Source organism: Cnephaeus nilssonii (assembly GCF_951640355.1).
Source record: "Cnephaeus nilssonii genome assembly, chromosome: 8".
Taxonomy (NCBI): Eukaryota; Metazoa; Chordata; class Mammalia; order Chiroptera; family Vespertilionidae; genus Cnephaeus; species Cnephaeus nilssonii.
In genome coordinates, this window is record NC_137079.1 from 56230024 (window position 1) to 56374202 (window position 144179).

The window sequence follows — 144179 nt, forward strand, 5'->3', positions numbered from 1 at the left end:
GTCCTCAAGAACTTGAAAATTAAAGGAAAAACTTTAATTCTTCACCACAGGAAGTTTGAGAAGCACTGTTGTACTCTCAGAATTCCTCCCCAAAACAAATCAGCCCTTACATGAGTATGGGTGAAAATCATCATATATCAGCAATTCCATATACTACTACTACCTCAAAATAGTGTATAAGTAATAATAGATGAAAGCAAATATTCACAAAATATGAGAAGCTTCTAACCAGTTTATAAAAGAAACATATGGCCGAAACCGGTTTGGCTCAATGGATAGAGCCTTGGCCTGCGGACTCAAGGGTTTTAGGTTTGATTCCGGTCAAGGGCATGTGCCTTGGTTGCGGGCACATCCCCAGTAGGGGGTGTGCAAGAGGCAGCTGATCCATGTTTCTCTCTCATCGATGTTTCTAACTCTCTATCCCTCTCTCTTCCTCTCTGTAAAAAATCAATAAAATATAAAAAAAAAAAAAGAAAAGAAACATATAATGCATAGAGAGGTAAAGACTGCAGGTTAAAATAGCAGAAGAACCAAGGGCAGAATCTGAACATCCAGGTTAAATGTTACCATGAAGGCAGGATGAGTTTGACAAGACATAGTTCCTTCTTCGTGGCACACAGACAAAACCCACAGCCTGCCTGACACAGCCCCAGCGCTGACCTTTCCAGGTGTCCTCTGGTTGTCAGCCATGCCATCATGTCACCGAATCTCTCTCCTGGAGAGAACATCCACTGCCATCCCAGTCACCTTGGGTCACTCCGCAGGTCAGGAACGGTGTCCCTGGCACCCAGCTGAATAATGGTGCAATCTGCTTAGGACAATCCTACAGTGGTCTTTTTGTTTGTTTTTAGATAATACTTAAATCCAAGTTCAATACAATTACAGCATTAAAACAAGATTATTTTTTGAAGTAATTAACTATTTTCTGCAGTTTTTATCTACGGTAAGTTGGCCCTTGAAAGCCACAAAGTTTATCATAGATCTCTCAAGAACATTCTTGTAAATATAAATTGTTCCATATTAAGTTTTCTTTTCATTACTTTAATTTTTAGGTAATTATACTCCTTTGTTCCACCCCAACTAGCACTTGACTTTCTCAATATTTATGCATTCAAATAACTGCAGATAGTGATCAAGGCTTATCTTTGCTGTCTCTAAGCCAAGGTGAACCCATTTCATTCTTTTAACCTGTCCTCCTAAGTCAGTCCCTCCAACCCCCTCAATCATCTTCCTGACTTCTTATCTGAACTTTTTCCAAGAAAATGTCTACATCTTCCCTGGTCTCTGGCTCCCAGAACAAATGTGGTTTTCAGGTGCCATTTCATCAGAATCACTTCCCTACCCTGGGGTAAATCTCTTGAATTCTTCACATCCCTTTGGTCTTTCCCCCTCTTCCTATACCCAGGGTGGGTCCGAGGTATTTCACTGCCCAAGGCAAAATGAGATTTCTCCTTTTCTTTTATGCAACGTAATTGCATTTCAGAAAAGTTCACACTCTCCCGCACCTTTCCCCCACTCTCCAGTATGAATTACAGATACACTGTTAAATTATCTGGCTGCAAGGCAAATACATAATTAAATCCGAGGTCTTATAACAGGAAAGGTTACAGGCTCTAGGAGGCAAGAGCACAGAATCTCGCAGTTCACTCAATTTCAAAAGCCTTAGTGCCTTCGTCTTTAAAAGTGGGCGATAACATAATAAGAACTTGTAGAGAAAGAGAAGAAAAAATATTTAAAATTACTTGTAAAATCTAAGGAATTATATAAAGTAAGGCTTTATGTTCTTTTATTATACTAACTCAGGGTTCGTTAGAAAAAAAATAGATTAACAAAATGACTTCACAAAAGTAAACAGTGCATAAATCAGGAATAGTACTGGTAATCTGAGCGCTATGCTTTCTCCCTCAAAAGTTTTCAACAGGAGCAGAGTGGAGGGGGTCAATGGGGCAAAAAAAAGGGGGGGATATCTGTAATACTTTCAACAATAAAGATAGATTTTTTTTAATGTTTTTAAAACCATGAAGGGTCTGTTGTTTAAATATATGGCATTGACTCTAGTCCTAACAGGGAAGAGTAATGTGCACAGTCTGTGTGTCGATTCTTTCATTACTCCTACGAAGCGGCCTTTGTGTGTCTATGAAAACTTAGGTCTTAAAAACAAAAGCCACTTTTTCCGTTAAGGTCTAAAGGGAAAGGAATTTAAGGTATACAGGTTTTCAGACTCACTGAGAAAAAAGTTACTTTTTTCTGCAGGAAATTTGTAGATCAAGGTGCCTGCTATAGCTAGCTTTTAAAAAAGTCAGACCATTTCACTGAACATACCCAATACTGTACACTCTCAGCTTTTGTTCAAAAGTAAAAGCATTTCTTTTCCTCGTCATTTTTGACACATTCTCCCCCACCTTAAACACTATCTTATTGGTAGTATTGCCAGCTTACTAGCAATTACAGCCATCACAGAATAAAGATTACACTCACTAGTAAAGGAAGACCCGCTCACCTCCCCACTCTCACTGAACTCTCGGATGTACTGGAAACTTGGCCCAGGTCCTGAACCACTCACCCTCTATTTGTTGGGTGTGTTGATTGCCAACAGTTCTCAGCTGTGTCTATCTCCAGTCATGGCCTTGCATTGGAAATAACCCTCTCACCCAAAGTTCACCACCCCACTCACCTTCATCCAATGATTGGTTAATTGCAGATGTTAAAAGCCTTAGAATTGGCTGAGGCCTTTGTTGCGAGCGTATTGTAGTTTTTTGGTGTGTTTTTTTTTTCTCTATTAAGGTATTGCATATGTGTCCTTATCCTCCTATTGCCCCCCACCCCCAGTGCACTGTAGTTTAATTTCCCCCTAAGCCCAACCCTCTTCCTTCATTCCCCACAGAACTCCCCACCTCTCCAATAAACTTCCTACCCTGAATCTCTGTCTCAGATTCCACTGTCCAAGGATGCGGTGTGGTCCAAGGAATTGGACTCTGAAGTGGGCTCTGAAGGATGAGCAGCTCGCCTGCCAGCCATAAGGACCCCCTCACTGGTCAGAGGAGCACAGAGAGTCCTCACACAGGTAGCAGTGCAATTATTAAAACTTTCACCAGTGCAGATCTGGGCCTGTGTCCTGGTGGAAGGGAGTGCACGAGATGATGCAATACATCTGAATGCATGTTACTGGGATCAATTGATGATTTGGGAGAAAGACAATAAACAGCTGAGAGTGATTAATCACCAAATTAAAGTAAAAGTGTTCAAGCTGAGGGCCTCCTCCAGCAATAGTATATTAAAAGATCCTCATCTCTTACAACCAAAAAACAAGAAAATTTTGGGAGAGACCCAGGACTTAATTTAAGAGTAACAGAGCTACAGGAGAGCTTGTATTCTCAACCTGGACACATTTGCTACACCAAGGTCAGGACCCCGACTGTGAAGTAGTAGGAATGAACCTAAAATATTGGGTGAGGACATCTGAGTTGATACATTAAAAAATCTTGAGTCCCCAGATTTTCTTGAGCTCTTTGGGCCTGCAGAAGTGGCCCATTTCTCCCGGTTAAAGGCTAGTGACTGCCGAAACCGGTTTGGCTCAGTGGATAGAGCGTCGGCCTGCGGACTGAAAGGTCCCAGGTTCGATTCCGGTCAAGGGCATGTACCTTGGTTGCGGGCACATCCCCAGTAGGGGGTGTGCAAGAGGTAGCTGATCGATGTTTCTCTCTCATCAATGTTTCTAACTCTCTATCCCTCTCTCTTCCTCTCTGTAAAAAATCAATAAAATATATTACAAAAAAAAAAAAAGGTTAGTGACTAACCTCCCTTTCCTAAGAAATTACAAAGAGACTTCTGCCTCACAAGATTACACACAAAACATCCCATCTCCCAACTCTTGGCCACCAGACCAATAATTGAAATTAAGTCAAAATATTATCCCAGAGAACAAGTATTGGGTCTGTTGACAAAGCAAAGACATTATACCTTAACTAGTGGCCCTGTGCACGAAATTCATGCATATTAAAAGGGGATTAATTAGAGGAAATATTTTAATATTGCTATTTGCCCTTTCTCTATAATAGAAGTATCACAGATGAAAGAAAATTAGTAAAATGTATATGAAAATCTTCCTCCTGTCAGAGTCTGGGGTGTGCTGTGGGATCCAGAGTCAAGTCCCCGCCCACCCACGGTGCCTCAAAATCATGCAAGACCTAGACCCAGCTGGCCTCACCCACATTGGGCAAGATCCAAACCCAGCCAGCCCCACCCTTGTCAAGCCCCACAGGGCGGGAGGGCGCAGCCTCAGGTCCCCCGGCACCAGGGTGGGGGGCACGGCCTGAGATTCCCCCGGCCCAGCACTGGGGCAGGGGGCGTAGCCTGAGGTCCCCCAGCCTGGCGCCAGGGTGGGGAGCACAGCCTGAGGTCCCCTGGCCTGGCAGTGGGGCAGGGGGGCACGGCCCGAGGTGCCCTGTCAAGCCCCACCTGGGAGGGGCTGCAGCCTCAGGTCCCCTGCCCCGGCCCAGCACCTCACAGCCTCAGGTCTCTGCTGATTGCTCTTTAAGGCTCATTATGGGAACTTGGCCTCCACTGTGGGTGCAGACATCTTGTGTTTACGGAAACCCTGCCTCTGCTGTGGGTGCTGCCATCTTTGTGATGGTGTGATGGTCAATTTGCATATTCCCTCTTTATTAGATAGGATAGTGCTGAGGATAGCTCAGAGAAGCTTGGGGAGGTGATAGCCCTCCCTAGATGAATGAAAATGCCAGAAGTACTAAGGTAGTGGAGATGAAATCAAAAGACTCAGAAAAGTGGACATGTTTAAGTGAAATAAGTAAATGGTAAAGATGAATGAATAAACAATAATCATCTGATCTTTTCTTAGTATGGTACATTTACACATGCTGCCAGAATTACCTTTCTAAAACTAAAATCCGATCACTTTACTCCTTAGTACGTACCATATAAATTCAGTTCAATTGTCTTAAATTTATTATTACATATATTTTATGATATATGCCTGACACATATTGGCACTAATAAGTATTTATTGAATCTACTAAGTTTTCAAGACTCACCTCTTCCCTCCACCTTCTCTTCTAAATTCTCTCATTTAAAAGGACAGACACAATGACTTTCCCACCATTCCCCAAATACAACAGCTATCTACAGCCTATCCCTTTATACAAGCTGATCACTCTGTCTCAAACTTTATTTTAACATTCTTTTATTTATTCACCAATAAATATTTATTGCATGCTATGCACACCCTCCCTGCCAACTCCAATTCACTCTTTATGGCATCCTTTCTGAGAAGAAATTTCAGTCTTTCCCAAGCCAAGTGGTGTTCGATGGGCCATGGCACTGTGGACCTTCTCCCCTAGAACTGTCCCCTTTGGATTGCTATTTGTCAGCTTACAAATAAGCCTTTCTCTGATCTTCACTGAGTACCCTCAGGGCAGAAAGATAATCATCTAGCTCAGATCCAGGGAAAGGTGTTTTCCTTTTGTCTGCTTAGTCTCCTTTCAACATTTCTCCTGGTTACAACAATCCTACTTTGGGGGAACTGTTGCCCTTTCCCCCATCTTCCCACTCTACGTGGCTCCAAATGCTAATCACAGTTGAATGTCACAGATGTCACCCATGCCCTTAGTCACAGAGGTGGGCATGTGACCCAGTTCTGCTTAGCACATCATGCTTGATCCAAAGATGGGCATGTGACCCAAGCCAGACCAGTGGAGTCTTTCTCTGAACTCTGAAGGGAGGAGCTCCCTCTTCCTTTTGAAGAAATTAACGTAAAGCAGTCTCTGGCGATGACCTCCTGCTCTCACCACTGCTCTCAGGAAGTGCATTTGAAATAGGAAGTACATGGCCAACCAGCAGAGAGAAGCAAAGTGAGAGCAGACCTAACAACATTGTTTTACTCTCTCAAGTCCCCGAGGCCAGATACACCCCTAGTCATTCAGGTAAATCATCAAAATGAAATGTAAAAAACACTTTCAAAACAGTGTTCACTGTCAAAACTCAATTTAAACATATCAAATTATCCCATAAATTACTATTGAGCCTCTACTATTTCCTAGGCATTCTTTTAGATGCTAGGCTGACACAAGCAAACACCTTACTCTTTTCATAATAGAATGCAATTTTATCATGTTATTTGAAATTAGCACTTACCTCAAAAAAACTAAACAACCTCCTGGGATTTTATTAACTGTATATATTTTAGAGTGATAAACCCAACCCTTTTTTTATTGTATTTATATTCTTGGTTATATAAAAAATGGCATAGATATTGGATCAGTAATGGCATAGATATTGGATCAGCCAACCACTAAACATAATATACCAAATCAGTTCAGGAATAAAAATGTAGCCCGGCTAGTGTGGCTCAGTGGTTGAGCATTGACCTATGAACTGGGAGGTCAAGGTTCGATTCCCAGTCAGGGCATATGCCTGGGTTGCGGGTTTGAACCCCAGTATGGGGCCTGCAGGAGACAGTGAATCAATGATTCTCTCTCACCTTTGATATTTCTATCTGTCCTTTCTTCTCCCTTCCTCTCTGAAATCAATGCACATTTAGGTAGCATACATCTTTGGTCAACTATACTTCAGACTGGGAGGGAAATATTCCTGAACAAGTATGTGAACTTCTAATTTGTAATGAAGGGAGGGATTGAACCCAGCCTAAAAGGATCGGAATTTGAAGGGAGATAATTTCTTATGCTCATTCATTTATTATTCAAAAATCTATATCACGTTCAATTTACTGAACTTGAAAAAGAGAATTTATTAGTTCAGTCTGAAATTGACTTAAAGAAAGTAAAAAGATATGCTCAGCTAATTATGCATACCCTAGAAAGTACTGAAACTATTATTTAGAAACTATAGTGAGGCTGCCCTCTGGGCTTTTCTAAATAAATTGCACTCTGAGACCAAAATTAAAACCAGTAAGTGCAACAGCTACAAAATCAACAAGCAGCAGGTGTGAGGGAGACAAAATATTCTAGGCTGGCACAATTCCAAAGGCCATTTTAATATATGGTCAACTCTTTTTTCTGGCGGTGGACAACCCATTTGAGCACTTTTAGGCAGTGACTAATTCACCCAATTAAGCCTTAGGGCTGGGTGTGGAGTACCAAACAGGAAGAGATCCCTAAGCAGCTCTTTAACAAGAGCAGCTCTTTCCAGGCTCTATGATACCCATCAGTGTTTCTAAGTGTTGAGTTACATATAATATGAATTAATTTTCAGCACAAAAATAGTGGGGAAGGGTTCAGATTTTTTTTTAAATATATTTTTAGTGAGTTCAGAGCGGGAGAGATAGAAACACCAATGATGAGAGAGAATCATTGATTGACTGCCTCTCACATGCCTCCTACTGGGAATCGAACCCACAACCTGGGAATGTGCCCTTGACCGGAATGGAACTTGGGACCCTTCAGTTTTCAGGTCAACACCCTATCAACTGAACCAAACTGGCTAGGGTCAGGAAACTTTTTTTAAATAGTGACATAATAAAGTATATATCCCTCCTATTATTAATCCAGTAATTTCATCTTATCACATCTGAAATTTCAAGAAATGGTAGTATTTTTTATGCCAAGTTTACTGGTTATTAATTCATGACTCATATCAGAAGTAATGCATACTATCCTACCTAATAATAGACAAGTATGCAAATTGACCATACCTCTGACACACCCACAAGCCACGCCCACCATCCAATCTGAGCGAGCATGCAAATTAACCCAAACCAAGATGGCTACAGCCACAGAGAGCAAGGTTTCCTAGGTAACAGAGGAAGCCAAGCTTTCCGCCTGCCCTTGCCAGGCTTAAGCCTCCACTCAAGCCACAAAGTTTCAATTATAGAAGGTAAACAAATTCAAACAGAAATGTTGGCAGAATGGAGCTTGAGAGAGCAGGCCAGGGTTGCTCCTGGCAACAGGGGAAGCAAAGCTTTCTACACACCCTGGCCAGGCCCACCCGCTTAAGGCTACAAAGTTTCAATTATAACCCCAACAGAAATGGCTGCTGGCCTCGGAGGGAGCCCCAGGCTTGGCTCCGCTCCAGGCTACAAAGTTTCAATTGTAGAACGAAAATAAATTCCAGATACTAGGGCCTCCGCTTGGGTTGCCAGGGGGCTTGGCCGGCCTGCAAACCACCACAGGCCCCTCACTCAGGCCGCCCCATGCCCCAAGGGAACCCCACCCTGATCCAGGACACCCTTCAGGGCAAACCAGCTGGCCCCCACCCATGCACCAGGCCTCTATCCTATCTAATAAAAGAGTAATATACAGATTGATCATCACTGCAACACACAATATAGCTGCCCCCATGTGGTCAAAGATCCTGCCCCCATGTGGACACAAGATGACCACCACAAGATGGCCAGCAGGAGGGGGCAGTTGGAAGGCACCTGGCCTGCAAGGGAGGGCAGTTGAGAAGGACCAGGCCTGCAAGGGAGGGCTGTTGGAGGTGATCAACCCTGCAGGAGAGGGCAATTAGGGGTGACCAGGCTGGCAGAGGAGGGAAGTTGGGGGCAAACAGGCTGGCAGCAGAGTGGTTAGGGGGTGATCAGGCTGGCAGGCAGAAGCGGTTAGGGGCAATCAGGAAGGCAGGCAGGCAAGCAGTTGGGAGCCAGCAGTCCTGGATTGTGAGAGGGATGTCCGACACCCCGTTTAGGTCCGATCCTGGTGGGATCGGGCCTAAATGGGGAGTCGGACATCCCTTGAGGGGTCCCATATTGGAGAGGGTACAGGCTGGGCTGAGGGTCAACCCCCCTCCGTGCATGAATTTCGTGCACCGGGCCTCTAGTATTTTAAAAAGAAACAATGGCACCTGCTATGCCAGGAAAATTTAAAAACTAAAGAACAGTTTGGGAAAAAAATCTCAATATCACATTGAAGAAATTTTTATTCTAAGTATATTAGAACAAATATTTGGAGTTCATGTGCTAACATTTCTAGTTCAGAACTTCTTTTCAACTCTTCATATTCAGTCAACAACTTTCTCATTCCAAAAATCTCTAACTTCTCCTAGGCTGCATAATTGTTATTAAAGTACTCAGCTCTCAAAATGCCCAGTGTCCCAAACTTCATATTAGAAAAAAGGGGTGGGAGGCAAAAGACCAAGAGCTTAATTTAATCATTTGAATTTCTCTTTCTTCCTCGTTTAGAAGTGAGAAGTATTTTAAAATGAAGAGGGGGGCCTCCAGGCTGGGGTGATAGGACACAGAAGCCTGCGGTACTGACTGACCTTGGAGTGCAATGCAGAAGGCACAGGCGGGGATGGTGCTGGCATGGGCCTGGAAGCAAATGTCCTGATTCTACTACTAGTACCTGCAGGTCAGGGCGCTCTACACGCTGGAACCCTGGGAATGGACTGTGTTCAATTCCCCTTTACCCATTGTGGGGATGGCACTGTACACAGGGTATGTCTTCATGCCTCAGCACATCACGGCGATATTGCACTACTTTGAAATTGTACAATGACCACGATATGACCAGAAGTGAAAGGTTAGGAAAGAACCACCCTCTGAGGTTGGAATGAGACCTCATCAGATGTCATAAACTACTGGATGTCAACATAACCAACTGGTCTCAGGGAGCTTTCCTCTGGTTGTCCTGCTTCTGCTCTTGCTTCTGTGCCATCTGTTCCCCACACAAATCAGAGTATCTTTGAAAAGTGATCATATCCTTCCCTGAACTGCAGTGAGAGAGAATCCAAACTCCATACCATGGCCATCAATCTCTATATGATCTGGCCCTACCCACCCATATTATTTATCTATGGCTCCATAACAAATTTCCCCAAAACCCAGTAGCTTGAAACAATATTTATTATCTCGAAGTTTCTGTAGATACGTAATCCAAGTGCAGCTTTCCTGGGCCCTCTGCTTCAGGACTCTTCCAAGCTGCACTCAAGCTGTTGGATAGGGCTACTGTCATCTCAGGGCTTGACTGGGGAGGATCCCCTTTGAATCTCATTCACACGGTAGTTGGCAGGATTCAGCTTGTTGAGTGCTGTTGGTCCAGGGACCTCAGTTCTTCACGGGTGATGTAGTCTAAAGGCCACCCCTAGTTCCTTACTACATGGCTATCTCCTTAGGGTAGCTCAGCATTGTGGCTTGCTTCACCAGAGAGAGTAAGTTGAAAAGAGGCAGAGAAGAGAGAAAACAAAAAGGAGGTTGCAGTTTTTTACAACCTAACCTCAGAAGTTGTAACCCTCTGGTTACATATTCCATCACGTTTGCCACATGCTATTTTTTAGAAGTGAGTCGCTAAGTCCAGCCCACACAGGAGGGGAGGGGATGACACAGGGGTGTTAATTGTAAGCGGTAGGAGCATGTCAGAAGCTGCACACCACAGCCACCCTACCTTTATGTCTAAGCCCTCTTACCTTTGTTCTCTAGGTTCCAGACACACTGGCCTGCATCCTGTCTTTTAAATACACTGCCTTTCTCTGCACACACTAGCTGAAATTATTATCACCCTCGAGTCCCTTTCTATCCCATATCCTAGTATTATTATTAGTATTTGGTTAATTCTCACCCAAGGGTTTTTTCCGTTGATTTTTAGAGAGAGTGGGAGGGAGGAAGAAAGGAAGGGAGGGAGGGAGGGAGGGAGGAAGGGAGGGAGAAAGGGAGGGAGGGATGGGGAAGAGAGGAAGAGAGAGAAACATCAATGTGAGAGAGACACATTGATTGGTTGCCTCTGCATGAGGCCCAACCGGAGCTGGGAATCAAACCTGAAATGCTTTGACTCGTAGGGCAATGCTCTAACCACCGAGCACACCAGCTAGGGCCCATATTCTATTTTATTTTGGACTCAGAACCAACTCACCAAAACAATCACTTGATTCTTCTGAGAGGACCCAAAATCAAAACCAATCAAATCAAAACAAACAAATAACAACAAAAACACTTAGGGCTGGCCAGGTTAATGGACAGATAGTAGCATGACTTCCCCAAAGTTGTGAAGCATCAAGTAAATGAAGAGAAACCAGTGCTTTCCATCTACCCTGAAGTTCATGTTGACTTCCACTGTTACCGTGGGCCCTGATTGGACCCTGGGCAGCCATACAGCAAGAAAAGAGAATGTAGCAAATACATTTCAGGACGTTTTTCCCAAATTAAATATCTCCACAAATTAATAAGGTTAATTTGCCACTAACCTCAAATTTTCCTGTTGTCCCCAAAGTACAATCAGTTAAACAGAAAAAAAATGCTGTTCCCTAGAATAGAGGTGTTGACATATGTGCTGCGAGGAGATCATTTTAATCAAAAGAAGTACATCTCTGAGAAACACGCACTCTTAAAAGTTAGGGCAGTGAGGAATCAGGAGTGTTTGGTTAGCTGAGAGAGGGAGTTCTTTGCTTCATGGCAAGTCGGAGCATGCAGAGAAGTCAGAACTGTTTCATAAGATTTGCACAGTGGCTCCTTACAAACTGAAAATACTATTTGGCCAAATCTATGTATTTCCCAAAACAATGACACGGTGACTATAGCACATGCCCCACATCGATAAGGATGTTTTTATTACCCAGGGAGTTGACTTCCCAAAGGTTCAGGTTTCATTTGCAGAATGTGAGACAAGATTTAAATAAGTAAATAAGTATTTGTTTAGATCGTCCTTTTTGAATGTTGGCATGAGAGTGAGGCTGGTTAGGAAGTGTTAATATGCTGCTTGCCATGGTATTACCTGAACTGGGTGACCTGGCCTTGGTCTCGAAGTCCCAAGGCCACAACAAGGTGTATTAATCCTTGGAAAACACAGCCGCAGGATACGCCAGCAGGACTTACAGAACACTGCTGTGAAGCAGCAAGGACTGCTCTAGTTAGTACTTACAGTTTATGTTTCCCAGCCAAGTCTCTTAGGACAAAAAGCAGATGGCATCGCTAGGATCCATCCACCCGCTCAGGCTTTCAAGACAAAGTATTCACAAGACAGTATGAGAACAAACTTCCTCCCTGCCACCTCCCATTATAATGTCAGTCACAAAATTGGTGAGTGACTTCAAAGGAATATTTTTACCAAATCTAAAGACCAAAAACCAAAATAAGGAAAAATTCAAGTTCAAATGATACTTTTTCCTATTTTCTAAAGATAAATTTGTCTTGAAAAAGTGAATCAAACATCTTCAGTTTAAAAACAAAAATTGGACTAAAAAAAAAAAAAGTAGAATAATACACCATGCTCTTTGATGGAAAGGCAAATATCAATTAGGATTTTTCTGAGTTAGCTTATAAATTTAGCTTCATTCAAATAATCATATACTTGGAACTTTTTAATTACATAAACTAAATGGAAAAACAAATAAAAATTTAAAAATAAAACAGCAAAAACTACAAAATTTCTGAAATGATAATGGTGGTCAGGAAGACTAGCCCTTCTCAATGTCAATTGTAAAGCTACAGGTATTACAGACAGTATGGTTCTGTCATATAAACATGCAGATAGATCAACAAAATAGAAACTACAGAAATAAATGTAAAATGTAATATTTGATAAAGTAAGACTTCAAATCAATAAAGAAAAAGTATTCTCCACTGATAAAAGATATGGGGACAACTGGGTAGCCATCTCGGAGGGGTGGGGGGGTAATTATTCCTTACTTCACACAAAAGAAATTCCAGTTTGCCTAGCCAGTGTGGCTCAGTGGTTGAGCATTGACCCATGAACCAAGAGATCACTGGTTCAATTCCCCGTCAGGGCACATACCCAGGGTTGCAGGCTTGATCCCCAATAGGAGGCATACAGAAGGCAGCCAATTTATGATGTTATTCTCTCATCAATGTATCTATCTCTCTATCCCTCTCCCTTTCTCTCTCTCTCTAAAAATCAATAAAAATATTTTTTAAAAAGAAATCCGAGTTTAAGCAAATATTTAAACATGAAAATAAAACATTAAGAACATAATACTGACAAAAATTTAAGTAATTTTCGAGCAGGAAAATTCTTTCTAATATTGATACAAAAATCCAGAAATCAAAAAGTAGGACTTTAAATTTGATGACATTACAAGAGAACATTTCTACATGGTAAATATAGGTATATACGTGTATATCTATATACCATAAATCAAGTCAAAATGCCAAAACAAACTGGGAATAATATTTGCAATTTATGTCAAAAGTGTCTAATTTCTCTAATATCTGGAGCTTCTTGATATTAATAAGAAAACAAACAATAAAATGTTTAGAAACAGAGAAGTCATATAGTAAATGCAAATGTCTCTTGAAAATATAAAAAAATCTTCAAATAATAATTTTAAAATACTAATTAAAACTATAATGAAATTCTATTTTTTTAAATATATATTTTATTGATTTTTACAGAGAGGAAGGGAGAGGGATAGAGAGTTAGAAATATCGATGAGAGAGAAACATCGATTAGCTGCCTCCTGCACACCCCTACTGGGGATGTGCCCGCAACCAAGGTACATGCCCCCTTGACTGGAATCGAACCTGGGACCCTTCAGTCCACAGGCCGACGCTCTATCCACTGAGCCAAACCAGTTAGGGCAAGAAATTCTATTTTTTACCATTATCAGATTGCCAAAGTTCAAACAGGTTGCTGACCCAGGAATTAGATTGCTGCTGGTGGGCATAAGAATGAGTCCAACCTTCATGGAGAGCAATTGGCAATATCCAAATTTAGCATCCCTGATTTAGAATAGAAGTAATTTCCCTTAAGTCTTTCCTTGTTTGCCTAATCTATCAGATCCCACATCCCTATCTAAAATTTAACTTGGTTACTTTTATCTTCAACACTGTAATAGGACTAGCATATATCATCTAAATTCAAAGCAGATAGGTCATTATTGAGATACTAGAGTCCCAATGCATGAAAATTCGTGCAAGGGTAGGCCTTCCTTCCCCCAGCTGCCAGCACCGGCTTTCCTCCTGCATCTGGGACCCGGGCTGCTTCGCTTCACCCCAGCTTAGTCCAGAAGGACGTCCGGAATGATGCCTGAAGGACGTTCAGTCTAATTAGCACATTACCCTTTTATTATTATAGATTCCTTTTCCCAATGAACTCTTTAGAAGGACACTATATAAAAGACAAGAAAAAGGAAAGTAATAGATATTGCTTATTCATTTATTTGGCAGGTATGTATTGAAATTCTAAAGGTCGGGCCAGCGTGGCTCAGTGATTGAGTGTTGACCTATGAACCAGAAGGTCACAGTTCAATTCTAGTCAGGGCACATGCTCAGGTTGCAGGCTCAATCCCTGGTGGAGGGTGTGCAGGAGGCAACTGATCAATGATTCTCTCTCATCATTGATATTTCTAGCTCTCCCTCTTCCTTCCTCTCTGAAATCAATAAAAATCCTATATAATAAAGAGGTAATATGCAAACTGACCATCACTCCAACACACAAGATGGCTGCCCCATGTGGTCAAAGATGGCCGTCCCCATGTGGACACAAGATGGCTGCCACAAGATGGCCAGGAGGGGAGGGCAGTTGGGGGTGACCAGACCAGCAGGGGAGGGCAGTTAAGGATGACCAGACTGGCAGGGGAGGGCAGTTAGGGGCAACCAGGCCTGCAGGGGAGGGCAGTTGGGAGCCACCAGGCCTGCAGGGGAGGGCAGTTGGGGGTGACCAGGCCAGCAGGGGAGGGCAGTTAGGGGTGACCAGGCCGGCAAGGGAAGGCAGTTAGGGGCAATCGGGCCAGCAGGGGAGCAGTTAGGTGTTAATCAAGCCAGCAGGGGAGTGGTTAGGGAGTCATCAGGTTGGCACACAGAAGTGGTAAGGGGCAATCAGGCAGGCAGTCAGGCAAGCAGTTAGGAGCCAGCAGACCCAGATTGTGAGAGGGATGTTCGACTGCCGGTTTAGGCCCAATCCCATAGGGCAGTCCAACATCCCTTGAGGGGTCCCAGATTGGAGAGGGTACAGGCTGGGCTGAGGGACAACCCCCCCCCCCCCGCAGTGCACGAATTTCGTGCACCAGGCCTCTAGTCTATAATAATAAAAGTGTAATATGCTAATTAGACCAGAGAGCCAAATGACCTTCTAGACGTCATTCCAGACATCCTTCCAGACAACCTTCCTAATGAAGCGGCATTGGGGGCTGAGGCAGAGGTGGTTAGGGGTGATCAGGCAGGTAGGCGAGCAGTTAGGGGTGATCAGGCAGGCAGGCAGAGTGGTTAGGGGTGATCAGGCAGGCAGGCAGAATGGTTAGGGGCAATCAGGCAGGCAGTTAGAAGCCAGCGGTCCCAGATTGCGAGAGGGATGTCCCGAGGGGTCCCAGATTGTGAGAGGGTGCAGGCCGGGCTGAGGAACACCCCCCATCCTTGTGCACAAATTTTGTGCCCCGGGCCTCTAGTATATATTTTTTTTTTAAATCCTATTAGGTCTCTTGAGAGCCTGCCGTGTGGCAGGTACTGTTCAAGGATCCATTATTGAAGTACTCACTGATCAGGACAGACATGGTGGAGCTTAAGTCTGATGGGAAAACATGTCATAAATTTTACAATTGAAAAAGATGGCAGTCATTAGCAGGGAACTTCACATAGTCGAGAGTTAGAAAAGTGAAGCTTAAAGAATTTGCCACCCCAAATGGAGCTGGGCAGCGTTGGTGCCCTGGCATGGAGAGGAGCAAGGTTGGAGTGAGGGATAAGATGTTTGTTAGAATACAGGAAAGAAGTCAGTGTACCCGGAGTGTGTGAGAGGGAAGGTGTCGAGAGAAGAGGCTGGAAAGAAAAGCATTAGCCATAAGCCATTGAATCCCTGTCAAGGAATTTGGATTTTATCCTGAGGGCATTGGGAAATCATTAAAGGATTTGAAATAGGAGAGTGATATAATCAGATTTCTAGGATTTGTATTTGTGTGTATTGCTTTGTTGTTTATTTGCAATGCAGAGCATGTGTTTGAGGGGAGAAGGAACAAGGCCAGGAGACCAGGTCTAATACTCCAGAGGAGAGATGCTTGTAACCTGGTCTTGTGTTGTGACAAATGGGACCAGAGAAATGGACAGAAGCAATCTTGGCAAACCTCAAAGCTGATCATGTCACTTCCATGCTTGAAACTCTTCAAACTTTTCTCATTTTTCTTAGGATACAATTTCAAAAATTCTTAACATGGCTTAAAGGTTCTTTTGTGTTCTGCACACACACACACACACACACACACACACACACACACACCTTCTCCTTGCACACTGATACTATCTGCTTTGTATGTGCTAATCTCTTTGGATCTGAGGGTGATCACACATTACCTGCCTAAAAGCTTCAGACAGATCATCACTGTTTGATTCACTGAGTAATGAATGAACGATGTGGATAATTTAAGATATATGGAGAAAGTTAAGTAAGACTTGGAGGGGAGAAGGACATGGGACATCAAGGATGAAACAAAGGCTCTGGTTTGAGTAACCTGTAGCCTAAGGAACATTTGGAGAGGAGGCAGAAAAGATGGTTCAGTTTGGCTTATATTGAGTTTGCGCTGGTTGTAAGTTATCCGAGGGGAGATGCTAAATAGGCAATTGGATCTAAATACTTAGCATATGTCAGATTCTGTGCCAGACACTTTCATATATACTATCTCATGTAATTACTGAAGTCAAATGTAGATTTTAAAAAAAATTAACTGTATCATCTCACTTTAAAGTAGGCTCTACACTAACTGTGTTAATTTGGACTGTGACTAGCCCACAACTATTAATCAGGGGAAATGAGCAATTTATCTTGAAGGAGTTAAAAACTAATGATTTGAATCTCTTCATTTCCAAAATATCCTTATGGCACAACTATGGTAAGACTTAGAAAACGAAAACAAGTATAGAGGAGTTGGTGAATAACTTTATTCTCAAGGAGCAGTTTTAGCCTGTCCTATTATTTTTCATGATTATTTTAATAGCTCATTTTAAATAAGCCCAATAGATGTAAAGAGGAAAATGTCCTGCCAACTTCACCTCCAACAACATTCCTCATTCCATATTACCTTCTATACCAACTTCTATAAAGGTTTCCCCTTTCTGCTTTTGGCAAGGTATTGAAAGCCAAACCTGAGACGTGTTTCTTCTCCCTAGTTTATGTGTCTTATGCATCTTTGTTGTATGTCCAGGTGCAACATAATCATTACAGAATACATTTCCACTGTGTTCTTCAAACCTTCGGACTCCATAACGTCCCCAGCAATAGAACTAAGTTCTTTGCTCCATAATAGTTTAGAACTATGTTTCTCAGAGTTAATCTGTAGCCAAGCACACTGGCATCAACAGGCCTGCATTGTTAAAACACAGGCTTGGGTCCTTGCCCCCAGATCTACTAAGTTAAGTCAGCATTTCTCAAGGTGGCTCCCAGGAATCTGCATTTTTAAAAAGTTGCCCAGGTGCTATTTATTCTCACTAAAATTTGGATGTTGTTGTTGTTGTTGTTGTTGTTAAGTAAAGTAAGTAATTTTCACTTTGCTATCATAAATAGTTATGGGATACCTCCTCACAGAGAAGTAATATACCAGAACTAGAAATAAATCAAATAAATATTTGAATCCTCAAGTAAAAATAAGAAACTGTTAGAAAATGCTGCATTTTAAAGGTTTTAAAAGATTTTATCCACCGACTGCTGCTACTAGAGTAATTGTTAGAGAACTGAGCTGCAAATGTTTTACACAGAACTACTAAATACCAGATAAGTAGTCACTGATTACAAAAACAACAACAACAAACTAATTGAAGGGGTTACTTTATAATTACATGTTTTATTGAGAGGAGGGAAGATTCACATTACAGAGTAATTCCTGGTTATGAGGATTTTGTTTTTAGATTTTGTTTTCTGTTTTACTTATTTGTTTGACTTTTGGTAAGTGCTTTGCAAAGAAGTTTCCTAAAAGAAATGGAAAACTTGACTCACTGAATTAAACTCTCAATTTTTGCCCACAAACCTTCATGCAGTATCTGTATCATTACACATACAGATTGTATGTACATATGTACATATATTTAAATATATATAGGGGCATTTCAGTATAGTTAAAACTCTTATATTTTCCAAGACAAATAAATACTATTGTTTGAAAGCTACTAACTAGACAAATGGAGGTACAGGAGATTAGATCTCTACTTAATCTATATTTCCTACATTTTAAAAAAAGGAAAAAAAATCAGTTCTATGAACTTTTTTCACTCATAAAGCTGCTTTTTTAAAAATCACATTCTAAAAGCTTAATTTTTAAGTACTTTTCTTTTGCAAAACAAATAGAAATTTCTATTATCCATCAATTAAACATAAGTAAGAAATAACATTGAACAGAAGAGAGATACATATTATGCATGCAAGGAAAATTAAAACTTAGTATGTTGGGGGGGGGGGTGTACTTTGATGTACAAAAGAACTATTGTTAATGTGGGACAAAACCTTCCCAGTATGGAACAGAGATAAAAAGGAGGGAGTTTCTAGCAGATCAAGGTCAACCGAGATCCATGAATAACATAAATGCTATTAATCTAGCACTGAATGAATTGCGGGAGTTCAGCAGGGTATGGTTATGTGGCAGAGTTCGTGGCAGGAGTGTTTTATGTCACTTTCTATTAGATAATGAGTATATTCATCAAGATTCCCTAAATACTATCCAAACTGGCATAGAAGAAGCTTTAAGGAGCTTGAGAGAGAACAAATCAAAGGACTACATCTAAGGCTCAGAAAGGTAATAGGGATGTTTAAACAGTGCAGCAAGTCTAGATATTCGCAGGCATCCATACAATCTCACTCTGCAGGAAATGGCGTGAGAAAGGATTTCTTAGTTGGATGGCTAGCAGCTTATTATATATAATGTTGCCTCCCTCATTATGTCCTAGGTCAGTGGTCGGCAAACTCATTAGTCAACAGAGCCAAATATCAACAGTACAACGATAGAAATTTCTTTTGAGAACCAAATTTTTTAAACTTAAACTTCTTCTAACACCACTTCTTCAAAATAGACTCTCCCAGGCCGTGGTATTTTGTGGAAGAGCCACACTCAAGGGGCCCAAGAGCCGCATGTGGCTCACGAGCCGCAGTTTGCCAACCACGGTCCTAGGTTAATAGTTAGAAGACATGCAGACAGCAATACCTTAAGAGATCATATAATGGGAAACATGGAATTCTTTTCCTCTTATGAGTACTTTCAAATGCAAAATAGTTGCTTCTCCTTTCTTCAGGGAAACTCAATATAAAATCATTAAGTTTCATTCTTTATTTTTTCAGATTCAAATCTACTTAAATGCTTGGGATCCCTTTCATCTAAGAAGCTGGGAAAATTAAAAAGACATGGAAAGAAAAAAGAACGAAGAAGAAATCAGACTTGTAACTGGTGGTACTACAAAACAAAATAGGAGAAAACAAAGGAAAGAGAAATAAGAAGACAGAATGTAAGGAAATAGTCCTCCCCAGGTGGCTCATCTGGTTGGAGCGTCATCCTGTACATCAAAGGTTGCAGGTTTGATCCTGGTCAGGGCACATAACAAGATGCAGTTCAATCCCTGGTGGGGACGCTTAATGGGGGCAACTGATTGGTGTTTCTCTCTCACATCAATGTTTCTCTCTTCCTCTCTCTCTAAAAACATATAAAAACATCTCCTTGGGTGAGGATTAAAAAAATAAGTAGGGAAATAAATATATGATGTAAAGATAAATTTTTTAAAGAAGACCACAAAGTAATTCACTTTTAGCTGATAGATTGGATTTCCATCAGCCCAATAAAGCATAAAATCTTACTTAAATGCATTGAAAACGCATAAAGAGCAAGCACCCGAACATCTTAATTTGATTGTAGCTGGCAACACGTACTACACACCTACCACTTGGACCCTATTTCAATTTTATGCGTTTATTATTCAACAAACATTAAATGCCTTAAATATGTCTGCAGTGAACAAGACAAACATAATTCCTGCCATCATAAAGCTTATGGTTTTAAGAGTTACTTTGGTGGCAGCTGCCTGTGCACCAGAGCCTGCTGCTTCTCACCTCAGCGCCCGCTGCCTGCGCTGCAGCCGGCGAGCAGCCCAGATGCAGGCCATCAAGTGTGTGGTGGTGGGCCTGGCTGGCATAGCTCAGTGGTTGAGCATCAACCGATGAACCAGAACAGCACGGTTCAATTCCCGGTCAGGGCATATGCATATGCCTGGGTTGCAGACTTGATCCCCAGTGTGCGGTATGCAGGAGACAGCCAATCAATGATGTTTCTATCTTTCTCCCCCTCTCCCTTCCTCTCTGAAATCAACAAAAAATATATTTAAAATAAATAAATATACTTTAAAAATGGGGGGGAAAGTGTGTGGTGGTGGGAGACAGCTGTAGGTAACACTTGCCTACTGATCAATTATACAACCAATGCATTTCCTGAATATATTCTTGGAGAATAAATCCCCACTGCCTTTCACAACTATTCTGCCAATGTTATGGTAAATAGAAAACCCCTGTATTTGCGTTTATGGGATATTGCTGGACAAGAAGATTATGACAGAGTACGTCCCCTATTTTACCCACAGACAGATGTATTTTTAATTTGCTTTTCTCTTGTGAGTCCTGTGTCATTTGAAAACATTCCTACAAAGTGGTATCCTGAAGTGTGACACCATTGTGCCAACACTCCCATCATCCTGGTGGGGACTACGCTTGATCTTAGGGGTGCGAAAGACACAAATGAGAAACTGAAGGAGAAGAAGTTGACACCCATCACCTATTCGCAGGGCTTAGCCATGGCTAAGGAGATGGGTGCTGCAAAGTACCTGGAGTACTCGGCTCTCACACTGCGAGGCCTCAAGACAGTGTTCGAGCTGTTCTCTGCCCACCTCCCATCAGGAAGAGGAAGAGAAAATGCCTGCTGTTGTAAATGTCTGGGCCCCTCTCCCCTGCTGCCCTGTCCCCTTGTGCACTTTGCTCAAAAAAGGTAGAGCCTTTGCACTCAATGCTATGTTGTTACAGATTAGGTTTTCTATAAAGCCATTTTGAACCAATCAAGTAACTTTTAGGTTCTATTTATTTAAAGTGTAAGAGGTCAAACTTTCACATTCTATTAAAATCTAGTCATAAACTGAAAAAAGAAAGAAAAAGATTTACTTTGGTTACAGTGATTTGAACAGTGCTCTCCAAAAATGCATGTCCACCTATAACCTCAGGATGTGACCTTTTTTGGAAATAGGATTTTTGTAGACACAACTAAGGATCTTGAGATTAAGTGAACCTGGACTTAAAGTACAGTCCTAAATCTAATGACTGGTGTCGTTAGAGGAGCAGATACAGAGACACAGAGAGAAGGCAGTGATGGTAAGATGGAGACAAAGATTGGAATGATGCATCCACACCCCAGCTGCCACCAGAAGCTAAGAGAGAGGCATGCGATTATTCTCCCTCAGAGCCTCAGAAGGAGCCCACCCTGCTGACACTTTGACTTCAGACCTCAGGCCTCCACAACTGGAAGAGAATACATTGCTGTTGTCTTAAGCTACCTAGTTTATGGTCATTTGTCATAGTAACGCTAGGAAATTCACAAAGTGGTGCACAGAGTTCATGCAAAAATCAGCACCCAGCCTGCAGGCTCCCTCATCACAGAGCAGCACCCAGAATGTGAGTGGCCTGAAGAAACAAAGGTGTGGACATGGCGCTCGCCGTCTTTAACAAAACCCTCAATAAAGGGACCAGAGAGTGAGTGTGGGTTGGCTAACAGGTGCACAAACTATTAGAGTCGGAAAGGACTTAGATATCATCTACAAGTCATCCTATTCATTTTACAGCCCAAGAAACTGATGTGATCTGTCTCTTGGCTTCCTTTCTCCTTTGCCTCAGTGAGATGCAGATGGTCTGTCCTGTCTCAGGCAGGAAGTCTCTGTCTGGCTGTCACCCTGAATCATTCAACTAGATCCTGGGGGCGGGTGGGGATTTCTTCCCAGAAAGATGGCAACTCTAAAATCCACTTATTCAATAATTATTCTAGGGTACCTACTCTGTAAGTCATAATGGGAGAAGCAAGAAATACGAACTCCTGTCCTTTGGAAACACACACTCCCAAATGTGAGATGTCACATTTAAACAATAAGTAATAAGTCAAACAGGAACATTTTTTTTTAAAGTTCCTTGGGTTAAAACTAAAGACACAAACCAAGGCAGAAGAAAAAGAAACTGCACAACAGTTCCATTAGTGGCATTTAAAACAAGGGCAGGTTTTGCTAAAAACAAAAATAAAAATATAAAACAGAAAAACAAGGCCACACACACACAGGCATACATACACCTACTAATGGTGTTGAGAAACTATAAAAGTAGTCAAAAACTTCAGAGGTCAAGATCCTTGAAAGAAGGAAATAAATATATGATATAAAGATAAATTAATTTAGAGGCAAGGCAGAAAGTGGCTGCTGACAGTCAGAGAAACTGAGCAAAATTTTGAGCAGTCTCATGGAACAGGAGAGTCAAAATTGGGAGTTCAAAACTATCAAGAGACCCAAGATGAGAGAAGCCAAGATCCTAGAGAAAAAGGAAATATAAGAAAAAAGCCTGATAGTCCAAACCACTTTTCCTCTTAAGAGTCATCCATTTGATCCCTAGCTGGTTTGGCTCAGTGGATAGAGCATCAGCCTGTGGACCAAAGGGTCCTAGGTTCAATTCCAGTCAAGGGCACATACCTTGGTTGCAGGTTCTTCCCCTGCCCAGGCCCTGGTGGGGGCACGTGTAGGGGGCAACCAATCGATGTGTTTCTCTCTCATCACTGTTTCTCTCTGTCTTTCCCTCTCTCTTCCCCTCTCCCTCAATATCAATGGAAAAATATCCTCGAGCGAGGATTAACAAAACAAAACAAAAGTCATCCATTTGTCTGTGGTACACACCAAGACTTAGAGGAGCTGAGCCAAGAAGAACCTGCTAAGAGGCTGAAACACTGTGCTGGGGAAATTGTTTAAAAAGGGGGAACTTTCTACAGCTTGGAAATAAGGGCAAACCCAAAATAGTCAAAGCCTTAGACTCAGTCTCAAATCAGTTTGCTCCCTAATTGCATTAAGGTGGCCTGCTCCTCCACTAACTGCCTTCCAGATGCTAAATAATATTCTCTCTGGAAAAAAGGAGACCACCACCTAGATTTATACAATTTTTCTTACACAAGGTCCAGCCTTCCCTGCAAGATTACCGGACACACCCAGGGAGAGGATGAAGAGAAATACACATAATAGAACCAGACCCAGTTGTGAATCAGTTACTGAGATTATGAGACCCAAACTTTTAAAGAAGAGCTGACCCAGCCCCCTCCCCACCAACACCACCACAGATAGTTCATAAGGGATCACAGACAAACTTGGAATGCATGACATTAGAACTGGCTAGGAATCGTGCTAACTCAGAAATGCTGTGGTTCTGTGTGGGAGGCCTTTTGTAAAAGGAGGGGACTCAGACTGTTGCCCATATCTTTACCCCTTAGGGGTTGCTCACATAAAGCCAGTACCCAGACTCCTGCAGTGTGGAGCTGGTGCACAGTACCTGAATTTCTAAACAGTAAAGCTGAATTGTGTGAGGACAGAATACAGGGTGGGCTGGGTTAGTGGTCAGGCGAAGAATAGGAGGCCCAAAATATCACCTGAGTGTTTCCTAAGAATTGCAGCGGGGGATCAGATTCTGACACAGACTGTGGGAAGAAAGAAAATGGAGTCCCCGCATAGACTTAATTAATACCCCTTTATTTTTATTAATCAGAGGTTAAGGGAGACCGTAAGACAGGGGGCTCTGAAAATGTTAGTTCCCCCTCCTATCTTTGCAGGGCCGCTTGCTCGTGAAGTGGCAAATTAAAGCATAAAGGCCTTCCCATTACCTAATTCAATGTACTGTCTTCTCTCTCTCATTTCTGCTTCCTGGGCTCCTTCCATGGATACTGCATTTTATCCTCTTAACGTGCCCTAAAAGCTACACGCTGCCCCTCCCTTTCCCTAAGTCCTGGCACAGGACTGTCCCTGAGGTCCCAGTTTCTGGGACCCAGACAAGTGTGAAAGGAAACTAAGGGGGCGCCCCACTTTCTCCAATGGCAGCATCAAGCATGCTCCAGGCGAAGGGGGAGCGCTGCCCCTGACAAGTGCACGCGTGGAGTGAACATTCCCTCCACTGTACCAGGACCCCATGGGCCTGCTCTGGTCCCATCTGTGCTCTGTGGTGGCAAGCTGCAAACAGAGGAGAGGGTTTTCGCCCTCTCTCCCCCTTCCCGTCATTACGTTTAGTGGTGAAGCAGTTAATGCGGTATTCCTCCTCTTGGCGCGGAGTGTTCGTGTTTTATTGGCACCGTTTTATCCCCGGAGACAATAGCAGATTGTTTCTGGTGCGCGGAGAAGGATCTTGTTCTGGCAGGCAGGCTCTCAGTCAACACGCTCAACATCCTCTGCAAAGAACGTGCGCACGCCCTGTTCCAACCTGACTTTCAAGTGTCTTTCATAAAGACAATCATCCTAATCACAACCTGCAACTGCCTGAGGAACTTGCACAAAACTGAAACCAAAAATACTCTGAAGGGTCTGAGGGAGAAGCCAAGGAGAGAGAGGACGCCCCAAACAGTAAGGGAAGGAGGCCGCTGCTGAAATCCTTGGGCCAAAACGCTCCTGACCTCAGACTCTCTTCATGTTACCCGATTAGAAAAATCCCTTCTTTTCCTCATACCACTGGCTTGGTTAATAGGCCTTAAAACGGCTATATTGGGTAATCTTCACTGCAGCAATCACCCAAGATGAGGAGCTTTCCTGGCAGGAAGGGGAGGAATTTAAAATAAAGCAGAAATCCTTACTGGGGCGTGAGGGTCTGTCCTAAGCCAGCAACCACCCCCTGAGGCCACAGTTCCTCTCCCCACGCCCCAGTGGCCAATCCATTGTCTCTGACTGCCTGGGGAAAGCACCCCCTAGATCACCTCCAGGAATGGCGGGGCTGGGAGTGGGACATCCTAATCAACAAAAAATCTGATTTACTAAGACCTTCGTCTAGTCCCAGTTCATAAAGCACAAAGCATGTTGCTCTACCATGTCTCAAAAATGTATGTGAGCCCTGGCTGGTTTGCTCAGTGGTTGGAGCACCAGTCTATGGACCTAAGGCTCTTGGGTTGGATTCCCCATCACCTCTCACCTCAATATTTCTCTCTCCCATCTACCCCCCTCCTCCCTTCCACTCTCTAGAAATCAATGGGGAAAAAATATCCTCAGGTGAAGATTAAAAAAAAAAAAAGTATGTGAAGCCTGGCTGGTGTGGCTCGGTGGTTGAGCTTCCACCTATGAACCAGGAGGTCAAGATTTGATTCCTGGCCAGATTGCAGGTTCCACCCCCATTAGGGGGCGTGCAGGAGGCAGCAGATAAATGATTCTCTCATCATTGTTGTTTCTATCTCTCCCTCTCCCTTCTGCTATGAAATCAATAAACATATATTTTAAAAAATGAAGTCAATAAAAATATATTTTTTAGAATGTATGTGAAGACACATCTATATATATAAAAGCCCAGTGACCTGAACAGCAGAACGACCAGAACAACCAGAAGACTGGTGGCTATGACGAGCACTACGACAGCCAATTGGCCTGATCCATGCCTCGATCAGTCCACCCTCCTACCCCCAGCCAGCCCACCCCCTGATCAGCCCCCAACACCCCAATCTGGGGCGGAGCTGGCTGGCCAAACGCCCTCAGCCCCTCCCCCTGGCCGGCCCCGCCCCTGATTGGCCCCCATCAGAGCAGGCCAGCCAGACCCCACCCATGCACGAATTTGTGCACTAGGCCTCTAGTTTTAAAGATAAAAACAAACTTAGCAAGGTAAAGCCACTTGTCAGAGGTTATAGGGCTAGTAAATGACAAAGCTGGTTATTAAAACAAACTTTCTGGACAAATCTGTCCAGAAAATTTTCAAATAATTTATGCAGATTCTCTGGCCTCAAGGGGGTGGAACATAACTCCCTACTCCTTACATGTGGACTGTGCATAGTGACTTCCTTCCAAAGAACATGGCATGGACCCGTGGGGGTAATTCACAGTGGAGGAATGGAATAAACACAACCTCAGACAGCAAGCAAGACCAGCATCAACAGTGGTAAGTCATGTTGACAGTGTGTATCCTTGATTTGATGTGGTAACAATCGCACTTTCCCTCTGTGACCTTCCTCCCCAAAACCCATAACCCCAGTCTAATATGAGAAAAACATCAGCAAAATTCCAATTGAGAGACATTCTACTAATACCTGATCCAGTACTCCTCAAACTGTCCAGGTCATTCATCAGTGAGGAGGAAAGTTTGAGAAACTGTCACACCTTCTAGAGGAGCCTATGAGACATGATGACTAGAAATAACTAATATTCTAGATGGAATCCTAGAACCTGAAAAGGACATTAAGTAAAATAATAAAATTTGAATAAATTATGGACTTTAGGTAATGATGTAAGAGATTTTAGAGACAGGACAGGCAATCCATCTATATAATAGAGGAATATGCAAATTAGCCAGGATGCTGTAACATCACGACTGAATAGCAGGGACCTGAGGCTTCATGGCACCTGGCTGGGGCGAGGGACCTCAGGCTGCACCCCCCGCCCCGGAACCGGTCCTGAAGACCTCATGCTGCAACGCCCGCCCCAGCGCCAGGCCAAGGGACCTCAGGCCACGGCCCCCGCCCAGTGGGACTTGATGGGGGACCTCAGGCCACACCCTTCACCTGGCACTGGGATGGGGGACCTGAGGCTGCGCCCCCCGCACTGAGGGGCTTGACAGGGGTGGGGCCAGCTGGGTCTAGGTCTCACCCAATACGGGTGGGGCCGGCCAGGTCTGGGTCTCCTGCATTTTCGAAGCACGTGTGGGTGGTGGGCAGGGACTTGACTCTAGGTCCCGCAGCAAGCCCCAGACTCTGACAGGAGGTAGATTTTCATATACATTTTACTAATTTTCTTTCATCTCTGACACTTCTATTATAGAGAAAGGGCAAATAGCAATATTAAAATATTTCCTCTAATTAATTCCCCTTTAATGTGCACAAATTTCATGCACTGGGCCACTAGTTAGGAAATAAGGGGGGTCCATGGGAGAGAAATGCATAGGTGAAGGCTTAGAGCCACCAGAATGCTTATCTTACATTCACAGGAGATAGAGAAATGTTACAAAATAAGGGAAATAGGAAGAGGGGAACACCAGGTGGGCTTTGAACTTCTGAACTGATACCCTGCAAAAGAGTGACCAAATAGGAAAGCATGGGGTCATAAAATGGGAAGGGGGTACAATTAGAAAGGGTCATGCTCAGACAAAGAGCTATATAAACTGGAGACAAAGAGACTCAGAACAGGATTAGATTTTTTCACATTTGAGAGAGAGAGAGAGAGAGAGAGAGAGAGAGAGAGAGAGAGAGAGAAGGCTTTTCCCAGTTGGAGACCCTGCTCCAGGGAGAGTTTGTGTATGCTTCCAATAAACTTCCACATTTTAGTTCTCAAATTTTATTCTTCAGACTTTGTAGGACAAGAACCCACAAGGAGAGTCTGCACCCAACTCCACGTATCAATGATAATGTGTTAAGTGGTATATTAATTTTAACACATGTATCCTACTAGTGTAAAATTTTGATAGGAGAAATTGGGCACTGGGTATATGAGAATGCTCTGTAGTACCTTCTCAATTTTTCTGTAAATCTAAAACTACTGTAGGCAGTGGGAATAGCACCAGGTGTTAGATCAGTGGGGTCAGACCAGATCTGGGTTCAGCAACTTTGGTACTTGAGTGCTGGCTAGGAAAGAATTCAGAGCCAAGACTCAAACTGTAAGAGAATATTTATTTGGTAAATCACAGAGGTAGAAAAGGTAATTGGTAGAATAAATGGGCTTAGGAAACAAGTTATACAGGTAAAGGAAGGGCCCTGTGAGCTTGGGAGTGAGGAAGCTAATGGTAACAACCCTGAGGGAGGGGGGTCAGGGGGAAGGGAAAGGGAAAAGGAAAGGCTCAGGCATGCTCCCAGGAGGAAGAGCTCACTGGGTGCTCCATACTAAGGGTTTTAATGTTGGAGATTTTAGGGGAGGTCCCAGGGGAAGTCTCAACAGAATATTCAGCAGCTTTCCATCCAAGTGTGTCCTTTCTGGGTCTAGGTCTCCACTGATTGATTGGCTGGCACCAGGGCAGGAGGTCATTATTCAATACAGCTGGTCCTAAGGTCAGCCATGGCTGGTTTTGTTACTTTTCTGGGCCTGGAGCTAAATACAACTGGGGCCTAGATGTTATCTTTATGGAGAAAAGGTCAAGGGTCCAAACCGCCTGACCAGTGATATGCTAGGGCAGTGGTCAGCAAACTCATTAGTCAACAGAGCCAAATATCAACAGTACAACGATTTCTTCTGAGAGCCAAATTTTTTAAACTTAAACTTCTTCTAACGCCACTTCTTCAAAATAGACTCGCCCAGGCTGTGGTATTTTGTGGAAGAGACACACTCAAAGGGCCAAAGAGCCACATGTGGCTCGCGAGCCGCAGTTTGCCGACCACGGTGCTAGGGGAAGAAAGGTCACCCTGGTGGGAAGGTCTCACCCTATAATTGTCCTTTGCTAGACACCCAGGGCTTTCAGCCCTGGTGACCTTCTGTGCCTGGCCCATTGCCCTTGCTCTGCTCATGTCTGTCTAACTGCCTACCACAACACTATTCAAAAATTAAAAGTTCATTTAACTAAAATATCAGGTTCTCTGCTCCAACCCATGACAACACTGTTCTACCTCTAATTAAGTAAGCATTTTTTTTTTTTTTTTGCCTGAAATCCATTTAATGTCTAGCTCCCCTACCAGACAATAGATCCTAAGAAGGCAGAGACCATGCTTGATTCTGCTGGGCATTAGGCCCCATAGCACTTTGCACACTGCCTGGCACATACAGGTAGGTGCACAATAAATATTTGCTGAAGGACTGAAACTAAGTCCAAGCGTGTATAAAACTGGTTTGTTTAGCCCTAGTCAGTTTGGCTCAGTAGATAGAGCAGCAGCCTGCGGACTGAATGGTCCCAGGTTCGATTCCGGTCAAGGGCGCGTGCCAGGGTTTCGGGCTCTATCCCCAGTAGGGGGTGTGCAAAAGGCAGCCAATCAATGATTCTCTCTCATCATTGATGTTTCAATCTCTCCCTCTCTCTGAAATCAAAATAATAATAATAATAATAATAATAATAATAATAATAATAATAATACAAAACTGGTTTGTTTAATTCAAACGTTCAATTCTAGGTAAGAAAGAATGCTAAAATATTTAAATTATCAAGGTAAGGAAATAGGATCTCAGAGCCTATTTCATTTGTTAAAGTGTTAATTCTAGTAGTGGGGTTGAACATGGACATTTACTAGTAAGAACAAAGCATAAATTAGAGCAAGGTTACAAACATGAGTTGGAACCCATGTTACTAGGAAGAGGAACAGAAAAGTCAATGAACTTGAAGACACATACAATGTGGTCTCACATGAAAAGTCAGTGTTGTCAGTGTGTGCTCACATGTGTAGGACCACAAGTTATCTTTTCACTCTCTTGGCTCCTTGGCTTTATTCAGAATACCGTGTACAGTCTGAGATTCCCTAGAGAGAAGACTAAATATCAAAATGATTACAGAATAGACAATGCCCCATGAGAAAAAGTTTAAAAGTTGAGAAAGTTTAGCCAGAAAAGGGAAAAGCTAATAAGCGACTTAATAACAATTACTTAATATATAACAAGTTGTTGTAATGCAAGAACTGACCACTTCTGTGGATTCACAGAAAACCAGAGGAGAGAAAAATGAGCTTAAATTGCCATGAGGCTTTATTGCCATCAGAAACTTCCTCGTTTCTATCCTAGACAGTTTGAAAATTAGAATGGTCAACCCTCTGGTCGACATGGCCTACCAGGAAAGAAAGGTGGCCTTCACGAAAAAGTCCTTTATACTCTTATCAATCTATCATTCTACTGTTTGTCTCTGTATTGACTTTGAATATAAATAAGACAATGGTCACAATTCTTTCTTCCATCACTAAACAAACTATAACCTTCACCTGGACAGAAACTATTTCTGTTTTGTTCACCTCTTCCTTCAGCACCTAAATGTAGTGCCTGGCAGTTGGTGCTCAATAAATAACTTGTTGAACAAACAAGTTACTAAGTAAATCACCCTTGAGTCATAAAAAAGATAACCAATTATATTCTGCCCTTTTAGACTTATGAGAACATGAAGTAGAACAAGAACAAAAGAATGTTACTATCATTGATTTCGATTCAACCAGCCAAAAGAACTTAAATATTCTTTTTTTTAAAGCCTAGAAAAAGGCATTAACACAGTGCTTGACACATTAAAAGCCCTGTGGCAAAGGCATTTTCCAAAGAGGGCCACATTTAATATATAACCCACCTTACATGCTCTTCTTACAAAGTGCCATTGACATGCTTCCATTAGGGTCTATATCTCCTTTCCTTGAACCTAGCCACACTTTGTAACTGTCCCAAATATTGTAAAAATGATGCTGTGTGACTTCTGAAGCTAAGCCATATAGGCAATATTTTGGTTGCTGCCTCTTTCTATGTTTCTGTTGTAGGATGCTTACTTTGAAACCCAGCCGCCATGTTGGGAAGAACCCCAAGCCACATGGAGAAGTCACATGTGGTGACACCAATATTAAGCACTAGATATGTGTATGAATGAGCCTTCAGATGATTCCCACCCCCAGGCTTCAAGTCTTCCACTTGGGGCCCCAGTCATCATCAAGCCATCTCTCCTGTGTTTCACCTGAATTTATCACCCACCAAATTGTAAAAGACAATATATGATTATTGTTGTTTTAAACCACTAAGTTTGAGGTCATTCATTTCACAGCAATAGATAAAAAATAGAGGTACTTACTAAATGCTTGAATATCTCTAGCTCAGCTGGACAAATTTGCTGAATGCCTGTCTGCTCCTATGTGTCTGGCCCCGTGTAAGGCACTAAGAATGTATACAATTGACTAGCTCCCTGTAAAGCAGTGGTTCTCAACCTTTCTAATGCCACGACCCTTTAACCTTTTGCACTCGGATGTCGGTTAGCATTAGAATAAAGGAATCGAGAAAAAAGCAAGCGAGTGCAAAGGGTTAATACAGTTCCTCATGTTGTGGTGACCCACAACCATAAAATTATTTTCGTTGCTACTTCATAACTGTAATTTTGCTACTGTTATGAATCATAATGTAAATGTAATGTAATGTAAATATCTGTGTTTTCCGATGGTCTCAAAGAACCGCTGCTGTGGAGCCTAAGACCATCGGAAAACACAGATATTTACATTACGATTCATAACAGTAGCAAAATTACAGTTATGAAGTAGCAACGAAAATAATTTTATGGTTGGGGGTCACCACAACATGAGGAACTAACTGTATTAAAGGGTCGCGGCATTAGAAAGGTTGAGAACCACTAAAGGGGGTAAACACAAAGTAAACATTATTTTCAGAATAATATGATCTATCTTATTTATTATACTAGTGGGTCCTGTCTGGCTCAAACTTGGATCTTAAATTGGGGAGCTGACAATGACTATGGTCATCTGTTTACTTGAACCAATCAACCTGTGGTTTTCTGGCTTTTCTTATGATAACGGGGACAAGAAATGCTGCTAAAGGAAGCAGGCGTTACATTCTCAGTGGGTTGAGGCTCGATGGGGAGAGATACAGAATGAGGGTGGGTAGCTATAACACACCCCAGGCTGGTTCTAAGTCTCTCTGAGAGAGGAGTACTAGTAGATTAAGAAGTGGAGAAACTTCCTGAAAGATCTTGTGAGACCCTCAGCACTATCAAGACTGTTTTAGTGGCCCAAGTGGTAAAGTATTCAAGTATTATGTTACTGTATTAGTTATTTTCATTGAATTAATACATTCAAAATTTGTTTGTTATAGTTGTCCTTGTGGTAAAATATACAAAAAAATTTTACCATTTTAATCATTTTTAATGTACAGTTCAATACCATTAAGTACATTCACAATGTTGTACAACCATCTCCATCAATTATCTCCAGAACTTTTCATCATCCCAAACCGAAACTCCATACCCGTTAAACACTAACTCCCTATTCCCCCTCCCCTCAAACCCCAGTAAATACCATTCTACTGTGTCTATAAATGGGACTATTTGAAGTATTGATTTGATTTGTAAACTCGGGTGAAACCTGAAACTGGCCCCAAACACAGGGCAAGGAGAAACCTATGAACATGGTAGGTTTAATAAGTAGAAAACTTACAAGGCTTGTCTGGGGAGTCACAAAACCAGATCTCCACACCTGCTGTCAGAATCATCAATGTTTATATAGAGGACTTAATGGGATTCAGTCACCTACACAGTCCAGATGGTGCCTGGACAACACATTGCTCTTTCAAGCCTGTGTCCTTGAAAATGGCTCCCGCTGTGGGAATGGTGGGCGATGTGTGCATTTCAAAGACAGGGGAGGGCTGAGGAGCCTCTGATTGGCAGTTCTTGGGTCAATTGGCAGTCATGTCCTCTCCATGACCTCCTCCAACACTAGGTACCTCATGGAAGTGGAATCATACACATTTCTTTTATGGCTGCCTTATTTTACTTAACATGTTTTCCACGTCATGTTGTAACATAGATCAGAATTTCATTCCTTTTTAAGGCTGAATAATATTTCATTGTATGTATGTACAATATTTTCATTATCCATTGATGAGAATTTGACCTTCTTCCACCTTTTGACTATGGTGAGTAATGCTTCTATGAACATGGGTGTGAAAATAGCTCTGTGTCTCTGCTTCCCATTCTTTTGGGTGTATATAGAGAAGTGGGATTGCACTCTATGGTTGATGACTTGGATCACTTTCTCAGAGGTTCCCTCAATTCCCCTGTATCTCCAACCTTTGCTCATATCCTCTCAGAAAATCCTATTCTGTCTTCTTGGTCCTTGCTGCAGGTGACTGAGCTGCTGGGACAAATCTTACAACCACACAGATTGGCTGGAGTACAAAAGTCACATGTCTCCAGCCTTAGCTGAGCCCATTAATTCTTCCATTGACCTAGAACTCCATGGCCCACCCCTTCAGTGGCTATTCCAAATCTTCATCACACCCCTCAAGCTCCACAACCTTCCTGGGGTCTTTTGTATCAAGACCTCACTTCACTTCTATCAAGCTTCCCCAACCTTGTGCCTTCATAATTTCTGCCCTAATCATTTATCCAGGACTCTCATTTACGTACGTAATATTTTCCTTTAAATAATTTTGTTTTATGTTTTTAATTTATTTATGAGCAAAAATATCCAGGAGGGAGAAACCAAGATGGCGGCATAGGTAAACACCTGAACTTGCTGCCACGCACAACCACTTCAAAACTACAACTAAAAGACAAAACAGACATCATCCAGAACCACAGGAAGGCTGGCTGAGTGGAAATTCTACAACTAAAAGGGAAGAGAAAAGCACACTGAGACTCAGAGGAGCTGCGGAAGTAAAGTCCAGAGGTAGGGAGGCGGGTGCGGAGAGGGCTGGCAACTGAGTACGTGGCTGTCTTTTTCAATCTGCAGGGAGACACAAGCTCCTGACTGCTCTGAACTCCAGTTCCGAGTGAGACTCTGGGGACCCAGACTCATACGGGGAGAAACTGGACTGTCTGGCAAGGGGCAGAACTCAAGGGTGGCTTTCTCTCAGAGGTGCTTGCAACGACTACCAAGGGACACTGAGACCCGGGGGCCTCTTAGGGCAGGGCTGACGGGAAGCCATTGCTGTTTGCTCCAGCCTGAGACTCCGCCCCATCCAAGCTGTGCGCAGAGCTTTTGAATATGAACGGCCTGGTCCTTTGAAATCTAAACTTACCTATCAAACTGAAGCTGAGTCAGAAAGACCCAGAACATCCAAAAGAAGGCCCAAGGCCCCACAGCAGATTGCATTGCTTCACAGCTGGGCCTCATCTGGGCACATCCAAAACCCAAAAAAAGAAGAGGAATCTGCAGATCTCTCCATAGCTCCTGCTGGATGGCCTCAGGCAGAGGCTAAATTAGCACCTCCTTGGAGATCCAAGAGCCAGTGTACCCAGGGGTCAGAGTAGGACCATCCAGATTACAACTCCTCAGATCTATAAGGGACACACTCAGGGGGCAGACTCAGTGAGCACCAAAGACCCCTGAAGCAAGTCTTGCCCCTTAAGGGTGTCTCCAGCACAGAAGTTCTCCCATTGTAGACACAGCTGATGCTCACAGCCAATTGGCCTGGAGGTCAATTCCTCCCAGTGATACCAACAACAATCAAGGCTTAACTACAACAAGACTGTGCACACAGCCCACAAAGGGGTGCACCAAGAGTGTCCACCTCAGGTAACTGGGGAGGCTGAGCCACTGGGCCCTATAGGACACCTATAGCACACAAAGCCACTCTATCAACTCAGGGAAGCAGCCAAAATGCGGAGACAAAGAAACAGGTCACAAATGAAAGAAATGGAGGAAAGCAAATAACTGGATATAGAGTTCAAAACCACGGTTATAGGGTTTTTCAAGAATTTTCTAGAAAAGTCCAATAAATTTAGTGAGACCCTCAAGGATATGAAAAAGGACCAACTAGAAATTAAGCATACATTGACTGAAATAAAAAATAATATACAGAGATCCAACAGCAGACTAGAGGATCGCAAGAATCAAGTCAAAGATTTGAAATACAAAGAAGCAAAAAACACCCAACCAGAAAAGCAAAAAGAAAAAAGAATCCAAAAATATGAAGATAGTGTAAGGAGCCTCTGGGACAACTTCAAGCGTACCAACATCCGAATTATAGGGGTGCCAGAAGAAGAGAGAGAGCAAGATACTGAAAACCTATTTGAAGAAATAATGACTGAAAACTTCCCCCACCTGGTGAAAGAAATAGACTTACAAGTCCAGGAAGCACAGAGAACCTCAAATAAAAGGAATCCAAAGAGGACCACACCAAGACACATTGTAATTAAAATGCCAAGAGCAAAAGACAAAGAGAGAATATTAAAAGCAGCAAGAGAAAAACAGTTAGTTACCTACAAGGGAGCACCCATATGATTGTCAGCTGATTTCTCAACAGAAACTATGCAGGCCAGACGGGAGTGACAAGAAATATTCAAAGTGATGAATAGCAAGAACCTACAACCAAGATTACTCTACTCAGCAAAGCTATCATTCAGAATTGAAGGGCAGATAAAGAGCTTCACAGATAAGAAAAAGCTAAAGGAGTTCATCAACACTAAACGAGTATTATATGAAATGCTGAAAGGTATTCTGTAAGAAGAGGAGGAAGAAGAAAAAGGTAAAGATAAAAAATATGAACAACAAATACATATCTATCAACAAGTGAATCTAAAAATCAAGTGAATAAAAAATCTGATGAACAGAATAAACTGGTGAATATAATAGAATCAGGGGTATAGAAAGGGAGTGGACTGACAATCCTCGAGAAGAAAGGGGTGTGGGGGGTGCGGGAAGAGACTGGGCAAAAATCATACACCTATGGATGAGGACAGTGGGGCGGGGGGGGGGGGGTTGGTAAGAGCATGGGGTGGGGTGGGAACCGGGTGGAGGGGAGCTATGGGGGGGAAAAAAGAGGAACAACTGTAATATTGTTCAGATTGTTTAATCTGAACAATAAAGATTAAAAATATATATATCCAGGAGGTCCGTATTGTGCTATACAACATATTTTTCTATAACCATATTAAACCACTTATATTATTACCATCAGTAAGTACACTATAATTTGGAAAACTGTTTTTTGTAACTGAGAAGATTAAAGGTATCAAGAAAATACCTGCTTAACCGACCCCTATAAGCTGGCCTAGCTCCATGCCCAAGTGATTCCACCACCTGGAATCAACTCTACCACCCATTGTCCTGCTAGGAAACTTGATCCACCAGGAGACTTGTCTCCTCTTTTCTTCCATATCTTGACCTCTTCCAGCTCTCTGGCTCTCATCTCTTGTACTAAGACTTCGTTGTCTATCCCTGCTTAAGTCTCCAGGCTCTTCTCCCGTTAGACCTTACCTCTAACTTTTTGCTCAGCAACAATGAACTGCTTAAGCTTTTAACATCTATTGCTTTCTCTCACCCAGCAACTATATTACTCCCCTGGGGAAGAGCTAATAAAGAGAGGGAGGACAGTCAGGAGTTACACTAATTACATTCCCGCCAATATCCAAAGTAGGAGAGGAACTTCCTCCTCACCTTCCAACAGTACATTAAATTTTTTTAAAACAAAGAAAATTCTAGTTCACAAACATGTAAGATATTAGCATTATTGGAGAAATTGTCCTAGAATTTGAGGACCAGGGATTTGCCAATGCAGATGAGTGGCTGAAGTTAATACACAGGACAGAGTTCATATTACAAGTAATTTATCTTCCAGAACTTTTATATTTGGTTTGCCTCCTGACGTCAGACAATGATAAACCAGGGTTATGTTAGCACAGAAAGGGTGAGAAAGGGAGAAGGGGGAAAAGGAAGAAAGGGAAGGAAGGAAGTGAGGTAGGAACAAAGAAGAGAAGGAGGGAGGGGAAGGGAGGAGGGAGTCACTGCTAACAAGCAGGTGTAAACAATCCCAGACTTTTTCCATCCATCTTCCCTCCCTCCTGCTCCTCAGAGTTAAAAGGATGTCAATTTCAGAATCTGGAACCTGAACAGGCGAGAGGTATTTATCTCTATAGGACTTCTTTACATGTTCTTTCTTTAACTCTTCTCTGAGAAAAATTATTTTTTTCTGGGGAAGATAGTTTGAGGTTGGAAAATATATATTTCTAGCTAATATTAAGGGGGAGCATGAAGCAACAGTCTAAGTAATCACTGCAAATACATTATACGGAAGCAAATACATTATAGGGAAGTGTCTGTGCAAGACTTTCATGGTGTGGACAACCAATGAATCTCAGGGTCATTTATCCTGCACTAGCCAGAGAGCAGAACTCAGAGCAGTGGGACTGGAGACCCTGGGTGTTCTTTGGGCCTATATGAGCAGTAGGGTCTTTACCTAGAGCCCTTTAGTGCAAAAGAAGATTTTGTTTCATTTAAAAAAACACACACACACACACAAGTTCATGTATTTGGGAGCTGCCACTGTAAAATAGAGTGCCTATTTCAACTGGCCCATTCTCAATTATTGTGTATGTGTGTGTGTGTGTGTTTACCAAGAAGATATTTGAAAATGGCAGCTGCTTCCTTTGGCAATCCATTGATAGGTGGTGTAGGTAACACTGAATAATCTTTGAGATAGCAGTTGAATTGTGGCTGCTGACATTTTCACTAAGCCCATTTCTAAAAACAATTGTTGGGAAGTTAGTTCTCTGTGGGACTCCCAACTGGAATATGAAGAGAATGAAAGGCTGTGAATAATGCAGAAATAAACCCACTGCTTGCACACTGGAACTAGGATGGTCAGTAACCCCTGTGAGCAGGTAAGACAACTCTTCTTTTTCCTGTTATTGGCTTCTGATGGCCTGAGCAGCTTTGCTGTCAATTCTGGGGACATAGATAGTTATGCCAGTGTATCAGTTTAGACTGCTCCTAAATATCAGTAATTTACTTGTTTTTTTTTATCTTTATTATTGAGTATTACAGATGTCCCCTTTTTTCCCCCATTACCCCTCTGCACCCAGTTCCTGCCCTGCCCCAGACCTCCACCACCCTATTGTCTGTGTCCATAGGTAATGCATATTTGTATATGTTTTTTGTTTAATCTCTCCCACACCCCCTTTAAGATTCATCAGTCTGTTCCATATTTCCATGCCTCTGATTTGATTTTATTCATCCGTTTATTTTGTTCATTAGATTTCTTGTTTATTTTTATTTTTAGATTTGTTGATAGATATGTATTTATTGACATTTTATTCTTCATATTTCTCCTTCCTCCTCCTCCTCCTCCTCCTCCTCCTCCTCCTCCTCCTCCTCCTCCTCCTCCTCCTCCTCCTCCTCCTCTTCTTCTTCTTCTTCTTCTTCTTCTTCTTCTTCTTCTTCTTCTTCTTCTTCTTCCTCCTTCTCCTCTTCCTCCTCCTCCTCTTCCTCCTCCTCCCCCTCCTTCTCTTCCTCCTCCTCTTCTTTTTTCTCTTCTTAAAGAATACCCTTCAACATTTCAGGTAATATTAGTTTGGTGGTGATGAACTCTTTTAGCTTTTCTTTGTCTGTGAAGCTCTTTATCTGGTCATCAATTTGAAATGATAGCTTTTTGGGGTAGAATAATCTTGATTGCAAACCCTTGCTTTTCATCACTTAGAATATTTCTTGCCACTCCCTTCTGGCCTGCAAAGTTTCTGTTGAGAAATCAGCTGACAGTTGTATGGGTACTCCCTTGTAGGTAACTAACTACTTTTCTCTTGATGTTTTATGATTCTCTCTTTGTCTTTAACCCTTGGCATTTTAATCATGATGTGTCTTAGTGTGGACCTCTTTTGGTTCCTCTTGGTTGGGACTCCGTGAGCTTCCTGGACTTGTAAATCTATTTATTTCACTAGTTAGGGGAAGTTTTCTGTCATTATTTCTTCAAACAGGTTTTCAGTATTTTGATCTCTCTCTTCTCCTTCTGGCACCACCATAATGCAAATGCTGGTATGCTTGAAGTTGTCCCAGAGGCTCCTTACACCAAGCATGTCAAACTCAAAGGCTAACACAGGCCAAATAAACAAGGTTTAAGTTTATGTGGGCTGCAAAAAAACAAAAGCTTCAATTTTCATAGAAACATAGGTTTATTTCAATAGAGACATGCTGAATATAAAGGGCTGAAATAAATGAGTAAACGTTAACATAAAATAATAGAACATTTTAATAAAAATTAATATTTTTTCTTGAACATTAACTTACCAGACACTTAATAACTGCACAAATTAATAAGCATAATGCAAATGAACCTATTTTTCTTGTTCTCTGAAAATGAAATATTTCCTGTTGTGCACACCAAACAAGTCAGTACAAGACTAATGACCTGGCAATTGGCTGCTAAAATATTTGCTGCTAGTATTAGTGGAGAGAAATGGTGTGCCTACACATAAGGCACATAAGGGAAATGAATGCAACATGATTATAGCAATCAGTCATAAGTGAACGTTGTAATTCATTATTAATAATTATGTGTAACAGGATATTGTAAAAATTGTTACAAAATTTTTATTAAAATGTTTTCTTACATACCATTATATTGGCTGGGCCGCAAAAATATTTGTTGTGGGCCATATGTAGCCCACAGGCTGCGAGTTTGACATGCTTGCCTTACACTATCTTCAGATTTTGGATTTTTTTTCTTTTTGCTCTCCTAATTGGGTGTTTTTTGCTTCCTCATATTCCAAATTATTTATTTGATTCTCGGAATCCTCTACTCTACTATTGAATCCCTGTAAATTATCCTTTATTTCAGTTAGTGTATGCTTAATTTCTGACTGGTCTTTCTTCATGTCTTTGAAATTCTCACTAAGATCCTTGAAAGTCTTACTAAGTCCCTTGAAGCTCTCATTAAGATCCTTGAGCATCCTTATAACCATTGTTTTTAACTCTGTAAAGTAGTTTGTTTCCTTCTATTTCATTTATTTTTTTTCTAGAGATTTATTCTGTTCTTTCATTTGTGACATGTTTCTTTGTCTCTGCATTTTGGCTGCTTCCCTGTGTTTGTTTCTATGTATTAGGTGGAGCTGCTATGTCTCTTGGAATTGATAAAGTGGCTTTGTGTATTAGGTGTCCTGTATGGCTCAGTGGTTCAGCCTCTCCAGTCACCTGAGCTGGGCACTCTAAATGTGTCCAGTGGGTTGTGTGCACAGTCTTGTTGTAGTTGAGCCTTGATTGCTATTGGCAAGGAATTGACCCTCAAGCCAACTGGCTGTGAGAACCAGCTTCAACTACAGTGGAAGAGCTGCTGTGCAGGAGAGATCCCTATGGTTGTCTCCCGTATGTCCCTGGATCCCTCCAAGCTGCTGCTCCAGTGCTGGAGCTCAGAGGGAGCAGGAGCATGTAAGTTTGTGCACCAGCCTTTTAAAAGGAATTGCCTGGGTCTCCAGCAGCCTCCCTGTCACTCAGCCAAAATGAGAGAGGAGAGGGAGAGAGAGAGAGAGAGAGAGAGAGAAAGAGAGAGAGAGAGAGAGAGAGAGAGAGAAGGGGAGAGAGAGAGAGAAATAGCAATGTGAGACACATCGATTGGTTGCCTCTCACACTCTCCGACTGGGGCTGGGCTTGCCTTGACTGGAATCAAACCCGAGATCCTTCAGTCCATGGGCTGACACTCTAACCACTGAGGCAAAGTGGGTATGGCAGGAAATTAAAAACCCAGAATCATTTTGTCTTCTCTAAACTTACTCAGGCTGGATGTTGTCAATTCCAACCCCTTTCTTCCTAATAACCTGATTCCAGAGACCTTCTCACCAAAATGAAGCTATAAGATCATTAAGCAGGACACTTAAATGCTGCAAATATCAGATCCTGAAATATCCCAGCTCCCAAAGGCCCTTATCTAGAGAATAAAGAACCAAGGAAATAAATGTTGGTTTCTCAGGAGAAATAAACTACATTTGCAAGAAGAAATAGTACTCTCTCCTGAGAGCTGTCTCTTGGGATACAGAGAAAATGGCACCATCTCCAACATTGTACCTAGGACCAGAAGTTATCATAAAACAGGATCATACTAGTAAAACATTATGTGGAAAGAGTCTGTAAAAGTATACAACAAATTGCTAACAGGTAATCAATATGGGAGTAGTACATGGGAGATCTTTGTATTTGAAGAGGGTGCCTATGCCACTATTGACTTCTGAAGTTAACAGTACTGGCAGTGGCAAAATGAGTGGCTCAAAATGACATGAAAAATCTTGGACTTGATTTTTAAAGGTGCTTACTATGTGTAATGCATGTTGGAAGCTATGAAGTAGACATGGATCCTGTCCTCAAGCAGAAGTGATGAGTCATGAATGTGATTACTGTGACACACAGTTGAAAGTGGTTGAAAAAAGAGGCTCAGATGAAGTGTCATAAGAATTAGAAAATTACTTCCTTTTGAGGAGGATCAAAGAAGGCAAGAGATGGAAAAATATGAAATGTTTAAACAAACTTGCACATTTCTATTTTTTCTTTAAGACCTAGTGTTAATGTCACCTGTTTAGTGAAGGATGCCCCGGTTCTCCCAGGGTCCAATTGCTTGCTCACATGATTTTTGTTCCCACCTAACACTAGCACATTTTCCTGTTTATAAATCTTCCTCTGTTGGACTATGAGTGAAAGGGCAGAATGCATTTTACATATCCAGTTCACACAGAGACCATCACTAGCACCAATCCCCTTCATCTCATCCATCCATCCATTTAATTTTTTGAGTTCTGTGCTAGGTGTTGGGGAGGCATGCAAAGTTGAGTATCTACCACTGAGGATAGTAACACAAAAATCAATAATGACAGTGCCTTGACAAAAATCACACATAGGGCTATGGGACCACAGGACCAGAATCAGAGTAAGAGGATGAGAAAGGCTTCTCAAAAGACCTGGCATTTAAGCTCTTTTAGAGGGTGGAAAGAGGAAGAGAGTAGGAGAGGAATACCATATGGAGGCAAGAGCATCACCCTTAAGAACTATAAATGGGCACTCAAAAATATTTAACTGACCAAAATTATGATCAAGGTGGAGTCTAGGGGACTTAACTCCCATCTAAGTATTTCCCTTTCACAGTAACAGACATTTTAAAAAACAAATCCAAGATTAAGACCCCATGCTTATAGGAGAACACTGGAGAAGTATTTTGGCCTAGAATCAGAAACAACCTGTCCAGTGACTTATTTTCTGATCACTTCCCAACCAGAATTTCACTGCCCTGAGCAAAAGCAATGAGTCACCAATCATCTCATCAATTTGGAGTTAAATTCTAAGGAACTGGCCTCCAGGCTCTCCAAGTTTCAACCAGGAGAGATCTGTGTAAGCTTTCGCTCTTCCTACAGCTGGAATGCTTTATTGCTTGGTAAACAGACTACTCCCTCCCTTCATATCAATTGTCATCTAAGCAACTTTTGCTTTATTTCCACTTGCCGCAGAGAAGATGTAGGGAGCCAAGGCTAGGTCAACATGATCCTATTATAATCATGCTTTTCAAAGGGGCTGGCAGATACAATGCCCACATCAGGCACGGGCTTATTCCAAGTCCTGGAGGCATCTGCTTAACACTAACAGGCAGCCTGGTCAGGAAACACACTCAGCAAAGATGTAAAAATAATGCTAACTTTTTCTTTTCATTAATCTCACCTAATCCTCAGGTACATACGGTGCTTCCAAACAAACAGGTGAGGAAACTGAGGCTTTGGTTCAGCAAATTGCCTGAGCTTGCGTGAGAGTTGAAATTTGAGTCCAGGGTTAATTTGGCTCCAAAACCCAGACTTTCTGCTACACATAGCTGCCTCTCTTAATAATCCATAGGCTCCTCAAGACTAGAGAAGGGAAGACGCTACTGGGAAATTATATTTTTTTCAGGCAATGAGAAATCAGCTATGATAATCCAATTCTGCTTGCTCTGCAAGATTATGGAGAAAAGAACTGCCTTCTCCACACACAGTTCCATTGTCACCATGCCCACACGGCCCTGGTTACCCTGCCCTGCAGAGGCATGTTATGTGTATAAAGGCATGAAAACCAGAAGGGCTCTCATTCAGAGGTCCCAAAGCCAGAACTCATGAAATGCTCACTAACTGCTTTATGTGTCTTTTCCTTTCCCTGCAAGAAGGCTGACTGATCCTAACATTTGTAACTTTCTATCATGTGTATACCAGGAGCTAGATATAGAGAGGGCACAACGATGAGAAAGGAATCAGCTGTACTAAGACCCAAATCCCAGAACTCCAAACTAGGAGAAACAAATGTGCTGTCATGGGGCATACGTATTGCATTGGAACTTCGGGAAATGGACACTGAACTGTCACTTTCCCCCTATCTCCCAGTTGATTATAATGCACCATCTTGAATAACAATCATAGCTCTAGAGGGGTCCTAAGAATCATTCCATCAATCATTCATCCCAGGAGGTCTCATAGGACTAAGAAGATGTAACACTTGGATGTCTTTTAAAAGTTCGTAACTCTCAATGTACTGACGCTACATGTTTCCATAGTCTGCTCATTTTAAAAATCTGGATTTATGAAGTGATTCTTCATACTTGTTTCATCACCATCTATTGTATCAGGATGAGTGTTCACCAATGCTTGCTAGCAATTAAGAGTCTTCAGGTCTTATCTGGGAAGGAATAAGTTGTGAATTAAAATTTTAGAGCCCAAGTCCCATGGAGTGAAAAGCCAACCAAATTATTATGCAGGAATTCAGATGTCTGAAAAACTAAGTTTGATGCTAAAGGAATAATAAATATATTTCCACATATATAAGGTATTTATGCACATGTACTGTTTGTTCTTGCACCTCTGAAGAGTTCATGCTTTCCAACAAGATTATTTACAACTTTTTGTATTCTAAGAACAGAGGCTGCTCTCCAAATTTCTTCTGCGCTTTGGCAAACTTTTGTTTTACTTGCTGATTGCTATGATTCTGGTAAGGCTAAAAGAAAAAAAACTATGTTCTAAGGAAGGACAGCCTATACCCCTTCTTGTGTCACTGAAGGTAAAGTGTTGGTTTAATTAAAACAAACAGAAAAGGTGTGGGAAAGTAATAAGATGTTTCTTTTTACAAGCATGAGAGATAGGGAAGCAACTTCTAAGATCCTGTGAACCAGAAGTGTGTGATTACAGTTTACTATAACCTAAGCTGTTAAAAGGGTAATACCCCATCTCTTTTCTATTTAGCTAATGGATTTTTTTTTAAACTGGTTTTCGTGAAAACCAAGTGGTATTTTCAGAAGCAGGTATCTCAATCTCTCAAAACAAAATAAAAATGAAAGCTAGCCTGAAGACATCAAGAAAAAAAGCTTAAAACAAGCAAACATGTTGAGTTCAAGACAAACATTACCTTTTAAATTTTTATGAAGTATAAAATGAGGTGGTTTTTTTTTTAATTTCTTTTTTTAAAACCTGGGGGAAGTTTTTATACTTTAAATCTCATGTCCCAAATAAGAAAACAAGTCCCAAAGCAGATCTTACCTATGGTGACCACTGATCTACTGCAAAGTAGAAATGAACATAATTTTCACAAAGTTGATTTTCTTGTATTTATTAAAATTAAACTGCAATATATCTCCTAACATATAAATTACAGAGACAAGTTAATGTTGCACACTACAATCTAATTTCATGCAAGTTGTTTTCCTCGCAAATCTTGTGTGGTCTGCTATATAAATATTTTAGTGAGGCCAACGTGGTGATAATATATTGTGAATCAAACTGATTTCAAAAGGACACATCAACAGGTTCATATTTCCACATCATTAGAACTTTATTAATAAGTAAAACACATCAGCATATTTTATATATGGGCAAGGACATTCCTATAGTAAATGGCACAATATCAACTAACAGTTGAATTTTATCAAGAATGAAGTTTTAAAAAATAATACACTAATATTCCACATGACTATTTGAAGAATTCAATAATAATTAAAATAACATTTAACAGCAGTTTAAAAATATAAAGCTCATTGTTTCCTATTTATCGGAAGCTGGAATCACTCAAATACAACAATTCCTATTTAAAAAAAAAAAAATACTACACATGTTCTACAAACCGGACAAATGATTTGGCTAGGAAAGGCCATAACAATAATTGTCTTCTGCCCTAATACTCCAGTTTCTTCTCTCAAAAGGCAAGGGGTTTAGACGGTCACTTCTCGGTCCAGTATAGTTATATGTAAGGTGATCATATAATTTATCCTCCAAATTAGGACAATTTGAGAGTGAGAAGATGTCCTATTTAAGATGATAAAATGGAAATAACCAGGACTGTTCTGAGAGAGCTCAGGAAATATGTCACTCTAGTCAAATACAGTTATCAAATGCACTATCATTACTTTTGTGCTTTGGGGGACAGTATAGACCAGTTGAAAAAAATTAAATTAAGGAACCTTGAATTTTTCTGCAAATGGACTTTAGATTCCACTCTTCCTATTAGGAGAGGTTTTACTGGAAATATTATTGTTTAAGCAGGTTGAAAATCATAAACAATCTTAAAGCCATTGGATATATCTTATAGACTCAAAAAAAGGGGGCTAGAGATTAGTATTTTTTCCTAGTAATTTTCATTTTTACTGAGTATAATAGAATTTGTCTTTACTTTTAAATTTCTAAAATCTATCCTTAACAAAGAAAAATATGTTTTATCTTAATATTAGTTTCTTTCATAAACACATAAAAATGGATTATCTGGCCATAACTAGCTTATTCAAATATAACAGAAATTTAATAACATTTTTCATCAACTTCCAAGCCCAAGTTCACATTCATTCAAAAATTTAGACACCCTAACAAGGTTTTGATTTTTAATCTTTAAGGCAGAGTACAAAGGTGGATGTGTCCCCAAAACACACCAGCAACTGTTCTATCCAAGCTCACAGGAAATGAAGTGAAATGTGCAGGATTTGATGAATCTGAAAGGGGGTGTAAAAGTTTTAAAAAATAATATACTGGTTCCTCCGAGTGGGTGATGAGATTTAAGCCTACCACTGAATTGTACCAGTTACAGAAAATTAGACAACCTACACACTTGAATCTTATGATTTGGTGAAACAAAAATCAAAACAACGAGTGAAGTTTTGATATTGGATCAAAAGTGACATATACATATTCAGAAACCAAGTATCTGATCTAATAATTTAAAATTAGCATGCAGCATAGCTTAATTTCATTTAAAAATTATTAAAAGAACAAAGTATAGATCTATAGGAAATTAATATAAGGGATCTAGCATGAGTTTACATTTCTTATTAGTACATTCTAATTTTAATTAATTTCCAAATCAGGCAACTAAATTAAATATTATTTTCTTTATCCCATGCTATTGTTCTATTTCAAGGGGTGTAACACAGGTACTTAAATCAATAATACAATTCTATGCAGCGGAGGGGACTGAATGAGGGCAAACAAAAAATAGGCTCAATTAGCAAAAACAAAAATGTATGTTTTATTATCAAAGACAATAAAATAAATCAGAAAATACAGATAAATACAAAAGAAATTATAAAGCATAATCTTTTTTTTTTTTTTTTTTTTCAGAAATGGAAAATGTCCCTGAATAGTTTTAGGTGTATCTTTTTGTAGTAGTCATGTCTAATAATAAACAATCAATTGTATGCTTATGTTCTATTTACCTGTATTAAATGATTTTTAAATTTAAAAGAGTATATAATTCCCATTATTTTTAATGTTGACATTCAAAAGCAAAGATATAACTAAAAATAAAAATAAATGAGACACAAAATGATTTGCAAAATGTAGTAGCTTATGAATGTAAAGTAGTTTCCAGTTATAATAATGGTGACACACACACTCTTGCAACACACAAACACACCCCACATCCCCATATTCCACAGACACATTTCCATACTTGAAGACATATTTTGCATATCAGGATATGATTTTTACAAATTACCCTACAATCACAAAGCAAGAAGCTACTAATAGTACAAGTTTTTACTTGCTAAATTTAACAAACTAAACATCTAAAAATTATTACAATGATACTGAAAGATACTTTTATTGGCTTTTTAAAAGACAAATGCAAATGAGAATCTTATTCAAAAATTAATTTTCAAAAATGTCTTAAATGAAATAAAATAAATATTTAATACAATTGTTTACTATAAGAATCTCTAAGATGGTCAATGCTAAAAAACCAAGCTTCTCATTTGAGAATCCCTAAAATCGGCTTGTCCCTTAAATTTTTTTTTCTTATAAAGGGTATGTGGAATACCCATATTTTCTTAAAATTTGTCCTAAAACAAACTCTATCTTTAACATCCAAATTTTCTCTATATATTAAGTTCACTTATTTTAAAATTAATGAAAAGGTATCTAGACACAATTTTCTAAGAAAACAATGCAGAAAGTAGTTTATGCATCTTTATTTACAGAAAGAGCTTTGCTAAATAATGATGTAAAAATCATGTTCAAAAATCTGACACAACCTTTCTAATAATCAGCACTGCAGGTTTCAAAAAAAAACTTTATATCTACCAAAGGATGTTTCATGTGTAGTTACTAAATGAACCTGAGAGCCAGAAACTAAAGCATTTGACATGGTTAATAATTTCATTTTTATTATACTAAAAGTCAGGTCAGAAGTCAATGGCATTTACATGCTAGAAGACTGTTTATCACTCAACTCTTTGAAATACATCAAACACTGATTAACAAAATGTGACTGTACTTTACTGCTACAACTTTATGGTGTCTTTCAAGTATATGCAAATCTTTTGAAGGGGCACAGATACAATTGCACAAAACAAATGAAATATAAATATTTAAGAGAATGAACAGAAGTGGCTTTTAAGCATAAACCACCCTGTCATCCAATTTTGAAGCTCTATCTTTTAACTAATTTGTCTTCTGTTATTAGTAGTCTTCTATCCTATTAAAGTTGTAGGTTTACAAGATGATCTGGAAATTTCACATTGATGTAAGAAAGGAATGTCTGGTTGATGCAGTCTAGAGACAAAGAGAGAATGTCTTAAAATGTATTACGTTGCATTTATCTAAATGATAATACAGTAAAAACCCATTTATAGCAGTACTATATCAAGTATACAATGTTCTTTTGATAAAAATGACATAGAGTAGCATTTATCAAAATATATTCTAAAGATTAGGAGACCATCTAGAAAACTTTTATATTATATTTTAGACTCTTGAAAATGCAAACAAAATAATCATACTGAATACTCACAGAACATTATTTAAATTTGTAAAAATTACTTTGCCTTTTACAGTCAAAACTGACAAATTCTTAATGTCACTGTGTGCAAAAACATTTTACTGATTAAAGAGAAAATACAACATCTTAATGGAGGGAGATCTTAATGGAACATTTAAAATGATACATTAATATGATCCAGAAATACAGTTGTATCCATTGTACTCTCCAGCAGAAATAAGTGAAGTATGGTAGCTTACATAAAACTCATTTAAGTTAAAAATAAATTTTAAGCAACCAAATCACAAACCACACAATTTATTAAAAGATTATACTTAATATATAGCAACTTTGAAACATTTTGTACTTGTAGATAAATCTAGAACATATTTTAGCAGATATTTTGCTTATATAGTTCAAATACCTTAAAACACCTCTGCTCATTTCTTTATATTTCCTTTTATTCAAGTTGTAGCCTTCATTATTGATACAAACTGTCGCGCATTAAGAAAACAGTAACAGAGCTCCTAGTTTTTTCATACAACTTTAATTCCTTGATCCAGTTTGTTAAGATCAGTGCATGGGAAATTGCTTTTCAATCACAGATTTGCTTTTTGTCCTTTTAAACAGATGTCTATGTGAATTTCACATTGTTTTATGCAAAATGCCCATCCCTTCTGGTGTAAGGGCTTTGTCATGTTTTGTTTCAAGCCTTCAAATTTTGTGCTGGAGGTTATTTCATTCATATCCTGTGGTCAAAGTTTCAGTTTGCTAACTATATTTTTTTAAAATTAAATTTATTAAATTCAAGTTTACAAATCTAAATTATCTTTAACAGTTCACAACATATTAAATTTAAATAAGCTGATTGTTAACAGAATAAAATATTTAATATGCTATATTTGAGTAAAAAACATGAGTACATATTAAACATTGAGTATGTATCTGGGGAATATAAATAAATAAAGGGAATAAAAAGAGTTAATATATTAATAGGTCTTACCTCTATAATAAGAAGAAATATCTTGTTCTATGAGCAGCTGCCATACTTTCAGACATGTTTCTGACTTTCAGATAATTAACAAATCCCCTGAAGAAAAGGAGCAGGCCTGAGGTTGAAATGATACAAATATATTATGTTCTTATACAGAAGGGTGGCATGATATATTTAAAATAGACAATTATAAACAAGATCTTCTTGGCTTAAGAAACTTATCTGTAGAATTTCATTCATTCCATAGTATATTTAACATTATAATGATAACTCCATCATCAGGAAATATGATAAAATTTTACTGCCACCTAAAAATATTTCAACTTATTAATCCTAAATATATCTAAAGTAAAAATTAAAGTAAAGCAAATCCAGCCATGAAAATCCAGAATTACACAAAAATATAAATTTATTAATTGACTTCTTTAAATCGCAAAGTTACCTAATGTACTTAAACTGATTCAACTTATAAAAATCCCATTTTACCAAATTTTCAATTAATGTAGCTACTAAACAAACTAAGACATATTTACTGATAGAAAATAGTGTTCAAGAGAGAATGTATGCATGTTAATGATAACAATTGTGGGATAACATTAATAAGCCTGTCTAGCAATATCAAGTGTCTGTCATCGGTGAAATCTATATTTAAAGATATGTGCATTAGGTAAATAATTTTAAATACTAGTGCTTATTTTTTAAGTAATAAAAGATTAATTTATAAAATAAAAATTAAGATAAGAATCAGGAAAGAAAACTTGGGAAGCAGCAATCTAGTAATCTCATATCTATGTCAGTGTTCTCTTCAGTAAAACAGTATTTTTAAATAATAACCACTTAATCATATGTATCTTAATAATTTTAAAAAACGCTTGTGAAATGCTTTAAAGTTTCAGATGAAAAATGTTAGTTAAGTATAAAAAGCAGTAACATTATTAATAGACTTAAGTCTTTGATATACTTAAGCATACCATTCTAAGAAAAACATTAACTCCAGTAAATTTTTAACCAGGTAATTGTGGGGTCAAAAACAAAAACAGAAGACATGTATGCATGCAACCTTCCTCTAAGGAGGAAGAGTTTGTTAGTTTAAAATGCAAAGTCCCAAACTAAATTTGTGCTCCAACTCCAAGTAATCAAAGCACTAAAAAAAAAAACAAATGGTAGGATAGAAGAGATATTCAAACAATGACTTAAACAAGTGGTGTAAATTTCAGCTAAATCTGATCCCATCTGCTTCCTATATCCTAACTCCTTCCATTTGTGACTCTCACTCTGAATCCACTGCATGTCCTTCCAGATGCTGTTCAAAGATAATGGACATTGTGATCCAAATGTAAAAACATTATTGAAAAATGTAAACCGAAATTATTTGTGAAATCCCTTTTTTGGCTATGAAGCTGCTATTTCTAAGACATATTTTGTTCTGGTCAAGCATTTTCTAAAATAAGCCAATCCATACCTAGAAACCACTCAGCAGCTATTGTTTCTGAGTTCTACAAAGTGCTCAACGTTTTTGAGTGTATGTGAGAGCAACATTTTTATCATGGAGTAAATTTTCACATTCCCCTAAAGGCTAGATCATGACTCTGATGTGCAACTGGGGTTGTCCTCTGCACTCCACTCTACCCCACAGTTGTTTTCCTAAGATTCCTCAATCTCTTAATCTATAATAATAAAGCATAATATGCTAATTAGACCAAACGTCCTTCTGGACGTCCTTCCGACGAAGCTGGGGCTGTGAGAGAAGCCGGGTCCCGGGTGCCTGCTGGTGGCCGGAGGGAAGCCCAGGTCCCAGGTGCCAGAGGAAAGCTGGTGCCGGCAGCGGGGGGGAAGGAAGGCCTACTCTTGCACGAATTTCATGCATCGGGCCTCTAGTAATATATATATATAAGCAAATATACTCAATTAATATGCTTAACTACATAATAAACTTTATACATTTTTTTCACTTTTAAGTAAGAAACTCAATAAAAAAACACACACAGAATTCAGGCAGTCAAAATATAACTAACAACATAAACTGTCTGAAACCTGTATGAGCCAACAAAATCACAACACTAAAATAATAACTTCACTATAATTATTAGAGAAAGAATCCAGGATCTTTAGTGACCTTAAGTGACCACTAAGAAGTTATGTCCCAAAAGATCCTAAAGATCCAATAGCAGGACTAAATAAAATCTCAAGGAGAAGACTGCCACCTACTGAAATGCTATTATTTTCTGGTACAATTATTCTACCACAGAAATGTGGGCTTTTAAACCTAAGTAGAAACAAAATGTACACTTCATGTCGGTAAATGAATTTGAAATGCGGGTTAAAGGTATAATGTGATTTTAAGGTTAAATTAATTATACATCATGAAAAACACAGGAGAACAAAAATTGGATGTCCAAAATTCATCAATATGAATAAAAGATATGCCTTGTAAGGAAACAACTCAAAAGAAGTACAGTGATCATTAGGCATGAAACCTTTCCTTATGTCTAGCTGATTAATGACTAATGCAGAGTACATTTCAGAAGTATAAAGAATGTGTTAGTGATCCAAAAATAACAGGATAGAACATCCAACTATCCTACTCTCAACATTTCCTAAGATCATTAAAAGAAATTATGTATGTATATTTTTCCAAGATAAATACTGAAGGCAATTATTTTTAACCATATTAGGATTTTCAGGTTTTGTAGCATTCAATTGTCATTAAACCAGTGAGTCTTTAAACTGAATGGCTCTGAATTTTCAATCTAAGAAACCTGGAGTACTATGTAGAATTATATGAATAGCTGACATGATAAAGTAAGTGTTTGGACATGAGAAATTTACAGTAGATTTATTTCCATATAATTTGTAACACAATGTATTTACACCTTAAAGTTTTAGGAAATACCAAAGTTAAACTAAATACAAATTAAAGTAAAATGCATTAAGAATAAACTTACCAAGTACAAGGAATATCCACCAAAGCCAATATTGTCCATTGAAATATCCAGTAAAATAATCAGAAAACTATGGAGTGAACATAAATATATTCATCATGTCTGTGTACTTAAATGTGAAAATCATAGATTAGTCTGTTTCAGAATGATTTATCTCAAATAATCTTTAGCACTTAAAAGCAGCATAAAAAGAAAATTAGAGAAGAAAAAAATACTTAATGACATACATACAAAATTAGCTGGGAAAAAAACCCTTTTATATGTAACAAACATATAAAATGTTTTGGAAAAAAATCAATTTTCATCTGCTTATAAGGAAAAAAAGGTAAATGCTATATATCTGAATACAACATTTTCTCATTAAAGAGTTCATGTCAGATCCTTTTTCATAATTTTCAAAGCCATGACTACCATCCCAAATACTCTACAGCAATCCGCTACTTTAGATATTAGTACCAAAGCCACATTAGTTTAATCTTATCAGATAGATATGTTCTGTTGACCTCTAAAAGGAAGAGTTTTTGACCCTCTGTACACTCCCTACTGCTAATTACTGCCAAGAATACTAGGCACAGAAAGACCCCCAACTCATTAGTCTTTTTATTTTCAAACTGATGCGCCAGCTTTCAGTTCCCAACAGTGAGCTGTGAACAGCTAAATGAACCTTGAAGTGGCATTTCAACAGTTCCTATTAGTGGCTATGGTAGGCAGTTTTATAGTCTCTCTAAAATGAGAATATGAACAGGCAATTGGAAGGCAGGGTTTGATGATACTGGACATGGGTACTTTTCCTTAATTAGACTCTAATCATCAAGATTTATTATTTAAAAGCTTTTTAAAATTTCAATCTAATTTTCTTCAGGACTACTTCAGACAGTTCTTCCCTATTATTCTTTAGCGTCTGAACACTTAAAATAACTGTTTTTTTAGTCTGTTTTTTAAAGCCCTTTAAGTACTTTTACAGGAAATATTTATAATTTATAAATGAACCATGATATAAATTCTCAGCTTAGAGTTTCAGAAATTTCAAAGGTTAAAAATTTACTACTATCATTAAAGATACAAATCCCACATACTCCAATACCTCTAAAATATGTACTATGAAGGGAGAACTAGAAAATTGGGAAAATATAGCTTGTAAAGTATAGCACTAAATTATTTTTAATAAAGTAATAATTAGAAATAAAAGGTTTTTATACAGATTTTATAGGCTAAGAAAAAGAAGTAAAGAACCAAAGCAATTATTTTTTTAACTTTCTAATTTTAAAACATATTTAATATATAATGTTACATAGCAAGAGGCAACCAGAAAATTAGAACAATGTCATTCTTCACCCAAAATATTTACCTAAAGCTATTTTTTATTTACTCCCAAGAAAAGAATATAATTACCTTCACCTTGAAGTCAAAGAAACTCACTATGTAAAAAAGATAAATAAGCTTTTGGGCTCATTACTGAGTTATCAAAATGTTTTAAAACACTACAAATTATAGGGTTGAGTCAAGTTGTTGTTTAAAAAAAAAAAAAGTAGCCCTGGTTGGCGTGGCTCAGTTGGTTAAGCGTCATCCCATGCACTGAACGGTCACCTGTTCACTTACTGGTCAGGGTGAATACGAGAGGCAACCAATTAATGTTTCTCTCTCCGATATTATTTTCTGTCTCTCTGTCTCTCCCCCCGCCCCTTTCCACTCTCTCTAAAAATCAATGGGAAAAAATATCCTCGGATAAAAATTAACAAAATGAATAATGAATGAATGAGTGAATGAACGAATGAATGAATGAAATAATAAAAACATCAAAAGCCTTAGATAGAAATAATGTCAGAATCTTGGACAAAAGATACTCACAATAAATCTGAAGTTCATGGCAACTCAGAAATAAAAAAGAAGGCAGCAGTATGACTTAGAAATTACTTATTGTCTAATAAAAGGAAACAACCAAGCTTTTGGGAGAAAAACCTTTCTCTCAGCACTGACCTCTAAGGGGAATTTATTACTTGAAGCACTATAATAAAAGTAAAGTACAGAGGCATTACAGAATTAGAAGAGACACTGAATTGAGAACAAGCTGGAAAATGCAGTACTCGATTCCTCCCACAACCACATCAAAAGTACAACTAAACTCCTGAACAACCATCATTCATAGCTGCTTGAAATCTAGCAGAATGGAAGTCCTACAACTAAGAATATAAAGAAGAGCCACATGGAGAATGGTAGGAGGAGTAGAGACATGAACGGGCTGGCGGCGGATAAAAATCAGGAGGGATATCTCAGCTGTGGAGGTCCCCCATAAAGAAAGAGGGGTCCCAAGCCCACACCAGACCTCCCAGTCCAGGGTTCCAGTGCTAGGAAGAGAAGTCCCCATAATTTCTCACTGTAAAAATCAGTGTAGATTGAGGCTGAATAAGATGGAGGGCTGCTGGAGTCCCAGGCAGTTTCTCTTAAAGAGCCTGTGTACAGGTGCACGCACTTACTCGGACTCACTCAGACTCACTCACTCTAAGCTCCACCACTAGGGCAGCAGCTTGAAAGGCACCAGGGATAGATGGGGAGGAAGTGAACTATCTGAAATCAGGTGAGAGCTGAAGAGACAGCTTTCTCCCAGATAAAAGTGTGTGCAGAGGCCATTGTTCCTTTTCTGAGCCCTTCTGCCAAAGTGGGCAAGCAGGGGCCATATCTGAGTCTCCAGCAACCTGGCTCACCCTGTCCCCACCACCACCCCCGGGATTCCCTGAGAGCCCACCATACCCAACTTGCAGGCCCACTCAGCTGTTTCCACTGACTTTTCCATATGAATGGCCTATCTTGGTGATCCTCATACCTCTCGCTAATTGGCCCCATGCTCAGCACTAGTGGCAGCCGACCTTAGTTTGCAGTTTAGGACTCACCTGGGCACCTCCAAGTCCAATACAAGTAGCAGTCATCTGCAGATCACTTTGTAGCTCATGCTGGGAGACCCCTAGGCAGACCACAGTGGCTGACCTTGGCCTGCACCTCCCAGGAGACCCCAGAACCAGCATACCCAGTGGACAACTTCAGACCACATTGAAGCACCACCTTACTGTGATAGGCAGTTAGACAGACTTGAGCACAGCAAGGATGATGAGCCAGGCACAGAAGGTCACCAGGGTGGAAAGCCCTGGGTGACTAGCAAAAGACAATTTGAAGGGTGGGACCTTACCCCCAGGGTGACCTTTCCTCCCCTAGCACAGTGGTCGGCAAACTCATTAGTCAACAGAGCCAAATATCAACAGCACAACGATTGAAATTTCTTTTGAGAGCCAAATTTTTTAAACTTAAACTTCTTCTAACGCTACTTCTTCAAAATAGACTCGCCCAGGCCGTGGTATTTTGTGGAAGAGCCACACTCAAGGGGCCAAAGAGCCGCATGTGGCTCGCAAGCCGCAGTTTGCCGACCACGGCCCTAGCATATCACTGGTCATGCGGTTTGGACCCCCTGACCTTTTCTCCCTAGAGATAACATTTAGACCTCAGTTGTATTTCAGCTCCAGGCCCAGAAAAGCAACAAAACCAGAACAGCAACCCCATGGCTGACCTAAGGACCAGCTGCATTGAATAATGACCCCTGCCCTGGAGCAGACCAATCAATAAGTGAAGACCTAGACCTTGAAAGGACACACCTGAAAAGCTGCTGAATATTCTATTAAAATCTTCTCCTGGGACCTCCCCTAAAATCTACCCTTAAAACCCTTAGAATGTAGCACCCAGTGAGCTCTCCCTCCAGGGAACAAGCCCAAGCCTTTTCCTTTTCCATCTCCACCCCCAGGCTTGTTACCATTAGCTTCCTCACTCCCAAGCTCCTAGGGCCCTTCCTTTGCTTCTATAACTTATTTCCTAAGCCCATTTCTTCTACTTCTGTGACATCCTTTCTAATAAAAGAGTAATATGCAAATTAACCATCACTCCACTACACCCACAAGCCATGTCCACCAGCCAATCAGGAGTGAGTATGCAAATTAACCCAACAAAGATGGCTGCAGCCACGGAGCAAGCAGGAGACTTGGGTTTCCCCGACAATGGAGGAACCCAAGCTTTCCGCACACCCTGGCTGGCCCAGGCCTCCACTCAAGGCTACAAAGTTTCAATTATAGAAGATAAATAAATCCCAACAAAAATGGCGGCAGCCACAGAGCTGGAGAGAGCAGGAGGCTTGAGTTGCCCCCAGTGATGGAGGAAGCCAAGCTTCCGCAGCCTTGGTCTGCCTTGGCCTCCACTCAAGGCTACAAAGTTTCAATTATAGAAGATAAATAAATCCCAACAAAAATGGCTGCGGCCACGGAGCAAGCAGGAGACTTGGCTCTACTCCAGGCTACAAAGTTTCAATTATAGAAGATAAATAAATCCCAGATACCAGGGCCTCCGCTTAGGTTGCTGGGAGACATGGCCGGCCTGTATACCATCACAGGCCCCTCGCCCAGGCCACCCCATGCCCCAAGGAACCCCCACCCTGATCCAGGACATCCTGCAGGGCAAACCAGCTGGCCCCCTCCTGTGCACCAGGCCTCTATCCTATCTAATAAAGGAGTAATATGCAAATTGACCATCACTCCAACACAAAATGGCTGCCCCCATGTGGTCAAAGATGGCTGCCCCCATGTGGACACAAGATGGCCACCACAAGATGGCCAGCAGGGGAGGGCAGCTGGGAGAGACCAGGTCTGCAAGGGAGGGCAGTTGGGGGCGATCAAGCCTGCAGGGGAGGGCAGTTAGGGGTGACCAGGCCGACAGAGGAGGGAAGTTGGGGGCAACCGGGCCTGCAGGGAAGGGCAGTTTGGGGCGAACCAGACCTGCAGAGGAGAGCAGTTGGGGGGGACCAGGCCTGCAGGGGAGGGCAGTTAGGGGCAATCGGGCTGGCAGGGGAGCAGTTAGGCATCAATCAGGCTGGCATGGGAGTGGTTAGTGGGTGATGAGGCTGGCAGGCAGAAGTGGTTAGGGGCAATCAGGAAGACAGGCAGGCGAGCAATTGGGAGCCAGCAGTCCTAGATTGTGAGAGGGATGTCCGACTGCCCGTTTAGGCCCGATCCTACCGGGCCTCTAGTTATAATGTTCTCTTATAGTTTGAGTCTTGGCTCTTAATTCTTCCTAGCCAGAACTCAAGTACCAAGGTTGCTGAACCCAGGTCCAGTCCAACTCCACCAGTCTAGTACCTGGTGCCATTCCTGCCGCCTACAAAACCACCACCTCCACAAGTCACACACTCAAGGATCAGACTCAGCAGGCACTAGAGCCCTGCTAAAGTAAATCCTGCTCCATGAGGTGAGCCCCTGCGCAGCTGATTCTCCACAGTGGTCAGAGGTCAGTGGCTGCAGCCAGTCCTTACAGCCAATCAGACTGGGGGTAAATCCCTTCCATTAAGGTGCCAACAGCAATCAAGGCTCAACTACAACAGGAGGGTATACACAGCCCATGTTGGGGGCAGGGAGGGACACTCCCATAGTGCCCAGCTTGGGTGAACGAGGAGGTTCTTCCATTGGACTGTATAGGTCCCCTACTACATTAAGCCACTCTATGAAGCCTGGGAGACACAACAGCTCTACAGGGAGGCTGCCAAAATGATACAAAGAAACATGTCCAAAGTGAAAGAACAGAACCAATCTCCAAAAAAAGAACTAAACAAAATAGAGACAAGCAATCTACTAGATGCAGAGTTCAAAACACTAGTTATAAGAATGCTCAATGAACTTAGGGGAAGAATAGATGAACTCAGAGAGAACTTTAACAGCATAAAAAAGGACATGGAGCACGCTCTCCCTCTCGGAAGTATGCCTGCACATTTCCCTTCAGCCTCTTCCCCCCAGGTGCATTACCTTTGCCTTTCTCTCTCCCAAGCTCCAAGGGCCCTTCTTCTGCCTCTGTAACTTATTTCCTGAGCCTACACAGCCCAGCTGGCTCACTTTACTACCTCTGTAACTTTCTAAATAAACTTCATCTTGTAATTTGGGGGTGGGAGGTAGGGGCAGAACATGGAAACCATAAAAGAACCAGTCAGAAATGAAGGATACACCAACTGAAATTAAGATTACTTTACAGGGAATCAATAGTAGACTAGATGCAGCCAAAAATCAAAACAGTGATTTGAAATATAAGGAAGCAAATATACCCAATCAGAATAGCAAAATGAAAAAAGAATCCAAAAATATAAAGACAGTGTAAGGAGCCTCTGGAACAACTTCAAGCATGCCAACATTCGTATTATAGGGGTGTGAGAAGAAGAGAGAGAGCAAGAAATTGTAAATCTATTTTAGAAAAGAATGATTTAAAACTTTCCTTACCAGGTGAAGGAAATAGACAAATAAGTTCATGAAATGCAGAGAGTCCAAAACAAGATGAACTCAAAGAGGACCACACATCATAATTAAAATGCCAAAGATTAAAGACAAAAGGAGAATCTTAAAACCATCAAGAGACAAGCAGTTAGTTACCTACAAGGGAGCTCCCATAAGACTGTCAGCTAATTTCTCAATAGAAACTTTGCAGGTATGAAGGAATTGCCAAGAAATGTTGCAAATGATGAAAAGCAAGGGCTTGCAACCAAGATTATTCTACCCAGCAAAGCTATCATTTAGAACAGAAAAACAGATAGAGTTTCTCAGGCAAGAAAAAGCTAAAGGAGTTCATTCACCACCAAACCAGCATTACATGAAATGTTAGAGAGTCTTCTTGAAAAAGAAGAAGAATATGAACAATAAAATGGCAATACATATCTATCAACAATTAAGCCTAAAAAACAAAATAAATAAACAAACAGAACAGAAACAGACTCATAGATACTGAGAACATTTTGTTGGTTGCCAGATGGGAGGGGGTTTGGGGAATGGGTGAAAAAAATGAAAGGATTAAGAAGTACAAATTGGTAGTTACCAAATAGTTATGGGGATATACAGTACAGCATAGGGAATACATATAGTCAGTAATTCTATATAATAAAAGGGTAATATGCAAATTGACCATCACCCCAACACACAAGATGGCCGCCCCCTGTGGACATAAGATGGCCGGCATGGGGAGGGCAGTTGTGGGCGGTCAGGCCAGCAGGGGTGGGCAGTTAGGAGGGACCAGACCTGAAAGGGAGGGCAGTTAGGGGCGATCAGGCCTGCAGGGGAGAGCAGTTAGGGGCAATCAGGCTGGCAGGGGAGGACAGTTAGGGCATTCGGGCCAGCCAGGGAGCAGTTAGGCATCAATCAGGCTGGCAGGGGAGTGGTTAGGGGGTGATCAGCTGGCAGGCAGAAGCAGTTAGGAGCAATCAGGCAGGCAGGCAGGCAAGCCATTGGGAGCCAGCAGTCCTGGATTGTGAGAGGGATGTCTGACTGCCAGTTTAGGCCCGTTCCCACCGGGATCAGGCCTAAACGGGCAGTCGGACATCCCTTGAGGGGTCCCAGATTGGAGAGGGTGCAGGCTGGGCTGAGGGTCCCCCCCAGTCTATATATATAAAAGCCTAATATGCTAAGTGTCCGACTATTTGACTGTTCAACCAGTCACTATGATGCACACTGACCACCAGGGGGCAGACGCTCCAACTGGTAGGTTAGCCTGCTGCTGGGGTCTGGCTGATCGGGACTGGGCCAGATGGGCCGGACACGTCCTGTATCCCTCCCGTGGTCCCTACCTAGCCTGGACACACCCTGAAGCCCTTCTACAGTCCCTCCCCAGCCAGCCAACCTCCCATGATCCCTCCCCAATCAGGACTGGGCAAGACGGCCCCAATCTGGACACGCTCTGGAGCCCTCCCACGGCCCCTCCTCAGCCCCGATCGTGCACTTGTGGGGTCCCTCGGCGTGGCCTGTGCCCTCTCACAATCTGGGACCCCTTGGGGGATGTTGGAGAGCTGGTTTTGGCCCGATCCCCACAGGCCAGGCTGAGGGACCCCATAGGTGCACAAATCCATGAACCGGGCTCTAGTATACTTGATAAAGTGATACAAAAGATTTAAAAAAATATTCTTCTTGTATCATTTCTCAATATATATACTAAAGGTATAATATTAACCTTAGCTCAGTAAAGGTATTTTGAAGGAAAATTAAATAGTTCTGGTGATCAAACATGATGCTAATACATACCTTACAGAACTGAGAAACTCCAGTCTTTGAATTTAAGTTCCCCACCTTATCACATAGAGTTCTATGAGAGAATTAGAACCTAATGCCCTAAAGGCATAGGTTGCATATAATGGGCTAATTTCTTTTTGGGTTTTTTTGTTTGTTTGTTTTTTTCTAATCCTCACCAGAGGATATTTTTCCATTGATTTTTAGAGAGAGTGGAAGCGAGAGGGAAAGACAGAGAGAAATATCAACATAAGAGATACACATTGATTGGTTGCCTCCTGCATGAGCCCCAGGGGCTGGGGAGGAGTCTGCAACCAAGGTACATGCCCTTGACCAGAATTGAACCCAGGACCCTTCGGTCCACAGGCTGATGCTCTATCCATTGAGCCAAACTGGCCAGGGCTGGGCTAATTTCTTTTTTATGAATCTAGAATGATATTAAAAATTTGCCAGCTTTAGCTGAAATGAGAAAAATGTCCTCAAGTTATTTTCTCAGTTTTGTAACTAAGATGAGAAATACCATTTGAATAATAGTTAACTGATTTTATTACTAATATAACCAAGTTTGGACTTATCTAGCTCCAACTCTTGTTTTTTTCATAACTCTGCAAGGATAGGGATTGTCTCTTTATCTCTGTATGTGTCATAACACCGAACAGATTTATGCTCTAGGTTGGAACCCACTTTACATTTTTTTAAAAATGAAACCAGAAGAAAAATCTGCCAGAAGATTATTCTTACAATGGTTCAAATTTTAATCATCTTAGAAGAAGCCAATCCACAGGTCCCAACTAAGAGTCAACTTATTAATAACCAAAACCTGTAATTTGGTCTTAACAGGAAAAGGGTCTGATAGATTACTGAAACCCTGAAAAGTGATAAAATAAGTTTTAAAATAATGAAGAAACATATTAAATCCATAGTTTAAATATTTTTGTAGTGAGTAAAGTTTTAATCAATTTGATAATGTAGGTGCATAATTAAAGTGTCTGAAACACTTAAGAGCAGCTGACATATTAGGTTTGTGATTCTATTGAAAGTTTGAGGATTTGATTCATTCAATTAGAAATCAATGTTTCAATAAATATGATTAATAGAAAGTATATGTTTTATTGATTGCATTTAAACGTGTGGTAACTTTTTAAAAGACTTACTAAAACAATAAATAAAGGTACTTTTGATAATTTTCCTGGGCCTTATCCTAAGGAAACCAGGAAAAAAGCTTTGTAAAAAGGGGCCTTCAAGAGACAAAAGTAAAGAGTTGGTGGGAGATTATGATAACAAAAGTACTAGAAAAGTTCCTGAAATAGGAGAAAGAAAAGGAGGTATCCATGCTCTCTCCCTACACACTATCTTGTACATAAGAGTTAGACAGAGGTTGATTTCCAGGGACAACAGGAAAATGAGAAGACTTAGCAGGAACATAAGGGAGAAAAGATGAGTTCTGATAGACAGCACTTCAAAAGCCTGTAATTTTACTTTTGAACTCTTATGTTATTAAAAAAGCATAAAGAACAGGAAGATATTTAAATCCATGATAATTTTACTAACTAACAGAAATTGTTATGTTTTAACTGACTTAGAAATGCCTGTACTATATCACAATAGTGGTAGCCATGATGTGACTCAGAACATATATTTGTGCTGCAGCTAGGCAAGGGACCTTAATTATATTATTTCCATACCTCACAAAAATTCTGAAAGGCAGCTATTATCAACCTATATGAAGAAACTAAAGCTCAGAAGAATTTAAAAACTTAAAGTTAGCACCCTGGTATAAAAAAGATGAGGTCCAAACAAGTTTTTCTGCTTTCAAAGTTCTTTCCATATACAGTAGTCCCCCTTTATCATCAGGGGAGATGTCTGCCTCAAGACCCCCAGTGGTTGCCTAAACTGTGGATAGTACTGAACCCTACATATACTATGTTTTTTTCCTATATATACATACCTATGATAAAGTTTAATTTATAAATTAGGCACAGTAAAAGATTAACAACATAAAATAGAACAATTATAACAATATATTATAATAAAAGTTATGTGAATGTGCTTGCTTGCTCTCTCTTTTTTTCTCAAAATATCTGAAATTTTCCACTTAATATTTTCAGGCCATGGCTGACCACAAATAACACAAACCAAAGAAAGCAAATCTGCAGATGAGGGGACTACTGTACCAGCAAGCTCTCATATAAATACAGTTATAAATTTTCACACCACAGAAATCGCTATAATAATAAAGTCTAGAAGAATAGTCTTAAAATAATTGAATTCATATGCATAAAATTTATGAACTACACAGGACATTTCATATATTTTAATTTTAAAGATAAAAATGATAAACATTATCAAGACACTCACCCTGACAATAAGGATCCATTTGATCAGTGAAAGGCCAAATCCACAGATGGCACCATACCTTCCAGCAATGGTATTGGTGATACAGAAGGATAAACAAAATCCAAGCCAGTTGAAAATAAATGCCACTAAAAGCAAGAGAACAGTTATTTTAAAAACTATACTTTGGAAACAAATTAACAGAGATTGATATCAACAATACTTCATTGCTCAATGGGAATAGCAATTCCTTTTTCTTTTTGAACTCTGTACCAATTAAGCCTTCTTTATGGACTATAGTTTACCTTTTGCAAATGTAAGTTATTTATCAGACATTAACAAATGAGTAAGCTTGGTTTCTTGTTAGTTTAATCAATAAGAATCAATTCCTTAAAGCTTATGACAATGGGTGAAACATTTTTATACCAGATAAAAACCAGGTCACAATGTAGCTTCCATGAGATCCCACCCAAGAAGCCCAGCCTCAGCAATCAGTCAACCAATCAGCCAATATAAAAACTGAGCCAAATAAATTATCAAAGATGGTTCCCAGAACAGATACTGTTCACTGCTTCTTCCTCCTCTCTAACAAAACCTGTTGTACACCTCCACAGGAACCCACCCACCTTTACAGACTCCTTACGGAAGACTGGATCCCACACTTAACCCCAAAAGGTGGCTCCCAAGTAGTCTGGGGCAAAATCACAGGAGGACAAAACTCCTTTCCAATTATTTTTTGTTTTTAAATAGGACTTTTGAAAAACATTCCTTGGTTCTTAAGAACATAGCAAGGGAAAGGAGGATGGAATACAGGTTAAATAACAGTGGCTCTAAATTGATCCCTTTTGGAGCTGGGTGATGGATACATGGAGATTTATTATACTATTGCCTACTTTTATGTAAAAAAAAAGAAGAAGAAGAAATGGCCCCTCCTCTTCCTCTGGATGTTTGGACATATCTTGAACAGCTGCTGGGATCTCTTATCAGCCTGAGGATAAAACTCTCACTCCAAGTGGGGGAGAGTGAAGAAAAGCAAAGGAAAGCAGAGCCACAACACTGATACTTCTGTGCCTTCAGACTGCTCATCCATGCTCTTCTTGTCTTGTGCGATAATCTCCTAACTATTTAAAACAATTGAATAGCGGTTTTCTATTACTTGTAGCCGAAACCATTCTGACTTAGGCGAGTAAGTTTTGAAATAAGGGACCCATATTTGAGTCTCGGTATACTCACTTACTAGATATGTGACCTTAGACTCACTGCTGACTTCTGTGAGCCACAGTTCTTTGATCTGTAAGTACCTACTTCACAAGGTTGATTAAAGGATTAAGTGACATAATGAATGTAAAGAGCTTAGCACAGTACAGAACCTCACACATGTAGCTGCTGAAGTGTTAGCTATCATTACTAGCCATATAAAATATCTTCACCTTACAGAGTAGGTCCTATCTTTTCTGTAGAAAAAAATTTCAGGAGACACTATTGGAAATAAAGCTTATTTAACTTTCTACTTTTTCTTTTTTTAAACCTAGATATTGATCAGTATTTTGCTATCCTCCATATCTGTGCTAACCAATGCCACCAGACACACTGCTTCTTACTTGTGCCCCAGGAACATATCCTCCTCTATAAAAGAGGTTATTTAAATTTAAATTAAAACTAAATAAAATTAAAAATTTAGTTCCTCCATTGCAATAGCCACATTTCAAGTGCTCAAGAGTCACATGTGGCTTGCAGCTACCATATTGTCAGCTGATACATAGAATATTTCATGTCCACTATCAGAATATTCTATTAGACGTAACTGCTCTGTACCTAATTGGCTAATATCTGTGGTAGCTGTAGGGGAAAACAAAAAAAACACTTAACCAATCAAAAATAATTTTATATCTATTTAAAATAAAGAATTTATATCAATGAATAGCAGCAGGGATTTCCTACAGATTGCCTACATATGCCACATATGTGTTAGTGACAGGCTGAGATATTTCTCTCCTCAGGCCTCAGGGCAGGCGGGTGAGGGCTAGGGCAGAGGACAGACTGCTACCAGTCTTGACCACCTTCTTCCTTTATCCTATATGCTATCATTTTGTAAGCATACCATGTTGTTAAAACATAGGACGCATTGATGGAGAAAATCCAAAAGAGCAAAATATTTCAAAAGTATATTTTTACATTTGCGTATATATTCAAACACTGTCCAATTAGTTTCTTCAAATCAGACTATTATACCTATTGCACCCACACTAGGAATAACATCCAAAAGTACAAAATAGTATTTACTAAAGCATCATGTTTTCTTTTTGCTATCTGTGCTCAGATACAATACCTTGTTATTGACTGAATTTGTATATTGAAGCCCTAACCCTCAATGTGACTGTATTTAGAGACAGGGGCTTCAGGGTGGTAATTAAGATTAAACAAGGTTATAGGGGTAGAGCCCTGATCTGATAGGGTTGGTGGCTAGAGAGCTCTTTCACCACACACATGTAGAGGACAGGCCATGCGAGGACACATCAAGAAGATAGCCATCTGCAAGCCAAAAAGAGAATCTGCACCAGAAACCAAATTTTCTGGCACCCCGATCTTGAACTTCTGGCCTTCAAAACTCAGAGAAAATTAATTTCCATTTGTAAGACACCCAGTGTGCAATATTTGACCCAACACACAAATATATTACATAACTTAACCATCTTTAACTGGTTTAAGCACTAGGAAAACAGTGACCAATTGAGCATAGACTGATTCACTTTTATGCCCCTTAGCCTGTAAAACAGGAAGTAAAGCAGGATAGGTTTTTAAGGACAGAATCATTTCTGGATTCAATTCTGGATCCTCTATGACATGTCAGAGTTGGCAAAAAAGAGAATTTCATAACTGTACACTAAACCGTAGACCTGTAAAATCTGCAAAAGAAACAACATGTAGTAGAGGCAGGAGAACATATTAGACATGCCTAGGAAAGAAGACAATACTTTTCCTTCAACTCTATGTCATTCATGCATGTTTCCCTGGAAACCTAGGGTAAAATATGGAAGCTTACAGGGCATAGGGCACCTATTCCCCATATAACAAGGCCCATGGTAAAACCCAAAAAAGCAACAACCTTAGGTAGCCTATATTCCTTAGTTAAGATTTGGGGAAGCAAGCAGCAGGGAAGCAAGGCAATAAACTCAGGAAAGTTGGTAAAGAATGCTTACTGTTGCTCCGATTACACTTCTCCACATTCACCTTCAGCGTGCCCTTCTTTGTAAGAAAGCAAATCAGGCAGGTTCGGACAGGTTAATGACATTTGAAAATCATTTTAAATCATATTACTTATTATAACTAAAAGGTGAGTTCTCAGGTAAGGATGGGGAAGGAGAACATTATCACCACCTTCACTTAATAGAACACTATAATTTATGACATTTCATATATTTTCACTCCTTTGTTCCTCACATTAGCTTTTTAAGAAGGGAAAGGTCAAATTAATTCCACTGTACAGAAGGACAAATTGAGACTCAGAACAGTTAAGCTGCACATGAAGTCATAAAGCAAGTAAGTGGTATAGCCAGGATTGAAACAACCAAGTCTTTTACCTATATTCTGTTTCTTTTTACCACCTATACCTTCCACCTACCCAAAACGGTGATCAGGATAACCTAGAAAGTAATATTGTAGGCTACAGTTTATCCATTAAAAGTATAGAAAGACTATACTTTTAATTTTCAGTAGCCATAAGATACTTATTAATTAAAAAGGGGAAAACAGTAACTTTATAGTGAAGAGAGCTGGCAGACATCACCTTAATCTGATGAGAGGAAGTATCACCAGTAGCAACACATATCTAGATTATTCCTTCCTGTTGTGATGCACTGAGAAGGACGCATCATTTCTGTGGTATTTTTGCAAAGAGAGAAAGAGACAAAGACAGACAGACAGACAGACACACACACACACACACACACACACACACACACACACACACACACACATCTAACTGGTATTCTTCAAAAGAATCAGTCATAAGAAACAAGAGAAAAGATTAAGAAACTCTTCCAGATTAAAGCAGACTTAGGAAACATGGCAACTAAAAACAATGTGTAATCCTAGATTAGATTCTGGATCAGACAAAGGGCATTAATGAGACAGTTGGCAAAATTTGAATAAGATCTGTAAGCCAGTTAGTATTTCATTAATATTAATTACCAAATATTGATTATTGAACTGAAGTCATGTAAAATGTTAAGACTTGGAAAAGCTGAATAAAAGTTGGGAACTACACTATTTTTACAACCTTTTTCCTAAGTTTTAAAGTATTTCAAAATAAAAAATTTAAAATTAAAAACAACTTGATACTTGTTTTGAAAGTAAACAAATGAAAATCATAGATGATAAATATGCATATTTGATAAATATGCAAACATTAAAAGCTTATTAATATTTTGATCAAAGAAAAATTTTCATCACATATAAATACACCAGGTTTCTAAGACAATAGGTTCTCAAAGAATAATCAATTTCACTATACTTAATTTTGAACTACACAGGGATAAACTTCTGTCTTATCTAGACTCTCTGTTTAAACTATGAGCCATTTAGAAAGACGTGATCTAGCAATATATTAAGAAATTGTTTTAGCCCTGAACAGTGTGGCTCAGTTAGTTGGGTGTCGTCCCATGGACCAAAAGGTTGTTGGTTCGATTCACGGTCAGGACACATGCCTAGGTTGCAGACTCCATCCCTGGTAGGGGGGTGCAGGAGGCAGCCGATCGATGTCTTGCTCTCACATCAATGTTTCTCTCTCCCTCACCCATGCTCTCTCTAAAAAGTAATAAAAAATATATTTTTAAACAGACATTGTTTTAAGGTTTATCCACTAAATTATAGAGAATTTAATTAAAAACTTTTTCTTCAATAAATTCAAATAAAATTTAAATATAACAAATTCAATAAAATTTAATACTTCATAAATATTGTGAGTTTTTAAAGATATAATTGCAATGCTTAAATGTTCTCTCTCTGGATTCACTTACAATGTATAATGTCATCCAAAAACAATAAAAAAAAAAAACCCACAGCTTTGCATGCACAAAACAAATCATTAATTTACTATTTTTCGTATGTGTGGTGCTCAGACAACCCCTTTAGTAACTGTAACTGTAACTTTTATGACTTGTCCATGGAGGGGCTCAAAAGAATTTACTAAGTAATGATGTTCAACATCATTAATTGTTAAGGAAATGAAAATAAAAACCACAATGACATACCACCACACATCTACTGGAATGTCTTTTTTTTTTTTTTTTTTTTTAATGTTAACACTAAATGTCAATCAGGATCAGAGCAACAGGAACTCTCATTCCCTGCTGGTGGGAATGCAAAATAGTACAGCCACTTTGGAAGATAATTTGGTAATTTCTTACAAGTCAGAATTTACATTGCGAAACACTCTTCTAATTCTTTTTAAAGGTACAATTAACTTAATATTTCTTTAGTTATGTGATCCTCGTATCTAAAATGGAAATAATTATTAATATAGTACACTGAAGTGAAGATTCACACATGACACAAAAGGCTCAACCTTAGAAGAAACAATTTCTAGATACAGCCCAATATATTCTTAAGTAATAGAGTTCAGGGTTATTTCCACAGGCTGTCAGTTATCCAGTGAACAAAATCTTAATTTCTACTTTCTAACTGATAAATAACTTACTTCCTTTCTGTTAAAGAGAAAACCTGTTAAATATAAGATCAGAGGCAGTTAGGCGTGTAAAAGGCATTTTGCAGTGACACTTCAAGGGATTGGAGAAGCTAGAACATTATCAGGGGATACAAATATTTCTTTCTTTACATTTTCAGAACATGAACATGCAATTATCTTATCATATTTAAGGGTAAAACTTTTTATAGGGTTTCATGTGGTAAAAGAAAGAAATGTAGACATTGAAAACAGATAGCAAGAATTAAACCAACAAAAGGTTTTAACTGAAATGTTATAATTGATATTTACTGTAGTTTTACTTGTACAACTTATAGAACCCAAAATGCTTAAGTTATAAACCACACTAAAGGAAATCTATTTCTAAAACCTTAGAAACAGACAATAGAACAATCTAGACAACTGCTAGATAGTTTAAGCATGGAAAATATAGCAAGTTGCAATTTGTAGAATAGCCACTAGGTGGTAGTGAACACAAATAAATCTATGCTCTTTAAAGCAAGTAAGCTCAAGCTCTGGCCTATAGACACCAGAAAAAAATATGTAAGGAAATAAAGATAAATAATTTATAATTTAACTTTATAATATTAGTGCAATATTTGTAGACTATGAAATAGTATAAAAACATAAACTGTAGAAACATAATTCAGTAAAAATTTAAAACAAGTCAGATAATTTCCATTTTATATATTAACATAAATACTCGCATTTACATTAATTAATATATCACTAGTGGCCAAAAATAAAGTCAATCAAGTGTCTAGGTTATCATGCATTTACATCACTGTTACATTAGTAAAATGTTTTCAAATCCAAAAACTAAAAAGAAGAGTATGATTTAGTGACAGAAATGGAGAAATAATAATTAAGCTCTGAGTCAAATAATTAGATAGTGTCAAAATAACAGGTTTTTATTCCTAAAAAACAGGTATTTATACTACATAGAGTACAATAAACTTAAATTCTTTCTTTTCTAATTAAGGAATCAATGTTTACATGACTCATAATCAAAATATGTAAGGAAGTGTACTACTAATAATTTAAAGGATTATTAGCTGAACTAAAATTAAGAAAACAAGGTTCACTAAACTAGCAGTAAAAAACAGTAGTTATTTGTAGCTAAAGTGTTCATTTCCTTTGCATAGTATCTAACATCATATTTAACTAGAAATTGTTAACTAAAACCATGAGATTTAAATATTGTATTAAATTAGCTGGTGCCTACCTGAATATAATTTAATAAATTTGAAGAGAAAAATATAACTGCCCACCCATCACCCACCCATTTCTGAGTAATTATCTACTTCTTCAGAAGATGGAAAAAAAGGAAGCAAGAACCCTGGCCGATGTGACTCAGTTGGTTGGGTGTTGTCGCCGGTTCAATTCCCATCAGGGCACGTGCCCGGGTTTCGGGCTTGATCCTGGTAGCGTGGGTGCAGGAGGCAGCCAATCAGTGTTTCACTGTCACATCAATGTTTGTCTCTCTCTCTTTCTTCCTCTCTCTCTAAAAGTCAATTAAAAAAAAAAATCTTTAAAAAAAATAGAGGAGGTCAGTAATTTTTCAGATTCAAAAGTAATTCAATTCAGAAAGTATGTATTTTCTATTTTTAAAGTTAAATGTGGTACTCTAAGTAAGTAAACTACTTCTGGGTTTTATTATCAAAATAAATCATGAATTATATTAGCATTCTATCAAAGAAGGTATAAAAACTTGATCATCTAACTAAGCTGAGGGCAGAAATTAACCATATATAGACTACATGAATATCAGGTTTCCAAAACTTATTTTAGCAATTTAATTTTTTTGAGTTTCATAATCTTATTTACTGTTTACACTGTGCCAATTAGAAACTGAAATAATAAAGACTATAACACAGTTTTCCCACAAGTATCTTAAATTTACTTTATAAGTTAAATATTAATTTTGCAAGATGTTACAAAATGTAACTTAGATTTCTGGGCTTCTAGCTACTCACCATTCCCTTCAAATAAGTCTTACACTTTCATACTTATGTGTCTCAAATCACATGGTTCTAGCTGCCCAGAATATTTCTTTTTCCAACTTCTCTTCTGGTTTAAAGACACTCAAATGGAAAAGTCCTCTGCCTCAAAAGCAGAATTTATAGTTTCATTCTACATGCTCCTACAATATTGAATGGACATGAAGCATTACTCATATAAAACTATATTTAACTTAAAGATGCTTATATATCTCTATACAGTCAGCATCTAGCATGATGACTACAATACAGTCATCTGATAAGTATTTAATAAATTCTAGGGTTTGTACTGTAACATTTGATCACACTTAGCTAGTATCAGGAACAATTTACATTTTAAAAAAGGTAGACACATGCTAACAATATTTGCCTTTCTTCACTGTCTGTTATTTTAAAAATGCATAGCCAATATATGCAAAAAACTAAAAAGTTTGGAAAGAAAAGATCACTTACTGAAAAACGCCAGCATAAAAATCCCATCATTACCCACTCTGAGCTGGTCTGCATCACTAAAGTCATCTCTTGGTGAGCACTCTTCCTCCTGAATCTGTAAAACATGAGACATTAGAACTTTATTACCTTGAATATAAAAATAAGAATTTAAATAAAATCTAATATTCTCAATTTGTTGTATAGACAAAACAGATGAGTACAATGTCTAGAAAGTGTTCATTTTTCATGGGCAACCTTGAAAAGAGTAACTTCAAGGGTAAACACAAAAAAGATAAAAGTTGAATAACATTGAATTAATGAAAATTATATTAAGAAAAGATAGATATGACATTGTTGCATTAGTGTCAAGTGGAAAACAGGACCCTTAAACATCAATGGTGCCAATATTTATCCAAAAAAAAATTGTACATAACCTTTGACCCAGCAATTCCAGCTCTTCAAATACATTGTACAGACACACACATATACTCGTGCTTATAAGAAATGTATTAAATACTAAAGGCCCGGTGCACGAAATTTGTGCACTGGGGGAGGGGGGGTGTCCCTCAGCCCAGCCTGCACCCTCTCCAATCTGGGATCCCTCAAGGGATGTCTGACTGCCGGTTTAGGCCCGATCCATCTCACAATCCAGGACTGCTGGCTCCCAACCGCTCGCCTGCCTGCCAGCCTGATCACCCCGTAACCACTACCCTGCCAGCCTGATCGATGCCTAACTTCTCCCCTGCCAACCCAATTGCCCCCAACTGCCCTCCCCTGCCGGCCCAATCGCCCCCAACTGCCCTCCCCTGCCGACCCAGTCGCCCCCAACTGCCATACCCTGCCGGCCTGGTCGCCCCTAACTGCCCTCCCCTGCTGGCCTGGTCTCCCGCAACTGCCCTCCCCTGCAGGTCTGGTCCCCCCGCACTGCCCTCCCTTACAGGCCTGGTCGCCCCCAACTGCCCTCCCCTGCAGGCCTGGTCCCCCCAACTGCCCTCCCCTGCTGGCCTGGTCGCCCCCAACTGCCCTCCCCTGCCAGCCTGGTACCCCCCAACTGCCCTCTCCTGCCGACCTGGTCGCCCCTAACTGCCCTCCCCTGCAGGCCCGGTTGCCCCCAACTGCCCTCCCCTGCCTGCCCGGTCGTCCCTAACTGCCCTCCCCTGCCAGCCTGGTCACCCCTAACTGCCTTCCCCTGCAGGCCTGGTCCCCCCCAACTGCCCTCCCCTGCCGGCCATCTTGTGGCGGCCATCTTTGACCACATGGGGGCGGCCATCTTGTGTGAGGGCGTGAGGGTCAATTTGCATATTACATCTTTATTATCCTACCTAATAGACAAATATGCAAATTATCCTACCTAATAATAGACAAATATGCAAATTGACCGCACCTTCGCTACGCCCAAGCCACACCCACCAATCAATCAGGACGAGTATGCAAATTACCCAATCAAGATGGCGGCTAATTTGCATATCAAGACAGCGTAGAAAGAAGCCAAGAGCTGCAGAAGGGAGCAAAGCTGCGGAGAAGCAAGCAAGCTGGGGGGAGGAGAAGGGAGGAGCGGAGGTGGGGCCGGGGGAGAAGGAAGGAGAGGGGGCGGGCTGGTGGAGAAGGCGGGGCGGGGGAGAAGGGAGGAGCGGAGGCGGGGCCCGGGGAGAAGGAAGGAGAGCGGGCAGGCTGGTGGAGAAGGCGGGGCGGGGGGGAAGGGAGGAGCAGAGGCGGGGCCGGGGGAGAAGGGAAAAGCAGGCTGGGAGGCAGAAGGGAGAAGGCGGGGCGGGGGGGAAGGGAGGAGCCCAGGCGGGGCCGGGGGAGAAGGGAAAAGCAGGCTGGCTGGCAGAGAAGGCGGGGCCGGGGGAGAAGAGAGGAGCAGAGGCGGGGCTGGGGGAGAAGGGAGGAGCCCAGGCGGGGCCGGGGGAGAAAGAAGGAGAGCAGGTGGCTGGCCGAGAAGGCGGGGCGGGGGAGAAGGGAGAAGCGGAGGCGGGGGCGGGGGAAAAGGGAGGAGCGGAGGCGGGGCCAGGGGAGAAGGGAAAAGCAGGTGGGCTGGCGGAGAAGGCGGGGCAGGGTAGAGTGCAGCAGGAAACCCTATTGCAGGATTTTTCCTGCAATGGGAACGCTAGTATAGGATAATTCACTGCAGCAACGTTAATAAAAGCAAAAGATTAGACACAATATAAATGCCCATCAATAATGGACTATTGTCAGAGATAATTCTCCAGGAGTTTCTCATGTTTCTGCATGTCTTCCAGGTAGAGGCACTGCTTGCCTTTCTTCTGTACTATCTTTTTTAAGGATCTTTATATATAGTGGGCTGCCCCGGAAGAGGACGATCATGTCTCTCTCCAGAGCAAAGGTGTGGGCGTGCTTAGTTACCATTAGAAAATACTGGGTTCCCTACATTCAGGGTTTCACACTGTGTCTGGAGGTACCATGTGGCCATCTTTGAGTTGCCCTGTGGGAACTAAAGCTCAAGAAACTGGTGTGAGAAAATGCTAATACTCTGGCTAAAACCACTGATGTAAATAATCAAGTTTTTGTCTCTGACCTGAGCAGTCTCTTGTCTTCTGCCAACATTCCCAAAATTGACAAGCTAATCAGGTAGTTTGCCAAGTATGGTAAAATCTCAGATGATTCACAATTCTTGACAGACCAATTAAGTAAATTACTGAATATGTGATGAAATTTTAAAAGTAATGTAAAATTTTTAAAAAAGAACAAAAGTTCTTAGTATTCTCTTAATGATCTCTAAAATATACTAAATGAAAATCATGTGTATAGTACAATGCCTTTTGAGTACAAAAATATACTAAAATATTAATGTATTTGCTTATAAATGTAGAGAACTTGTCTGAAAGTATGTATAAGACTGTTATCACTGATTGTCTAATATTCAACAAATATTGATGAAATACCCCTTCTACACAAGACTTAGCTTCCTGGTATTAGGGATACATGAGTGTACATAAAACAAAGATGCTTGCCTTTCTGGAGCCTATACTCCAGTAAGGGGAGTTAGACAACAAACAAAGACATAATAAATAAGTTATTTATATATTATTAAAAGGTGTAAATGCTCTACACAAAAGGGGGAAGGATGGTTTAGGAATGCTTGAGGTTATGGGTTACAGTATTAAATATGGTGGTCAAGAAGCCTCGTTGAGATGGCACTTGAGCAGACTTAAAGGAGACATAAGAGTTAACTATGTAAATATCTCACAGAAAAGTGTTTCAGACAAAGAGATTAAGCAGTGCCTCACAAGAATCTTATAGGATCATACCTGCCATGCTAGAAAATAGCAAGGAAGTAGTTCCTTTCTATTAAGAGAGAAATAGGAAGAAATTAGGTCAGTAAGTCCACTGAAGGATTTTATATTTTACTGAGTGAATTGAGTGGTCTTACTGAGTTTTGATCAAATGAGTGACATGACCTGATATACATATACATTATCTCCATGTTACAGATACATAACCTCAGCTGGGTGTTGATATATCAATTTTGTGTTAGTACACAGAGAGGATCAGAGAAGCTAAGTAACCTGCCCAGGATCACATAATTAGTTAGATCAAGACAGGAGTTGAATCCAGGACACTGATGTTCTTTCCATTCAATCATGATAGTCTCACTACATAGGTTGCTTTCATGAAACAAAAAGACTTTTAAAACCATGTTTCTCATTATTTGGGCAAAAAGAATCATTAAAATCTGCATTTATATCCTAGGCTATCCTTTATGGTAAATGTAATGAATGGCAACAATTAAATACATACTAATGAAATTTTATATAATTCCAAGTTAACTTAAGAAATAAATATTCAAGTAGAATATGAGCAACCCCTGGGGAAAAAAACTGTCAATATCATGGCAAGAATATAAATATTTCATACTCTTTTAAAACACTGGTCCAGAGATTTTTACATCACTTTATTTACTTATTTATTTAAAATATATGTTTGTTGATTTCAAAGAGGGAGAAAGAGATAGAACATCGATGAGAGAGAAATATTCATCGGCTGCCTCCTACACACCCCCTACTGGGGATCAAGCCTGCAACCCAGGAATGTGCCCTGACTGGGAATCGAACCATGACCTCCTGGTTCATAAGGCGAAGCTGAGCTACACAGGCTGGGCAGAACATCATTTATAAAAAGACAGAAGACATATGTATGCACAAAGATGTTCCTTACAAGGTTAACACCAGAAAACACACACATACACATGCACGCACACTCACACACATAAGACACAATTTTTAAACAATCTAATTTTCACTGGAGAGAAATGACCACTAAATTATAGTATACTACAGGCCCGGTGCACAAAATTCGTGCACTCGGGGGGTCCTGCAGGCCAGCCTGCACCCTCTCGCAGTCCAGGAGCCCTCAGGAGATGTCTGACTGCTAGCTTAGCGAGCGGGCCTAAGCCGGCAGTTGGACATCCTTAGCACGGCTGTGGAGGCGGGAGAGGCTCCTGCTATCACTGATGTGCTCGCCAGCTATGAGCCTGGCTTCTGGCTGAGCAGTGCTCCCCCTGTGGGAGTGCACTGACCACCAGGGGGCAGCTCCTGTGTTGAGCATCTGCCCCCTGGTGGTCAGTGCACGTCATAGCAACCGGTCATTCCACCTTCAGGCCAAAACTGGCTTTCCGACATCCCCCAAGGGGTCCCGAATTGTGAGAGGGCGCAGGCCAGGTTGAGGGACCCCACTGGTGCACGATCGGGGTCGGAGAGGGACACGGGAGGTTGACCAGCCGGGGAGGGACCGCAGGAGGGCTCCAGGGTATGTCCGGCCCGTCTCACTCAGTCCTGATCGGCCGGACTCCAGCAGCAAGCTAACCTACCAGTTGGAGCATCTGTCCCCTGGTGGTCAGTGCACGTCATAGCAAGCAGTTAAGAGGCCTTAGCATACATTAGCATACTATGTTTTAATTGGTTGCATGGCCAACCAGACAACCGGACACTTAGCATATATTAGGCTTTTATTATATAGGATTGATTCCATGGAATTTTATTCAACTACCAAAATAATAGAAACATTTAAATAGAATGTTTAAAAAATAAAATATGGTGTCTGTGCAATAATTTCAACTATAACTATGTTTAATGCTGATTTATAAATCCTAAAATTGGTAAAATATTTTAAAATGAAGAACAACTCTGGTATTTTCTTCTTAATTTCCCACATTGGCAAATGTAAAGAAAGCATTCATTAACTGTCATTTATTAAGTACCAAACATGTCCCAGATGATAGATAGGTGCTGGAATCATAAATATAAGGTCCTTGTCCTGGATTTACTCACAATTTATCAAATGCTAGTTTTTATGTGAAAAGACAAGATACTGACACAATTTAAAACACGTTCCTGGCCAGCATGGCTCAGTGGTTGAGCATCAACCTATGAACTAGGAGGTCATGGTTCGATTCCCAGTCAGAGCATTCTCTCTCATCGTTGATGTTTCTCTCTCTCTCTCCCTCTCCCTTCTTCTCTGAAATCAATAAAAATATATTTTTAAAAATAATAAAAAATAAAACACGTTACAAAAAATTCCAAACCCTACCCACGACAGGGTTATAAAATGAGACTAACTGATAAACAAGAACAAGCCATATTCTAAAAGTCTTATAAAGTGCATTATTTGGAATTCAAATATTTTTCATAGAAATATTAAAAAATAAGTTTATTTTCATAAATCTTTTAATTTTCCATATGATACATGCAACCCTATACATAAGAAATAGAAAACAGTGTTTCCAAGTCTCCTTACCACCTGTATTCTCCCAAGAAGAAAAGACTCAAGAAACAGGCTTCAGGTCACCCAGCTGAGATTCATTTACAAGTGAATATACAGGCATACCTCACTTTATTGTACTTTGCTTTATTGCATTTCACAAATGTTGAACGGAAGGCAAGATGCTTCACCAACAAAAAGATTACAACTTGCTTTATTGCAATACTTTGCTTTATCACTGTGGTCTGGAACTGAACTCGCATTATCTCCAAGGTATGCCTATACTCAAAACTAATTAGACCTTTTAAAAAAAAATCTGAATCAAGTATAGAAACACATACTAGAGCTCTGACCAGGTTGCTCAGTTGGTTAGAGTGTCGTCCCGATATGTCAAGGTTGTGGGTTCGATCTCCTCTCAGTCAGGGCACACACAAGAAGCAACCAATGAATGCATAAATAAGTGGATCAACAAATCGATGTTTATTTTTCTCTCTTTCCCCCTTCCTCATTCTCTAAAATCAATCAATCCATAAAAAAAAAAAAAAAAAAAAAGAAATATAATCATATTTTGTAGAAAAAAGTGATGGAGCACTGGGTTAGAAACTGATGAATTTAAGCCCAAGCCAATTTTGCTCAGTGGATAGAGGTTTCGGGTTCGATTCTGGTCAAGGGCACATACCTCAGTTACAGGCTCCCGACCCTGGTGGGGGGCATGTGGGAGGCAACCAACCGATGTGAGTCTCTCACATCGGTGTTTCTCTCTGTCTCTCCCTCTCCCTTTTATTCTTTCTAAAAATATCCTCAGTTGAGGATTTAAAAAAAGAAGAAACTGATGAATTTAAAAGATTATTTATAAACATCTAAGTACGTCTCCTGTACAATTTTATTTTGCATTCCATGAAATTTTCCACAATTCTCACAGGTAGAGTTATATTAAAGCAGTTGAAAACAAAAAACTTCTCTTTATAAACATGTTCCCAATTCAGGCTGGAATCAAATACTTTCTAAAGCAGGTGCTGGAAATGATAGTGGAAGATTAGAATAGTAAAACTCTGGAGTTTTTTCTTCAATAGGTAAAATCACCTTATGCTTTTCTCAAAGCACAGAGAAAAAGACTTAATGCTTCCTACTTTCTCTTTAGAGAAATCCTACTGCATGGAAATTAGGGCAGTAAAGACACAAGGTTCATGAAACCCTTTAAGGACATTTGTATTTCCAAGGTCTTTAGGGAGACACTACCTGAGAAAAGGAGTTACTGTCCCTCTACTTCACTGAGTGTGTGCATGTATACAAATACACATACAAACATATATGTACTAAGCCAGTGGTCGGCAAACCGCGGCTCGCGAGCCACATGCAGCTCTTTTGGCCCCTTGAGTGGTCTAACGCCACTTCTTCAAAATAGACTCGCCCAGGCCAAAAACCGACTTCTGCGCATGGGCCACAAAGTTTCAATCGCACTGTACGTGCGCGCCTACACGTGGTATTTTGTGGAAGAGCCACACTCAAGGGGCCAAAGAGCCGCATGTGGCTCGCAGGCCACGGTTTGCCGACCACTGTACTAAGCAACCTATAGTTGATTTTGATAGAAACTCCACACTTCATAGATCCATCCTCTTTCTTTATGATTCTCTCCTCCCAGCATAAAAAATCCTTATTGACTGAGCTATATTTATGCACCACCTTAACAGAGACTTAACTTCTCCCTGAGAGAAAAGGAATAAATATTAAATTTGGGGTTTACTGTCTTTACTTATGTGCCCAAAGCTATTTATGTTGACATTTAACTCTGTGTGTGTTGGAGGATGGGAGTGGGAGCAGGTATGGAAAGGGTTCTAGCTAATAAAAGAAATCCATCCAGTAAAATGCTCATTACCAGAGAATCTACTTGCTGGGCTCTGGCCTAATGGCGGCAAGAGGAAAATGCTATTCATAGAAACGCCTTTCTCTCTCTTAGCCCCGTACCTAGTTCTAGCTTCACTGGGTGAAGTTATTTTTTTCTGTCTTTTTCCTGAACAAAATGGGATGAATTTAGGGATCTGAAATAACATCCCAAAGTCTGAAGCAAAAAAAGGGCAACAAACCCTAGTCCTACTTGCAGTTAAACTAAAATGTAAATAATTTCTGCCTTTACCTAGCTGTAGATGATCATACCTGTATATCTTTACTGGCCACTCCTTTTACCAAAACAAGAAATAACATTTATGTATACCATTGATTATCTCTATTACTAAGATAGGAAGATGAGGGAGAACGGGCAGGTAGAATCATTCAAAATTCTAGGGTGGGATGTGTTAAAAGGACAAAATAAAAGTGAATTGGGGGAAAAAGTGAATGGACAACATAATTTAAAGGCTTTGTTAGTTATTTCTCTATGCTTTTTAACCTACCTTGATTCGTAGTCACTAGACTGATTATGCTAATATACAAAATATGAATAGAAAAAAAAAGATAATTTGAATACAATGATGGACCATTGACTGTAAACTATATGAGGAAGGAAATAAAGACATCAGCAGTGAAGAGGTTGATGGACTTGAGGTCTAAGTGAAAAAGAACAACAACTAGGGTGAGTCAGAAGGATGGGAGGTTAAGGCCAGTGCATGAGATGCCTAAAATCAAGAATGTAGAAGTGATAATTGTATGGGTAAAGATAAGGTCTAGGACAGTGGCCGGCAAACTCATTAGTCAACAGAGCCAAATATCAACAGTACAACTATTGAAATTTCTTTTGAGAGCCAAATTTTTTAAACTTAAACTTCTTCTAACGCCACTTCTTCCAAACAGACTCACCCAGGCCGTGGTATTTTGTGGAAGAGCCACACTCAAGGGGCCAAAGAGCCGCATGTGGCTCGCAAGCCGCAGTTTGCCGACCATGGGTCTAGGATGACCACAATGTAAGATGGGATAAAGGGAAAGATCAAAAGAAACAGAAATAGAAATGAGGAGGTCAAGGAATGAAGAAGGTAATTTAACTAGGAGAGGACCTAGTTCAATAAAAATGACACATGTAAGTAGTAGTAAAATATTAAAAATATACATAGGCACAAACACTCAAATACAGACCACTATTGTGATATTACTAAATGGACATATCAATTAATAAAAATAATATTCTCAAAAGGAAATAAAACTTTCTTACTCTTTGGGATGTTTCTGCTGCTGCAGCAGCCATTGCAGCAGCTTTTGCCTTCTCAGCTTCATCATACGTAGGAAGAGAGGTAGCAACACTGTATGGAGGTGGCACAGGATAAAACTCACTGTATACTTCTGCATCTGAAGAAAAGGAATTTAAAAAGGATAACCATTAAAAGGAACTATTTTATGTAATTTTATAGCCAAATACATAATATAATAATTTACAACAGGCAGGCCACTAAAGATTATTATTGCTATTGTAGTCCTATGTTATAAGCTATAAAACACAGAAATTACTACTATAATCATATATGTTTTTTAGTCCTATATTTATTATAAAGAGAATGGACTAATAAATATTATCTAAAGGCTCATACACAAAACAAAAACCCTAAGAATAAGATTTTGAAAAGGAGTGCAAGGTAAGAGAAGTAAGCAACACTGCTATGCTCAAAGAATTTATTTGCCCAAATAATCTCACAGGCAAAACTATGAGAATTAATAATAATGATTGCTACATAACTCTAATAAGTGTGAGGTAGTTTGGTACACAGCATAGCAATGGTAGTCACAACAAAGGGACTGCGATTTCCACTTTTAGTATCTTCCATCATTCAGAAATAGACATCTTCAGGATTTTCTTCCTTCAAGATTACCATCAAATAGATTAAAAAAAAAAAAAAAATCCAGGGTAGCAAATTCACTGTACTATATACTCTGGAAACTTGTAAAATAATGAAGAAAAGTAAGCCAATAATAGATTTTAGAAAGCAGTCATTAAATCTTATAGCCAAAGACAAATAAATCAACATAAAACTATGCATCAAACTGGGCGCTGAACAAGCATGTTGATCAAATAACATTATATACAAATTACAGGCTCAGTGCACGAAATTCATGCACGGGGAGGGGGGGGGGGTGTCCCTCAGCCCAGCCTGCACCCTCTCCAACTTGGGACCCCTTGAGGGATGTCTGACTGCCCATTTAGGCCTGATACCACACTGGGATCGGGCCTAAATGGGCAGTCAGACATCCCTCTCACAATCCAGGACTGCTGGCTCCCAACCACTCACTTGCCTGCCTGCCTGCCTGACTGCCCCTAACCGCTTCTGCCTGCCAGCCTGATCACCCCCTAACCATTCCCCTGCCAGCCTGATAAGACGCCTGACTGCTCTGCTGCCGGCCCGATTGCCCCTAACTGCCCTCCTCTGCCGGCCCAGTCACCCCTAACTGCCCTCCCCTGCAGGCCTAATCGCTCCCAACTGCCCTTCCCTGCAGACCTGGTCCTCTCCCAACTGCCCTCCCTGCAGGCCTGGTTGCCCCTAACTGCCCTCCCCTGCAAGCCTGGCCCCCCCCCCCACTGCCCTCCCCTGCAAGCCTGGTCCCTCCCAACTGCCCTCCTCTGCCAGCCTGGTCACCCCTAACTGCCCTCCTCTGCTGGCCTGATCGCCCCAACTGCCCTCCCCTGCTGGCCATCTTGTGGTAGGCATCTTTTGTCCACATGGGGAAAGCCATCATGTGTTGGGGTAATGGTCAATTTGCATATTACTCTTTTTTTTAAGATAGAACTAGAGGCCTGGTGCACAAAATTCGTGCACTGGAGGGGGGGGGTCCCTCAATCCAGCCTGTGCCCTCTCACAGTCCACAAACCCCACGATCAATCACCCCAAAGAGGTAGGCCCCGCCCACCCAGCCGGGGCTCCTTGATGGACTGCCCCAAAGAGGTAGGCCCTGCCCACCCGACCAGGGCTCCACAATGGAACGTCCCCGCAAAGAGAGGCCCCGCCCACTCACTGCAGCATTGCTGCGGGGTAGCCTGGGCCTCCCTCTTTGGGGCAATTGATCGTGCCCCCGCAGAGGGAGGCCCCGGCCCATCCGCCGGTCGGTGGCCTGGGCCTCCCTCTTTGGGGCGATCATGGAGCCCCCTGATTGATCAATCGCCCTGCCAGCTGGTGGCCTGGGCCTCCCTCTTTGGGACAATTGTGGAGCCCCCCAATTGATCGATCGCCCAGGCAGACAGTGGCCTGGGCCTCCCTCTGTAGGGCAATCATGGGACGATGCCTGGGCCGCCAACCAATTGCATCACACCCGCCTTGGCTGGCCTGGTGCCAGTGAGTGTCATAGCGTGGTCGTCCAGAAGGTCATCTGGAAGGTCGTTTGGCTGTTGGGTCTAATTAGCATATTATGCTTTTATTATTATAGAAGATAGAAGAAGTAAGCCTTTATTAATTTAACCAGTGAGAACATCTTTATAGAGATGATTTTCACTCACTACATAAAAAAAGTAAATAAATTTGATGTAAAAAATACCGGTCTTTTTACACATCCCATATATGGTCTAAATAAAATTTGAACAAGCAAAAATGATAACCAGAGAAAGCTAGATGACACTAATTATAGAACATGAGAGATAAGAAATATGAAATACTCAATGAAAGAATTTTTACATTAAAATGTTTTTCAACAACTGATTTTTTAAATATTTAATAAAGAATATATAAAATACTTAGGTTATTTATAATAATGTATAATAGTATACAAAAATCATACTTAAAACACTATAATAATTAAATTAGTGTGGCTGGGAAAATGCAAATTGTGGCCAGAGAAATAGATGAGGGTAGTTCTTTAGAATGACCTGAAAGGATAAGATGAACAGTAGCAAGTAGGAGTCACTGCCTTATGTCTAAGAATTATTACCATGCGTATGGAATAACATTATGTATACCCTAACCTCTGTTAACACATTCCACATTCTCACTCACACTCATCATTAATAACACCTTGTTTAATGACTATGTAAGTATATATACACACATATGTGTGTATATACGTGTATATTTATATATGCATGTGTGTATATATGTTTGTTCATTTCTTCTAAAAGTACAAGCTAGTCGGTTGGGAATAGATCCCAGTTAAGCATAAAAAAGTTTAAATAGCTACATATTTCAATTAAATTTTAAAAAGAACAATATAAGTAATGTATGGAGTAAATATTTTACAAACTTGGGAAAACAGTGTTTTTTTAAAATCATAAAACCAAAAAGTTTATTAATAGACATGATAATTACATGAAACCATACTGGTAAAAAACAAATGAGTAAAAAACATGAGCTATTAAAAACATTAGTTGTTTCATAATAAAAATAATAATACTGCTCATCTGGTGTGGCTCAATGGTTGAGTGTTGACCTTTGAACCAGGAGGTCACGGTTTGATTCCAGGTCAGGGCCGGGTTGTGGGCTTGATCCCCACTAGGAGGTGTGCAGGAGGCAACTGATCAATGAGTCTCTGATCATTGATGTTTCTATCTCTCTTTCCGTCTCCCTTCCTCTCTGAAATCAATAAAAATATATTTAAAACAATCAAACAAAAAATACAACAATACCTGAAGTTGTAGGTACTTCCACAGTAATACTGCTATAAGGTGGAGGAGAAGTGTCAGTTTCAAATACTAATGCTGAAGGAGCAGTCTGCACAATCTGTGGTGCTGGGTTTGAAGTTGATGGCTGCTCTATAGCAGATGATTCTGAATTATCCTCTTCATTGTAAAGCTAAAAAAAAAAAACAAAGAAAAGAAGAAATATTAAAGTGATTCTTTTTTTATGTTCATTTTTAAAGATCATTTCAGTCATAGGGTCACTTTTTAGCTATAAAGAAAGTAAAATAGTATTTTAAAAGATGAACAAACATTTTAAGAGACCTAATCAGTCTCTAACAGCTTTAGAATTTTTGTAGTTTCTTTACAATAAAGATGAAGTTGAAACTGTTAAGAATTTATGAAGAGAAAATAGTCATGACTACAGATTCAGATTAACTCAGTCCCACAGTAAACACTGTCTACCATGTATCAATCATTGTGCATTACAAAGAAAAGTAAAGCTCCTAAAGATACAACTACAGTACTATGTAGGCATTAAATGACCACTCTCCTGACTAGCAGCACTCTCCCCAGTGTCACAAAACATCTCTCATGTTTCCCATTACAGGGTACCCAGGAGAATCCTAATTTAGTCATCTATAATCATATTTCTAAGAGAAAAAATGTTAGATGAGCAAGTAAAGGCAAATAAAAGTACAGATATACACTAAGCAACATCAACTAAAATAAGTAACAGTGAAGGTGTCAAAAAAGAGTAAACCACTTTCATAAAATAAAACAGGCATATTTCTGCTAGTAAAAACCTTTCTTGTTAGAATACCATATTTCATGGTGTTCCACAGACAGCATCATGAGCTCCAGATGCCCCATCACCAGAACAAATTTGCAAAAAAAAAAATGTTTAAAACCAAGTGTTATATTTTATCAAGAAACAATTAAGTTTTCTTTTAAACAAATAAGGGCAATTTCTGTTGAAAATGACACAATCTGGAATTGTAAACACAAAAAAACATATATAAAGAACTCAAATCAGAAAATGTATGCTTTTGTTGTTGTTGTTGTTAATCCTCACCCAAGGATATTTTTCCATTGATTTTTTTTTTTTTTTTTTTTTTTAAGGAGAGTGGAAGAGAGAGGGAAAGTCAGAAACATTGATGTGAGAGAAACACATCAATTGTTTGCCTCCTGCACGAGCTCCAGGCCAAGGTACATTCCCTTGACCGGAATCGAACCGGGCACCCTTTGATCTGCCTGCCAACCCTCTATCCACTGAGCCAAACCAGTTAGGGCAGAAAATGTATGCTTTTTAAGAAAAATAGAGAGATAATGGGGCAAGAAAGTGATTAGAAATAGATTAAGTTTAGCCCTAACCAGTTTGGCTCAGTGGATAGAGCATCAGCCTTCGGACTCAAGGGTCCCAGGTTCGATTCCAGTCAAGGGCATGTACCTTGGTTACAGGCACATCCCCAGTAGGAACAGGAGGCAGCTGATTGATGTTTCTTTCTCATCGATGTTTCTAATCCCTCTCCCTTCCTCTCTGTAAAAAAATCAATAAAATATATATCTTTAAAAATAGATTAAGTTTATATTGCCAGACGAGACTGTTTTTCTGAGCTTCAGACCTGTAAATGAATCATTTAATTCATTTCTTACATAAAATTAATCATAACCACAAACAAAAAAGGGCTCTGGGCTGTGTATGTTCAATTCTTTGTTTCCCAAACTACACTGCCTAGCTAAGTTCTGCATACTATTTAGATATTAGCTTAAAATTACGTTCTCAGGAAAGCTTTTCTTATCTCCCAAAAGCAGATCAGGGTTCTCTGATGTAATCTTAAAGACCATGTTCCTCAGAGCATGTATCACAATAGTAATTATTTATGTAATCGTTCATTTACAGTCTCCTTTCCCAGCTAAAGTGAGAGCTTGACAAAAGTGGAGACTTGTTAAACACTGAAAATAAAAGTAAGCTCCAAAGTATTTGGATTCAGCCTTGGTTAAAATTAAAAGAAAATACAATAGAGGTCACCAGTCACAATAGTATAAAATGGAAAGCCTTGAGAGACTAACCTTGTTAATCCAAGTATTTGACATTTCTAACAGCAAGTATTACTTAGTAAGGGAAAGGAGAAAGAGCATACTCATATCCCAAAGACCTCCAACAACAAAAAGCCAAACAGATGAAGTAAATATCTTAAATTTCTATTTTCAAAAGAATTCAATTTCTGGCTAAATACCTTTTTATATGCTAAAACATCAATGTAAATATGCTAGATCCTAAAGGAAGATCTGCCCTACCATTATGCCTCTTTATCAATAGGTCAATATGATTTTAACAAAGATTGCTGATCTCAGAGTCCTCAAAAGAAAAAAAGACAGGAGAGAAAAATATTTGAGTGTGCGTTGTGGGCACCTTGTCATATTTTTATCTAAGGTTGTCAGCCTCCACGTATCTTCTCAAGGTCTCCTCATAACCTATCAATCTAGCTCACATCAATTTAGCATGAGACCATATGTATGCCATAAATGTCTATATATTTCATAAGATGTTCAGTCTCACCTTTTGTGGTTTTACACTAAAATATGTTTCACATGTAACACATTTTAAATTTACTTTTAAAAGATTGCATTTTTTGCCCGACCGGTGTGGCTCAGTAGTTGAGCATCAACCTATGAACCAGGAGGTCATGGTTCAATTCTGGTCAGGTCACATGCCCGGGTTGTGGGCTCGATCCCCAGTGTGGGGCGTGCAGGAGGCAGCCGATCAATGATTCTCATTCATCATTGATGTTCCTCTCTCTCTCCCCCCCTTCCTCTCTGAAATCAATTAAAAATATATATGTTTTTAAAAGATTGTATTTTTCAAAGTCTGGCCACTAACTTGGGTTTTCATCTCTCTACAATGCAAAACTTGTTCAGATATATTTATTAGTGACTATACTGTGGGCTTAAGCAATTAGGTTATCTATGGTAGACATGTGACTGTTTTCCTAAAAATCCCTTCCACCCCTCTTTCATTATAGATTCACAATGTAGGGGTTCAGAAGAAGCCACCCCAAGATATGCCTCTGTGCTATGAAAATTATTTTGAGCTAAAGGCAGTCAAGACCCTGCAGACCCAAAAGAAACTTCTGAGTGTTCACTATCTAGAAGAATTTAAATTAGGAGCCTAGCCCAGGATAAGAATTATCACTAGAAATGACTTTTTACCTGTGGAGATAGCAGGGCAAACTGAACATGTGCTCTCCGTATAATTACCTTCTAAAGTACAATACCTCATTCCTAGCTCAGAATGACTTATATCCTTCAATTTCCCTTTCTGTCTCTAAACCTCTCATGTATGTGGGTTCTCTGACTCCCTCATATATGCGGGGTTACCATACATATATATATATGTAATTAAATTTGGTTATTTTCTCTTGTTAATCTATCTCATGTTTATTTGATTAGACCAGGAAAAGAGCCTTGAGTGTAAAGTTTTTTCCTCCCCCACACAGTAATTTGGGTGAGACTGAAGCCACGTGACTCCAGGACTAGGCCTTGACTATCTACATCAGTCAGGATAATCCACTTCTTTGGCATAGCAACTTGTTCCCAACCAGCATAGCCCTCCTTCTGGGCAGAGTGCCTGAGTCAAAGATGGGCAATAAAACAAGCTAAGATGATCTACTTAGAGGATATCTAGTGGATGGTGGAGGGAGAATTGGTGACTGGCAAAAAAATAGTAAAGTTGGGAGAGAGATGAGACCCTCTCTTCCTTCCTCAACACAGCTGAGGAAACACCACAGCACTTTTTAATATTTGTTTAAATTAATACAGATGAATAATTCCAAGACAAATGTGCCTTTCATCAGATTATGGTTTATCACAAATAATAATACAGAGTCATTCCAGATTAAAACTTCTGTAAGTGGCTTGGGGACCATAATTTAGAAATCCCACTGGAGAAAATGCTCTTATGCACTTTTTAAAAGCAGAAGAAATTTTAGTGATAATGTTTTAATTTATAAAACTACTAAAAATTCTGAGTTTTTTAAATAGTCCAATGTTCTGGTTTTTACAAGCTAACATATCCTATCTAACATAGGCATTGATAAACAATGATAAAGGCGAGTTGTAATGAAAGGTTTTATTCCTTTCTGTTTCCTTAATCAAATTAAATAAGAACACTTTCACAGATTCTTTGGAAAGTTTCTGATCTGCATGCACCAAAATTAGTCAGCAAAGGTGGTAGCGGATAAAGTTTAAAAAGAAAATTTGGCTAAGAATTATATTTCATAATAAAGAACTGAGACCTCAGAGTAAAAAAATCAAAATAGATATTATCATTAAATAAGCCCCCTTAACATCAATCAAAATTTGAACTTCAAGATATTTTAAAAACAACTATTCCGGCACAGGAATGGAAAACAAGAGCTAATAAATTCTCATTGCAACCATTTTCTTCCAGGAAACTACAAGTTGCAAATTTGTGCTTCACGAGGTCCTGAAGGCTTAGGGACCCTGGCAAACTCTGATTAGACTTGGGAATGTTTCTATCTTCCCAATCAGATCATAAGCTTCGGAAATTTAGAAAGTATGCTTTATTCATACTGGTATCCCCCAGAAACAGGCAGCAGAGTTTAGGGCATAGAGTAAACTTCACATTAAATGCACAGTTCCCACCCGGTCTGTTGTGGCTCAGTGGTTGAACATCAACCTATGAAATAGGAGGTCATGGTTCGATTCCCCATCAGGACTCATGTCCGGGTTGTGGGCTCAATCCCCAGTGTGGGATGTGCAGGAGATAGCCGATCAATGATTCTCTCTCTCATCATTGAGGATTAAAAATATAAGTTCAACACCTGAAACAAATACAGCAAAATGCTAACATCTATAATCTATACTAATAAAAGGGTAATATGCTAATTAGACTGGATGTCTTACGGATGTCCATCCAGACAAAGCCACAGCGGCTGCGAGGGCCAAAGGCCGGTGGCATGGGAGAGGCGCCGCTGTGGGAGAGGAGCGGAGGCAGCACAGCTACTGCTACTGCTGCTGCTGCTGCCGCCACCGCCACCACCACCCCTTTTGCAGAGGCAGTGCGGGAGAGGCGGCGGCGCGGGCCCTTCTGCAGAGGCGGTACAAGAGAGTCCAGGGCACAGTCCGGTCCTCCGCCGGGGCCCCTTCCACAGAGGCAGCAGGGAGCGGGCCTAAGCCGCAGTCTGGCCTCCCTCTACAAGAGGCAACCGACCGATCATGGGAAGGCACTGCCCCCATCACCCCGCTGCTGCTGCTGCTGCCACTGTGGGCAGCAGCGGCTGCCAGCCCTCGGCCCTCTCTTCTTAGCACTGGCCCCACCCCCCCACCCACTGGTGGGCGGGGGGGCGATCTAGAGCCAGGCCGTCTGGGGGCAGGGCTGTGGGAAGTCGAGGCACAGCAGGTTGCACCCTGTACAGCGTCTGTGGAGGGATATCGCCGGGACCGGGCCCATGCCGCTGCCTCTGTAGCTGCCTCTGCAGAAGGAGCAGCACTGGGACCCGGACTGCGCAGCCCCCTCTCCCGCTGGGAGAGGGGGCAGGCCAGGCTGAGGGACCACCACCCAGTGCACAAATTTTTGTGCACCGGGCCTCTAGTCTCCATGATAAATATAGAACTTTCACATTATTTTCTGTACTCTCTTTATGCTTGAAATGTTTCATAGTTTTAATATTTTTTTTTAAGTTGGGCTAGCCAACTTGTCTTCCATAAGTCCTTGAAAGAAACTACTCCAAGATGAAAACCAGGCAATCAGAAAATTGATAAAATAAAAAGCAAATAAAGAGAAAAACTAAAGACATGGTGCTTATCACGGAATGCTTTTAAATACAGAACTAAAGACTAATAGCAGCTTGCAAACAGACAGCAAATATTACCTACCCTGAAAAAGTAAAAATATAAACAATGTAAAAATCAAGAACTGCTACCTTGGCCAATTTGCTCAATGGTTAGAGTACCTGAGGACCAAAGGGTCCAGGTTCAATTCCCAGTCAAGGGCATGTACCTGGGTTGCAGGCCCGATCCAGGCCCAGATTGGGACCAGTGCAGGAGGCAACTGATCCATGTGTCTCTCTCACATAGATGATTCTCTCTCCCCACTCCTTCTTTCCACTCTCTCTAAATAAAAAATAAAATAAAAAAATACAAGCACACAATGGAAAAATACCCTCAGGTGAGGATTAGATGTAGAGATAGCATGTCTACTATATATATATATATATATATATATATATATATATATATATATATATAATCAGGAACTGGTGAAAGAAGAGATGAAAGAAAGTACTAGTACCATTCACCTCATCTTTCACAGCAGGTATTTAATATCTAAAATTAAAACATGCAGTTTTAAAACTTAATCAAATTTACTGGTTTTTATACTCTTTCCTTAATTTTAGTGAAATCCCAGAGAACCTAATAGCTCTGTGATATAAAAATAAATAAATAAAACCCTTTATCTAGAATTCAGCAGTTTATTTTCCTTGCTATTAAATAAAATATTTTATATTTTCATTTTTTAAAAATAGCATAAACAGCATTATCCCATTCTTATAGCCTTATTACTATCTATAAGCACAAATGGAATAATGTTCAACAAATGAAAACATAAATTATTTCTTGTTGATAATATTTTTGTACCTGGATTGCTTTTCTTTGTACTTATACACTCTGTATTTTTTAAAAATATGTATCACTTTTATAAAAATAAAAAACACACTTTAGCCTAATAATTACAAAAACACTCACACTTTAGCCTAGTAATTCTCATTTTAAGACTACCCTCAAATAAACTAATCAGAAACTTAGAACAGGATTCCTTTATAAAAATGTTTATCATAGTGTTATAACAATGGGAAACAATCTGTTCTAGTGATTTTTAACCTTTTTCATCCCATGATGCACATAAAATTCCAGGGCACACCAAAAAATATATTTTTTGCCCATCTGACAAAAATAAATAAATGTAATTTTGATTCATTCACACCGGACGCCTATTGTTGTACTGCTGTTGTCATTTTTTTACTTGACAATCTAAGGGGAAAAGAGGTCAGTGCCCCTAACTAATCAGTTATTATATGTTTTAAAGATTCCAAGGCACACCGGTTGAAAATTCATCTAAAATAGAATAAAATCACAGTATCAATATAATAGAATATTATATGGACATTTAAGAAGGTGTTTGGAAAGGATACTTAATGAATAAGGAAATGCTCATGATACAGTGTAACAAAATCATGTGTAAATCATGTATTATTCCAATTTTAAATAACACAAAATGTTAAATTTCAAAATGACAATAGACAAAATGGGTAGCATTACAAGTCGTTTGTTATTTTCTTGGTGTGTTTTTTTAACTTTTCTGTATTTTTTCCAAGTTTTCTATAACAGAGATGAAAATAGAAAACAATTTTTGTTCTTAATGTAAAAGACAATGTGATATGTTAAAAATATTTTTATCTATGCTTAAAGGGTAAGTCTATAAGAAAACTGACATCTGTAAAACTTCTCAGTGATAATAAAAAAAAATCATCACAGACTCCACATTTATTCAATAACCTTTAAAATCATTATCATCTTTACAAGAAAAGTCAGGTACATAAACCCAGATATGATCATGTTCTTTATTTCCCATTAATCAATTAACAGTATTAATACATAAAGTAACACCAGCATGTATCCATTTTAGTGTGATTATTTTTTAATGAAATTCATTTTAGCGGCCAAAAAGATTCCAAGGGGCCTTTTGTCTCTTTCCCATCTAATAAGAGTTTTATTCATGGTGCCCTTCTGCCTTAACTAATTGCTAATCACAGTATACTAGTGCATTTGTCAACATAATCTTCAAAGGCATTTTGTTTTCACATTATACTATCTATTCCTTAGGACTCTACTTGTAAGGATAGCATTGTGAGCAACATGCCACTAATGTTCCAAAGGCTTTATTCGAAAATCCAGCTGATGAAGGACTCTGCAAACTTTCCACAAACAACTGAGAAAATGCTCATGAAGCACCCAGTACAGCAGCAATAAGCTACTGTGGCAATAAATGTGGTGGTGGTCAGTTTTCTTCCACTGCAGCCCTGTTTATAAGTGTAAACAGTGCTCCCCAATTTCCAAACTAAACTCTAGAAATTGGATACTTTCACAATATTTAACCTTTTGCACTCGGATGTCGACTGTGACTCAACACGGTTAGCATCGGTAGCAGCTCTTTTTATACTCTTTGAATGTATCAATAATTTGAAATATAAAAAAAATCAAAATAAATAAGTTTGTATGAAAAGAAACTCGTTTTTTATTCTACTGCCGCGCTTTGTAAAATCTGGGGTATTTACAAAATTAAATCCCGAGTAGAATAAAGGAATTGAGAAAAAAGCAAGCAAGTGCAAAGGGTTAAATGTTATATGGTAGGAAAGTGCAAAAATGATAGGGACATGTCACAAGGGCATAGGAACAGATGGAAGAGGCTCTCCCACTGGTCAAATCTGGAATGATCTAACCCTCAAAAATAAATGATGATAATTTAAGATTATAATCAATAAAATAAAATAAAAATCCATGAATTCATACTGATATAAACTAGCGGCCCAGTGCAATCCGGGATCCCTCTCGCAATCTGAGACCGCTGACTCCTAACCGCTCACCTGCCTGCCTGCCTGATCGCCCCTAACCACTCGCCTGCCTGCCTGATTGCCCCTAAGCACTCGCCTGCCTGCCTGATCGCCCCTAACCACTCGCCTGCCTGATCGCCCCTAACCACTCGCCTGCCTGCCTGATTGCCCCAACCGCTCACCTGCCTGCCTGATTGCCCCTAACTGCCTCTGCCTTGGCCCCTGCCACTGTGGCTTCGTCTGGAAGGATGTCCGGAAGGTCATTCGGCTGTCTGGTCTAATTAGCATATTATGCTTTTATTATTATAGATACATTGCAGGCAACGGAAAGTTCTTCCTTATAGAATTCTAAATAAAAAATGTAGAACAAATGACAGAATTGGGAAATCGCCATTTGACAACCATCATAGTTATAATTCTGTTAGGTAATAATAACAAATGAATTCTAAGCTCAATGGGAGCCACATTTTCAAAGAACATTTGTGGGATATGCTACAAAATAACTGACGTGAATCTGTCCAAAATATTGATGTCATGAAAGACAAAAAAGATTAAAAAACTGTTCCAGATTAAAAGAAACTTAGACTAAGAGACATAATAACTAAGCACAATATCTAATCATGGACTAGATTCTGACCTTAAAAAAAACAAAAAAGGTTTTTCTTTGCTATTAAAGGCATTAGTAGAGAAACTGATGAAATATGTTTATAGTATTGTTTCATGTTATTGGTTTTGATAATTGCACTGTAGTTTGTAAGAGAATGTCTTTGTTTTTAGAAAATATACACTGTAATATTTAGATATAGAGATCACATGTCCACCATTTACTTTCAAATGTTTCAGAAAAAATATAGTGTGTATGTATATAAAGAAAGATAGTTATACATAGAATATCACAAAGCAAATATGATAAAATGTCAACATTTGAGAAAACTGGATGAATGCTATAAAGGAATTATTTTCTTTCTTTAATATAAAAAATTTCACAGTGGACTGAGTTTATTAGAGGGAGCCAGAGTCAGAGTGGGTAGCATGTTGGGAGGAGGGCTTGGGCAGCACTGCCAGCCTGAGGTCAACAAGACAGAAGGCCAGGGGGCCACAGGCAGTAGAGGTCAGTTAGCGGGCAGGCAGGCCAGCTGCTCTTCACCCTGCGAGCGACCCCACCTAGGGCACTGGCAGCAGCTCCCGGAGTACATGAAGGGTGTAGGTGCCTGGCTCCAGATGCAGCTGGGAGGGCAGGACTATGAGGAAGCCCCCACCCCAGGGGTCTTCAGCCCCTGAGAGACAAGCATGGGAAGGAGAGCCACACCACTCAGGGTTTGGGGAAGGACTCTTGGGTAAGACAGGCAAGGGGTGGGGTTGGTGGGAGTAGATGCTCTGGAGAGGGGGCGAGCCACAGAGGGAGCAGCAGGGTGGTGAGAAGCGGGGGCCCCGGGGGAGAGTGATCCCGGCTTTGGCCTTTGAGTAGCTTCTGTGAGCCCCGCCGTGGTGGGGGCACCACTCCCGAGTCCAGGCCCAGTGGGACGGCTCCGGGGCCATGACCTTCTCACAGCACCAGCGGCTCACTAAAGCCCGGAAGCCCATCCTTGCCCACAGCTTATCCCTCTGATGCAGGACCTCTGCCATCTGACTATGCCAATCCTCACCCAGGGCCCACGGGAAAATCACACATTTGGCTTCCTCTAGGTCCTCCTCCCTATCTTTTGCAAGGTACAGTGCCAAGAACAGGTTGCTGCAGGTGTACTCGCTGAGATTCAGGTTGGTGCGCCAGAAGTAGACCAGCACCATGGCCAGGAGATACTTATCTGAAATCTGGAAACAGGGGTCTCTGGTGAGGAATTCCTGAAGGAAGCTGTGCTCCAGGAGGTGGAGGAAGGCCTGGAGCTCCAGGTGCTGGTGGGAAGGGAAAGGCCTACTGCCTCTATCCTGACGGCTCCAGCCCCACAGCCTCACCTGGATAGCAACCTCATGGGCAGGCTCTCGGGCTTTGCTCATCTCATAGGGGGTAGGAGCGGGTGGGAACAGGTGGGGGCGGGTGGGGGCGGGTGGGGATGGGTGACTGGAGCTCAGGGATTACCTACAGCATGTATAAAGGAATTCTTTATAATATTTTCCCCACACCTTTCTATAAGTCTAAAATTATCTTAAAATAAAGTTAAAGAAAAAAAAACAAAAAGTTATAAGGAAATAAAAATATATATTGTATAAAATGAAAGATTAACTTAAAACTCTATAATCCAGCTTCTAACGATTTCCACTCTATTGTTTAGAAGCCCTATATGATCATTAAAAACCTCTAATACCTTCAGTCACTTTACAAAATGACTTTTCAACTTTTAATCTAAATCCAGTTTTCCATGATAGCACTACATTCCTCAAAGGCCTCTCAAAGAAGAATGTTAATCCTTGCCCAAAGTCCCCCTTATCTGGGAACATGAAGGAAAATTTTCTTGAATATTGCCAGTACTAGATCAAGAACCTCTCAAGTTCACACATACAACCTGTCAGATGCTTTCACATCCTGATTGTATTTACAAGGTTCCAAACATTCCCCAGGGAGTAAGACAAGCCAGCTCTATATCCCCAATATTGTCTCCATATCTTATATCCTACTATAATACAAGATAAACCAACTTAACACCTCAACTATAAAACAGGAAGAGTAATAATACCCAGAGTTGAGTGGTCCAGTAACTACATCAGGTCTTCCATGACCTCATCTAGACCTGCTTCTACTAGAAGATAATAGATTTATACATTTTACTTCCTGGTCACAACTTCCTCCTGGCTTTTACCTCATTCCCTTGCTTCCACTTATGTCTATTCTTTGGGCCTTCCATTTGCTGCCTCCTGGTTACTTTCTATCCAATATAACCTAGACCAGCGGTCGCCAACCTTTCAGACCTCATGGACCACTGGCCTAGACTATAAAGTGAAAAACTTGCAGGACGCTCACCCTCAATTTCCTAGTTCCCATATCTTCTGCCACATCTACCCCATTGAGACCCAATCTGGGACATTCTAACTCTACTCTTTCCTGGTCAAGGATGAAAACACATCACATAACTGTGTAGATCGATGCCAGTACAAATTTAGTTTCTGATCCCAGCAGGGCTGTCAGAACCAGTCATCACTATGGCAGGTGTTTCAGCTCCACCACTCTCCTATTTCCCACTTCCAATCATGGAACTCTCAGTTAAAATCTTTGCTTCCTACTTCACAGAGGAAAACAGGTTTTCAAGCAAAAATTCCTCCAACTTATCTCCCTCTGCATCTCTAAATTTATCATTATGGCATCCACCCTAACTTATATTCTTTGCTCTGAAATGCCAGACAACTGTATAGAGAAGATCCTGCCTCCCAAAAGATTGTTTTTCCTTTAAATAACATCTTTCCTTTTCTCCACTAACTTCTTTCTACCCACATATACATTCTATTCATGCCTTACTTAAAAAAGAAAAAAACCTACCCCCAGCTAAAATGATAAACTTTCTCTAGTGTTTTTCAAACTATTTCCATCTCTCCAACTTTCCTTCAGTGACAAATACCCTAAGAGGGGTGGGAGGGAGATATTTATCATCATTCTGTGCACTTCCAATGCTCATTTCCTCTCTAATCCATTACCATCTGGCTTTCACTCAAACAGGTCTTGCTAAGAATATTGATCCTCTACTTGTTAGATCCAAAAACCTTTTTTTCAGTCCTTACTCCAAAAATCTTTAATATATTCAACACAGTTGAGTGTATTCTAACTGGTTTTTCTTTAGCTTCCAGAGAACTATTCCTTTCTGTTTCTACTCCTACCTTTCACTATTCATTCTGCTTCTTTTTATAGGGGCCCTAATTTTCCTCTGCCATCTTGTCTTAGCTAACACTGAATCCAGAACTGTGGAGACTACCTCTAACACATAGACTGGAGAGAAGGTAAATGCTGTGTGATTGGTTTCATTTGCAAGGGCATAAGACAACTAACTCCAAGTAATACTGTTAAAAGTTACTATTACAAGCATTCATTTGTCATTTAAAAAACTAGTATGGTATACTGTCTTATTTGATTTCATTCTTGAGATGATTAGGTAGTTGGTACATGAATAACTAGAAAAGAAGATATTTGATGCCAGAAGATCAAAATTTAAGGTACAGATCTACCACCTCCTAGCTACATAAACTTGATTGGGTCTTCCAGCTTCACCTTCTTCCTGTGATTCATTCATTCAGTCAGTTATCAATCAGTCACTCAACAAACTTTAAGAAATGACTATTATGTTCTAGGTACTATATTGGGTGCAGGAAATAGGTACAAATCCAAACTCATCAATCTCTAGAACTTCTAGCTTCTAGCAACTAGGACCTCTGAGGCAAGGGCTACAATGTGGGGAATAAAGGAAAATAGAAGTTTACTTATTCTATCATAGGTAAACGAAGGGGCCAACACCAGCAAGACCCAGGCCTGAAACACCAACTTTCTTCAGAGAAAGTTTCATTCTTTCCCAGCGAACAGAGAGAAGCTAAGAACAGAATCCTCAAGCAAAACTAACTACTACTGAGTAATATCAATTACTAAGACATGTTGTTGTTGATGATTCATCCAGGAAGCATAGCAAATGCCAAGAGGCCATTGCAGGCAACAGTTAAAGGGCTCATCCACCAAAGTATTATATGCCAAAACAAACCCTCAAAAGTTGGCTGATAAAAATATACACATAATCTGAATAATTTCATAAGAGCAGAAGCCAAACACACACTCACTCACACATACACATTCTCTCTCAAAAAGTTAGCAAACATGTGCTAACTTTAAATAAGTAAATATATTTATTCTTATATATATATTTCTTTATTCCTGTATAAATTCTTATTCTCATATTACAATGATCACTATAATGCCACATTTCTAAAAGTACTAGTCAATACAAAAACACTGTTACACCAAGGTTTTCCACAAAACTTAACATGACTGTCATTTTCCAGTAAAAATTGACACATGAATTCCATTACTGCATTGATTTGCATTAGAAGTACAGACATCAAGACAAAAAATATAACTTGTGCCTTTGAAGGAACCAGAGAGAAGATGAGTAAGTAGTTTTTGTTAGTACTCAAATTCCAATTGTTAGCACACATAATAAAACAAATTTACCAAGTAGTTTTGGAAAAGAAAAAACCCTGGTAATCTAAATTTTTAACTTTACATTTTGAAAGACAATTCTGCTTTAAAGAGAATACTTTAGTTAGCATAATTAAAACACTGATAAAGACTTGAAAGTATTGTGTTACACATTAATTTTGCTTTTAACATGGTCAATGAAAAAAGCACCGTGTATTAAAAAAAGAAAAAAGCACCATGTAGGTAAATGTTGTGTACAAAAAAATAAAAATACTGGAACAACTATTTCTGAGACTACTATTCAATCACTAAAATGGAGCTAAGAATAAGAAGCATGCTGGTTAAGTATAGAGGTGTTGGAATAAACTTTTCTATATTCAACCTAAGTTCCAGCACTTACTTATTTTTACTAGTATCATCTACAAAGGGGGCTCTATTTTCTCACATGGTTTTTGTAGAGTACAAAAATGAACACCTATACATACTCAAAATAATGCCTAACATAGTTAAAGCCCATTAAATGTTAGTAGTTGGTTGTTGTTTTTAAAGCACTTTATAGCCCTAGCTGGTTTGGCTCAGTAGATAGAGCGTCAGCCTGCGGACTGAAGGGTCCCCGGTTTGATTCCGGTCAAGGGCACATGCCCTGGCTGTGGGCTCGATCCCCAGTGTGTGGTGTGCAGGAGGCAGCCAATCAATGATTCTCTCTCATCATGGATGTTTCTATCTCTCTCTTCCTCTCTGAAACCAATAAAAATATATTTAAAATACTAAATAAATAAATAGCACTTTATACGTATCAACTACTTTAGTTCCTAGAACAATCCTTTGAGATAAGATGGAACAAACCTTAAATAATTGAATTGACACACCTAATTAGGGGCAAAGAAAGACTCAAATTCAGGTTTTACTGTCACTAAATTCAGGCTCTTTCTATTTCAAGATGCCACCAATAAAAATTTATAGGCAGTAATCTACCCTGGCACAAGATTACCTTTATGACTACTTCTAATACTGTGGTGCGGGAGGCAACCAATCAATGTCTCTCTCTCACTGATGTTTCTCTCTCTGTCTCTCCCCCTCCCTTCCACTCTTTTTAAAAATCAATGGAAAAAGATCCTCAGATGAGTATTAACAACAATAACAAAAATCTACAGTTGCCTCAAGTTCCAGAGAGTGTAGGCCCCCTACAGTCTAACCCTTCCACTGACAGCAACTATAAACTTAGAACTAAATACAAAAAAATAAAAACTACCTGAGCATTCTGAATTAAAAAACAAATAGGGATGTAGAGGGAAGTTAAAATTTGGAGAAGCAACCTGTACAGATAAGAGTTTCCCCATTTTTTTTTCTTTTTGCAGTTTTACTCTGAGGCAGAACTATAGTTGTGGAAAGGCATCGTGGCTTAGGTTGCTAAAACCCCACTATAAATCATGCTATTTCTAGCCAGACAAAGCATAGAATGGAGCCTGGGAAAGCCAGAAAGTGAGGGGAAATCTCTAATTCTCAAATAATGCATGTGTAGATCTTACACAAAACAGATTATAAAGGACTAAGAAATTAAGCTTAGATTTGAACCACTGAACAGTGTATGAAACAGTATTTGCAATCTAAATCTGAGTTGACTGCTTCTAAAACAAAATGTTCTCCAGAGGACCATAGCACAACACTCAGAAGATCCAGGATAAAATGCAATATTACTACAAATAAAAAATACTACGAAATATAAATCATTCTCCAGGGAAAATGCAATCAAGAGATGCCAATTCCCAAGATGACTCAGATTATAGTTACCATACAAGAATTTTAAAGCAGCTATTATTGCTGTTGTAGGAAGTAAAGCAAGATTACCTTGAAATTAATAAAATGGCAGGGAATCTCAGCAGAGAAATATAAACAAACAAACAAAAAAGACAGAAATTTTGGAATAAAAATAAAAATCCAATGATTGGGATCCATAGCACAATGAAGATGACAGAAAAAAGAACCAGTAAATTAATTTTTTTTATTGACTGATTTTAGAGAGAGGAAGAGAAAGAGAGAGACTTGTTGTTCCACTTATTTATGCATTAATTGGCTGATTCTTACATGTGCCCTGATCAGGGATTGAACCCCAAATGTTGGCATACTGGGATGACATTCTAACCAACTGAGCTACCTGGCCAGGGTGAGAGAGCCAGTGAATTTAAATTGACTAAGAATTTATCCATTCTAAAGAACAGAAAAGGATTGAAAATTAAATAAGCAAATAAATGAACTTTTAAAAATTTTAAAGATCTAAAAAACATGTAATTTGAGGCTCAAAGGAAACAAAAAAAAAAAGGAGACTAGAACAGGGGAAACAAGTTTGAAGAAATAATGTCCACAACTCTTCAAAGGGATGAAGTAAATGTATAAAGCAACCTCAGTAAGGCTAAACAGAATAAATTCAAAGAAAACCACACCTACACACAACATAATACAATTTCTAAAAATCTAAAGATGAAGTTATTGAAAGCAGCCTCAGAAAACCAATATATTACATGCAGAGAAACAATGATTCAAATAACTACAGGTTTTGCAGCAGAAACCATGGTTGTCAGGAGAAAATGGAACAACATCTTAAAAGGCTGAGAAAGAAAAACTCAGCCAAAAATTCTATATCCAAAATATATATCTATATACTGCAGGAATAAAGGTAAAATAAAGACATTTCAGATGAAAGTAAAAAAATAAGGCTGGAATGCACTATCTCTGGTAGTGCTCTTTGTCCTCAGGTCTATTTTATTTAATATCAATACTGAGATATGCCTACAAGCAAATTTTAAAAGCATTTAGTCGCATTTTCTCTTCAAATCTTTTTCCATACAGCCTGATGAACATCTTGATTCACCATGGCAGTATCAGCAGTGAAATGGGCAATATCAAACAGAACTATCTTGAAACATTTATGTCCAATTCAAAATGGAACTTTATATTATGTCTGTCATAAACCCACATATTCTTCTCTTCCAGATTACTATAATTGCAAAATAGAGCTTGCTTTGACATCTGATGGTAGGGGGATAGTTTGCTATAATCTTTCTGTGGACATTCCACACGAACACATAAAACCTATCCCTGGCCAGATCATGTGCATGATTATGAAGAAACACAGTATCAAGTAACAAAAACCAGATTAGAAGAAAAAGATGAACAGTTTGAGCAAGGACCCATGATAGAACTTAGCAAAATGTTCTTTACTACTAAAGTACCGTTGGTATCCTCGTGGCAGTATCATAGATGTCTGAGAAACTGAATCCTCCAAAAGACAGATCATATTGAGGTTTTCAGTAATCAAAGAGAAATGCTATCCTGTGTCTCATTTGCCATTTGGGAAAATGCAATCAGGTATATTCACTACTATGTTATATAGTAAAATAATAATAAAATGTCTTTTCATCTTAAAAAAAAAAAGAGTATCAACATTGTATAAGTTAGGCAAGACATAGTTACTTTTACATAATAGTAATCTAGGAAACTGTTCATTTTATAAACATAATATACCAGTAAACTCATGCACACTCTAGAAATCTTTCGGAAAAGGCATTCATTTATTTTTTCAATAGTATTATTTACTAGGCTCCTTTAATGGACTGGCAACTATACTAAACACTATTATAAACAAGACAGGTCTAAGCCCTACTTCCCACTGAATTTACAAAATACATTCCATGGAATAAGGACTATGATAGGGATAAGTGTACAGTGTTAAAAGAACACAGAACTTGGTACTAAAGGATGGGAAATGGCGGTGGAGAGGCAGGAGAGGAAAAGAACATCTAAACAGACCTAAATAAAGAATAGATATTAGTCCTGGAGAAACGAGAAAATGAGAATACAATGTTCAAAAGCCAGAAGGCAAGAGAGATCATGGTTTGAAGTGGTGGATGGAGAAGGGTTAGACAAGAGAACAAAAAGTATTATAGTTCAAAAGAAAAAAAAAAGTATTTATAGCACCCTGCCCAGTGTGGCTCAGGTGGTTGGGCATCATCCAGTGCAACAAAAGGTTCCCAGTTCTATTCTGGTCAGGGAACATGCCTGGGTTTCAGGGGCTCGATCTCTGGCAGGATGGGTGCAGGAGGCAGTCAATCGATGTTTTACTCTCACATCAAAGTTTCTCTCTCATCCTCCCTCTTCCTCTAAAAAAAATTAACTAAAAAAAGTATGTATAGCTCATGTGCAGTGCAACAACAAATCAAGCAGTGATGAGGTAAGCAGAGGCTCATTTGTTCTCTAAAGGTTACAAAAACTTAAAAGGGTCTCAAGTATTATTTCATATCCCTTCCCCTTTTGAGGAAACCACAAAAAAAGTCATGCTGATATAAATGTAAGTCCCACCCAAGTGAAAACAAATATTCTATAAAAACATTTGTTCTATAAAAACACTCACTATTGGATTTCTTCCATCCAACATTCAACAGTCCTTAGAGCCTCAAAATTAGTAATGGGGTAAAGCTATTCAGTTTATTTCCTTAGTCTCAAAGCCTCTGCCAAACAGCACAATTTCTTTACAGGTTGTAATGGGTAATTTTGGAGAAACATCATAGACAATTTAAACCAGAGCACATTTCTAAACCTTCAAAATGTTAATTATTCATGTTCAAACAAATCCTAAAAGCAAGCAAGTCAAAACCTTGAAATAATCTGATAGTAAATCTTAAGAGTACTGCAACATTTCCCAACTTGCACTTGGAATGTCTTTAACAGGAATTTTACCCACACGTTAATTTCAGCTAAGTGATCAAACTTTTGAAGAAACCATAACAACATGGCATGAAAACATAGACATAGGATTATTTACAATCACATGGTAGGTAGCCTAGTCTTAATTACAATGTCTTGTCAGTAAATTTACATTTAATACATGTAAGCAGAGTGTATTCCATAGTTATTTAAACAAGATTAAATGTGCTCATATGTCTAAAGCACTTAGTAGAGTTCTCAGCATATTCCTGACATAATGCAAAGTCATTATTGTTCTATTGGTGCTAGACTAGTATTGATAAAATGTATTATTTATTCCATCAACCTGCTTCATTTTCTTAAACCACTTGTCTACCTCTCCTCCACCAAAGTATGTGACATGAGACAAGAACTTAACTGTCTTGTTCACCAGTACCTAGAACTTGGCACATAGAGATACTTCATAAGTTATTTTATATTAAGTGAACAAATTAGTCATAGGACCTTTGCTCCATAGTTAATGATATCTAAAAACTTCTCCCATACCTTACTTACACATAAATTTGACAAGAGTCACTCAAAACATGAAATAAGCATATTAACTATCTCTAATGTTGTATTTTCATGATATAAATCCAATGTATTTACTTGTTAGTTCGCAAATATTATACCATTACTACATCTTGTACTGCTCAAATATGCCTGTGATGGCTAGCATTTGATTCGGCATCATTCGCGTGAACGAATGTAGTGTATTCATCCATATAATTTTTTTAATGAGCTGAACTCAATCATATCAATGACATACTTACAATTAATATCACTACACACACAGAAATAGCCAGAGAAACTTTAATCTGGGGTCCATTCCAAAACAAATTACCCTGACAACACAAGTTAACATAATACTAGTCTTCAAACTGTGGAAGCTAAGTATAAAACACTTCTGGAGTGTGAATTTCCTCAACTACAGTTTTTTAAAACCTATTTTAAAGATTAAATAAAAATCAGACATTCACAGAACCCTGTAGCACCTGTGAGAAAGAATACCAGTTTAGAAGTAGAAAGACACAAAAAAGATAATTCAGTATAACAAGTTCTCTAATATGGTGATTCTCAATTTTTCCTCTACCTTGACATTGATGACAGATGCCTCCCTCTTCCAATTACAGTTTTGTAGGAGTTTTTAAAGAATAGGATTTTATGAGGCAAATAATCTAGAAGGGTGTGGTACAGAACTTTAAATGAGAAATAAACAGGAAAAAATCCCACAGGAATGTAAGAGAGAATACACTATGGTTGAAGAATAAGGAGGTCCTGCTAGAGTCCATCAGTTAGTGCATAAAAATTAAGGGGGGGGGGGACAAGAATTGCTAAGATATGGCACTGTACAAAAAAAAAAAAAAAGATATGGCACTGTAAACTACAGGAAAATCAATTCAAGGAACATGTATGTTTAGAACAGCAATTTATACCTCAAAAATCCAGTAAACCTACCAGAATGGCTAAAATTAAAAATACTGACTATATCAAAATTTTGGAAAGGTGGTAAAGCAACCAAAACTTTCATTCAGTATTGGTGGAAGTGAAAAATGATACAACTACTTTGGGAAAAAGTCTAGTGGTTTCTTATAAAATTAAATATATGCTTACCCTATTGCCCAGTAACTCTACACAAGAGAAATAAGAAACATGTCCACAAAAAAATTGAATAAGAATATTCCTAACAGTTTTATCCATACTAGCCAAAAACCTGAAACAATCCAACTGTCTATCAACAGAGCAATGGATAAACATTGTAGTATAGTTATACAATTTATACAATAAAATACAGTACTATTCAGCAATAAAAAGAGATAAGCTACTGATATACACAATAACATGGATCAATCTCCAAAACTTCATGCAGGGTGAAAGAAACTTTGCAGACAATATGCTGTATGATTCTAGTATATACAAAACTAATTTGAAGTTGGGGGGGGGGGGGCGGAGAAACACACCAGAATAAAGATCATGTGAGGGGTAGAAATTGAAAGGAAGGGGTCATGAGGGAATGTTCCAGATGACAGTAATGCTCTATATGGGGGAATCAGTATACTTTTTCTGTAAGGGGCAGAATAACAAATATTGATTCAGGCTTTGTGGGCTCTGGTTCAAATACTCATCCCTACCATTGTAAATGAGTGGGTATGGCTGTATAAAACTTTATTAACAAAAACAAAAGTTGGAATTTGGTTTGCTAATACCTTCTCTATATTTTGGAAGTCCTTTGGGTTACCCAGGTGTATGCATGTGTCAAACTTATCCAACTGGCCATGTAAAATTTATGCATTTCATTATACGTCAATTTTACCCTAAAGAAAAAGAACCATAAAGAAATATTAAACTCTAGCCTAATGATAAGCATTCAGTTTACAGTGAGGTACACTTATACCTGCAGCTTACTTTGAAAGCATCAAAAAATAAGAGGAATTGACAGATACACAGTAACACAACTATCCAAACTGTTTGTAACTGTAGACCCTTCTTGGTAAGTGTATAATTCTTTCAACTTTTCTATATATTTGAAAGATTTAATATTAAATGTAGGGGAAGGAGGAATTCAATAAGAGGTCAGTAATATGAATCATGCAGTTCAAATGAAAGATACACTGGAGGATGGTCAGATGCCATAGAAAGCATCAAATTTAAGAAGTACAATATAAGTTCACCAAGAAAAGGAAAGACAAAGAACTGAGTGGAAAGTTTCTTCATATCAGGAATAAGAAAGGAGTTTCAAGGAAAAAGTTCAAAGTGTCAATATAACAATAATAAAGCAAAACAAGAGCTGAAAAGTATCCTATCTAATAAAAGAGTAATATGCAAATTGACCGTACCTCTGTTACACCCACAAGCCACATCCACCAGCCAATCAGGAATGAGTATGCAAATTAACCCAACCAAGATGGCTGTGGCCACGGAGCGAACAGGAGGCATGTGTTTCCCAGCAATGGAGGAAGACAAGCTTCCTGCACACCCTGGCTGGCCCAGGCCTCCGCTCAGGGCTACAAAGTTTCAATTATAGAAGATAAATACATCCCAGATACCAGGGCCTCCGCTTGGGTCGCTGGGGGGCGTGGCCGGCCTGCAAACCACCACAGGCCCCTCGCTCAGGCCGCCCCACACCCAAAGAGAACCCCCACCCTGATCCAGGACACCCTTCAGGGCAAACCAGCTGGCTCCCACCCATGCACCAGGCCTCTATCCTATCTAATAAAAGAGTGATATGCAAATTGACTGTCTCTCCAACACACAAGATGGCTTCCCCCATGTGGACATAAGATAGCCGACACAAGATGGCCAGCAGGGGAGGGCAGTTGCGAGGGATCAGGCCAGCAAGGGAGGGCAGTTGTGGGCGATCAAGCCTGCAGGGGAGGGCAGTTAGGGGTGACCAGGCCGGCAGAGGAGGGAAGTTGGGGGCAACCGGGCCTGCAGGGAAGGGCAGTTGAGGGGGACACAGGCCTGCAGGGGAGAACAGTTGGGGGGACCAGGCCTGCAGGGGAGGGCAGTTAGGGGTGACCAGGCCTGCAGGGGAGGGCAGTTAGGGGCAATCAGGCTGGCAGGGGAACAGTTAGGCATCAATCAGCCTGGCAGGGGAGTGGTTAGGGGGTGATCAGGCTGGCAGGCAGAAGCGGTTAGGGGCAATCAGGAAGGCAGGCAGGCGAGCAGTTGGGAGCCAGCAGTCCTGGATTGTGAGAGGGATGTCCGACTGCCCGTTTAGGCCCAATCCTACCGGGATCAGGCCTAAACGGGCAGTCAGATATCCCTCGAAGGGTCCCAGATTGGAGAGGGTGCAGGCTGGGCTGAGGGACACACACCTCCGTGCACAAATTTCGTGCACCAGGCCTCTAGTCTATTATATTAAGCATTAAGCTTTGATATGTAAAAGAGGTATGGTAAGAATATAAACCAGATAAAGCATATTCATAAATTCAAAGGAGACAAATAAGTGAAAATCAAAGTAACTGCACTGTGCCAAGAAAAGGCAATAACTAGAGAGCAAAATACAGTAAAAGGCCGCAATATTTCTTTTAAATGGCAAAGAAAATTACTGCCCCTTAAAAATCAACATTTATTATTTCATCCAGAGTATGTTCTATTGGGCAAGGCAGTCTACCATTGGGCCTTAGTGTCCCCGCACATTCTTGTTGAGTGTGACAGACTGCAAAGCTTATACATTTTCTGCTACTGAGTGGATTATTGTAATAAGTCACCTATGCAAAAAGGTTACAACATGTAACTGCCCTCCCAGGGAAAGGTGAACTAACTTGTTGTTGGCTACACTGTTTTTTGCTTGCTAAAAAGTGCTAGACCCTTGCTCCTGAGTTCTTCAGATGTGATCCATTAGTGCATGCATTTAGACCCATCACCCTCATGAGTCCTGTGGCAAGGAAAACCTACACAAATATGCTGATGATGATGCAGCTTGCTGTGCTATGAGTAATAATGTCATTTATTTCTGATGTGGAGAGTCTCCTGTTTTCTGCCAGCAACCAAGAAACTTTAACCTACTAACTTATTAGCTTGTAAATACGGTAAAATAAAATCTTAAGATTTTTTCAGTCTTGATATGAACAAAGAACAAGTTGATATTCAGGTTGCTAAATAAGAGACACAAAAATGGTCATCAGCAAAAATTGAAATATTTTAATATTTTATAGTTTATTTACTTGACATTATTCATAATATTTATTTTTTCATGTACCAGTCTCTATATTATGTATATAGTGTAGATATATAGAATATATAGTATATACTATATATACACATACATATATAGTAGTATATTACATTATATAACTCATAATAATCCTAATGAAGCCAAGGGTTCACAAACTGTAAAAAACACATTCTAAATATAAGCCCAGATGACTTAACACTTTTTTTTAACCATTAATAGTCAACCTCCTTCCCAGCTGATTTATCAAGGGTAACTAATTCTCCAGATAAAAGAGCAAAGTATCTAGATCTTTATAATATGAACACTTCATTATGTTCATAGAAAACTAACATTTTGGAAATGTTAATATAATCTTAAAATTTTCTTTCAAAATCTGTGGCCAAGGTTTAGGCTAGGTCAAACAAATCCAAACCGTCATACTTCAGAATTTCTCATGGTTTTAAAATGCAAATATATGTTTTATTATGTTAACATATGTTACAAATCTTCTAAGACTATTTTCATCATTCTGGAATACAGTTTGGGAAACTACTGCTACAATATACAGTGCCAGTTTAACTTTTACACAGAATACCTTTGAAATCTTAGCAGTTAGCTTGTTACAGGCACATAATCCTTTAAAATACAGAACATCAAAGTAGAAATGTGGCCTCACAGCTTCAAGCCATGTCAACTACTTCATAGTTTGGCAACATTGCTCATTTCCTACTATACAAAACTGAATTTCCCATAACACAATGAAACTACCTATCATACCTGACTTTTTCTGAAATTAGACAGGTAACAATCAAGGCTTTTTGTAGCTCTACACTGTTATCCACTGCTTTACTTAACAAAATTCAGACCCATTTAACATTGGAAGGGAAGAGACCACGGAAAAAAGTTTCCACACAAAACTTGTGCATTGGTTAATGGTAGTAAGTCATTTTGATGGTCCTGGGCATCTATGCTAACTCTCCAATATGGAATGCCAAATTTTAACTATCAATAAGTGATACATTAACATTGCATACCTCACCTCTAAGCATGCTTGCCTGTCTCCAACTTTACAACTTAAATTGCATATTACTCAAGTTTATTAATCTTTCCAGAATTAAAAAAAAAAAAAACTGAGCTAAAGGCAGCCACACAAGTTGTGTTCATCATATAAGCCACAACTACAGATTGGTCACTAGATTAATAGTCTACTGGAAATCAATTCAGCTGCTTCTCTGGCATACACCTAGTTACAGTTATTGATCAGGCCGTTTTTAACAAAACCAGATGAAATTACTATGTAGTAACAGGAAATAAAATCCAAATTTAAACTATGCTAAGATTCTCAACACTTTGCCTTCAAGGAAAACAAATAGATGCCCTATCTACTTAAAGTGACTAGTATCTTTAGAACTGATTTTTGCCCTCTACTCTGAGGGAATGCCGCCACCCATTCAAAGTCTATGTAGAACATATCTCCAGTTTGAAAACAAAACACACACTAAAATATGATATTGTCCACTTATTTTGAAAGGTGGTGTAGAGAGAATAAAAGCCTTAAAACTGAAAAAGCAAATTTCAATACTTTGGTGTTAGAAACTTTTAAAAACTAATAGTTAAGTAAAGTTTTAACTAGTTATAATCACTAAAAGCAAATGTGACAATATGATAAATTATTTTAAGGCACAGCTACATCAGTTAAAAATGTTTTGAGTAGTGACTTGTGCAAGAGAACATGGCTAATTCTGATAAGCAAAATCCCCAAACAGAAAGAATTCAAATCAGCTAATGCCATTAAGGAAAACAAATAGGAACAGGAAAGAAACAAGATTACAAAAAAAAAAAAAAAAAGTTCCACTGGCAATAGGACTCAATATTTACCTACCACATTTTATTTTTGTTAATGTCTGCAAAAATAAGAATGCCTTTTAAAAAAATAAAACCACCAAACCCATATACACTGACAACTTGAAAAATGCCTTACATTTTGGCAGCAATATTTTCCAAACTGTCCTAAAAAAAAAAAAGATAAATTTCCAAAAAATTCAGAAGATGGATCATTTGGAGGTTTTACAAGATGTAAACCAGATGAAATGGAAGTATCATGAGCTTTCATCTTAGAAAAACGCAAACTTACATACACTTAGATTTCATCTTTCAGTAGCCTTCATATTTCTCAAAATGCACTTAATTGAAATTCTTAGTTCACAACTAACTTTCACATGTGCAAATAGATTTGAAAGGTGAAATCTCCACTAACATATATACATTTGTAAAATGTCACAGAGTACTATTTAATTGCACCATAAGCGTATTAATGTTTTTCTCCATTCTCAGTAAAATAGGTTTAACGAAATAAATTACTATCTCAAAGTTTACAGAATAACATGCTACGTAGCTGCAACAAAATAGTCAGCTATTGCTAGGTCCATTTTTTAAATAGGGTTTACAATAAGAATCTCCAATGATACTACCAGAAATACTAAAGGGCAAACTGTATTGGACAACATGACACTGAAAATGGAACACTTTTCACTCATTTCAACACACAAAGGTTTAAAAGGTTCAACTGGAAAACCGTGTACTTAATGGAAAATATTTTTTTCTAACAAGATTAGCACTTTTCTAGTAAAACTCCCTGTTTCCCCACCCGCAAACACATTCATACGTACATACGTACATACGTACGTACGTACATACATACATACATAATACGGGGATAGAAAAAAGAATACAGTCACTTTCAATACTAACAATATGAAAAAGGACAAAATGACAAGGTTAACTAGAGCTCAGAGACCAGATCCGCATCACGACTGCCCTCCACAGCTGCACAAGGTTTAAACCCACCATGTTGTGCCAGGTCCCCATCTGACCGCACCCCGTAACGCTGACATCCCCCCCCCCTCCGCCTCCGCCCCCACTCCACTTGTGACGCCGATCACCTTCCCAGCAGGTACGTGAGCTCAGGGCCATTCCAGCAGACAATCAAGTGGAATGTCTCGCAAATGGCTGGGTCAGGAAATGAGGAAATGATCGAGGAAGCGAGAAAATACATGAGAGAGATGTTCAATCGGAGGGGATGTTTACAGCGGGGCGTAGGGTGGTGGTGAGGAGTGGGGAGCTACGACAGGAGACGGGTCCGGAGGGAAGGGTCTCCAAGGAGGGCAGAGACAGGCTCCACGGGAGCCGTGAAAGCAGCAGGTCCGGCCAGAAGAGCAAGGAGGAAAAGCCAGCACGTCCCCTCCGGGAACCCCGGAGGCCACGGCGGGAGACAGTCCCCTGGCCACCGGCGGCGCGGGAGGCCGGGCGGGGGCGGGGGCCAGGAACTCACCACCTGGTAGCGGCCAGTCCCGAGCTGGTGGTGGTCCATCCTGCTCGGTTCGGGATCCGGCTTCGGAGCCGGCGAGTCCCCTAGGTGCTCAGCCCCCTCGGCCCACCCCGTAGACGACGTCGCCGCAGGGGCCCTTCCGCCTCGGTTCCTGCCGTCGCGGTCACCCGGTCGGGCCGCCTCACTTCCTGTCGCTGCCACAGCAGCCGCAGAGACCTCCGCGTCAGCAGCCGCTCGGCGAGGCTCCCGGGCGCCGCGCGCGCTACTGAGCATGCTCGGCCGGTCGCGCATGCTCGCTGGGGACTGCGGCAATCCAGCCGCGCGCGAGTGGCGGGGGCGTTGGCTGGGTGGGAGGAGATGGAAAGTAAGACAAGTCCGGGCGCTGTCTAGGTTGTCAGCCTGTCCCGAGTGGGCGATGGCAAAAGGAGCGGGGGGGGGGGGGGGGGGGGAGGTGTCGCGGTCCTTGATTGGTCTCTTCGCGCGGGCTGGTGCACAATCACGCCACGCAGAAACAGACGGCGAGAAGGGAGGGAACGCGTTCCTAGAACACCTGAGGACATGCCTCCCATTTACCAACCCTTCCTCTTATTACTCACCCAGCCTGGGAGAGTGCAGGGAGGCCCAGCTCTAGGATATTTTTAAGCACTCATTCAAAGTCACTGGTGAGGCCCCTACCGGCTTGGCTTGTCACGGTTGGATTCCCGTTTAGGACACATGCCCAGGTTGCCGGCTGGGTCCCCAGTGGGGGGGGGGGGGGGGGGGGGGGGCGTTCATTGATGTTTCTGTCTCTCTCCCTTCCTATGAAATCAATAAAAATATGCTTAAACAAATCATTAGTGAGATAAGAGATATCTTGAAAATATCTTGTCTTCCTCTTGGTAGGAAAAGATTTTTTAAGAATCTAGCAAGGACTCTTCAGCCATACTCATATATATCTCACCAAGGAAAGAGGCCTCTAGAGTCCTAAATATAAGACAATCCTATCTAATGAAAGAGTGATATGCAAATTGACTGTCACTCCAACACACAAGATGGCTGCCCCCATGTGGACACAAGATGGCCAGCAGGGGAGGGCAGTTGGGAGGGACCAGGCTTGCAAGGGAGGGCAGTTGTGGGCGATCAGGCCTGCAGGGGAGGGAAGTTGGGGAGGACCCAGGCCTGCAGGGGAGAGAAGTTGGGGGGGGGGGGGGCGGAGACCAGGCCTGCAGGGGAGGGAAGTGGCGGGGGGGGGGGGGGGGGGGGGAGGGGGACCAGGCCTGTAGGACAGGGCAGTTGGGGGTGGGGGAGACCAGACCAGTAGGGAAAAGCAGTTAGGGGCAATGAGGCTGGCAGGGGAGGGCAGTTATGGGTGACTGGGAGGGCAGTTGGGGGGGACCAGGCCTGCAGGGGAGGGCATTTGGGGGTGACCAGGCCGGCAGGGGAGGGCAGTTAGGGGCAATTGAGCCAGCAGGGGAGCAGTTAGGCATCAATCAGGCTGGCAGGGGAGTGATTAGGAGGTGATCAGGCTGGCAGGCAGAAGCGGTTAGGGGCAATCAGGAAGGCAGGCAGGTGAGCAGTTGGGAGACAGCAGTCCTTGATTGTGAGAGGGATGTCCCAGATTGGAGAGGGTGCAGGCTGGGTCTCTAGTATTAAAATAAGATAGGATTATTTTGTGGTCACACATCAACAGTTCCCAAGAGTTTAACAGCAAGGAATCACTTTGTAACACTGTAAGACGCTCTCAGTATCAAATTAACAATACATGGTCTATGTCGACATAAGAAATGTCCAAACTTGTGGAGAATTTTTATAAGAGTTTATCTGAGCAGGCCTGAAAACATGCTGGGGAGCAAGATCTCAAATGCTCCAGAAAATAACAGTGTGGTTTTTTTTGTTGAAAGTATTACATATGTCCCCTTTTTTCCCCCATTGACCCCTTCTAGCCTGCCCCATTCCTCCGCCCCACCCAGGTCTTAAGGAGGGGACATAAAGAAGGTTGGAGAAAGCAAGGTGGGGATTGGATTATAGGATATTTAACAAAATTATATGCTCTCTTAAGGGTTAATACCCCCTTTAAAGGGTATTACTTTTTGTTGTTGTTGTTGTTGTTGTTGTTGTTAATCCTCACCTGAGGATATTTTTCCATTGATTTTTAAAGAGAGTGGAAGGGAGGGGAATGGAAGAGAGAAACAAGGCTGTGTCAGACACACAATTGATAAGCCTGCCACCAAATATGTGCCCTTGACTGGAATCAAACCTGGGATCCGGGCCGAGGCTCTATCCACTGAGCCAAACTGGCTAGGGCTGAAGGGTATTTAACAGGTGTGTTAACCTAGACTCACAAGAACAATGGACAGGGCTAGCTTAAAACCTTTCGCTAAAATTATATGCCTGGGGTATGACTACCCCACATGACCTGCCCAGTTAGGAATTTATAATCAGATCACCCTGTGAGGTTACTTTCCATAGAACCCTTTTTTTTCATCCACACCAAGATATTTTCAAGATATCTGTTATCTCACTAATGATTTGTTTTAAGCATATTTTTGTTGAGTTCAGAGGAAGGGAGAGAGACAGAAACATCAATGAACGCCCCCCCCCCCCCCACTGTGTATGTATCTCCTGCAGGGCACAGAGCATGTTTCTCCATGGAGTAGAAGAGTATGATGGGCAATGTAAAGTACCTTTTAACCCAAAGACCTGCTTTCTATAGTCTGAAACTGTGATCCTACATGATCTGGCCCAGCTATCTTTTTTTTAACTTTAATTAACTACTGAATGACCAAAGGGGATTCCTGGAATAAAGAAGGCCAGTGGATGAGCCTGATTGGCTAGGTAAAAATAGCAAAAATACATTAAAGACAAACTTATTGAGAAATCAACAACTAAAAAAATCTAAGTCTCCTGGTAGTTTTTTTCAAAGCCTTCATCAGATCAGTTCTTCCTATGTTTGCCATCTTAACACAACCGGTGGCTGAGAGCATTAATAAGCTAACAATATTGAGAGATAATGATACCATATTTAAATTTAAGCTTGCTTTCTTTTGAGCTAACTTAATGTATTTTAAATTCTAAGATAAACATATGACATTTCTTGGTATTACTGTACAAGAGCTCGCTCTCACAATTTCACCACAAATGGTATCACCTTTCAATGATCAAAACAATAGCCACTGATAAAAAATATATTAAGAAAAATAAAAAAGAGCATATGTCATTTTGGGAAAAAATCCACACCAGCCAATTTCAGCAAAATGAAACTAGATTCCTACATTGCTTATGGTCTATACAGTACATTTAGAACTTACTTTTATATGTACTTTCATTTTCATTAATCATTTATATGTCCATTCGTTTTTCAAATAGACTGCTGCTCAGGGTAGCGGCCATATTTTTACACCTAGCTCCTCACACAGAACGGTACTGAGAACATAGTGGTGAAAAACAGACGTGGCCAAAAGCAGACATGCTGAATCCTGTTAGACTTATGGACTCTCTCAATGTTACCCTCCTCCCAAGTTTTGTGAATGTTTTGCTAATCTGGAGAGCAGGTGACAAAATTCAACTGGAAAGCATCCCCCCTCCCCCCACCCCCCTCACCCCCACCACTGGAGAAGGAAGAGGAAGGAGAAAGAAAAGTAGAATAACAGCTAACAGGTATTGAGCCCTTCCCAAGTCAGAGATTACATGTGTGGCATCATTTCATCCTCAGAACAACTCCATGATGTCGGCACAATTACAATCCTTGTCTAACAAATTAGGAAACTGAGGCACTGAGGGTTCAGAAATCTGTCCAAAGCCCAAACACTAGTAATTGCTGACACTCCAGAACCTTCACTATGTTGAGCACTATGCTATAATACACTCCCCTTATCCTCTCCCACAAAAACCCTTGTTTTTCTGTCCATCACTACTGTGAAACTTGTGATGCATCAGAAAGAGCCCATCTGGCTTTCTTTAATCTTCTTGATTTTTATGAAATAAATGATTCTCATCATCCCCAAGAGCCATTCTGAGCTCACTTTGCCCTTTTCACATCTAAGGCAGTTTGACCTGTTACCAGCCATCACAAGCACAGGCCCTGAGTGGTCCCACTGGGAGCAACTTATTTGGGATGAGATGGGAGTAACAATATTCTTATCATTTTAGAGGCCTTAAGCAACATCCAATATTTTAAATCCCTAATCTGGTGGTTCTAGTTACCTAAGGAATTGATGGTCATGTACCACTATAAATTACCCAGGTGGAAGTTTAGAATTCTAGTGCACTTCGCTAACAGCTCTTATTCTAGCCTAATTAATTTTCTTTTTTTTAAAATATATTTTATTGATTTTTTTACAGAGAGGAAGAGAGAGGGATAGAGAGTTAGAAACATCGATGAGAGAGAAACATCAATCAGCTGCCTTTTGCACACCCCCTACTGGGGATGTGCCTGCAACCAAGGTACATGCCCTTGACCGGAATCGAACCTGGGACCCTTGAGTCCGAAGGCTGACGCTCTATCCACTGAGCCAAACCGGTTTCGGCTAGCCTAATTAATTTTCACCTCCAAATACACAGCCACCAAAATTTTACTAGTGCCATACTACAGTACCGGGGTAGATATGGAGATAAGCAGCCTGGATTCCCTGTCAAGAAAGCACTCTCTGCCCAGCAGCAAGGATGTGATGAACAACGAACTCCAGCTCTTTTGTAGGGGTTTCCTTTAGCCTTCAATAGAGGTCATGCTATTTTCAGGGTGGCACTTGGCCATTGACTGAACAGGTGGCAGTATAGGCCTAGCTACTTTTGCCTGACACTGGACCTCTGTAAGGGCCAATCTTTTCTTCAGATCTCCCTGCTGAACTGGCAGATGCTTTGTCAGCTCTGCAGTATATTGTGACAATTTTTCCTGCCCAAACCTTTTTACTTTCACAAATGTTAACTTCCCTATAAATATCTCAGATTCATAACTTTATATCAGCATCTGCTTCCTAGAGAATCCAACCTAGACAAGTACCAATATGTAAAGTGATAGAACATTGTTAATATTATCATAATTGCGTTAAATTTGACTACAACTGTTCTTTCACATCTTCAGAAAAACCCTCAGTATCTTCCATTGTTACTATTTTCTTGTGTGACATTATGTATCATACCTACAAGATATCTTCACCCCTGGGCGGGGGTGGGGGAGGGAGTGGGAACAAGAAGGGGGGAGATTGAGAAAAAAAAGAGAAAGAGCTCATGTTTACAGACAACAGTGTGGTGATTGTGGAGGTGGAGGGAGGTGGAAGAGGGTATGGGAGGGTAAATGGTGATGGGGGAAAAAAATAAAAGAAAATAAAGGGAAAAATATATCATCATAGCAACCCTTCTATTAGTGCAGGATTGAATAATTGGGGCTATAGCTAACCAAGCTGACAGAGAAAACTATCACATGCTTATTTAAATACTGCAAACTGAAAATACATACAATGTCTGTAGATTTGATAAATTTTTGAAAATGAAATGCATTTAATAAACACTGCCTTTATAATTATTCAAAGTGTGTGTGTGTGTGTGTGTGTATACACACTAATAAAAGAGAAATGCAAATTGACTGTACCTTCGCAACACCCATCAGCCAATCAGGAGTGGGTATGCAAATTAACCCAACAAAGATGGCGGGTTAATTTGCATACACAGGCGCCCAGCGACTGGGGGCGGGAGGCTTACGTCGTTGCCATGGCAACGATGCAGGTGTTCTGCACCGCCCCAGCCACTCTGGGCCTCTGGGCAGTGTGGGAAGGTAGAAAGGCAGCTCCAGCCTAAGCGAAGGCAGTGCTGGCTGCCAGGGAAAGGAAGGCCCATTCTTGCATGAATCTTCGTGCATTGGGCTTCTAGTATATATATATTTATTTATAGTTAATCCTCACCTGAGGATATTTTTTCCATTGATTTTTAGAGGGAGTGGAAGGGGAGAGAGAGAGAGAAAGAGAGAGAGAGAGAGAGAGAGAGAGAGAGAGAGAGAGCGCACACCTATTGGTTGCACACGCCAGCACACGCCCCAACTGGGGACAGAACCTGCAACACAGGTATGTATGTGCCTTTGACCGGGAATCAAACCAAGACCCTTCGGTGTGTAGGCTGATGCTCTAGCCACTGAGTCACACTGGCCAAGGCATAGGCTTTATATTTAATATGTACATTTATATAGAGAAGCATCACCAGGCAACAATTAGAAAATACTTGAATTCTGAAAAACCACATCTCAGTCCTAACAACGTTTTTAATTACATTTTAATTATTCCTTTGTTTGGTCATGAGTAACAAATGTGAGCAAATCAATAGCTATTTTGCTTTAGGGACAACATATTTTAAATTGGGCTAATCATTAGTTATTGAAATGGCTTTGCTTTACCTTGAGTACAGAAGGCTATGTTCATTGATTTTTTTTTTTTTGGTTTGTTTTTTAATTTGAAAGTACATTTATTAAACCTGGGGACAGTGAAACAAGGAAGGGCCTAGGACAGAAGAAGCAACAGGAGAGAGACTAGGTGGGTAGAATCAGGGAAAAGGGAGCCTTGGGGACAGGTTCAGGGGATTAGCCTGAGATGAGCTGTCCCTGCCCTTTGCTCCCTAGATTGCATATCATGTGGGGTCCCTTTGAGTTTATGAGATGCATGCCTGTTGGGGAAATAGAGAGGGGAAGGCACGGGAGTGCTCCAGGAGGGAGAGCGGCCCTTTGACCATTCTAAAGCAGAACATTGTGTGGTGTTATGTCTCCTTTTTTCTGTCACAAAAGGGCAGGGCTGACACCGAGTATATTGCCTATTATAACAGGTTTCTCTGGACTAACTAGTGTATGCTCCTCAGGTAAGGAAACAAACACGTGTGCATGTGGGTGTGGCTGTGTGTATAAAATACTGGGAGAGAAAAATATCTCCTACACTGTCAAGGTTTTCCTAACATGTTAATGATCATTTGCTATATTTTTTCCCCATAACAGGAATCAGGCCTAATTTGTTAAACAATATTGTTGCTGTAAGAAATGTCCAAAACTGTAAAGAATTTAGGAGTTTACTTGACTCAAACTAATGATAATTGGCTGGAAATAAGATCTCAAATGCATCAGAGAAGAACAGTTTTGCAGTTTCTTTTATTCATTTGAAATTAAGAAGGGAAGTAAGGAAGATTACATTAAAGTGGGAGAAAAAGGGCAGGGGATTGGATTACAGCATAGTTAACAGGTTGTGAATAGAAAAAGGGGCTACATACTAAACTTGACAAAGTCAGGGGAGGCCTGCATGTTTTTGTTGACTTTTTTTAAGAGAGAGAAGGAAGGGAAAAGAGAGGGAGAGAAGAAGAGAGACAGAGAGATAGAGAGAGAGAGAAAGAGAGAGATATTTAAGAGGGAAAAAACCCAATCAGTTGCCTCTCCTACTCGCCCCAACCAGAATTGAACCTGAAATCTTTTTGGTGTACAGTTCTTTGCTCCAACCAACTGAGTCGCCCAGCCAGGGCTAGGATGAAATTCTTTACAGCTCAATCCCAAAGAATCCTGTAGTAATAAGATCAATGTCCAATAAGCAGTGTTAAGGTAAGAACATCTGACAAACCTGTAGAGAATCTTTATAAAAATTTATTTGAGTCAAACAATGGATAGGCCCAGAACAAGACTTCAACAGACTGAGAAAATGTTTCTCAGAATGGCAGTTTGCAGCTTTTTAAATGCATTTTGAATTAAATAATAACAAGAAAAGAAAGATTACATGAAGATAGAGGGAAAGCAAGATGGAGTTTGGATTACAAGATAGTTAACAAAATTATGTGCTCTCTTAAGGGTAGTTTCAGTTCTTTCACAGGTGTTAAACTAGGTGGTTTTGTTTCTGAGGGGTCTGAAAAAGGGCATATAAAAAGAAGTGTTAACCTAAATGCACAGAAAAAATGGACAGGGCTTGCTTAAGGTAAAGATCAATTTTTTACTCAAGAAGCTGTATGCCTGCAGAATGACTACTCACATGACCAGGGAAGGGAGAAAGAGACAAAGTCAGAAAGAGAAACATCCATCAGTTGCCTGCCATGTGAGCCCTGACCAGGGATAGAATCCACAACCTGGGTATGTGCCCTGCCTGAGAATTAAACCTGAAACCTTTTGGTGTATGGGATGGCATTCCAACCAACTGAGCCACCCTGGCCAGGGCCATAAATTATTTTTGACTAATTTACAGTTTTGACTTGGTATACATGGAATTATATTACATGTATACTTTTGAGTATGATTCTTTGGTTTAACTTTATGTTTGTAAGATTTATTGGTGTTGTTGAGTGTAGCTGTAGTTAGTTCATTTTTGTTGGTATGTAGTAATTGTGAGGCTATAATCCATTCCCTGACTTGTTTTCCCCTACCTCCACGTAATCTTCTCTCCTTAATTTCAAATGCATAAAAGAAGCTGCAAACTGTTCTCTGGAGCATTTACGATCTTGCTCTCTGGCATATGTAGTCAGAGTGGCTCAAATAAACTTATAAAAATTCTCTACAGGTTTGGACATTTCTTGTATCAACATACTCCTTTGTGTAAATATACCATACTTTTAAAACCTGATGGACATTTGAGTTGTCTGTAGTTTGGGACTTTTGTATTAGTTTCCCAGGGCTGCTGTAACAAAGAGCTACAAACTGAGTGGCATGAGCAACAGGAATTTATTAACTCTCAGTTCTGGAGGCTAGAAGTCAGAGACTAGGGTTGGTTCCTTTGGAGGGATGTAAGGAAGAATCTGTTCCATGCCTCTTCTCTAGCTTCTGGTGGTTTTCTGGAAATCTCTGGCATTCCTTGGCTTTAGAAGGATTACCCTATCTCTGCCTTCATCTTCACATGGCATTCTCCCTGTGTGCATGTCTGTTCCAAATTTTCCATTTCTAAAAGTCACTAATGCCCTAGTTGGTTTGGGTTAGTGGATAGAGCATTGGCCTGTGGACTAAAGGGTCCTGGTTTGATTCAGGTCAGGGCACATGCCCAGGTTTCGGGCTCAATCCCCAGTAGGGGGCGTGAAGGAGGCAGCAGATTAATGATTTTTCTTTCATCATTGATGTTCTCTCTCTCTCCCTCTCCTTTCCTCTCTGAAGTCAATAAAAATATATTTTAAAAAATTAATAACAAATGAAAGGTCACAAGTCATATCAGATTAGGGCCCCACCCTACTTCAGTATGACCTAATCCTATTTAATAAAGGCCTAGGTGGCATCACAAATGATGTCATCACAAGATGGCCACCACAATATGGCCAGCAGGGGAGGGCAGTTGTGGGCGATCAGGCTGGCAGGGGAGGGCAGTTGGGGACAAACAGGCCACCAGGGGAGGGCAGTTGTGGGCCATCAAGCTGGCAGGGGAGGGCAATTGGGCCATCAGGCCAGCAGGGAAGGGCAGTTGGGGGCAACCAGGCCAGCAGGGGAGGGCAGTTGGGGGTGACCAGGCCTGCAGGGGAGAATAGTTGGGGGCGATCAAGCCATCAGGGGAGCAGTTAGGCGTCAGTCAGGCCGGCAAGGGAGTGGTTAGGGGGCGATCAGGCTGGCAGGCAGAAGCGGTTAGGGGCAATCAGGCAGGCAGGCAGGCAGGCGAGCCAGCAGTCTCGGATTGTGAGAAGAATGTCCCCCAAGGGGTCCCAGATTAGAGAGGATGCAGGCCGGGCTGAGGGACACCTCCCCCCCCCATGCATGAATTTCGTGCACCAGGCCTCTAGTCTTAAATAATAACATCAGAGAGTTTACAATGTAATTTTAAAGAGTTCAGTTTTATGGAGTACCAATGATTTTTCTCTTCAAGAAAAAAATGAAGTTTAATTTTATGTATCTGACAAATAAAAATCATATTTTTAAGGAATATGGGCTTAATAACTTATTGGAAGCAAAAGCTTCTTCAGACTCAACTAAGACCAATGTAATTCTCAGGGTGAGCATCTGGGAATATAAATAACCAAACTTCTCGGGAGAATTTTTAATGAACTTTTATAAAATATAGATTTAGATTGTCTCTAATATACAATATTTATGTAAGCCAGAAAGAATGTTTAAATATGCTTTATAATTTTAATAATAAATGTTTTTCTGATTATAAAAATTTTTAACATACAGAAAAAAATACAAAAGCATATTTAAACATTTTTCCTAAATATAGTTTTTTTGGGGGCCCAGAGAAGTGAACATAGTGAATAATTCTCTATATTTGATTTTATAACCTTTTTCATTTAACCTTATAATACAATACCCTACATTGGTTTATTTCCAAAGTGATGAAAAATTATTAACACATTGCAAGAGAGGAAAATAGCAAAGTAATCAAGAATGTGGACTTAAGCCATATTTCTGGATTCAAATCCCAGTCCCAGCAGTTACTAGCATAAAATTGAGTCAGTTACTACTTCTCTGTGTCTTAGTTTCTTTTTATTTTTTAATTAATTTTATTGATTTCAGAGAGGATGGGACAGGGAGAGAGATAGAAACATCAATTATGAGAGAAAATCACTGATCAGCTGCCTCCTATACACCCCACACTGGGGATCGAGCCCATAATCTGGGCATGTGTCCTGACCAGGAATCAAACTGTGACCTCCTGGTTCATAGGTTGATGTCCAACCATTGAGCCATGCCAGCTGGGCTGTTTCTTAGTTTCTTTATTGAAAAATGGGAATATTAATAGTGTACCTATCTGATAGGGTTGATATAAGGATTAAATGTGTTAATCTTAACCCTTTGCACTCGCTTGCTTTTTTCTCTATTCCTTTATTCTACTCGGGATTTAATTTTTTAAATACCCCAGATTTTATAAAGTGCAGCAGTAGAATAAAAAACTGGAGTTTCTTTTCATACAAACTTATTTATTTGGATTTTTTTTATATTTCAAATTATTGATACATTCAAAGAGTATAAAAAGAGCTGCTACCGATGCTAACCATGTGGAGTCACACTTGACATCCGAGTGCAAAAGGTTAAATACATATAAAATTACTGAATAGCTATAACATGCTTTAATAGTGCCTCAGATACTAAGCATTCCAGTAAGAGTAGTAATAGTAGTAGCTATTAAAAATGTTTAATATGGGCCCAGCTGGTGTGGCTCAGTGGTTGAGTGTCGACCTATGAATCAGGAGGTCATGGTTAGATTCCTGGTCAAAGTACATGCCTGCATTGCAGGCTCAATCCCCAATATGGGGCATCCAGGAGGCAGCCTATCAATGATTCTCTCTCATCATTGATGTTTCTTTCTCTCTCTCCCTCTCCCTTCCTCTCTGAAACCAATAAAAACATATATATTTTTTTAAATCCTTTTAATGGTACTCTAGTAAGATATTAAAACAAGACACATAATAATTGACTACACTTAAAATCTGTAACATTATTTATAGGCAAATTATTTATAAGTAGAGGCCCGTTGCACAAAGATTCGTGCAATATGCCTTCCTTCCCCTAGCTGCCAGCACCAGTTTTCCTCCAGCACCTGGGACCCAGGTCTTTGCTCTGGCTTCCGCCTTCCGTCTTCACTCCAGCCAGAGCCTTCAGTCTTCGCTCCAGTTGGAGCGCCGCTCCTGTAGCTCCCTCTGCCCCCCGCCCTCCCCCTCATAGCAAGCATTCCGCCTCACCCCATCACTCCACGCCTGCATGCGTGCTGCCCAGAGGCCCGGTGCGGCTGGGAGGGCGGGGCCGTCACCATCTTTGTTGGGTTAATTTGCATACTCCCTCCTGATTGGCTGGTGGGCATCATGAAGTGATGGGCAATTTGCATATTTCTCTTTTATTAGTGTAGATGCTACCTCAGTTTAACATTTAACATCTATAACATATATCAGGTCAAGTAGTATGACTTCTAATTCAAATTTTTAATTTATGGATTAACTCTGTGATTTTATTTTTCACTTGTCAGAGGGATATATATCTTCACTGAAAAACATAACTTGTCAGATCTTCTAATGGACAGTGTTTAAAAATATAAATGAAAATCAATAAAATGTAACTTCCATTCCCCAGTCCCACTAAGCACTTGCTCATAAAGCTAGGGTAATAGCCATATGTGGCTAGTGGCTACCATATTGGACAGAGTAGACATAGAATGTTTCCATCACTGCAGAAAGTTCTATTGGATAGATCTGTATTATGGTCTGTAGGCAGAAAGTGGCATACTCACTATATGCATCAATTCAAGAGCAATGTGCTTTTTACTTCAGTTTCATTCAACTAATTATGCAATACTTAGTTTAGTAATTTTTAAAAATATGATATACATTTAATATTACTTGAGATCAATCATCTATGTAAGGATCAAATGCAAGAAAAGCAATATGTGAGTGTGATATACACATTTCATTTCACATTTTTCTTTTCTGAATTAACTAAAAAGCTCCTCTCACCGTACTTAACAAATGTTATTTTTTATTAAAATAATATTTTTATTGATTTGGGAGAAACAGGAAGGGAGAAGGAGAGAGAGAGAGAGAGAGAGAGAGAGAGAGAGAGAGAGAGAGATTGATGTGAGAGAGAAACGTTGATTTGTTGCCTCCTGTATGCACCCGACCAGGGATCGAACCCAAAACCTGGGTATGTGCCCTGAACAGGAATAGAACTGGAGACCTTTCAGTGCACAGAATGATGCTCAACCAATTGAGCCACACCAGTCAGAGCAATGTCATCTTTTTAAATAATAATTTAACAGATTAAACACAGCTTTAAAAACTTTTTATAAGGAAAAAAATCACAATTTGCTCAGAAATAGAGACTAATATAATAAACCTCCCTGAATCCATCACCCAGTTTCAACAATTACCAATTGATAGCCAATCTTTTTTTCATCTATAACCTACCTGCTCTTACCCCCTACCCTCCACTGAATTAGTTTGAAGCAAATCTTAGACATAAATATTATTTTGTCTTTAAACATTTTAGTAGGTATCTATAAAAGATAAGAAAAATGCTCTTCATTTATTAACTTTTTAAAATATAATCACAATATCCATAATCATAGCTAAAAAAAAATCTACCTATCAGTAATTCTTATTATCAAATATATAATCCTTAAACAAACAAAAGAAACCAGTTTGTTTTTCTGACTTTTACATCAAATTTCAAGGTTGGAAAGCACATGTGATATTGTCATCAATTCAAGGTCACTGATTATTTTGTGTCAGAAATGCTAAAGATCAATATTCAGAAAATGAGAGCAGTATGTTTTATCTATTAATTGCTAACAACAAAACAAAGCTTTATAAATAGCCTAAAAAATAAAATCAATAGAAACAAAAGTACTTAGGTTATCAAACTATTCAAAGTAAGCCAAATAATCCTAATAATATAAACAAGTTACTACCTCACACCCATTAAGGTGGCTTCTATCCAAAATCAGGAAAGAAGTGTTGGTGAGGATATAAAGAAATTGGAACCCTTCTGCACCTTTGATACACATGTAAAATGGTACAGCCACTGTGGAAAGCAGTATGATGGTTCTTCAAAAAATTAAAAATAGAACTACCATATGATTCAGCAATTCCATTTCTGGGTACATACTCAAAAGAATTGAAAGTAGGGTCTCAAAGAGACCAGTACACCAATGTTCAGGCAGCATTATTCCAAATAGCTCAAACATGGAAGCAACTCAAGTGTCCATGGAAAGAGGAATAGATAAGCAAAATGCGGTATATAAATACAATGGAATATTATATGCCTTAAAAAAAAAAGGAAATTCTGACAGTGGCTACAACATGTATGAACATTGAGGACATTGTGCTAAGTGAAATAAGCCAGTCACAAAAAAAGACAAATACTGTATGATTCCACTTAAATGAGGTACTTAGATGTGTGGCTTATGACCTAATACTTAAAGTTAAGGTTGAAGTTTACTATGAAAATGCTCTTCATTTATTAATATTTATTTGTAAGCAAGACTTACTGTCAGCAACAAACAGGGCCGTGAATACATGCTCATACATGGCAAAAACTACAAGCAAGATTGATTAGCATGTAACTGCTGAGCTGCTTTTTTCCTATATCTTCTTCTACCCCATTTCCAGAAACCTCCTCCCTATACCTGACTCAGTTTCAGTATTTCCTAGTAGTGAGTCATACATTAGTTTTGTTATTCAGATCTGAAAAATCTTAATTGTTTCTCTTATATTACCCTAAACCATATTTTTAGCTAATGATTTACCTAATGATAATATGGTAAACAACTGTCCCTGTTTGGCCAGAACTGAAGATTTCCCAGGATTTGGGATTTTTCAGTGCTAATACTGGGACCGTCCCACACAAACCAGGATGGTTGGTCCTCTGCCTTGACCATGGTAGATTCTTTTAAGCCAGGGATGTCTCTATGTTGATTATTAAGCTTTAATTCTCCTAGGAAAATTATAATTTTTCTCCTCAAAAAAATCTCTTCATTACTTAAATTATATCTCTCTTTTATATAAAAGGTAATCCTACATAATAATAGACAAATATGCAAATTGACCGTACCTTCGCTATGCCCGCGATTGGCCAGGAGGCGCGGGGGGGCGGGACTCAGGGTGGCCGGGGTGGCTGATTGGGCTGGCGGGATGCTGAGCTCGCGTCGCCAGCGGCGGCTCAAGCTCAGCATCTGCTCCATGACTGTGCTGCGGCACAGAAGGGGCCTCTGGGGCAGCGAGCTCACGTCCCACCACGGACCATCAAAAGCGGGGAGCTGGGTGCCTGTCCGCTCAGGCACCAGGCCTTTCAGAAGCCTCCGCCGCACTGGAGGCTTCTGAAAGGCCTGGTGCACCAGTGATCAAAAGCAAAAGCGTGGGAGCTGGGTGCCTGTCCGCTGGTGCACCAGGCCTTTCAGAAGCCTCCAGCGCGACGAAGGCTTCTGAAAGGCCTGGTGCCTGAGTGGACAGGCACCCAGCTCCCCCGTGATCGAAAGCAAAAGTGTGTAGGGGACCCTACACATGCATGATTCAATCATGCACTGGCCTCTAGTAATTTATAAAGAAAATGGTACATTTTTCATATCTTAGTCCATATCACACTTTAGTTCTTAGAACATTCTCACTGGAAAAGTATGTCAATTATAAGATCATATTTTTTTCTAGGCTAATTATTAGTGATGCCATTTTTAAATTAATTAATTACTTTTATTTATTTGACAGAAAGAGAAACATCAGTTTGCTGTTCAACTTATTTATGCATTCCTTGGTTGATTCTTGTATGTGTCCTGATTGGGGATTGAGACCACAACTCATCAACTGAGTTACCTGGCCCGGGCTGTGATGCCATTGTTAAAAGACTAGATCAAAAAAATAGTTGATCCTTATATACAGTCTGACTTTATCTCTTATATGCCAAATTAGAAATATCCTGTGATCCATGAATAATACAGAATGACACAACACATGTATGTATTTGTATATATTTGTCCTGAAGGCAGAAGGAAATGCGAAATAAAAATGACTGGCAACCTGTCTTACTTTCAGAACTCAAAATCTTAGTTTTGTGCCTTAAAGTAAATTATCCTCATACAAATTTCAAAAAACCTTGTATTCTACTGGCCGAAGCAAATCCTTATCACAGGGCAAAAACAAAGACAACAATAATTTTGGCGTAGTGCTTAGATCAATTAAAACCTTCATTATAATGGCAATGTTAAGGTCCTAATTTACAGTTACAAAAGAGGCTAGCTGGCTGCCAAACTAATATTGGTTCTCTTTATTTTTATTATTTTTGCCTCTGAGTAGGAACATTAACTTGATTTTTAAAATTAATTAATTAGTTAATTTATTTATTACTTAATCCCTTTGCCTTTTTCACCCAGGATTCTCTTCTTCTTACTTAATAACAAAAGTTTAATTTTATTTCAGATAGCAATATGACCAGTTAAAAGTCTGTTTTTCACAGCCTCCATTGCAGCTAGACATGGAATTTAGAAAGACTCCTGGAGAAAGGGACAGCCAGCTTGCATGAACCCTTTTTACTTTCTTTTGTTTCTTGCTGGGACGTCAAACAAGGAATTTATTGGATTGGCAGTAATAGTAAAAGTTATTGAGTGCTTACTATGTGCCAATTTATGAAATACTTTCTAAATATTATGTTATTTAATCCTCATTAAAACTTTATGAAGTAGGTATTGTACATACTCCATTTTTCATATAAAGAAACTGAGTTCAGGAATGTTGCTACTTATTCAAGGTCACAAACAGAAAGTGGTTGTATTGGGACTCAAAGTTAGACTGGGTGGTGAGCATGCAATAGAGTATACAGATATATTCAATTATAACATTGTACACCTAAAATTTATATAAAGTTATTAACCAACTAGAGGCCCAGTGCATGATTGAATCATGCACATGTAGGGTCCCCTACACGCTTTCGCTTTTTGCGGTGGAGCTGGGTGCCTGTCCGCTGGTGCACCAGTCCTTTCAGAAGCCTCCGGCTTGGCGGAGGCTTCTGAAAGGCCTGGTGCCAGAGCAGACAGGCACCCAGCTCCCCGACTTTTGATGGTCCGTGGCCGCTGAAGGGGGCTACCCTGCCATTGAGAGGCGCAGCTGGGTGTCCGCGGCAGGCCCCCTCAGTGCCTCTCAACAGCAGGGTAGCCCCCCTCAGTGGCAGCAGATCCGTGCCTCTCAATGGCCGGATAGGCCACCCCGAGTCCCGCCCCCCAGCCTCCCGCCGCCCAACCGTGGACTTAGTGGAGTAATGGTAATTTACATGTTACTCTATTATTAGACAGGATGTTACCTCAATACATTTAATAATTAAAAAAAAAACAAAACAGGTTGTCATGAGAGCCCTGGCTCTATATTTTTCAAAGGTGAAAGGAATACAATACTAATAACAGAATGCAAAGATTTTATAATTTTTAATACATCAGTCCTTCATTTGTGAAATTATCAGTGTTTATTATGAGCTTTGTAGAAATGAATATGACATATATCCCATTTTTATAGATCCTAGTTTAGGGGAAATGAATCATCTAAATATTCCAAGGAATATTAATAATCCTAAGGAAATTATGAAACAGGAAAGGTTTTTCTTCAGAGCACTCAAATCCTCTTGGGGATTGAGTCGACAACATTTTATTAATTTGTAAGCAAGACTTTTCTCACCTTTGGTTATAGGCAGAGCTGTTACAGGATTCTACAAGGCTTAGTTCACATCAGTAGTCATTCCTGATTTATGAACTTATTTCCATGATTTTCTGGCAGATGGCAGTAAAATGTCTTGAGAAAGTGGTGGGGTTTTTTTCTAACTTGCACAAAAATACGATTTGGGCTAGTGGCAAGGCTGGTTTTGTGCTTCTGCTCCTCTACTCTGGGCAACCTAACTTGTAAAACACTACCCAAAGCACCCCAACAGCCCTCCAAGGGCCCTAGCCCCACTCATATCCTAACTTTAACCCAACAAGCTATGTCCCAGAGAACTTTCAACGTCCTGGGATTAACTCTGTCATCTCCATTCAAGGTCTTGCTATCATTTAGCAATCAAGACAAGGAAGTTCATAAGCTAAATTGGAATAAAAATGGAAATCAGTCTTTGTTCTTGGTTTTCTCTCTTGTCAAAAACATTTGGACATTCAAAGTCATAATTCATAGAAGTGTGTGTGTGTGTGTGTGTGTGTGTGTGTGTGTGTGTGTATGTATGTGTAAAAGAAAACAGGGAGAGAGAAATTAAGTAAAGTAATAACCTCTTAAAGATACAGTATTCTTACTATGATTACTATAATCCCTTGTTCATCTCCATCTCCTATCCCAGATGAAACTCTTTTTAACGTTTACCTTTTTCCCCTGGTATTTACCTTCATATGTCTAAGTAATCTGTTTATACTGGTGTGTCTTATTTATCAACTTCAAATTTATTTATTAATGTCCCATAATGGTAAATTAAGATTTATATTTCTTCTACTACCAATCCCACTTTCCTAAAATAGTTATAATGCAACTAGAGGCCCAGTGTACGAAATTCGTGCACAGGTAAGGTCCCTAGCAGCTGCTGGCTGCCAGCCAGGGCCTCCCTTCCCCTGGCCACCTGCCACTGCCGGCAGGGTGGGGCCGACCGGAGGGGAGGGGCTGTGGGTGGTTGGCCAGCTGGCCCCGCCCCCAGGTCAAACTCCAGGTCCAGGGGACAATTTGCATATTAGGCTTTTATTATATAGGATTTTTAGTTAAATTGGTATTCAGAGTTACATTTGCATGTCTGTGTAAATGTTGACACTTCAGAGTCATGTTCTTTCCTATAAAACACTATTTTCCTAGAATTAATAATTGCCACATTTTGTCATTTCTTAACATTAATAACAGCCTCATTTTATTTTTCATGAAAAATTTTACACATGTTCCATCATATCTCTCAAATACCAGTATTTTTCAGTGCTCAAACCTATCAGATAATTTATCAATTCTATTTTTTTTCCCCAGAGGCTGCCCCCAACTTCTGCTTAAATCTTGATTGATTGATTGTGGGTTTGTTGCACAACTATCATTTAGGGTGTTCTTTCACTATTACGCTGGGACTTTCCTTTGCCTCCTACCTATGTCAAATCGCTTTCCTTCTGTGGTCCCTGAAGTTTGCGATCAGAGGTACTACCTCAACTGTTGCAGTATATTCTTCAGTAGTTTCCTACAAAAGTTATACATTTGAATTATCATTTGTCTTCAAATGTTTTTCTTTACCCTCATACTTAACCATTAATTCGTCTAAGAGAAATCATTGTCTGGGGTGGGAGGTGGAGGAGGGAATTTGGGGACGGGGGGATAGATGGTGGTGAAAGGAGACTTGACTTGGGGTGGTAAACACACAATATAGTGTACAGATGATGTGTTGACAAACTTGTACGCCAAAAACTGTATAATTTCATTAACTAGTGTCACCCCAATAAATTCAATAAAAGGGGAAAAAAAGAAAAAATCATTGTCTCAAAAATGTTTGAAGAATGGCTTCATTTTCTTCTACGATACTAAATTGCTTCTAACCAGTCAGATGCCATGCAGTTTCTATTCCCTGCATGTGAACTGATTTGAAAGACACTTTCAATATTCTTTCATTCCCCATATCCTGTAATATTATGACTATATGCCTTGGTGTGGATCTCTTTTCATTTATTCTGCTGACACTTAATGGGGTCCTTTCAATCTGAAGACTCGTGTCTTCAGTTCCAGGAAATTTTATTGTTCTCTTTTTCTGAAACTCCTCTTTCTTCAAATGTTCTCCTACATTAATCCCTAGAATCTATATTACATATTCTTTACTTGTCTTTTTCTTTGTCCTTTTATTTTCTGAGAATTTTTTCATCTCTTATTATCTAATATGTTTTTTAAAAAATATATTTTTATTTATTTATTTTTTTAAATATATTTTATTGATTTTTTTACAGAGAGGAAGAGAGAGGGATAGACAGAAACATCGATGAGAGAGAAACATTGATCAGCTGCCTCTTGCACACCCCCTACTGGGGATGTGCCCGCAGCCAAGGTACACGCCCTTGACCGGAATCGAACCTGGGACCCTTGAGTCCGCAGGCCAACGCTCTATCCACTGAACCAAACTGGTTTCGGCTATTTTTATTAATTTCAGAGGAAAGGGGAAGGAGAGAGAGATAGAAACATCAATGATGAGAATTATTAATCGATCGACTGCCTCCTGCATGCCCCCCACTGGGGATCGAGCCCGCAACCAAGGCATGTGCCCTGACCAGGAATCAAACTGTGACCTCTTGGTTCAGAGGTGAACGCTCAAGCACTGAGCCAAGCTGGCAGAGCCATATTGTTGATTTTTAAGAGCTCATCTTTGTCATTTCATTCTGTTTTTATTTTTATTTTTTAGGTGAGGAAAAAGTGAAGGTATTGAACATATAAAATGAAGTCGTTTTCACTGAGCTGCTAAAATAATCAATGTATGAAGTTTGAGGCATTTGGAAAGACTTCACCCTTGTTTAACTAGCCTGGGAACTTCAACTTTTTTTAACTTTCCAGTCCTGTGTCAATGCCTGGATATACATCTGGACCTCTAGGTAACCTTCTAATTATCCCCTGAAGGACTCATGTACCCAGTGATTACCCTCTGAAATATTCACATATACATCCAATCAGACATCCATTATCCAGACCAGTCTGGGACTGACCAGACTTACTGGCACCCATCTTCCAGAACACCTGGAATGAATCATCCTGACTGCCTGACATCTGACCGATAACTATCCTGGACCAATCCTAGGGCTAAGAATGCAGGACTGATACTTCTCAAGAATGTACCTTTTATTATAAGAAGTTTTAAACTTTTCTTTTTTCTTTGGAAAACATCTGGGGTTTTGCCTAGCTGTGTATCCCATTTGCAAACTCCAAGACCCTTGAACAAATCTCTATTATTTATTTCCAACAAAGCCTCCAGATTTTTATTTTATTTTATTTTTTTAGTTCATTTAACATAGAGACGCAATATTTTACAGGAGGTTAGGTCTGCACCAAGATATTAGTATTTGGGGATCAAGTCAAGAAAAGATGGTTGGCAACCTCCTTTGGAGAAATATGAGGAACGAATACACTTACATGCTTTCAAAGAAGATCACCGGGAAGAAGGTAGGATCAGACTTCTTACATCTCAAAGAAGCTTCAGGACTGTCCTATTTAAATCTATGGAATGATTTTTAAAATTCAGATACAACTCAAATAGGTCACAGCAGGCATTAGACAATCTAATGTATAGAGAGTGATTTCAAGCAAAGTAAGTCTTTCTTATTATTGAGCTCTCACCAATACCAAAAGATAAATTCAGATTTCATTTTGTCTTCTAATTTTCTGGCTTACAGGATTCCTTAGGTTCAGAAGCAACTCAGAGTGCTTCAGAGAGATGATAGGTATTTGCTCAGCTTGTTTTGATAGTATGCACAATAATAATTGAGGTCCACACATTTATCTTTTGGAATGATTTCCCTTAGTTTCTTTCTTGTTTATGAGCCTTCCTTGTAACTGGGCTGAACTTACATTTTGTAGTTTTCTGACTTTTTTTTGGTTTTTAGGTCTTTCCTAAAAGACCAATCAAGAAGCCAAAAATCTTGGTACATTACCTAACTGTCAAATTAGCCTCAGATTACTCTCTCTCTCTCTCTCTCTCTCTCTCTCTCTCTCTCTCTCTCTCTCCCCCCCTCTCTCTCTTCCTCCCTCCCTCATTATTCTTAAGATAATCTAACTCTATTAACTTCCCTTTATGAAGTTCTAGAACAGTTTGGATTGGGACTAACATCACAGCATACAATAGAATTGCCTTTAATGCGAAAATCAGAAGTGACTGGAGTGTTGTTTAAGAAGAATAAAGGATAAACAGTCTGACCTTTTCTTTCTAAGACAATGGAGGCTGGCATGTACTGACTATTCAGACACAGCTCTCAGGCCTGCCTCTAGCAGTGGCTGAGCCATTTCCTCCTACTCTGGAGCAGTCACTCTCCTGAGTCACTGCCCTACTGTTGCCAGGTGCTTGTTTGCTAAGTAGTAACACACTACACCCCCACTTCCCCACACAGAGTTCTGGGGAATTGCCCCAATTTTCAGCTCTGCTGAGGTGGTTTGTGACTCATCCACTTTTTTCTTTAGTGACCTTTTAAAGAGACAGGAATAACCCCTATTTTTATTTTATTTTAATCATTTCTCTCATAGGTCTCTTTTTATTTATTTGAACACAAGCTATAAAGAAGTCTAAAATCAATAACTTTGTTTTGAACACCATTTATATAACTGGCTTTCTATTTTATTTTCTCAGTCAAAATATTTTCTTTCCAGTGGGAGGAAAAATAGTGCAGGAGGAGTTTAATTTCTTATGGGAAGTCGACTGTATTTCCTGTTAAATATAATCAATAATTGTCCAAATTAAGATATAGAACTGCAATCTTAGGAGTTCTACTTAAGGTCTGTTTACTCTTAGCTTTATATACAATACCTCTCCTGGAATGACAAGTATTGTCAGTGCAAGCAGAGTTGAAGCCACTAATCTTTGCATTAGTCTCTAATGTCAAGTGATGGTTTTAAAAAAATCTTAATTCCAGTATGGATATTTTATATATTTCTTTGTTTTGTTGTTATGGTTTAAAACTGTTATAATTAAATATTCTTCACTTTTTTGTTTATTTGTTTTTAAATTTTTATTTTTTGATTTAAAAGAGGAAGGGAAAGAGAAAGAGAGAAACATCTATTTGTTGTTCCACTCACTTATGCATTCATTGGTTGATTCTTGTATGTGCCATGACTGGGGATCGAACACTCAACCTTGGCATATTGAGAAGATGCTTTAATCAATCAAGCTACCCAGCCATGCCTCCTTCTTTTTTTTTTTTTTTTTAGAGTTGAAAATCCCCTTACCAATATTTTGTTAAAATTTTTGGCATGCTCATTAGCCATTTATTCTCCTATAAAGTGGAGAAAACTATGTGGAAGATATGTTTTTGTATACGTACTTAATTTCTATCACTAGCTCTGGAGTCAACTGGATTAGAAGATTTTAAGCAGCCCAATTTTGTTGGAACATAAGGTGTGAAGGTGGGAATCACAGGAGATGATGTAAGAGAGAAGTGTTAAAGAGCTAAAATTTTGTTATTTTAGAGTATGTCATAGGTTTGGAGAAAAAGACTGGGTGTAATCTAATTTTAGCAAATCTAAAATCTAAATTACATCAATTTTCCTAAAGTCAAGAAACAATATTTTTAAAAATTTAGAGGAAAAAAATATAAGGCTCCTCTATAGTTCAAGAGGGCTTAAAACACCAAAAATATATTTCTCATTACATAATTCAAAGGACACTAGTAATCATACTTACACTATGTAGATACTCTACACCGAGCATGCCAAACTCAAAGGCTAACACAGGCCAAATAAACGAGGCATGCAGTCTGCAGGCCATGAGTTTAACATGCTTGCTCTACACTATAGTGTTATTGTTTTAGTATATGCATGAGTGAATGGGAGATATCAAAAGAAATAAGATGATTCACAGGGAATTTTCTGGTAATCTCACATTTAAATTATATATATACTAGAGGCCCAGCGCGTGATTGAAATCACGCAAGGAGGCACCCCACCTCCCGCCTCCCGCCTCCCACCACCTCGCGCAGCCACCCTCACGCGCCTCACTGCGCACGCAGCCTCCTGCTGATTGGTTGTTATGGTGTGATGGCATGACAACTGTTAGCATATTAGCTCTTTATTATATAGGACTAGAGGCCCGGTACACGAGATTCGTGCACTGGGGTGGGGGTTCCCCAGCCTGGCCTGCACCCTCTCGCAGTCCAAGACCCCTCAAAGGATGTCCGCCTGCCGGGGGGAACAGGCCTAAGCCGGTAGTCAGACATCCCTCTTGCAGTCCGGGGCTCTTGAAGTCCAGGGCCCCTTGCTCCTTACCACCCGTCTGCAGTGGAGTGGGAGACTCCTGCCATTGCAGCTGCACTCACCAGCTGTGAGCCTAGCTTCTGGCTGAGTTGAGCAGCGCTCCCCCTGTGACAGCGAACTGACATCAGGGGGCAGCTCCTGTGTTGAGCATCTGCCTCCTGGTAGTCAGTGTGCATCATAGCTACCATCTGGTCGTCTGGTCATCCGGTCACTTAGGCTTTTATATATATAGATAGTTTCTGAATGTGATATTATCCATACACACACATATATGTATGTGTGTATATACATATAGTGGAAATAAAAAGCAAATAACAAAGGACAGTGTCAAAGGGCAGCAATATGCCTAAAGAATGAACTGAGATTGTTTTTTAAATACTATTCATAGCAAGTTGTTTTCTTTTTCTTTTCCTTCCTCCTTGCTTTCTTCCCTCCCCCATTCTTTTCTTCCTTCCTTTTCTGTTTCCTTTTCAAAATTTCTATGGTCTCTCCCAAGGCATTGGGAAAGGCCTGTGCAAGTGAGGGACCCTAAAGCTTAAGCTGAAATTTATCTTTGCTCCATTGGGGAACTTTCCTTGTCATGGCAGGACAATCACAAAGCCATTGTCACCACCCAAACACAATCTCTGAGGATCTCAAGAAGCCATATTCTCTGCTCATCTGAGTCACAGTACATGGAAAAATGATTTGAATGACATTTTTCTCAAGCCTCCAAAGATGATTACATAATTAGTACCACTCTATCTAGATATACAGGAAAGAAGTTAATTCACTCCATACAATAGCTACCTTAGTGTAATAAAACCTACTTCTCTCTCAGTTGAGAAAGGCTGCCCTGGCTTTATATCTTCTGTTATTTTTTGTTTTTGTTAATCCTCACTTGAGGATAGGTTTTCCATTGATTTTTAGAGAGAGTAGAAGGAAGGGGGAAAGTCAGAGAGAGAGGAACATCAATATGAGACAGATTCATCCATTGGTTGCCTCCTGCACGCACCCCAACCAGGGCTAGTGATCAAGCCTGCAACTGAGTTAAGTGCCCTGACTGGAATTGAACTTGCAACCCCTCAGTTCGCAGCCCAACACTCTAACCGGTGAGACAAACCACCTAGGGGTCTTCTGTTATTGTTTGCTGAAAATGTATCACTGGAAGTTACACAATAAAATTTATAAAATAAATATGTCAGAGTGCTCACTTTTGGTCTCTTCAAGGCTAATTTCTATGAGACTAAGTTATCATTCTAGATTATGATTCCAGGAATAGAGCTTACTCAGAGTGGACACATATAGGCAGATGTGCTCCTCTGGTTATTATCAGAGAAGTAATATCAATAATTAGGTCCAAGAGGCAAAGTTGAGGTCATAAACAGAAAGTGAGGAAAAGCATCAGGAACCATGGTGGTCAGAAAGGAGATATGAAATCTAAACACAACTGGTGTGCTGACAACACAGTGAAAGCATACTCATATCCTATGCTGTTCTAATATTTTCTCTCAAGGAGAAAAATCTTTTTTTTAAATTAATCTTTATTGTTGAGATTATTACAGAGGTCCCTCTTTTTTCCCCCATAGCTTCCCTCCACCCAGTTCCCACACTGCCCCAAGCCCTCTACACCCTATTGTCTGTGTCCATAGGTAATGCATACATCATGCATATAAGATCTTTGTCTAATCTCTTCCGGCATCCCCCACAACCCCTTCCCTCTGAGAATCATCAGTCTGTTCCATTTTTGTGCCCCTGATTCTATTCCATTAACAAGTTTATTTTCTTCATCGAATTTTTTATTCATTTGATTTTTAGATTCAATTGTTGATAGATATGTATTGCCACTTTGTTGTTCATATTTTTTTTATCTTTACCTTTTTCTTCTTCTTCCTCTTCTTAAAGAATACAGCTCTTCATATAATACTGGTTTGGTGGTGATGAACTCCTTTAGCTTTTTCTTCTCTGTGAAGCTCTTATCTGACCTTCAATTCTAAATAATAGCTTTGCTCGGTTGAGTAATCTTGATTGTAGGTTCTTGCTATTCGTCACTTTGAACATTTCTTGCCACTCCCTTCTGGCCTGCATAGTTTCTGTTGAGAAATCAGCTGACAGTCATATGGGCACTCCCTTGTAGGTAACTAACAGCTTTTCTCTTGTTGCTTTTAAGATTCTCTCTTTGTCTTTTGCCCTTGGCATATTAATTATGATGTGTCTTGGTGTGGTCCTCCTTGTGTTCCTCTTATTTGGAGTTCTCTGTGCTTCATGGACTTGTAAGTCTATTTCTTTCACCAGGTAGGGGAAGTTTTCTGTCATTATTTCTTCAAATAGGTTTTCAATATCTTGCTCTCTCTCACTTCTTCTGGAACCCCCATAATTCGGATGTTGGTACGTTTGAAGTTGTCCCAGAGGCTCCTTACACTATCTTCATATTTTTGGATTCTTTTTTCTTTTTGCTCTTCTGGTTGGGTGTTTTATGCTTCCTCATATTTCAAATCATTGATTTCATGCTCAGGATCCTCTAGTCTACTGTTGAATCCCTGTATATTATTCTTTATTTCAGTCAGTGTATGCTTAATTTCTGACTGGTCCTTTTCCATTTTTTTGACATTCTCACTAAGATCCTTGAAAGTCTCACTAAGTCCCTTGGAGGTTCTAAAAGATTCTTGAATAACCTTATAACCATGGTTTTGAACTCTATATCCAGTAGTTTGCTTTCTTCCCCTCCCCCCGGTGGGCTCCAGCCCCGATCGTCTCCCCACACCCCAATCAGGGGTAGGGCCGGCCAGCCAACATCCTGCGTCCCACAACTCCAGCCAGCCCGGCCCAATCGACCCCGATCGGGGTGGGCTGGCCAGACCTCACCCATGCACAAATTTGTGCACTGGGCCTCCAGTAGTTACATATTAGCTATGCTGTGGGAGCACTCATCTGAGAAGGACTCTTAAAAACAGTAATGCTTGAGCCCTGACGAGGTAGCTCAGTTGGTGAGAGCATCATCCAGATACACCAAGGTTGCAGGTTTGATCTCGGGTCAGGGCACTTATGAGAATCAACCAATGAATGTGTAAATAAGTGAAACAATAAATCGATGTTTCTCTCTTTCTCTCAAATCAATAAATAAAATGGGTGGTGGGGCGGTGGAAGGGCTATGTTTGAGATGAATCTCAGATGAACAGAACACTGCAGGTGGACGAGACTGGGTAAGAAAGGCAAAGTTGTGTGAATGAGAACTTGCATGGGTATCAGTGATGCTTGAGTAGCTGTGAAAGATGGATTCTGGGCAGGCATAAAAGAAAGAGTATACAACATTCAGAAGAGATAAGACAATTCCACAAATTCTAAAACAGTTGATCCCAAGGAGAATTCTAAATTGGATTATTAAAGAACGCTTCATGTCTTTTTAGTTCCCAGCATGGATTAACTTGAAAATATCAACACATTCTAAACTTACCTCTCCAGATCCCATAACCTAATTCATTACTGGTAGTAGCAAAGAATGTCTGTGTGCTTAAAAGAGGGGGATGAAAGGCAAGGAGAAGAGGGGCATTGACTAAGGGGCTGAAGGGAAAATTAGTGTAACATTACACTGGGGATTGAAGCAGCCTAGGGACAGGCATAGCAATGGGAGACGTTAAGGCCAGATGTTTGAGGAAAGGAAAATTTTAAAATGTGCCAAGTTTAAAAAATATTAGAAAAGTAGTTATAGAAATTGAAGGCAGAATACAGTACCAATAATATGGATCCCAAGATAATAAAAGCAGGTGCAAACAGTTTGGGATTAAATAGGAGGAAAGGGAGAGAAATGGAAGATGATAGAGGAAGTAGGTCCTGAATGGCTGCCATAAACATTGATTCTTAAATTGTGGACCCCAGATGAACATGGCATGAGAATTTATTAGAAATACAGATTCGCAGGCACTGCCCTAGACCTAGTGAATCAGAAACACTTAGGTGGGATCCAGCAATATTTGTTTTAACAAGCCCGCCAGGTGACTCTGTCAAATGCTGAAGTTTGAGAACCGCTTCCCTAGTAGGTCAGCTAGAGTTTGCAGCTTGCTTTAATGGGAATAGGAAGCTCAGTCTCACTCCAAGGGTTAAATTCTATCTTGATACATGCTAAAGGTTATTTAAAAAGCCATCCCCAATTTTTGCAGTGTTTCAATTTCAAGGGTCAGTCATAAATCCTTTTGTTAAAAAGATCTGCTGCAGAAAAGAATATAATTTTTCTCTAACCACCATTACAATGAGCTTTTTATAGCTCTGAAAATAAAAGACCAAAAAGAGAAAACTTAGTGAACCTGCTGCTGATTCATTTGTAACAAGTGATAAAATTTATGAACCATCATAAATTTCACTGTAGCTATTATATCATGACTTTAGGCAATTATTTACAATAATGCTTCACAAAATCTTAATACACTCAAGTACAAAGGTTCCTATGGTGTATTTCATAATAGACAATATCAGGTTCCATAGCACATCCTCTTCTTTTTGGGGACAGAAAGCACACTATAAAACAAAATACAATCTGATTTAGGACACTGATTCTCCTCCTGGTAAATCCAATGAGCAAACTGTTATTTAATTGATTTAAAAAAAATTATTTCCTTCTCAAAGGGTTTGTGAGTCAGGGTCCAGTAGACAGAAACCACACCAGTTATTTGAAAAGGAAAAGTTTAATATAAAGAATTATTAAATAGTAGAAGGTGGTCATTTATCAAAACAAGTCCAGAAATGTCAGGTATTTAAAAAAAGCCGCTACTATCTGTATGTAGGCTGTGAAATCAGAAACATAAAGAAACTAAATACCAGGAGAAGGCTGCCTTTCTCTCCCTCCTCCCCCGAGGCTGAGAGTCTGACCTCTTCAAAGAGTAACACACAGCCTGTGGGTGGCTGAAGAAGTTTCCCTGAGTACAGGTTGGTAATAATCAGTAGAAGAGGCCCTCCATAGCTGGAGGCTGTGAGTGGGCTGGAGCTGGTCTTTAGAAGTGGCACACCATTGCAAGAAGGTGTAGGCAGGCCAGAGCCAGTCAGATTTGGCTTCTGGTAGTGAGACCATGGCCTCAGGGCCATGGCTGGAGTTCATCTGCTAATCTCCTGCTCTGAATAATAACATCCAATAACTGGAATCTGGAAGAGAAGTGTCTTTCTACTGCTATTACCTGAAGGGTCACACCAGTGCCCCCTACTGACCAAGTCTAACATTCCCCTAATGGAAGAATAAGACATGTTTTGAGAGTACAGATGTGGTATCACAAAGCAGGACAAAGAATTGTGGGTTTGAAGCTGAGAAGACAATAAATTGAAAACGATACAGTCCACTCTTTGGCTATTCAGCTTCCATATACACTTTTCTACATAAATTTAGACTTCCACTCACAAAACAGCTCAAGTTTTCGACAAACATGAGATGAAGCTATTCTACATGTGAAGAAGTTCTCACCCTCTTCCCAAAATGGGAGCCACACAGTTCTAAGGGTTATTGTAATCACTGTATTGTAATTCAGCCATAAACCCACTGAATACTCTGTTATCTAAAGGCTAAATTATAAATTTAACCTTAAAAATCTTGTATGTAAAATAATAAATGAAAGAGAGAAGAATATCACTAATATATACAAATAAATGAAGACACAAAGCAAGCAAATATAAAAAGTTACTACAGTCCTTATTTCTGTAATTGGCCATGAGGCTGTAGTTGATATTTATGACTTTTTTTCTTCTACTACTCTTTCCATATTTCCCTTGTTCTCAGGAAAAAATATCAGCCGGTTAGGGCTCTTTACCTTATAGAATGATACAAAATTAATTCCTGAAGAGTCTGTGTTCTTACTAATCTTGTCTTTTATTTAGTTATTTTTGGTTGCTTAGTATTCCATTAATTTTAGAGCATAAAAGTACTAAGATGTAGTCCAGAGATCCCTAGGTTCTAGACATAATCTCTTTACCTCCATGCATAGTAGCAAGCCAATTTCCCCTTAGTAATCAACCAGTAGAGTAACATTTTTTTTCTTTCTGTTGGTTTAGTGGCATAACACCTTCAAATAACCAGCTGACAATCTTATTTTCTAATTCAATAGGACCATTATTTTGTCTTCTGATGGAAACATTCTCTCTTGGAACTAAGACCTCCAAACCAGTGGAGCTCAATACTAGGACATGAAGCAAAAATTCTGCAAATGGGATATGAGGTATAGTGTAAGAGAAGTCACACCTATTTCTACCCCTTGATTCCTATTACCATGTTGGGGGAGAGAGCACCATACAATCATCTCTGATTTAAAGTGTATATACTGTATTCTGTAAGATAGCTTCAAAAATGTTTTTTCCTTAAAAACTGGAATCACAGCTGGTTTGGCTCAGTGGATAGAGTGTCGACTTGTGGAGTGAAGGGTCTCGGGTTTGATTCCAGTCAGGGGCACATGCCTGGGTTTCGGGTTCGATACCCAGTAGGGAGCCTCCAGGAAGCAGCCAATCAATGATTCTCTCTCATCATTGATGTTTCTAACTCTCTCTCCCTCTCTCTTCCTCTCTGAAATCAATAATAATATATTGGGGGGAAAACTGGAACCATAATTGATTTTAGTAAGCAATTTACTAATCAATTAAGCCAACTGCTTCTGGGCATCTGCTTTCATAATTTTTCTTAAAGAAAGGACTTACATATTTGTTTTTGGAGCTGATAATGAAATGGCTTATCCAGTGTGACTTGAACCACAGTGGAACATTTGACAAATGGATAATGATACACTTATGGACCATTTAGGGCAGTGGTCACCAATCAGTGGCCCGTGGACCACTGGTGGTCCCTGAGGTCCGAAAGGTTGGTGACCACTGGTTTAAGGAAACCTTTGGAGCAGCGGTCGCCCACCAGTGGTCCGTGAGGTCCGAAAGGTTGGCGACTGCTGATTTAAGGGAATATGGGTTGAGAGGGTGGCTTGATTAGAAAATGGTTGAACAAAGAGAAAAAAAAATAACAACAAAAAAGAAAAGAAAAGAAATATAGAAAGAAAATGGTTGAACACCAATTCTCAAAAGATTCACAGGTCAATGTCACTTGGGTGAGACATGACTAGCATTTCAAAGCAAAAGAGTATCCTTAGCTCACTAATGCATCCCACTCTGATAAATAGCATGGAACATAATATAATATTGAGGGCATACTCTTCAAATCTGTGATAACACAATATTGGAAGGGATATTGAATAAATTGAATGAGTCATGATATTAATATATCTAGAACTTAAATTTGGAACTTAATTGAATAAAATTAAATTTAACAAGGAATCAATATAAATACTAATAAGCTTTTATGGAGTTAGACAAGCTGATTTAAAGTTCATATAGAAAAATAAAAGGCCAAGAAAAAAAAAACAGGAAAACACTGAAAAGGAAACACTATGACAGGAAACTAACCCTACCCAAAATTAAAAAACATAGTTCATACAAATATTTTATAATTAAAACAGTGTGGTACTGGCACACCAGTAGACAAGTAGGCCAGTGAAATAAAGTAAAATAGCCAGAATTAGATTCAAAATAATTTTCTATATCTTTTTGTTAGATCCAAAAATCTGATAGAAATTCTAGTATATGAGAAAGTTAACTATTCAAATCACTGGGTTAAAGATGGACTTTTTAATACATGGTGCTGGGGACAATTTGGTAGCCACTTAGAAAAAGATAAAATTAGATTAATATCTCATACACAAAAATAAACTTCTAATGGATTAGGAATCTAAAAGCAAATTTAAAAAATCATGAAAATACTAAAAAAAAATTAAAAAGGTGAATTCCTTTTTACCCTTGGAACTTAGTGCCTCTGATTTTGAGTCATGAAAGACTTTCTAATAATGACTCAAAATCAGAGTCACTAAGAAAATAATAAATTTGATTACATAAAAATTTTAAAAATTCGCATCACAAAAACACATTAGCAAAGGCTAAGTATAATGGATAAACTGGGGGAAATATTGATCACATTCTGTATAAGACAGACAAAGGACTAATAATCTTAATATTTAGCAACTCTTAAAATTGAGAGACAGTAGGTAAGCAATGCTTACTAAGGTATTTATAGCATTAAATATTTATATTAGAAAGGAAGAAAAGTCTCAGATCAATACCATAAGTTTCCAATTTAGGAACTAGCAGAGAGAGAGAGAGAGAGAGAGAGAGAGAGAGAGAGAGAGAACCCAAAGCAAGAAAAATAAAAGAAATAATAAAGATTAGAGCATAAATCAATGAAGTTGAAAACAGAAAAACAATAGTCAGTGAAACAAAAGGTGGTTCTTTGAGAAAAAAAGTGAAATTGATAAACCTCTAGCAAGACTGAATGAGTGACACAAAAATACTAACACAAGGAATGTAAGAGAGGATATTGCTACACACAATAAAAGGATAATACAGAATACTATAAACAATCATATGCACATAAATTTAATAACTCATATGCACCTAATATAAAAAGGAAAACCACAAACTTCCAAAATTTATATAAGCTGAAATACATAACTTTAATAGTCTTATTACTATTCAAGAAATGAATTCATAATTTAAAATATTCTGAAAAAGAAATAACCAGTCTAGATTTTTCACTAGATAATTCTACTAAACATTTAAAGAAGAAATAAAAGGAAAATACTTCCAGAAAAGAGAAGAGAAGACTTATCAATTCATTTTTATTTTATTTTTAAATATGTTTTGTTGATTTTAAAGAGGAAGGAAGAGAGAGAGAGAGAAACATCTATGTGGATGTGAGGGAGAATCATGGATAAGTTGCCTCTCCTACACACCAGGGACCAAACCCACAACCTGGGAATCGAACCAGCTATATTTTGGTGCACAGGATGACACTCAAACAACTGAGTCACATTGGCCAGGGTTCATTTTATGAGGCCAGCATTACTCTTATACCAAATCCAGATAAAGACATTATAAGAAAAGGAAACTACAGACTTATACTATCAAAAACAGACATTAAAATCATCAACAAGCATGCTCTCCCTCCAGGAGCAATCCCAATGAGCCAAAGCAACCCCGCCGAGGCTCTCTCCTGTTGCTTTTTCTGTACTAAGTCCTTCCTTGTTTCACTGTTCCCAGCTTTAATAAATGTACTTTCAAAATCAAATATATAAAAATAAAATAAAAATTTTGACAAAATATCTTATACTAGAAGCCCGGTGCATGAAATTCGTGCACGGCGGGGGGTTGTCCCTCAGCCCAGCCTGTACCCTCTCCAATCTGGGACTCCTGGAGGGATGTCCGACTGCCCGTTTAGGCCCGATCCTGTGGGATCGGGCCTAAACGGGCAGTCGGACATCCCTCTCATAATCCAGGACTGCTGGCTCCCAACTGCTTGCCTGCCTGCCTTCCTGATTGCCCCTAACCGCTTCTGCCTGCCAGCCTGATCACCGCCTAACCACTCTGCTGTCAGCCTGGTTGATGCTTAACTGCTCCCCTGCCAGCCTGTTTGCCCCCAACTTCCCTCCTCTGCCAGCCTGGTCACTCCTAACTGCCCTCCCCTGCAGGGTTGATCACCTCCAACTGCCCTCCCTTGCAGGCCGGGTGCCTCCCAACTGCCCTCCCCTGCTGGCCATCTTGTAGTGGCCATCTTGTGTCCACATGGGGGCAGGATCTTTGACCACATGGGGGCAGCTATATTGTGTGTTGCAGTGATGATCAATCTGTATATTACTCTTTTATTAGATAGGATAGAGGCCTGGTACAGGGGTGGGGGCCAGCTGGTTTGCCCTGAAGGGTGTCCCTGATCAGGGTGGGGTTCCCTTGGGGCGTGGGGCGGCCTGAGCGAGGGGTCTGTGGTGGTTTGCAGGCCGGCCATGCCCCCCGGTGACCCAAGCGGAGGCCCTGGTATCTGGAATTTATTTTCCTTCTACAATTGAAACTTTGTAGCCTGAAGTGGAGCCAAGCCTGGGGCTCCCTCTGTGGATACAGCCATTTCTGTGGCAGTTAATTCACCTTCTACAATTGAAACTTTGTAGCCTTAAGCGGGTGAGCCCGGCCAGGGTGTGCTTTAAAGCTTTGCTTCCCCTGTTGCCGCTGGCAACCCTGGCCTGCTCTCTCAAGCTCCATTCTGCCGCCATTTGTTTGAATTTGTTTACCTTCTATAATTGAAACTTTGTAGCTTGAGTGGAGGCTTAGGCCTGCAACGGCTATGAGAAAGCTTGGCTTGCTCTGTTACCTGGGAAACCTTGCTCTTTGTGGCTGTAGCCATCTTGGATGGGGGTTAATTTGCATACTTGCCCTGATTGGCTGGTGGGCGGGGCTTTGGCTGGTGGGCGTGACTTATGTAGCGGAGTGATGGTTAATTTGCATATTACCATTTTATTAGAGAGGATAATAAAAGCCTAGGTGGTGTCATGCGACATCATCACAAGATGGCCACCCTCACGTTGTCACAAGATGGCCACCACAAAGATGGCCACCCCATCTCGTCAAAAGATGGCTGCCACAAGATGGCCCGCCCCCATGTCGTCAAAACTGGCCACCACAAAATGGCCACCCCCATGTTGTCACAAGACGGCCGGCAGGGGAGGGCAGTTGTGGACTATCAGGCCAGCAGGGGAGGGCAGTTGGGGGTGATCGGGCTAACAGGGGAGCAATTAGGCGTCAATTTGGCCAGCAGGGGAGCGGTTAGGGGGCGATCAGGCAGGCAGGCGAGCGGTTAGGAGCCAGCAGTCCCAGATTGTGAAAAGGATGTCCCAGATTGGAGAGGGTGCAGGCTGGGATGAGGTTCACCCCCCTCCCATGCACAAATTTCATGCACCAGGCCTCTAGTTAGCTAATAAGATCCAATAACATATAAAAAGAATAATATATCACAACCAAGTGGGGTATATGCTAGAAATGCAGGGCTGGTTGGTTCAGTAACAGAAGTTCAATCATTGTAATTCACCATATTAATAGTCTAATGAAAAAAATCATTGACAAAGTTCAACATCTATTAATGATCTTAAAAATCTCAACACAAGAATAGATAGGAACTTCCTCAACCTGATAAAAGACATCTACAGAAAGTCTATAGCTAACCTCTAAGTTGAACAGCTTCAATCCAATATAAAAAAATGTATATTTAATATCTATAATAATAAAAGCATAATATGGAAATCGATCGGATGGCCGAACAGCGGAAGGACTGTCCAGAAGACCTTCTGGATGACCTGCCGGACAAAGCCAGAGCTGCAAGGGCCGAGGCAGCCAGGGCTGCGAAGGCCTACTCTTGCACAAATTTCATGCATCGGGCCTCTAGTGTATATATATTTGAGAGACACATACTCAAGGGTAAAATTATATATATATATATATATATATATGCATTTTTCATAGGCAAGATTTTATAAAGTTGATATAAAGGCTTTCTCTAATAGATGACATGGATCACATATTTGCATACATAATATATGAAGAGGACACTCTTTCCCTTCTTTCCATTTTCTCTATAACATTATCTTCTGGTGATCCTAATGTTTTTTGGTTTAAAAAAGCCGGAATTCTAAATTGTAGTGTGTTCTATCTTTTTATCTTTTACAAGACAGAAGTTTATTGTAAAAGTGAAATGGCTTTAATTATAATTATAACAAAGACAAGTAGTCCTGCTGAAAACATCCTCAGGTTTTTTTTCTTACCTATATTGCATTCAAAGTACTTTTATAATTTAGTTTGTATGCTTGAAAGGTAATATAATTATCTAACAATGTATGATGTACTATAATTCCAAATTCCTACCTGAAACATTGTTAAATGTTCCCCTTATAAAAGGGATATCAATGAAAAGGTCCATATTTATTTTAATCAGAGAGGTCTATATTGCATTTATTGAAGAGTTTGGGAAATGGAAGCTCAATTTATCTCACAGCCTCCTTAATATTTGCTTCTGCCCAGATGGAATGTTAACATAGCTTATAACAACTACTAAATTATAATTAGCATAGGTAATTAAATTTCCAAACAAATGACTAGAAAAAGTGATTCTATAATTCTTACTTTAAAATAATTTAAGTACTTATTTTTGTTTCCTTTAAATATATAAACTTGATAAGGATT

At 39.8% G+C, this 144179-nt stretch overlaps 3 protein-coding genes and 2 pseudogenes across 5 annotated transcripts; 3 read left to right on the forward strand and 2 right to left on the reverse strand.

Annotated features, from left to right (window-relative positions):
* Window positions 1–9263: 9263 nt before the first annotated feature.
* LOC307104407 (serine palmitoyltransferase small subunit A-like) lies at window positions 9264–9467 on the forward strand (the record flags this gene model as incomplete). Its single annotated transcript, XM_079779343.1, is given in 3 exon segments — window positions 9264–9296; window positions 9300–9308; window positions 9312–9467. Coding segments are annotated over 3 exon segments (198 nt in total).
* Window positions 9468–18403: 8936 nt separating this feature from the next.
* Window positions 18404–20796, forward strand: LOC307104433 (ras-related C3 botulinum toxin substrate 1-like; annotated as a pseudogene). The gene is made up of 2 exons: window positions 18404–18460; window positions 20236–20796. The product of its transcript is annotated as a ras-related C3 botulinum toxin substrate 1-like (transcript).
* A 23335-nt stretch (window positions 20797–44131) lies between these two features.
* NDFIP2 (Nedd4 family interacting protein 2) lies at window positions 44132–109139 on the reverse strand. Its single transcript, XM_079779601.1, has 8 exons — window positions 108837–109139; window positions 82372–82537; window positions 78985–79118; window positions 70146–70239; window positions 62013–62137; window positions 51595–51661; window positions 48659–48764; window positions 44132–47450 (listed from the first exon to the last, which is right to left on the reverse strand). The coding sequence occupies exons 1-7, from the start codon at window positions 109122–109124 to the stop codon at window positions 48661–48663; spliced, it is 978 nt and encodes a 325-aa protein (XP_079635727.1). The 5' UTR covers window positions 109125–109139; the 3' UTR covers window positions 44132–47450; window positions 48659–48660.
* Window positions 91276–96223, reverse strand: LOC307103925 (speedy protein C-like). The gene has a single exon (XM_079778495.1). It carries the CDS (start codon window positions 92991–92993, stop codon window positions 92163–92165), a length of 831 nt encoding a protein of 276 aa, XP_079634621.1. The 5' UTR covers window positions 92994–96223; the 3' UTR covers window positions 91276–92162.
* Window positions 98168–100428, forward strand: LOC307103972 (large ribosomal subunit protein mL42-like; annotated as a pseudogene). Its single transcript has one exon. The product of its transcript is annotated as a large ribosomal subunit protein mL42-like (transcript).
* Window positions 109140–144179: the final 35040 nt, after the last annotated feature.

What these genes read in the sequence shown, in the direction of transcription:
- LOC307103925 (XM_079778495.1), bottom strand. Translation starts at nt 92,993, where the DNA reads ATGAGCAAAGCCCGAGAGCCTGCCCATGAGGTTGCTATCCAGGTGAGG.
- NDFIP2 (XM_079779601.1), bottom strand. Translation starts at nt 109,124, where the DNA reads ATGCGCGACCGGCCGAGCATGCTCAGTAGCGCGCGCGGCGCCCGGGAG. An exon ending in GGACTGGCCGCTACCAGGTG is followed by an intron (nt 82,538 to 108,836) that starts GTGAGTTCCTGG and finishes TTTTTTTTTTAG; the next exon opens with CTTTACAATGAAGAGGATAA. An exon ending in CAGCAGAAACATCCCAAAGA is followed by an intron (nt 70,240 to 78,984) that starts GTAAGAAAGTTT and finishes CATGTTTTACAG; the next exon opens with ATTCAGGAGGAAGAGTGCTC.